The sequence below is a fragment of the Aquila chrysaetos genome, chromosome W (assembly GCF_900496995.4).
Source record: "Aquila chrysaetos chrysaetos chromosome W, bAquChr1.4, whole genome shotgun sequence".
NCBI classification, from domain to species: domain Eukaryota; kingdom Metazoa; phylum Chordata; class Aves; order Accipitriformes; family Accipitridae; genus Aquila; species Aquila chrysaetos.
This window is the reverse complement of record NC_054457.1, coordinates 7515294-7659472: the sequence shown is the minus strand read 5'-3', so window position 1 is coordinate 7659472 and position 144179 is coordinate 7515294. Positions and strand designations below refer to the sequence as shown.

At 42.9% G+C, this 144179-nt stretch overlaps 1 protein-coding gene across 1 annotated transcript; it reads right to left on the bottom strand.

Moving 5' to 3' along the window:
* Window positions 1–32753: 32753 nt before the first annotated feature.
* LOC121232753 (NAD(P) transhydrogenase, mitochondrial-like) lies at window positions 32754–92628 on the bottom strand. The gene is given in 19 exon segments (XM_041121155.1): window positions 32754–32854; window positions 34036–34195; window positions 40823–41002; window positions 41735–41895; window positions 43747–43981; window positions 44865–45010; window positions 46246–46356; window positions 48294–48455; window positions 49328–49481; window positions 50637–50828; window positions 54781–54860; window positions 61522–61575; window positions 62331–62518; window positions 64499–64587; window positions 65334–65421; window positions 66667–66846; window positions 66848–66882; window positions 68046–68275; window positions 92160–92628. Coding segments are annotated over 19 exon segments (2682 nt in total). The 5' UTR covers window positions 92311–92628; the 3' UTR covers window positions 32754–32768.
* Between the last annotated feature and the right edge of the window lie 51551 nt (window positions 92629–144179).

Below are 144179 nucleotides of genomic sequence, written 5' to 3'. Positions count from 1 at the left end.
TTCTGTGTACTGAGACAGCACAGTGCTCAAACAACTATGTTCCTTCTAACAGACAGCACTCCCCAAAAAGCCAAAAAATAAAAGATGGCAAAACACTATTTGGATTTTTTTTCCCCACTGGAATCATGTACTTTTACCAAATGTTCCTTTATGAAAGCACAGCAGTTGGTAACAAGTAAACTAACACTATGGGAGAAATACATTCACCTGTGACCCTCTCCAGCACCTTCATCTGCACTGACCCATTCTGGATTTCCAGCCTTGGTCCATTCATCTCAACTTAGGAAAGTTTAATTCTTTATTTACCAATTCTGCAGTAGAGTTCTAAAACACTACTGCAAAATAGCATGTTTGGATCATCACAGTAAATTACTCCCATGGGAGTGTTTACAAGTAAAAACTGAAAGAACATTTTAAAGTGCCTTTTTACCCCCCTTTCTTCTTTGATGCAAGTGTTATGCTGCTTGAAAACAATGCCAGACTTAGCATTGGATAGAGTCCAAAGTAGAGACGAGACCAAATCATGGGAGAGCTAACAAAAAAATTCAGTCCCTTGATAAATTAAATCCTTGGCCTCTCTGCTCAAACAGCCAGCAAGGATCTCAGCTAAAGCCAAACATAGTAGCAGTGTTTTTCTGTGATGTAAATTCATCTTCACGATGATCTGGATCAAGACAATCTAAGAGATTTTCAGTCAGCTACAAAATTAACATTTTGAAAGAAAAGAAGCCAAACTGAGATGAAAAGGGTCAATAGAGGAAAGAATTGCAAGCAAAAGCATGGGCTCTGGAGAACATGAGAGCTCATCAGCCTCTCCGGTGATTTGGAAAGCACCTGAATGGCATGAAGTGGGTTAGCAGTTGACTTGCAGTTTGTAAATACAAGTTGCCAATGTATGAGTACTAATTTTATGGTATGGAAAGGGTAAAACAGGTGGGTTGTGGGAGCAAAACTTTATGCTGTACCAGTGTGCGATACTTGCACTGAAATGACCTAGTTCCTCCTCTTTTATCTTAGAGATGAGAACTGGACTTCTGCACTGGGATCTGTTTACATTATCCCAGGAATGACTCCTCCTTTGGGAAATACCATTTTGATGTAACTTTTCCTCAGATCCAAATGTCCCCACTGACCAACTGAGCCTCAAGCTCACTCTCTTTTGAATATTGACAACACTCATGCTGGCATATGAAGACCTCAGAGGGGATTAACAATGAGAGAGCAGTCAAGATCCATTGGTGTTTGATAATCTCTCTTTACTGGAAAAAGGGGGTTTCTACCAGTAAGGTCATTGCTTTGACAGATTGTGTAAAGAAGCCAGGGGAGGGTGGGGAGTATGCAAACTAGACTGCTCCCAGTTGAAGTATGCGAACAAAAGGACAGAGACCATGATAAAAGTTGATTGTGTAAGTAAAAAGGCCAAACCACTACCACATGCCTGATGAAAAGGCAGGAAAGATGTCCAAACTGGGACTCCCAGGAGAGATGAGATCACACTAAGTGAGGGAGGAGGTTACGTACAGGATGTTATTTTGTAACTGTCTAGTGTTTTCCAGAGTAAAAGTGATTGTGGTTTGGCTAAGCCCTAGCTCCTTGGCTGCCTGCTACTTTATCCCTAAAAATTAGAAACAAGAGCTCCACCACCAGGTAGGCTCTCTGGAAATACATCCAAGCAGCATGGTGCTGGGAATGCCTATTGTCAGCAAAGTCTCTGGAAGACCCAATCTCTCTGTGCAGATGGAGCTGACTGCCCAAGAGTTGTAATACTGCCTCAGATTCCTGAGGCACAGAGCTAGACTGCCCAGGACCCAAAACCTAGAGGTTCAATCAAACTGATTTGGTCATCGAAGGTCCACTCTCACAGGGAGGAAAGGGCTTCGCCATAGCATTCTGCTTCCAAGCTAGGTCTTCATTCAAAGGGAGTCAACTCCCCTTTCTCACTGAACCTACAGGCTAACATTTATGTAATTGTATTTAAGATTCAGGAGCATTTTTACATAATATTTCAAGTGATCCATAGTTTGCCAGATTCTTCATTTGTGCTGAATTCCTTTTTGCAGGGGCACAGCTTTAAAAGAGATTTTAGCCATTTCTAACTTTTCTGGCAGTAAATTAATTCAGGCTGCTCTTAGAGGCCCTTCTCCTTCCTTTACTGACTTCTTGTCTCTCATGCACTATCCACTTTCCTGGAAATTCTCTTATCTTAATCTCAGAGTATTAATTTCATTCGCCAGTATTGCTTTTCTTATCTTTTACTCTCTTAACTTCACTATGTAATCGTTCTGTTCCTCCTCTGCATTTAATGTTTGATTCCATGACTGTATCCCCTCCTTGCTCTGCATTAGTTTTCCTGGTTCTCTGTTTCACAGGGCCTTCTAGTTTTTTAGTTTCTGCAGAGTCAGCTTCTTTGAAGGACTGAGCCTCCATTTCCATTAATATCAATGACAAGCTCTAGCATTCTGTTCAGAGTATGAGGACATACTCATGTATTGATGGTTATGAAAATCCTCTTAATACTAATTATTCCTTCATTCCATATCTTCTGTTTATCCCTTCAAACATTTTATTCCATCTTTTCAACTTTTCTTTCATGCTACTAAACTTTCCTGTGGCACAATGTAATACTCTTATTTGTCTTCTTTTTTGTCTCACTAATGGCTTAATTACAAGTCTAATTAAGTTCTAAAAACAAAGTACTCTCATACCCTCTCTTATTAACAGTTCTACTTGACAGTATTAGACATGCTTCTCACTTCAGTTAGAAAACCAAATCACAAAAGTGAGACAGTGATCAATTGAGTCAAATTGTATATCACCTGTTTTGTAAGCAAACCCATTACCTTGCCTTGTATGAAAGAAATAACCCTCTGAAACCTCTCTATTTCCTTATTTTCTAAGTTGTTAGTACACATTCTCTGATAACAATGTATTAAGACCACTGTAGGTCTTGTAATTAGGGCTTTGAAGTGCACAAACTTAGAGACAGCTATACTGCAGGATTTAGGATTTCTGCCTTTCTGTTTTCTAGCCCAGTCTCCTATAAAGCAAGTATACTACTAAAAGATATTTTCCTTTTGAATGCTATTTCTTGCTCTTTTTCTTTCAGGGTTCCATCCATCTCTGTTACTTTTCATCTGTAAAGCTGCTCATCTGTGCCTGAATGCTCTTTTTTCTTTCTCTGCTATTGATGCAATTTTTGTAAATTACAACATGGAAGGTGTTGCATTATTTTAGTTTATGAACTGAGCTGCACTAATAAGGTATCTATCTGCCTGGAAAAAGTAGTTTTATAACTCTTTTTTATAACTTACTATGTTAATTTATGAGTATTATGCAAATTAGGCCAAATTACTAAACGCTCTGTTATAACAGCTCAAAGATCAATTGCTTGGGATAATCAGAGCTCAGAGAAAGCTATTCTGTTTTCTTATACCCCATCCACAAAACAGCTTTTAACAGTCATCACACACTGTCTGCCAATGATTAAAAGGATCTTCAAAGTCCATTAGGATGATCCATTCCTTAGGTTGCCAGGAAGGTCTCTGAGGCCCTGCACATGACGTACATCAGTCTCACTGCAATCCCAGTATCTATTGACCTAGGGACCAGAGAAAGGCTAAAGAAGAGAACAGAACTGTGTGGTGTCCTGTGTCCAGCTCTCGTCATTTCACACTCACTGGAAATGAAATGTCACTTGGCTGAGGCGTCAAGTTCACTGAGGGGACTGGAGCATCAAGCAATGCAAGCTGTTTGTTATCCAGCTGACTTCCTAAGAGCACGAAGAAATGGACCAAATGTTTTGCTAGTAAGATAGATCTGAAGGCAGATCATCAAGCCATATAGAGTGCATATAAGGACAGTCTGCATTGAAGAATGGAGTATCTTACACATCATTAGGACTACACCATGCATGTAATCACCTAAATAGGTAGATGAAACAGCACAAAGGGATCACACAAATATTAACTAATCCATATGTATTTTTTTCTGGCTGTGTCTGGACCCTTTGCATGCAACAAGAATCCAAAGAATACAGTTGTCCAACAGAAAATACATGTAAAAATTGACATGACTTATCTACTGCTCTGACCCAGTCAGTTGAAGGCAATTTTATAGTACCATAATAAACCTTTAGATTTATAACTGAATATATTTGCCAGATGGTACTTTTGGGGACAGTTACAATAGACAGCAAAGAGCAAATATTTGATGAGCATTTATGGGCACAACAGCATGTAAAAAAGAACAGGCTGCAAATCTCAGAGTCATGCGGTATTACAGTAAGGTGATGGTTTTCCAGACATTCAAATCAAAGAAGAATGCAGCTCCCTTGGGCAGTTAACAGATACGTCCAAACTGAGGGAAGGGCTGAGGAGGAGCAGTGTGTTTTCAGTAACAGGAGTCAGCTTCCAAATCTATTATCAACTGTGAGCTGTATTTTCAGATTTTCAGTTCCCACCAAGGTCATAGAGGAGAGCACAGCTGCTATTCATAGCCTTTTTGGTCCCTTTTACACTCAGGGGTTGGGGAGAGAGAGAGAGAGAAGAGGAGCATAGAGGGAGAGAGAGAATCTTAGAGTATTAAGTGGATTCCTACCCATTGTCTTACTTTTCACTATCAAGATGTACAAACAAACTTTATTAATCATCATTTGAATGCCTCTTAATGCCTAATCAAGATAGAATCCCATTTTTTCTAGTGTGCAGGAGACAGTGCGTAAGCTCTGAGTGGGCAAAGGGCAGGGAGCATTTAGACATGCTACACTGGAAGGTTACTCACCATAGGCCACCGAACAGGAGAGTGGCACTGCTGGGGATAAACCCCAGCATCCCAGCTCAGTGCCCTTTTCCACACCATGACATATCCCTGAATTAATGTAGTTAAGCTTTTGACACAAGAGAGGACATTTGAAAATGAGAAAATATAGCTACAAGAGCTATATAATTTTCTTGCAACCCAGGCTCTAATAGACTTTTTTTTTTAAAACAGTTAATGGCAAGATTAATGGTTTTATGCCTATAAAACTGGCAAGAACATCTTGCCTATGAATGCAAGACTAGCATTTTCACTTTATCTTTTGTAAGAGAAAATCATATACCAAGAATTAAACTCAGAGATCTTAAAGAGAGATGATTTTCCAGTGGGGCATCAAATGAAACTATCTTTATGAAATTACTTGATTTTGAAGCAGAATAAACAAAGATTCCAAAGATTTTTGTATGATGGACTTGGTAATGTTCTGTACCAGCTGTTGCTAAGGGCTACAGAGACAGAGTTTTCTACCCTGCTGGATGCACAGAAAATCAGTGGCCTTCACTCAATTGCTTTACATTCACACAGCTCATAGACTACTTTTTTATTTTTGTCCCAGCTGCCTAGAGCTTCAGTGCAGCTCTAGCAGCTACCAATAAGAGATACAGCATTACAGCAACCCTTGTTTTCACCATCAGTTCACACTTGCTGAACACTTGTTTCATCCTACTCTGGAAGAATTCCCTAGTAAGAACCGAAGCCAATTGTTCTTCTGCTTATAAGTCACATCATGACATAAAGCAGGAGAGAATCATAATTTATAGCAAATTATTTCCATAGATGTGACCAGCAATGTGAGCAAAGACAGAAGCCTGCAGTTCTCAGTGACATTGTATCTTCACTAATCTACATTTACCTCTCATGGACGCTGACAGGTTTTCATCTAAAAGACTGGTATTCTTTCATACTACATGGCCTCTTTAAGTTACATGAGCTGCCATACATTTCTAATGCTTTGCTTGATAACAAGAGAATTTGCAAACAAAAACTCTTTTTGGTCTTTACAACATACTGTGCATTTTTCTCTTTCATCTCTGGATGTCTCTAAAGAAATTGAATGAGCAGGGCAAAGAAAATCAGCAGAGCATAATATGGCCATTAGCGTATCAACTGTAGTGTGTGCACTTATGAACCCATCACTCAGAGATTAGACCAGACATGCTTCTCTCATCAAAGGCTTCAAAGTCAAGCCTGAATACTCAACTGACTTTCCCAAGATGGGATTCTCCTACTCTCAAAACAAACATGTCATTTCTGTATGTGCTGGAGAACCCTTTCATATAATGCCACATCAAGTATAATTAGTTGCATTATTGACTCCAACTGCTCCAGCATCAAATTCTCTGGTAAGTTCCAGTGTGGCTGACGTTGCCTTGTAATTTGCTGACAGAAGACATTAAGGCATCATTTCCATATGTGTTAGGACTGCTCTGAGTTCATTTACAGTTCCAGTGAACTGTAATCTAGTGCAGCCTAACAACTTAGAGCATTAACTTGAGAGCTGTATTCCCAGGTCAGGCACTGGGTACTATATGACTTTTGACAAGTTACTTAACATTTTAGATAATCTTTCTTCTAAACTTAATATTGCTATATTTACTATACTTACCTCACAAGAATTTTCTGAAGCTCAATTAATATTTATAAGTCTTCTAGCTTAGATAACAGGCCCTGTTCAAAATGCAAAGTCTTATCACACCTATTAAAGCTGCTTCATAAATTGCCATTTATGGCTATATCTAACCAGTAGTGTTGGAAACATTTTTAGGCACTTTTGTTATCTTGTCAATAGAAGCTAGACTGCTTGCACAACAAATAAAACTACCAGTGTGATGAACCTTCCTGCTCACAGGTCATAATGATTGATTCCATATTTTAAAACATGGAAATTTTTCTTTCTCTCAGTTCACAGCTTATTTAGGACATGGCAATGCCTTTCACCAATTAGAACAGAAAATCAGTTTTTACTAGTAAAGTTCAAAATATGTTCTTCTCCAGTTTAGTGGAATGTCACCCTGTTTGGATCCTGCTTTTTACTTCTGTGTTTGAAGTCCTGCACAAAGTCAAAGGATGAAGTCATTGGAGGTGTGACATGTAGGAAAAATGTTATGGGCTTTAGCTGTTCATGGGACAGTATATGATATTAGCAGTGATACAGTAGCTAACATTATGATGACAGCTTTTACAAGGTAAATTATATCCTCTCTAGTGAAATTATTTCTTATTTGAAAGATAGAGACTAACTGAAGGCCCTTGACTTCAGCATTGCCCACATAGTCAGTGACTGAAAGCAGTAATGCAATACAAATGATTAATTTTCAACCTATGAATAATCCTAGCAAAGCAGCAAAAACAAATAAGTATTGATCTACACTCACAGACCTCAAGGTTGATCCATTTCTGTTACAACTGATGGGAAAATTTCCTTTCTTACCTTTACTCTCTGTTGTTAACTAAACTCAACATCCGTCACACACATTCACCTCATAATCACAAATGATGATTAAAAATGTCATTTTAGCCTCCAGGCAGGGGGTAGAAGTACCTAGTGATGTTAGCCATCAGGAGTCAGAAGATTCTGAGTTCCTGTTTTATTTGTGTAAGGGTGTGATAAGCTTGTGAGGACTGGAAACAACTGCATTGCAAATTCTTAGCAAGCTCTCCATAAGACTCACAATAGTAAGATTATTCAGACACACATGAACGGGCACAATCCAGTGTGTCCATCTACTGTGATGCGTGCAGTCCAAATCAGTTCATCATTTGCACTTTGAGAATTTATTGGAAAATCAGCTTATGAACACAGGATAGCCATGTATTCAACTACTTCTGGAGTACAGTTTGTGGCTTGACAATTCATAGTATTTCATCATAACATAACAAACCTTTTAATCATAATTTGTGATTAAGGAAGAAGGTAAGGAGAAGGTAAGGAAACGCTGAGATCTGCAGTTGTAGGCATTTAATGGCCCTAAGTAATCCAAACAAAACTGTATTGTTGTTACCTGCTCACTCATAGTGTTGTCAGCTCAAAGGATTTTATCAAGAATATCCCAGTTCACGAAGAACCTCAGTTTTCTGGTTTTAAGCAGGAGCATCCGGTGCTTACTTTAAGCACTCAACTTGTATGGCAACCCTGAAGCACCCAAAGAATCTATCCTTCCTGCAAAACTTAAGCAGACAGGATCTCTCTCTACAGGCCTCCAAAGACACTTCCTTCTCTCCCTTGATGAGAAAGGGATCCTAGAGTAGTGTCCTGATGTGGTTAAAATGAAGCCACAGGTTAGATGGCCTGGGTACCAAACGAAGTTTCTCATGCTGAGGTTTAAAGATGCACATTCCTCATGACTAAAAGTTCAAAGTCAAAAGGCAAAGCATGGTACATTTTATGATGTGCCAAGTCATGATTTTTAAGTTATCCTCATGTTTTTTGAAGTCTGTTTATTGAATATCCAGAAGTACTGCATAAGCTTTTGAATAAATATTCCAGCTCTCAGGTATGGCCCATCATGTCTCTTCCTCTTTAAATGAAGCCCAAGCAGCTTCATTCTCTTGACAGCATTAATGGCAAGTGTGCAAGAGGCTGTCTGAGAGGCCTTTGAGAATAGTGAGGACTGTATGTATGCATGCATGCATCCATGCACTCTTGAGGCCTTTGAGTTGAAAGGGAATTCATTGTGTTTGGATGAGCTGTAGTGGCTGATGTTTATGGCCTGTGCTGTGTGAAGAAACAAACTGTGGGTTAAACACAGAAATTTTCTTTTGTAACCTTACTGTTGAGGATAGGGATTGCAATGCTGCCATGTGGCTAGGCAAAGGTTCTGCTCATTGTGAGTATGCATAAACACAAATACATGCATGTGATGCTTTGAAAAAAACCTTGAGCAGGGATTTTATTTCCTTTTTAAAAAGTCAGTGAACTCAGAGGTGCATCTCAAACTCTTCTGAGTTCTCAGTGCCTTTTCAGTACCAACAACAGCTTTGTGTGTTCTGCCTGCCTTGGTCATAAAGTCCCATAGTATAAGGGTCTAGAATCTCCCCATTTTATGATGATAAAAAAATGAACTGTAGCAAGGCCATCTGATATTATCAAACAGGAAAACAGCATGGAGGCACACAGCTTTGAAGTAGCCTAGAATCCTTTTCTGCCAAAATGCCATGGTGATGGCTACAGTGAAAATAGAAGACTGGCTAGGAGGAAGGCACGCCATCTGTTGCAGCTTCAATACAAAATATTTTGTGTCCAATTATTTTCTTTTTATAGTTATGAAGGCTTCTCACCAATAGTCTTGAACATCACAGAGAATGGCAGTGTTTAGAAAAAAATTCAGTGTTCTAGGAGCCTTCAAAGGAATTTGGAACATATTGTTTACTGGATGTTAGCAGCTACTTGAAATTGAACTTTTTCTGTATGTATACATTACCATCCTCCAATCCCACAGGAATTATACACAAATATCCAGCTCTACTGATGGAAAACATGACAGGGTGCATTTGGCAAGGATTTTTCATTCAGAACTGACTTCCCTGCCAGGAGGTTTCGAGGCTCACGCAGCATTGTTTGTATGGCACCTACCCTTCTGCAAACCATCAGTGTGGCTAAAAAAGCTTCCTGATTACATCACTTATTTTCATTTTCTTACCATTTAGTAAGTTTTCTCTGGTGAGAAAAAAGTAGGATTGTTTGTCTCAGCCACATTAAATATTCTCACACAGCCTCCTGTCCCAATTCAAATAGATTTACTGGCAAAACTCATAATAGATTTAATGTGACCAAGAAGGGCCCAAAACAGCGATTTTTGGCTTTTTCTATTTCTGGATCTTCAACATTTCTGCAAGGAAGGTGGGGGGACTGTATAGTAAACATAAGCTGAGCAAAGCCTTGATTTCATTAGCTGTCCTTCACAGACTCCTCATAGAAAAACACTGTCCTAAATCATTAAATCACAGAGCTTAGCTTGTGCAAAGTTTTGTCTCTATGAAGCCAGTAAGCTAGTCCTGTGCAGGATTACTGCCCATGATTTGGCCCATAATGCCTTTGCAGGTAGTTATTCACAAAATCTATCACACAATAAAGGAAAAGACATCTTCTCTTCAAAATGAGACATTTGTCCATATGGCCGCACTCTCAGAGTACCTCAGTCTGTAGAGTATGTACGTACACTGTATGTGTACATGGTGTACTCATTTTTAACAGTGGAAAACTGAAGAGCAAAGAAATACCTTTTCAGGTATTTCAGGTATTTTTACTTCACAGTGGAGAAGCTTCACAGGGAGAGATGAAGAGCAAGAGGCTCACGTAGGTATCGTAAATATCCTACAGTCCCCTGAGGGACTGTGGACTATGGTGACCCATGCTGCAGCAGGATCACCCCCAGGGGACTGCTGCCCCCGGGTGACACACACCAGGAAAGGGACACCCCTGAGTGACTGTGACCCATGGGCAAACCACATCGGAGGAAAGGCACTAAGAAACAGAGTAGCAAGAAAACCTGAAGAAGCAAAGAACAGCAGAGAAAATTAATGAGAAGCAAATAGCAGCAGAGGAAAAGCAGAAAGAAGCAAAGTACAGCAGAACAAAATAAATAAGCAGAGAGCAGCAGAAAAAAAACACTTATGCACACAATCCCAAACCTCTTGTGTCACCCATTGCCTGACTGGAATAACTGGGACAGACTGAGTTTAACCCACGGCAAACACAGGGGAAGTCAAGCCTGGGAAAGGAGGAAGGAAAAGTGTCTGGCTCAAGTGCTTTTTTGATTGTTGATGTTCTTTTTTTCTCCATACCCAAAGCAGTGATCAGAAGTTGATGTTAACTGGACATAAAATAAGGAAAAATTCCCTGAGATGTTTTGCCCATGACAGATGCTCTTGCCAATAAGGTGTGCACTTCCACAGAGCAGCTCAGCCCAGCAAAGCTCTGACTCCTCCCAGTGAGAGCATGTATCTATCTCCAGTAAAAACTGACCAGGACCCACAGTGCCTGGCTCCCATCAGGTGTCCCAGCCAACAGTTTACTTTAACTACTGCAACATAAAAAGTCATAAAGAGCTTATTAATAGGCCAAGCCTAAAGCTACAGGAGTATTTCAAAATATTCATTATTAAATTTGGAGCAAAGGGGGAATAGGAGTTATATTTGGTAGTAAAGAACTGCAGCCCAATATTAAAAAACAAAAAAATAAATGAGTATGGATATTATTAAACACAGAGTTAGGTGATTGTCATGTTACAGGAGAGGTTTTAAAATTCAATTTTTCTTTCACTACAGTCAGTAGTAAAACATGCTTTTACTTCAATTGGAGGTGAATGGAGCCATTAAGTGGAGTTGAATTGTTACGCCACATGTCTCTCTCCTTGTAATTTTCTTCATGTTGCAGGTATTTGTTTCCGTTTTGAGTTTGTGTTTACATTTTCTTGGCCCTTTTAGCGCCCTATGGAGCCATTTATAAGTAGTGATAACACAGTAACCCACAAAAATACAGCCCTATAACATATTCCTTCAGAGCTGGGGAAAATATAAACACAGACAGACTCAAAACTTATTTAATAAAATTTAGGCCATATTGGGGGGGGAAAATAATTTTAAAAACTGGGAAACTACTTGGAAACATACTTAATGTTTACCTACTTGTCTTATAGACAGACATCATCCTCATACAGGGGGATTCCCTGAGGCAGGGAAACACCAGGGCAGCAGCAAGACCCACCAGGAGCCAGCAGCTCTCATGAGAGATGCTGACGAGGCCTGGGCATTGCCAGAGCAACCGTGGCCACCCCCACACCTATAAAAAGCAGCCTATTCCACAAAATAATGCCTGGGAAGCACAGATATATGTGTTACAGGAACTACTTGGGACAGCAGAAGACAAAGAAAAGGAAGTCAACTCTGTTGCAGAAATAGAAGATGCTGTAACTCCCTTTGTATGGGCAACTGTGAGACCTGGAAGAGCTAAATCTGCTGAACTGGTAAAAATAGAATTGAAGACAAGAGCTAAGCCAGTAAGACGAAAACAGTATCCTATAAAATTGGAAGCTATCATAAACAACTTCCTCAAGTATGGACTGTTGCGAGAGTGCCAGTCAGAATATAACACTCCAGTTCTACCTGTCAAAAAGCCACATTCACAGGAATACAGATTAGTACAAGATCTAAGAGATATCAACCAAATAGTAGTGGATGTCCATCCAGTGGTACCTAATCCCTATACCTTGCTAATGACTATTATTGATTCTAATGTTTATTTTACAGTACTGGACTTGAAGGATACTTTCTTCTGCATCCCTATAGAAGAACAAAGTCAGAAACTGTTTGCTTTTGAATGGGAAAGTCCCTCGACAGGATGAAAGATGCAGTTATGCTGGACAGTGCTTCCCCAAGGATTCAAGAATAGCCCCACGATTTTTGGTAACATACTTGTGAAAGAACTGGAGCAGTGGCAAGGTAAGGAAGCTAATGTTACCTTGTTACAGTACGTAGATGACATACTGCTGGGGGCAGACACGGCTGAGGAATGCAAAAAAATCAACCATAAGTTTATTAAACTTTTGGGGGCAAGCAGGATATAGAGTGTCACGGAAAAAGGTGCAAGTCTTTCAGACAACTGTGACTTATTTAGGATTTGAGATATCCCGGGGAGAGAGGAAGTTAGGAATCGAAAGAAAGGAAGCGACATGTTCAAATTGCACCTCCTTGCTCAAAAAGAGAACTTCGAGCATTTCTGGGAATGGCCGGATGGTGTCGCTTGTGGATTCCTAATTTCAGATTACTGGCTAAACCCCCGTATGAAGCCGTTAAGGGGCCAGGGGAGCTATTAGAATGGACTCCAGATTGTAGAAAAGGATTTGATGCAATAAAAATTGCTCTCATGAGTGCTCCGGCTTTAGGCCTTCCGAATCTGACGAAGCCTTTTGAACTCTATGTGCATGAAAGGGAACATCAGGCACTGGGAATACTGGTGCAGACTTTGGGAAGTTGGAAAAGGCCGGTAGCTTACTTTTCAAAACAACTAGATAAAGTAAGCTCCAGGTGGCCAGGATGCCTAAGGGCAGTGGCAGCTGCTGTATTGTTGATACAGGAGGCACAAAAGCTGACCTTGGGACAGAAAATTACTGTCTATGTGCTGCATGCTGTTACAGCAGTGTTAGAACAGAAAGGACATCATTGGCTGTCCCTGAGCAGAATGGTACAGTACCAAGCAATACTGCTCAAACAAGAAGACATAATAATGAAAATATCTAGTGCCTTAAATCCAGCATCTCTGCTACCCCTACACTAAAGAGAAGAACTGATGTGTGACTGCTTGCAAACTATTGAGCAGGTATATTCCAGCCATGCAGACCTGAAAGATGTCCCTTTATGAGATCCTGATTGGGAACTGTTCACCAATGGAAGCAGTTTTGTCATCAATGGGGAACGGAAAGCTGGATATGCTGTCATTACTCTGGAAGAAGAGATAGAGGCAACGTCGCTGCCAGTGAACACTTCTGCTCAGAAGGCTGAACTAATTGCATTAACCCGAGCTTTAGAGATTTCGGAAGGAAAGTGGGCCAACATCTATACTGACTCAAAGTATGCCTTTGGAATAATACATGCACATGGTGCAATTTGGAAAGAGAGAAGATTATTATCACTACAAGGAAATCCTATAAAATATAGCAAAGAAATTTTGAGATTACTCGAAGCAGTCAATAAACCAAAGGAAGTGGCAGTAATACATTGCAGAGCACACCAATCTGGACAGACTGATATAATCAAAGGAAATCGAAAGGCCGATGAGACTGCAAAAAGAGCCGCTTCATTTACAAACATTGCAACCTTAGTTCCTGAAAGAGCTTTTAATGTTCATGTCCCTGAATATACAGAGAAAGAAGATAAATTGGCTGAATTTCTAAAATGTATTAAGACTCCTGAAAGATGATGGAAAACTTCAGATGGACAATGTATAGTTACCCCTCAAATAATGAGGGAACTTATGAAAGGAACACATGATACCACTCATATGGGAGCTGAGGCCCTGGTAGAAATGGTGAGAACATATGCAATAGACATTAACATGCTAAAAATTGCTAAAGGTATTACACAATGTTGTGAAATTTGTTTGAAGAATAATCCCAAAATTCAAAAAAGACCTTTACCAGGAGAGGTAAGAAGAGGTTTTATACCTGGGAATTACTGGCAAATTGATTTCTCTGAATTACCAAAGTGTAAAGGATATAAATATTTATTGGTAATTGTTGATACCTTTTCAGGTTGGCCAGAAGCTTTCCCATGTCGCACCAACAAAGCCAGGGAGGTACTAAAAGTGCTTTTGAAAGAAATAATACCTAGGTTTGGAGTTCCCAAAGGACTTTCTTCAGATAGGGGGCCCCATTTTGTAGCAGAAATCATACAGGAAATTTCTAAATTCTTACAGATAAAATGGGATTTACACACTCCATGGAGACCACAGTCTAGTGGGAAAGTAGAAAGTATGAATCAAACAATTAAACAACAAACTAGAAAATTATGTCAGGAAACTCAGATGAAATGGATTGAAGTCTTGCCTCTGGCATTACTTAGAATCAGAATAACAGCAAGGACAAAAGAGAAGATTAGTCCATTTGAAATATTGTATGGAAGGCCTCATGTTACAAATTTGACAAGAAAAGATAGTCAGATGAACCTGAAAGGAGAACAGATCTTGGGGGATTATTTAATATCTTTGGGCAAAGTCATTAACTCTCTCCATAGATACATCCAGGTTAAAGTTCCTGTGCCTTTGGATTCACCAGTACACCCCTTCAAGCCGGGAGACTCAGTATATCTGTGGACGTGGAAAGACGAACCACTCGCGGAGAAGTGGAGAGGACCCTATCAAGCACTACTGACTACAAACACTGCAGTGAAGCTCCAGGGAGTTGAATCCTGGATTCACTATACAAGGCTAAAGAAGATACCGTCCCCCTTGTGGACTTCCATGTCAGAAGAACCTTTAAAATTGAAACTAAAGAAAACCCAATATTAAGTTACAGTATAGTATTCTTGCAGAAACAATAATGAAGTTGCTAGTTGTAAATATTTTGATAATTTGGGTGAAGAATAATAATCCTCAATTTCTGTTGCCACAATGGGATAAAAATTGCAATATTTGGGAACTCTTGGCCAGAGAAGTCACCAGCATGTCCACCTTCTGTTTAGGATCAGGAAATTCGGTTGGGAAATGTATAGTTCTTGCCTAATTGGGATGCTAACACCATTAGAAATATTGAAAAATTATACTATGTTGAGCATTTGGATTCAAAATGACATATAGTAATTTGTACAATATGGTAAGAACTACTAAAATTAAAGAAAGGGGAATGCTGAGAGTAAAGGTATGAGGAACTCTACCTGCAAGACATTGCACTACTTTTGTGAATTGTTCTTCAAAGTGTGACAATCCAATGCAATTGCAACCCCCTTTAGCATGTAACGAAACAGAAAATGTAAGTTATGCTTGGGCCCACACTCGACTACCTCTGTGTATTGGCTTTGTGTGGCAAGGTTTTGGTAGCGGGGGGGGGGGGTTACAGGGGTGGCTTCTGTAAGAAGCTGCTGGAAGCTTCCCCTGTGTTCAAGAGCACCGATACCAGCTGGCTCTAAAACAGACCCGCCGCCGGCCAAGGCCGAGCCAATCAGTGATAGTGGTAGCACCTCTGTGATAACATTTTTAAGAAGGAAAAAAAAGTTGGGACAGACAGAAAACGGCAGCCGGAGAGAGGAGTGAGAACATGTAAGAGAAACAACCCTGCGGACACCAAGGTCAGTGAAGAAGGAGGGGGAGGAGGTGCTCCAGGCGCCGGAGCAGAGATTCCCCTGCAGCCCATGGGGAAGACCATGGTGAGGCAGGCTGTCCCCCTGCAGCCCATGGAGGTCCACGGTGGAGCAGATATCCACCTGCAGCCCAGGGAGGACCCCACGCCGGAGCAGGTGGGTTCCCGAAGGAGGCTGTGACCCCATGGGAACCCCGCGCTGGAGCAGGCTCCTGGCAGGACCTGCGGATCTGTGGAGAGAGGAGCCCACGGAGCAGGTTTTCTGGCAGGACTTGTGACCCCGTGGGGGACCCACGCTGGAGCAGTGTGCTCCTGAAGGACTGCACGCCGTGGAAAGGACCCATGCTGGAGCAGTTCGTGAAGAACTGCAGCCCGTGGGAAGGACCCACGTTGGAGAAGTTCGTGGAGGACTGTCTCCCGTGGGAGGGACCCCACGCTGGAGCAGGGGAAGAGTGTGATGAGTCCTCCCCCTGAGGAGGATGAAGCGGCAGAAAATAACGTGTGATGAACTGACCGTAAACCCCATTCCCCGTCCCCCTGTGCTGCTGGGGGGGGGGTTGGTAGAGAATCCGGGAGTGAAGTTGTGCCCAGGAAGAAGGGAGGGGTGGAGGGAAGGTGTTTTGAGATTTGGTTTTATTTCTCATTACCCTACTCTGGTTGATTTGTAATGAAGTGAGTTAATTTTCCCCAAGCTGAGTCTGTTTTACCCATGATGGTAATTGGTGAGTGATCTCTCCTGTTCTTATCTTAACCCACAAGCTCTTTGTTATATTTTCTCTCCCCTGTCCAGCTGAGGAGGGGGAGTGATAGAACGGCTTTGGTGGGCACCTGGCATCCAGCCAGGGTCAACCCACCACACTCTGGGATGGTTTTTACTTTGCGGGTGACTAGCCTATATTTATGTCCCATCCAAAATCACTGGAGGCCCTTGCTCAATTGGGAGATTAGCCCCACTGCTCCTAAACAAGTAGGATTTGAAAATTGAGGAAAGGCAAAAAAGAACAACTCATCAATTGCCTGAAGATTGTGAGTCCCAAGTTACTCTTTACAGCGCAAGTGAAATAACAGCTGCAGCAATATTAACACCCAGAGTAGGAGTCGCCATGAATTATCATACCCTAAAAAGAATTGCTTGTGCTTTGGTCAAAGACATTAATTATACATCACAAGCTCTGACGGCTCTTGGAACAGAAATGACCCAGATTAGAGAGGCAACCCTAGAGAACCAGGCAGCTATAGCTTATCTGTTACTAAGACATAATCATGCCTGTGAGGAATTTAAGGGAATGTGCTGTTTTAATCTTTCTGATAATTCACAATTGGTGGAGAAAAAGATACAGCGATTGAAAGAATTAGCCTCTGATTTTTCAGAACGAGAAGGACTGGACTTTTCATGGTTGACTTCATGGCTCCCAAATATGAGTTGGTTAAAGACAATTGTTTGTGTTTATCCTGTTGTTTATAGTTCTGATTTTGATAACTTGTTGTATAATACAGTGCATGCCATTATGTAGACCAAGAATTTACAAAGGAATGCTGTGAGACTTAGGATGGATATTAAATACCATCATAAGTCTCAAAGAGGGAAAAACTGATGTCAGATATAGAAAATCCTGTTGTAGATGAGAAAATCCTGTTTTAAATTAAGTTAATCATTTTCAACTGCAAACAATTTTAATAATACCTAGAGAAGTAGCCAAGATCATTCTGACCCTTTCTATTCTTCCTGATTGATGATATGTCCTTCTTGGCAGGAAAATGAACCACTGACCCGACACAGAGCGACTTAGCGGTCAAAGTGAGGGGGGATATCTCCCCGAACGACCACCGAAGACCACCCGAGACCCCCACACATGTGGAGAAGACATTTGATGTGTCATGGTTATATAAACCTATGCATATGTGTTAGATAGATTGAATGTGTACTAGGTAAGAGTAGTTTAATGAATTATACGCAATTGTTACTGTATAAAAGGGACACACCTGATGAACCTGGTGTGTTTGATTTGTGGAAAGTCCACTGAGCACCTAGGCCTGAATAAAAAGCAATATCTCTCCTGAGTGTGTGAGATTGGTCTATCCGGGTAACGAATCCGCTTTTAGGACAACACCATCAGTGATGTATTATAAACAAGTCACAGTCCAATCAATACAGGTCACTTGTGAATCACTTCGTGAGTCACCGAGGCGAGCTGCTCTAGAGACAGCTCTGGAGACAGCCCGATCCGCAGTGCAGTGGAAGATCTTGGCATACAGGGGGATTCCCTGAGGCAGGGAAACACCAGGGCAGCAGCAAGACCCACCAGGAGCCAGCAGCTCTCATGAGAGATGCTGACGAGGCCTGGGCATTGCCAGAGCAACCGTGGCCACCCCCACACCTATAAAAAGCAGCCTATCACAGAGCGGGGCGTGTCAGCCAAGGTGTGGCGCGTCAGCTTGCGCAGAAGGGCGTGCAGGAAGGGTGTCGTCACCCTACCAGCTCTAAGAGGTGAGTTCAATTGGCCATCATCACCCTCCCAGAAGGAGCTTAGCGATGGTATCCACCCAGCAAAAAGCTATGTCCTTTGCACTCACCAGAATGGATGTGGCTACCCAGACAGAGCGAGCTCCCACAAAAACATGCAGCCATCCAAGTCTCAGGCTGCAGGGCATGCCAGAGCCTTTCACTAGTAATGGATGGCAGTAGTGAGAACAGCTGTGAGGTGTGACCAAGTAGATGATCTGCTCAGCTTGGTGGCAGAGCTATGAGAGGAAGTAGAAAGGCTAAGGAGCATCAGGGAGTCTGAGAAAGAGATAGACTGGTGGAACCATGCTCTGCCCTCCCCGAGACAGAAACAGGAACAGCCACCAGAAAAAACCACAAGATCAAGGGGATCCTGTATCCTCTCCCCACCAGGCAGAAGGCAGTAGCTTAAAGGAAAGGCGTGAATGGAGGCAAGTCCACACTCGGGGCGGCAGGCGAACCCCCTCCTTGCCTACCTCACCTTCCCAGGTGCCTCTGTACAATAGGCATGAGGCTCTGGATGTGGAAGGCCAGTCAGTGGATGATGGTCCATCTCATCTACACCAGAGGTGCTGCCAAGGTCAGAAAGGCCTACCCTCCAATATCACGACCACCTCCATGAGGAACAAAAGACGGGTTATAGTTGTAGGTGACTCCCTTCTGAGGGGAACAGAGGGTCCAATATGCTGGACAGACCCTCCTCTTAGGGAAGTCTGCTGCCTCCCTGGGGCCCGAGTTAAGGACATCACTAGGAAACTTCCTAGTCTGGTACGGCCCACTGACTATTACCCATTATTGCTCTTCCATGTGGGTGGCGATGAAGTCGCAACACGTAGTCCAAGGGCAATCAAAAGAGACTTCAGGGCCTTGGGACAGTTGGTAAGGGAATCTGGAGCACAGGTAATTTTTTCCTCTATCCTTCCAGTTGCAGGCAGTGACATTGGAAGAAACAGACGGACTCAGTCTATTAATACATGGCTCTGTGGCTGGTGTCACTGCCAGAATTTTGGGTTTTTCAATAACAGGATGGTCTACACAGCACCAGGCCTGCTGCCGTCGGATGGGATTCACCTTTCTCAAAGGGGGAAGAGGGTCTTTGCTCACGAGCTAGCAGGGCTCGTTGACAGAGTTTTAAACTAGACTTGAAGGGGGAGGGGGATAATATCAGGCTCGCCCGTGGCAAGCCAACGGATGACACGCCAAGGTTAGAGGGACAGGGTGCTAGCGAGGGCCCTCAGCCTGTTGCTCTGAGACATACTGGGTACACTGGAGCACGCTTGAAGTCTTACAGAGAGGAGCCAGGGGCTCCTGAGGTAATAGGAGCCAACAGGGAAACACCAGTGAAATAATACCTCAAAGGAATTAAGGGGTGTTCCTCTAAAAAGGTGACACAGCCAACAGCCCAGCTGAAGTGCCTCTACACCAATGCACGCAGCATGGGCAACAAACAGGAGGAGCTGGAAGCCACCGTGCTGCTAGAAAGCGATGACCTAGTTGCCATTACTGAAACTTGGTGGAACGAATCCCATGACTGGAACACAGCTATCGATGGCTACAGGCTGTTCAGAAGGGACAGGCGAGGAAGGAGGGGCGGAGGGGTTGCTCTCTACATCAAGAAATGGATAGCTTGTGAAGAGCTGTCTCTGAAGAATAGCCACGAGCAGGTTGAAAGCTTATGGGTAACAATTAGAGACCGAGGCAACAAAGGGAACCTTGTGGTTGGTGTTTCCTACAGGCCGCCTGATCAAGGGGAACCTACTGACAAAGCCTTCTTACTCCAGCTACAGGAGGCATCGCGCTCGCAGGCTCTCGTCCTGCTGGGGGACTTCAATCACCCCCAACATCTGCTGGAAAAGTAGCACAGCGAGCTGCAGGCGATCCAGGAGACTCCTGGAGTGCATTGAGGATAACTTCTTAAGCCAGGTAATAGACAGCCCTACCAGAGGGGATGCGATACTGGACCTGATGGTCACCAACGCAAGTGAGCTAATTGGTGACGTCAAGACTGGAGGCAGCCTGGGCTGCAGTGATCGTGCACTGGTGGAGTTCGCAGTCCTGAGGGATATGGGACAGGCAAAGACTAAAGTAAGGACCTTGAATTTTAGGAAAGCAAACTTCCAGCTGTTCAAGGAGTTAGTCAATAGAACCCCCTGGGAATCTGCCCTCAGGGACAAGGGAGCAGAACAGAGCTGGCAGATCTTTAAGGATGCTTTCCATAGAGCGCAAGAGCTCTTGATCCCCAGGCATAAGAAATCAGGAAAGGCAGGCAAGAGACCAGCATGGTTGAGTCAAGACCGGCTGGTCAAACTAAAGGGCAAGAAGGAAATGCACAGGCAGTGGAAGCAGGGACAGGTATCCTGGGAAGAGTATAGGGACACTGCCCAGTTGTATAGGGATGGGGTCAGGAAGGCCAAGGTGTGGCTGGAGCTGAAATTGGCAAGGCATGCAAAGAATAATAAGAAGGGCTTCTATAGGTATGTCAGCCAGAAAAGGAAGGTCAAAGGAAGTGTACCCCTGCTGATGAACACAACTGGCAAACTGGTAACAACAGACAAGGAGAAGGCTGAGGTACTCAAAAACTTTTTTTGTCTCAGTCCTCACTGGCAACCTCTCTTCCCACACCTCTCGAGTGGATGGACCACAAGGCAGGGACTGGGGGAGCAAAGTCCCTCCCACTGCAAGAGAAGATCAGGTTTGTGACCACCTGAGGAACCTGAACGTACGTAAGTCTATGAGACCCGACAAGATGCATCCCAGAGTCCTGAGGGAATTGGCTGATGTAGTTGCCAAGCCACTCTCCATGATATTTGAAAAGTCATGGCAGTCAGGTGAAGTCCCTGGTGACTAGAAAAGGGGAAACATTGCACCAATTTTTAAAAAGGGTAGAAAGAAGGACCCTGGGAACTACTGACCTGTCAGCCTCACCTCTGGAGAGATATGGATTTGATGGGTGGAATGTTTGGTGGATGAGGAATTGGTTGGATGGTCACATCCAGAGGGTAGTGGTCAACAGCTCAATTTCCAGATGGAGATCAGTGATGAGTTGTGTCCCTCAGGGGTCTGTATGGGGACCAGTATTATTTAACATCTTTGTTGGGGACATGGACAGTGGAATCGAGTGCACCCTGAGCAAGTTTGCAGATGACACCAAGCTGAGTGGTATGGTTGACATGCCTGAGGGATGGGATGCCATTCAGAGGGATCTGGACAAGCTTGAGAAGTAGGCCCTTGTGAACCTCATAAAGCTCAACAAGGCCAAGTGCAAGGTCCTGCACCTGGGTTGGGGCAACCCCTGGTATCAATACAGGCTGGGGGATGAAGGGACTGAGAGCAGCCCTGTGGAGAAGGATTTGGGGGTACTGGTGGATGAAAAGCTGGACATGAGCCGGCAATGTGCGCTCGCAGCCCAGAAAGCCAGCCATATCCTGGGCTGCATCAAAAGAAGCGTGGCCAGCAGGTCAAGGGAAGTGATTCCGCCCCTCTACTCTGCTCTGGTGAGACCCCACCTGGAGTACTGCGTCCAGCTCTGGAGTCCTCAGTACAAGAAAGACATGGACCTGTTGGAGCGGGTCCAGAGGAGAGCCACAAAAATGATCAGAGGGCTGGAACACCTCTCCTACGAGGTAAGGCTGAGAGAGTTGGGGTTGTTTAGCCTGGAGAAGAGAAGGCTCCAGGGAGGCCTTATTGCAGCCTTTCAATACTTAAAGGGGGCTTCTAAGAAAGATGGGGACAGACATTTAAGTAGGGCCTGTAGTGACAGGACAAGGGGTAATGGTTTTAAACTAAAAGAGGGTAGATTCAGACTAGATATAAGGAAGAAATTTTTTACAAGGAGGGTGGTGAAACACTGGAACAGGTTGCCCGGAGAGGTGGTAGATGCCCCATCCCTGGAAACATTCAAGGTCAGGTTGGACAGGGCTCTGAGCAACCTGATCTAGTTGAAGATGTCCCTGCTCATTGCAGGGAGGGTTGGAGTAGATGACCTTTAAAGGTCCCTTCCAACCCAAGCTATTCTATGATTCTATGAATTTAACACTGTACAAATACATCCTTAAAAGGTCAACTGAGTACTCCATCAGCAAGACAACATTAAGACAATGCAAAGATGAGACAATTGGAACTCCAGAAACAGAATTAAGGACATATGATTAATCCACATAATGCTAAATATACTACAATTTTAAGCTCTATGTCAAACAGCAGGATAAAAGCTAGCTTTTAAAAAAACCAAAGAGAATAGATTGTATTCAGCTAGTAAACATTTGGGATCCTGTTGCAAAGGATAATACCTAGAATCAGAAAAATGAAAGCAAATATACAAGACAAAACATTAACAGCTTACATTTCACACCACTCAGTAATATAAGCAGTGTGTAGTACTGCAGCTAGTCCTAAAGTGTACCAAATTCAATCACTTAGAGTACAGTAGGAGAACTCTTATTCTGAAGTACACTTGAGAAAGCCCATCACTTCTCTGGCAGCGCAAATAGATTTTCCAACAAAATTCTCTTTTGTTTCTAATAAAATTATTTGAGCGTCTTTGTGACCAAAGCTGCTTTGGCAATACACAAAACAAAATACTTGTGAGGTTTCTACTAAATACTATATATAATCTTATTTCAAGGGCTGGAAAGCCAAAATTTAAGCTGCCAAGAGAATGAATTTCACCTTTGATTTCACCATTCCTGGCAAGATGTAAAGAAAGAAAAAGAAAGGGACAAGTGATCTTAATTCAAGAAGAGTTATGGCATGAACCATCAGTAGTTAGAGACTTCTGACAGACTCTGCTTGAAACCACATACTGCATATTCACAAAGTTTGAGAAAGCTGCTCATACAAAAGCCTTTTGGACAAATATTGAAGTGACTCCCAGAAGTCTGCTTCTGAGAGCCTGTTAACCAAATATGATGGTAGCCTGCCAGTACCTCTTGAAACTGGATGTGCAAGTGTGTCAAAAAGAATCATAAAAAATATTCTCCTCTCTAAGGCTTTCATTGTTTCACAACATAAGACCTACATATATCTGGAGTGAAATTAGCCTGTCCAATTGAAAGCAGAATTCATGTAAGCATGGAAGAGAGAGCGCTAAAATCCTTGATGGTTCACAGCATGTCTAACAAAAGCTGTGTATCTTGCGCCTGACTCTCAACAGTAGCAGTTCTTCAAAGCTACGTGCATTACGGCAGAAACATTTTGTCACATAGGCTCTCCCAGATGTTCAAAGTATGGACCTCATTCATATGTAAAAATTCAAAACATGAATTGAGAAGCATGTTTTATGGTAAAAATGTTTTAAAGTGAAAAATTGATAAGTTTCTTTGAACTCAGGAAGGCTCACTAGGCCTTAGCATAAGTGTAATGAGTCAGGCAGTTAAGCGACCCTTGACTGTGCCAGGAACTCTTACACAGCTAAGACAGGGAGATATGCTGTGCGTCTCAAGGACTCCTGCTGCCCGGCGAAGGCAGGGGGATGGGAGTAGAAATAGCCAGTTCTCATAACAACCTGCAGCCAGTTCTTTCTCATAACAACCTTGAGACATTACAATCCTCCCCAGACAATCTTGGAGCATCCCGTATCTATGTTTCGAGTTATTCTCCAACAGCCTCGGAACTTTCCAGCGCAGCTGGGATTCTAGAAATTTGTTAATGAAGAAAGTCAATCATCTCCCGAACCTATAAACAGTTGTACTATGTGAGGCCCTTTGAGCTCTCCTGGACCGCAGCGGGCTGCGACCAGCATCTCCCTCTGAGTGGGACACCTCTCAGAGCTTGCAAACTTTCCGGTTTGTGAAAATCAGAGGTCTGTCACCAAAAGCCAACACGACCTGGGCTGATTCTCTTCGCTCCCTGAGGCTCGAGCCAAAGCATTCAACATGAATATTTTCACTGACCTCGAGGGAAATTTGTAACAGGTATACCTCTTTTTCTCTCTCTTTTACTCTCTTTTATATTCTTTTATTTATTTCTCTTAGTGTCTTTATGCATGCACGTGTACTAACTTCAATAGTCTACAGTAAGTTATAGCAAGTTCATTATAAGATATTGTCATAGAAAGTATATTGTAAGTTATTAAGTATGTTATAGCAAGCATATTATATTATAAGTTAATACTTTCAAATTTATACTTAAATTACTGTTGTGATTTTTATTCAACTGTGAATGAATTTTAGGCTGCTATTGCACTCATAATCCCTTTAGATATAAACCGTTGCCCAAGTCTGGGACTAGGAGTCGATCCAGCCGCACCTAGACTCCAACAGGAGTTTAGAAAGCAAGGGGGTCTTCTCTGAACCTTGTGACTCAACGGGAGGGTCTCCCTTACCCTTTCCCACATTTCCTTTTACCCTATTATGTTTTCGGTCCCTATATACATAAGTTTAGTTTGATTCTGATTTAATTTTCCTGTGTGCATTTCATCCATGTACTAAGTAATAGAGTGAACCTTGCCAACGAATTCTGTGAAGTCGCACTTTTATACAAATTTCTATTAAATCATTATTCTATAGTTAATACAATTGGAGGTAATTCTTTAAGCGATCCGAACCTCTCTCTCATTTTTAATTCCCTCCTTGTGACAGGGGGTGGGGAGTTACTTAAAGTAGTATGAAGTTAATTATAGTAGTATGAAAAAGACAACTATTGCATTAAAAATTACTGAAAAATTTCAGGATGGAAATTACTTTTTCTATAGTTCATTAAGTCAGCATCTATCTTTATTACAACTGGCTAGATAATATTCTTGTCATAAATACTGAAAGAGCTAGCACCTACCTAACCCAATGCAGAAGTGTTTCAGGATCACTTCATCCATGTAAAGATAGGATTCCTGTCATTATGCCAAAACTGGACAGAGTGATGCAAGTAACATCTGGCTGGTGCCTAATTTAGCTTACTCAACACTTTAGAAGTTGTATATACAGAGAATAATTTGCCCAAGGGTTTTGCCTCACCCCCTCTTCACCCCCATTCACTTTGTGTTTTGACACCTTTCCAGCTCTGTTTCCAGTACAAACAATAATCTGTTATTCAAGGTAACAGGAGGAGAAAAAAAAACAAAAACAAAAAACAACCCCCCCCCCCAAAAACCCAAACCACCCACCAACCTAGATGAACTGAGAAGTACATCATTCAGATATTCCACAGCTTGAATCCTGCCATATAACAGTGGCAGTATTGCATGACTTGTAAGTATCACAGTATAATGCTCTCATCACACATTATAGATGACTATGTAGATTACTAGCATCAAAGCACATAGCTAGCTAAGCTAGCTCAGGCCTGGTAACATGCCTGAGGCAACAAGATGTCCCCAGAAACAGTACTTCAGCATGGACTAAGCTCAGTGGCTCTGCTGGGGTCAGGTCAATTAAATTTAAACTGAATTTAATTAGTTAAATTAAGCATATTTAAGTGAGGGTTGGTACTGGCTCCCTATTTCTGACCACTATGGTTTATCACAGCAAGGACAAGATCCAAGTACATGGCATGAACCTTAGCTCAATGCAATAACCCTCCCAAGAACCCAACTGCAGGGAAGAAAGAAGATCCTGCCTCCACAAACTGACCTAGTAGGGTCACCCAGAGCTAAGCTGACCCATATGGAACCAATGGCATACCTACAATACACCCCCAGGAGCATGCAGCTACAGCTGCATCCTTACAGAAGCAGATCAGGTACAGAAAGGTTTGCTAATTCTCTCTAGCTACACCAATACGGCACTTGAGCTAACAGATCTGCTAGACTCCATTTGTCCCTCCATCTGCAGCATTAATAATTCAGAACCCACCCAGTTAATTTGACTATAAGAAAGAAACCGAGAACTGACACACACATACACACTTAGTGTCTTCCTAGTAAACATACTTCAGCTTCCTAGAAACTTGCATCAGCACACATTGTTCTTAAGCTGCCATTCAGCACTGTGACGGTAATTTCCATCTTATGCACACCTGAGCTATGCAGTATGTTAAGATTGATTGGGACAGCATCTTAACCGCTCATCCTTTAAAATTCTTCCAGATTTTCTTGTAGAGCAACAAAGAATGACGACTGTAAACTGAAATAATTAAACAATTAAAATTAATCATTTCTATTTATTAAGTTAGAGAAATGTGCAAGTGGTACCCATCCACATGTTCTATTATTCACAAGCAATTAGAACCATGGAGAGAAAAAACAACAGAACCCTAAACACATTTGATTAGAGCTCAGGTGTAGAGGTAACAATAAAAATTCAGATATGCAAAAATACAGACATAACACTGAATCCATTCTGTCACATTTTCAAATATATAAGAAAGCTGTGTTTCCATGTGCTCAAAAATAATTAGATTCTCCAGCATCAGAAGACAGAAATGCAAGTCCTGCAAGATATCCACCTATAAAAATTAGGGTTAAAAAAAAATCAAACCTACACAAAACACACTAACATATTAGCAACTAATTTGAAAGGCTGTTAAAAAGATAATCTGCATTTTCTGAGAGTTACCAGAAAACCACCATACTTTAATTATGAGTCAGATTTAGAAAGTCCATACAAAGCACAATTTCAAGACTCCTTGCACCCTGGAATTCAATTTTCTCATTAAGAGTACTATGCAGGAAAAAAAACACATTGACAGAAAAAGTCTTAGGAAAGTTATGCTGTGGCAAAAGCTAAGATACTTAACTTTATGTGGACATGGACAGTGTCAATTACCCATGTACATATGAGAATGCATAGTTTTAAACTGTATTATAATACTATAGAAGAAATATATATACTATATATAGAATTATTATAGAATATAATTTAATTATATATAAGAAGTCTGAATTTCACAACTAGGGGCCTACAAACAACACAGCATATGGTTAAAGAACTTTGTTGAAAGTTCTCACCTTACCAATTTATTCAGTTGTAACTTTGCAGAAATACAACACTAGTTGTAGAACATGCATTTCCTCTCCAAGGCCAATGAATTCTGGGGACTGCGGGATTTAGCCTATGAAAAGTTTTGTTGTTTTTCCCATCCATAACAAGGAAAAGCTATAATGAAGGGTCAGCAGTATCCAGCTTTCTATGTGATCCTACTAATGCATTAAAGATGTGATCTGCAAGACCATCTCAAGTAAGTGATGATGTTAGCTATGCAATTTAATAACTAAAACAGTCTGAAGTTTCCAAACTCTCCCCTATTTCTAAATTTAAACCCTAGTCATAAAAGGTTATGCATCATGTTATATAATCTGTGCTTTTCACTGAGAATGTTATGGCTATAGTCAAAGTAAATGAAAACAGCAGTGTCTCTAGAACAATCATGAGCCATGAAGCAAAAAAAGACCATATGACAGATGCAATTTTTCTTGGCACGGTATGGGCATTATAAACAACCATATGTCCACACTGGCACCCTTCCACAGCAGATGTGTGAGAGTGTCACTACATCTGGATGGTGAGCATACTAGGGTCTGAGGCACTCCAGGCCTACTGAAACCAGAGGGACAGCAGCTGCACTCAATGAACACCATGGAGCTCCGCAAAGTGATGAAAGGCCTAAATGACCACAAACTGTAAATACAGATTTATTTCATTAAAATACTAGGTAACCACTGCAGTGATCCCTTCCTGAAATTGACTAATTTCAAGTATAATCCAGTTATTTCAAGAATTCATTCATGTTTCTCCCCTGCAAAGCCAACATAAAAGGCAAAACCAATAATCTTTTATATCACCAAGGCTGATAAAAAATAAACCTTGCCGACACAGAAGCACTGAAAGGAAAGCCAAAAGCATGCAACACTGTCATCACATTAGCCAAGTATCATGGTTTAACCCCAGCCAGCAACTAAGCACCACGCAGCCACTCGCTCACTCCCCCCCACCAAGTGGGATGGGGGAGATAATTGGGAAAAAAATAGTAAAACTCATGGGTTGAGATAAAGACAGTTTAATAGGACAGAAAGGAAGAAACTAATAATAATGATAATAATCAAAAAATGACAATAATAATAATAAAAGAATTAGAATATACAAAGCAAGTGATGCACAATGCAATTGCTTACCACTCGCCAACCGATGCCCAGTTAGTTCCCGAGCAGTGATCTGCCCTGTGGTGGATTGACCCTGGCTGGATGCCAGGTGCCCACCAAAGCTGTTCTATCACTCCCCCTCCTCAGCTGGATAGGAGAGAGAAAATATAACAAAGGGCTCGTGGGTCAAGATAAGGACAGGAGAGATCACTCACCAATTATCGTCACGGGCAAAAAAGACTCAACTTGGGGAAAATTAACTCAATTTATTACAAATCAACCAGAGCAGGGTAATTAGAAATAAAACCAAATCTCAAAACACCTTCCCCCCACCCCTCCCTTCTTCCTGGGCACAACTTCACTCCCGGATTCTCTACCTAGCCCCCCGAGTGGCACAGGGGGACAGGGAACACGGGTTATGATCAGTTCATCACACATTGTCTCTGCCGCTTCATCTTCTTCAGGGGCAGGACTCCTCACACTCTTCCCCTGCTCCAGCGTGGGGTCCCTCCCACGGGAGACAGTCCTCCACGAACTTCTCCAACGTGGGTCCTTCCCACGGGCTGCAGTTCTTCACAAACTGCTCCAGCATGGGTCCCTTTCACGAGGTGCAGTCCTTCAGGAGCACACTGCTCCAGTGTGGGTCCCCCACGGGGTCACAAGTCCTGCCAGAAAACCTGCTCAGTGGGCTCCTCTCTCCACGGGTCCACAGGTCCTGCCAGGAGCCTGCTCCAGCGCAGGGTTCCCACGGGGTCACAGCCTCCTTCGGGAACCCACCTGCTCCGGCGTGGGGTCCTCCCCGGGCTGCAGGTGGATATCTGCTCCACCATGGACCTCCATGGACTGCAGGGGGACAGCCTGCCTCACCATGGTCTTCACCACGGGCTGCAGGGGAATCTCTGCTCTGGCGCCTGGAGCATCTCCTCCCCCTCCTTCTTCACTGACCTTGGTGTCTGCAGGGTTGTTTCTCTTACATGTTCTCACTCCTCTCTCCGGCTGCCGTTTCTGTGTCTGTCCTGCAACTTTTTTCCCTTCTTAAATATGTTATCACAGATGCGCTACCACTATCGCTGATTGGCTCAGCCTTGGCCGGTGGCGGGTCCGTCTTAGAGCCGGCTGGTATTGGCTCTGTCGGACATAGGGGAAGCTTCTAGCAGCTTCTCACAGAAGCCACCCCTGTAACCCCCCTGCTACCAAAACCTTGCCACACAAACCCAGTACAGCCCCCAGGCCAACTCCCCCCAGTTTACATACTGGGCATGACGTCACATGGTATGGAATACCCCTTTGGCCAGTTTGGGTCAGCTGTCCTGGCTGTGTCCCCTCCCAACTGCTTGTGCCCCTCCAGCCTTCCTGCTGGCTGGGCATGAGAAGCTGAAGAATCCTTGACTTAGGATAAACACTACTTAGCAACAACTGAAAACATCAGTGTGTTATCAACATTCTTCTCATACTGAATCCAAGACATAACACTATACCAGCTACTAGAAAGAAAATTAACTCTATCCCAGCCAAAACCAGGACACCAAGAAAGGTTCTTTTGTTGCACAACTAATGGGTCTTCAAAATTTTTAATGCAGTTTGGACACACGCACAGCTTTTGCTAAACATGGAGAAATAAGGTGTTAAGAGAACTGCTCCAGGAATCAGATACACCAGCACACATCCTCATTTCTCATGTATGCATGCACAAATACATCTAAAAAGCAATTTAATATGCAAAATTGCAACATTCTGGGTGAACGCTAACAAGTAATTGCTGCTAAACCCTACAACAACCCTGCTGTTATCCATCACAATACATGCTGTAAAACACTGTGAAGACTTATATATGCAACTTTTCCATGAACTTGGAAAAACAGTGGAAGAAGAAAAGCAAAACCAAAAAAAAAACCACCCACTAACTGCTGGAGTATTGATTCCAAAGGAAAGTCACCATCTGATTAAAATAAACACATGGAAATCAGAGAATGAGTCTGGCTAACCAGCATCTGTCCAAATATCTTGTTTCAAATGAAAACTGAACATTGACTGATTTTAAAATATTAATTACCATAATTAGAAAATAGTTTCCCAATCAATCAGCAAGGGAGGCATGATGTTAGCTTTCCAGTACTTTCAATACCTATAAGGTCTATGAAAAACTGAAGGAGGAAAGGAATTGGGCCAATACTAGCACCTAAGAATTATCTCTGTTTTTTGGAGTAGCACTCCAGCAGAATAAGTCCATGGGACTGGCCATGTGCACTCCAATAATCCTTCCATGCAATACTCAAAGAACTCTAATAACAGTATTGCTTGCAATAACAAAAATTTATGGGAACCTGATAAGAGTAGGTCTAAAATGCTTAAGGGATTGGAGTATTTGTCATGAGAAGAAAGGCTGAGAGCTGGGATTCTTCAGCCTGGAGAAGAGAAGGCTCAGGGGAATCTTATCACTGTGTATAAATACTGATGGAGGGCAGTAAAGAAGACAGAGCCAGATTCTTCTCAGTGGTATCCAGTGAACAGACAAGAGGCAATGGTCACAAATTTAAATACAAGAAAAACCCATTTTACTCTAAGGGTGTGTGGTGGTGCATTTACTCATTGAACATTGGAACAGATTGCCCAGAGAGGCTGTCAAATCTCCATCCCTGGAGACTGAATATTCAAAATCCAACTGGACAAGATCCTAAGCAACCTGCTCTAGTTGACTTTAGAAACCTTAAAAGCATGGTGTGAGAGAAGATACCACAGCCCTAATGCTTGGAAGAGGCAAACGGAAATCAGGCAGTATATCCTGTGGAAGCTAAAATTCTGCTGCTAACATAAGATCACATGGATTGACTTATGAGGATTTCAAGGAATATAACAGACAGGAGATGTACTTTTAACAGAGACACTGTGTGCAGCACATCAGTCCAAACACAGGAGCTCTTGAGCATCTGCAAGACACCTCTCATCAATACACACTGAATGTCTTTAGCTATCCCAGAGTGCAGAAGGGGTTAGTAGAAGAGTAAAAAGGTAATGTAGACTGTGGATTTTTAACCAAAAGAGGGCATCTAACATTACAGTGTGGTTAAATTTTTTCCAGCATTGTTTCAAACATGCCAGTCAGAATTGGATGTTACTGTCCATTTTTTTGTGGGGTGGTGGTTTTTTGTTTGGTTGGGTTTTTGGGGGTGTTTTTTTGTTTGTTTGCTTGTTTTGGGGGGGGGTGTTTGTGGAGTTTTTTGGTTTTGGGGTTTTTTTGGTTTGTGGTTTGTTTTTTTGGGTGGGTTTTTTTTGGGTTGCTATTAATGCAAGTCAGTTATCCCTGTGGGAGCAGCTCAGAACACCTGGCATTTGTTTTCAAGAGTGACTGTTAGAATTTGTTGTGCTGCATGTTTGCCAAGCCTTTGAAGAACTAGTTTCACAAGGTCAGGTTGGAGGATGGCCTTGTGTAGGCCTGGGAAGATGTGGCTGAAGACAGTCACGAGTATGTCTATGGAATGTTTTTATCTTTAACTGTTCTGAGGACTGGCAAACATCCCAGCTGGGCCAGATATGCGCTCCTGTGTTAGTAGTATTGGCTGTGTGCCGTTAGTTCTTTCTAGATCTTTGTTGAAACATATATAAGTTGGATTCTTTTGTGAAATAAAGGGAATCTTGCACAGAGAGCTTGAGAGCTTGATTGAGTCGCCGCAATCCCAGGAAAGAAATAAGTCTTGTGTTCTTGGTGCAGAGGCTGCTACCTGATCTACTCTTCCATTTCATACCAGACTGACCCCAGCAAACACTTTCTCCATACTGCAAGGATGCCCTCATTTCCTGCCTAGAATCCTCAACTCTTCCCATTGCACCCCTTTAACTATTCACAAACAGTTTCACAAGCAGAGGGGTCAGTTTCCTTAGGAAATTAGGACTTAAATAAAATAAAGCTACTTTTGCCTAGTAAAGAATCCTCCTTAATGGAGGTTTCCCTAGGAGGCAATTCAAAGCACTTACTTAAGTTAGGCCTGTTCTCTCTCCCCATAGAGGAAAAACTATTCTCCCTGCACTGAAGTCAGCTGTTGCAATTACTCCACACAGTAACAATTTTCGACAGAGTTCTCCAAAATCCACCTTTAGAAAAGGTTGCTAACTGTTCTCTTGAACAGAATACAAAAAGCTACATTGAAATTTTATTTTTCAAAAAACTTCACTGCTTTTTTTGTAGAAAAATACTACTATATCTAAAGGCAGAGCGTATGTATCTAAAGGAGCTAGCTAACTTACCTTACAAAAAAAAGTAAGATTTTGTTGCTACAATAAAGTAGTATTAAATTTTAAAACCATTCTTTTTAACTAAACTTCAGCATGACACCAAACAAACAAAGAAACAAGAAATAAAATTATTCTCCAACTGCTGGGGCTACTTCCAAAACCCAAATTTAAGAACAGTCTAAGGGATCTTAATTCCCTGAAATAGTAAAAGGTAGAAATACCTTTTACACTAAAGCATGAAATTTCTAGATATTCAGCTATAAGTTAATAAGACTAGAGCATTCCTCCAGCTAGTATTTCTGAGAGAGATCAGCATAAGAATGACTGCTGAAAGAAAAATTAAACCAAAACACAGACTTGTAGGAGATTTTAGTGGAATTAAAAAAAAATTAATAATACTTTTCATCAAGTAAAGTACTTACCTGACATTTTTCCCTTGTTCTCTCAACATCTTCACTAGATCAGCTATGGGGTACTGAGCTTTTGCTGCACACAAACCATAACCTGAAAGAATTTCCAAATTTTAAGCTATTTTTTTTGTTTCAGTGCAGACAGAATAGTTATGGGGAATAAGTGTACCTTCCACACAAACAGAAGCTCTCATAATTAAAAATAAACAAAAAACCAATATATACATCAGATACTTATATATTCCCAGGGGAGTTTCAGCCTGACCACTATAATTCAGTAGCTGAATATGGCTTTTAGCAGCAAATAATCTTTTCAGTCTTTCTATCTGAATTAATTCAGCAGAGCAATAAATAAAGCCCAGGAAGAAAATGCAGAGTATAAATTATTAATGGTGTCCTCAAGGTTTGACCACAGGAGCAAGAGACAAACTCCTTGAAGATGTTTGCAAGCTTTGTTTGAAACAAAGTTAACTTCCCAAATTAGAACCCCATCTCACTGATGTTTTCATTTAAGCTGAAGCAAAATGAAAGACTACTTCAATTTTTAGCATTCTTCTCATTCCGATGCTAAAATATAATTTAACAAAATGGTTGTGCCATTCATTTGAAGGAAAACAAGTCTTGAACTACTCCCCACCTGACTTCTCCTAACAGGAAATGTGCTATTGAACTATATAAGCCTATGGCCAACATAAGAGTTTCAGAGCACTCAGGATTTTGGTTTTCAGATTTTTTCTACTTTAATTCCAGTATTTATTGGATACTAATTAAGTTTGAATTTTTTTTTTCTGCAGGCTTTTTAACAAAACAATGCAGAATTGAGCAAGTAGACAAGAAGCATAAACAAAATCCTCTCTTTCAGTAACTTAAGGGACAGATATTTTGTTATTTGTACCATTGGTACTGTGGTAGTGCTTGGAAACTCGCACCACAACAGCTGTACACAAAATGAACTGTAAATATAATTTACGAAAGAGAGCCTCTGTCCTGAAGAATTTAAAATCTAAGTAAATAGGACAAAGTTTGAAGAGACACACACACAAGGAAAAACAAAGTGACATACACATTTCTACACAGAGGAATGATGACTAACCTGTGAACAAAAACAGATCCCACAATCCCAGTCAACATTTGACATGCTGCTGCTATGTTGCAACTGCAAGACAGGCTACAGGGTTTTTGTTTTGTCTTGGGGTTTTTTTTGTTGTGTTGGTTTGGGTTTTTTTAATAATACATCCTCTGAACATCTTGCTGTATGAGTCAAGAGCGTCTTACCAGGAGTAATAATAATGTTATTGGCTTCCTTTATCACTTCAATTGCATTGTCCACATTGATTTCCGTGTGGGTTCCAGTAATTTCCATGGGCTCCCCATCAGCTGTTGATGTGGTGCCATAGCCCCCTAGAATCACATTTGCAAGGGAACGGTTCATAGCCTGAAAGACAAGAGTTTTCTGATCAGCTAAAGATGAAATCCTAAAACAAAGGAGAGGAGATGACCACAAATAAAACTTCTGAGAATATTAAAACCTTCCTGACAATAGTCTTTGTCTGCTGGTTTTGCCTGTTTTCAACTCAAAACTTCTTAAAACAGGCTCCTTAAAACATAGACCTAGATTAAAACAGCAATAGCCAAACATCAGCTTCTAACACATTACACATGTAACAAGAGATCATCAGCATTTCCCCAAGGCAAAGAACAAACCAACACAAATTAAAAAAAAAAATCTCAGCAAATATTGGAATCTTTCTGTTCTTAAAAGGGAGGGCTATAAAAGAATGCATATTTGGTGAGAGGTTTTTATTTTCATATATATATAAATAAAATATACACACAATTTTTGCAAGATATTTTCTTAAGTTCTTGAGCAATTCAACACATAAGCACAGAACTGCTATATAACAGCATGGAAGCCACATATCTCTTAGAGATAGCACAGAAGCAAAGCTCCTACAGCAAGACAGAAAAGAACAGAACAAAGCTAAGTAGCCACACCAAACTAACGAAATACTAACTCAAAACAAATTGTAATGAACTGAAAGGGGCCATTAACTTACTGTCAGAGCACCAAAGGGGAACAAGAGATCTTAAACTAGGAGCTTTAAGAGAACACATCCTGAAAATTTGGCTCTGTAGATACATAGCCAGGAAAAGCAACTGGCTAAATGCTTTTACTGGCATGTCTCCTTGTGAGCATGGTCCCAAAGCAATATCTGGAAATAGGCAAAATTGCAGTAAACAAAACTTTAGAAGCAGGAAAGGAACAGGATAAATCGCTTCTTTAAACAAACATATGTGTCATACATCTGCTGTGCTAGCCCAGAAACCACAGCAAAATTTAAGAATGGATCTGGAGAGGCACACATACAAGCAAAAGGAAACACCCACACAAAAGTATGCTTCCAAGTGTCCATTTTCCACTGACATTTCAAATCATGCAACTCCACAGGTTTTTGCTATAGCCTGAGAAGATGTGTGATTCTGTGAAATTCCACATCTAGCAAATAAGCACAACAAAGATGTTAGAACTTTTGTTTATCCTGATACATTGTGAGGGACCAAGAGACTGTGAGAGACTGGCAACCATTTTGTCTCAAACAACCAAGCAGGTAGCCACAAGCAGCCAAGACAGGACGTGCCCTGCAGAGGTGGGGTAGTGAACTGTTTCTGGGAGGCTTTCTAGCAGTTGTGCCTCAAAGAGGCTTTCTGGCGATTGTCTTTCTGGGAAGTTTTCTAGCGGTTGTGCTTCGGACATTTTGTCACAGGTTCGGAGTTTTGCCACAGGCCCTTACCACAGCAGTTGTGTAAACAAGTTAAATGGGATAAGGGGGCATCAGTGACACCCCACCCCCCACACACACCCTCCTCAAGAACTTTCAAGAAAACCCCACGATGCTCGGCGAAGGGCTCTCGGAGGAGGGTATAAAAGGAGGGGAGACCAACCCCAGGTGCACGCCTGCTGCCTGAGGAATCCAGACAGCTAATACCGAGACTCTTTCTTCGCTGGATCCAAGGGTGGTGATACTTACCTCTCCTTTTTTCTCTTTCTTCTCTCTTATCTCTTATCTTCCTCCTACTTTGTTGTTAGGAATATTTTGCTATGGCTGTTAGGTGTCAAGTTTTTTATTCGAAATATCTGCTATGCCAAATTTAGCCACACTTGTGTTATAAGTTAAATAAAACATATTTCAAGCATTTAGGAGCTATTGTCATTACTCCTGCCCTGGGATTTGCTGAGCGAAACGGGGTGTTGAAATTTTCCCTGTCCCTCCTGAGTCATTGTCATGACTCCTGTGTGCAGCAACGGACTATCTAAAAGATCACCTCCCCTGAGCCCACCGAGTGGGACAGGACATACATCATCACTGTTTCAGATACGGTAAGGCAGGCACACAAATGCAGGCTCTGTGAAATCAGCATCTTTCTACTGACTGCAGTGGGCAGTAGTTCATATCCTCTAAGAAGATGCTGCCTCTGATGTGTATCACAATATTAAACCTTCAAAGAGAAAAACAGACTACTTAGTATACTGCATCAGTTAAGTGTCAGGTAAGACAGTCTAGACAGAAGAATATCCTCTTCAGATGTTACACACGCTAAGCTTACAAGCAGCAAAGCACTTTCTACTCATATCTAAACCGAAAGACAACAGTAAGACCACACCAAAGGAAAAAAAGTTCAAATATTAGAAATCTGAGAATCCACACAAAGCAAGCATGAGATTGAAGCACTCTTGCCTGGCTATGCACCACGGAGCTGAGGAAAGAGGAGGGAAGTCTGGCAAAAAGGGGGTGGTACAGAAGGCTTCAAAAGGAGGAAATAGTTAATGACCGGCTATGCTGCCTGGACACTCACAAGTCTATGGGACCAGATGGGATGCATCCAAGAGTACTGAGGGAGCTGGCGGAGGTCCTTGCCAAGCCACTCTCCATCATTTATCAGCGATCCTGGTCAACGGGGGAGGTCCCAGATGACTGGAGGCTTGCCAATGTGACGCCCATTTACAAGAAGGGTCGGAGGGAGGATCCAGGGAACTACAGGCCTGTCAGCCTGACCTCGGTACTGGGGAAGATTATGGAGTGGTTCATCTTGAGTGCACTCATATCGCATGTGCAGGACAACCAGGGGATCAGGCCCAGCCAGCATGGGTTCATGAAAGGCAGGTCCTGCTTGACCAACCTGATCTCCTTCTATGACCAGGTGACCCACCTAGTGGATGAAGGGAAGGCTGTGGATGTTGTCTACCTTGACTTCAGCAAGGCCTTTGACACTGTCTCTCATGGCATACTCCTTGAGAAACTGGCGTCTTGTGGACTGGATAAGTGCACTCTTCACTGGGTGAAAAACTGGCTGGATGGACGAGCCCAGAGGGTTGTGGTGAATGGAGTTAAATCCAGTTGGCAGCCGGTCAAAGGTGGTGTTCCCCAGGGCTCAGTATTGGGGCCAGTTCTGTTTAATATCTTTATCAATGATCTAGACGAGGGGATCGAGTGCACTCTCAGCAAGTTTGCGGATGACACCAAGTTGGGAGGGAGGGTTGATCTGCTTGAGGGCAGGAAGGCTCTACAGAGGGATCTGGACAGGCTGGATTGATGGGCCGAGGCCAATTGTATGAAGTTCAACAAGGCCAAGTGTCAGGTCCTACACTTTGGTCACAGCAACCCCGTGCAGCGCTACAGGCTTGGGGAAGAGTGGCTGGAAAGCTGCCTGGCAGAAAAAGACCTGGGGGTGCTGGTTGACAGCTGGCTGAATATGAGCCAGCAGTGTGCCCAGGTGGCCAAGAAGGCCAATAGCATCCTGGCCTGTATCAGAAATAGTGTGGCCAGCAGGAGCAGGGAAGTGATTGTTCCCCTGTACTTGGCACTGGTGAGGCCGCACCTTGTGTACTGTGTTCTGTTTTGGGCCCCTCACTACAGGAAAGACATTGAGGTGCTGGAGCGTGTCCAGAGAAGGGCAACCAAGCTGGTGAAGGGCCTGGAGCACAAGTCTTATGAGGAGCGGCTGAGGGAACTGGGGTTGTTTAGTCTGGAGAAAAGGAGGCTGAGGGGAGACCTTATCGCTCTCTACAACTACCTGAAAGGAGGTTGTAGTGAGGTGGGTGCTGGTCTCCTGTCAGGTGGCTGGAGATAAGACAAGAGGAAATGGCCTCAAGTTGCGCCAGGGGAGGTTTAGATTGGATATTAGGAAAAATTTCTTTACTGAAAGGGTTGTCAGGCATTGGAACAGGCTGCCCAGGGAAGTGGTTGAGTCACCATCCCTGGAGGTATTCAAAAAGCGTGTAGATAAAGCACTTCAGGGCATGGTTTAGTGGGTATGGTTGATGGGTCTTTTCCAACCTAAACGATTCTATGATTCTATGAAAATGAGCCAAGGCCTCATCAAGCAACAATTAATCAACGCAGCTAAGACCTACCCAGCATGGGGCACTGTGGTAAGTCCTCTATAGCCTCTTTCACCTTCTTTACCACCACAGACCACAAACATATGAACAAAGTGCAGGCTTCACCATTCACAGATAATCCAACCACCAGCAAAAAGCCCTCTCTGCTGTGCATACACAGGTGATACTGGCCAGGAGCTTCCAGCCAGGGAAAACCAAACCCTTCATCCCTGAGAACTCCAAGTCCTTGCATACCACACTGTGCCCACATAAACCACACAGCTAGTACAGGTGATGGGCCAGCATACAATTTGTAAGAGTAACACAATTTGTCCCTTCTCTTGCTCTCTTTCATCACCCCAATTAATGGTTCCTCTTCTACCTGAAGCATTTTCCCCATCCCTAAGCATACTAATACTACAGTTGCAATAATCAAGTATTCACTCGGGGGGGGGGGGGAAGAAAGGGAGGGAGGGGGAGAGAGAGAGAGAGAAGGACATGCTAATACAATCAAATGTTCTGAAAAAGTTATGTTGTGTTAGTGTTTTAAAAGAAGTCACAATTCACAGGATGAGCGAACAGTACAGGCCTTTGCTTTTTTGTTTTGAAGTTAATTTTTTTTGTCCTTAACTCACCTCAATAGGCACCAAAGAGGGATGGGTGGAAAAATCAAACTGATACGAGTGCAAAAATTAAGATATTATCTGAATATATGTTGGCCAATTTTATTAACTCATGTAAAAGCTTTAAGAGATTATCTGGATAGGCTTTGGATGATTAAGCTACAGTTTTATCACAAAAAGTAATTGGAAATGTTGTAAAAAGAAGTTTTCAACCATTAAGATGTTTCCACAAACACCTTTTAATCTGTACTAGATAAGCTTCAATAAATATACTGCTTTAGATGAAAGTCATATGGGGGGGGGGGAACTGTGTTGCTTCATTAGCACAGGTTGCAACAGCCTAAAGCAGGAGTTTATTGAAACTCTTGAACATTTTTTTGTCCTGAAACACAGCTTGAAGACATTGATACTGAATCCCTTGATTATAAGAACACTTTTAAAAGTAATGATTTCCATTAAAGGAAGTAAAGCAGAAAAGAAAAATTCTGGAGGAGAAACAAGTTATTCTGCTTATTGTTTAGAAATTATACAAAATAATTTTAATTTTACTAGCTGATCAACTTTAATTGTCTAAGCTTATGTGAAGCAGCACAAGATTTCTAGAATATTACCTCAAAAACTAAACTTCCTGAAGTTTGAGAAATACATAGAGGAAAGCCACTGTCACTGCATAACTATTTTGCTAATTATTTCCCCAGTCTTCCTATTTACCTAGATCCTTCCAAACAACAGATGCAAGTATCTCAAAATTTTGTGAGTTCTGAGAGGAGCTAGCAATAAAAAGGGGAAAGTAAAAGAAAAATGAAGCTATAATGACTATGCCTACTGGTAAATATGTATCCAACAGATCATATTTTCACTAAGACTTACAAGAATTTGATCTTTAAAGAACATACTTTTCATACCTGTGTTACCCCATAAGCATCATCTTTCTACTGATATTTACTAAATTTCTGACTGTATACAAAAAATTATATATATTTATATATAAAAAGATATCCTATAAACCACATAATCTGATTTCCTTTTGATAAGGAGATACAAAATGTTCAGGAAAGGACAAGATTCTTTAAAATTTATACCTGGGATTGTTCATTTGAACTCACCTCCATGAAGCTGCACAAAAATACTTTTTTAAGCTTTTCTGAAATTGTTCCTCAAGAGAGATGAAAATGAATGATACTGAACATTTCTAACATGATAACAACACTATTTATCAGTAGAGAGGAAGTAAAAGTCGACAGCCAGGACTGACCATAGAAAAACATCAGGACAGGAGAATAGCAACACTGATCATACAAGAACACAAGAGCAGAAGTTAAACAGAATTATACAACAGAGAATCAGGAGGCTGGCAGCTGTTGCACTGTGAACAGTTTTCTTTAAGTCATTACCTCTCCATCTTCAAAAACAAAAAGGAGACACACACGGGAAGACAAGAGACTTCTGTACAAATGTTCCAGGAAAAAAGGAGACTATTACTAATAATGCAATATGATTACACAGAGAGTTGAAGCTCAAGTTTGCTCCGACACAGACGTTAGTATCAGCAATACATTAATGCAAGCCTGCTGCCACCCCGTGGTACTTCAAAGTAGCTGCTCTGAAGAAAGTAGCACACTCCTATACTTCCAAAACCAAACTTTAAATTACTCTCTAGTCAAACCAAACGTGTTGGTTTGTTGTTGGGTTTTGTTTTGTTTTTTTTTAAAGGAACTCACTACTTATCTCCTGCTGATAAATTTTAAATTTAGTTTAACAACACTGCGGAGTGACATGACTAAAAAGACAGCTGAGCACAAGTAATCATATCTATTTGAGCCCAGATTCAAACCCTGAATGCCTAAGTCAATGCAAAGGCTTTCCTCAGTTTTGAAGTGGGTATCTCTCCAAACCAGAGAGAGATGACTGACATCTAGTCCAACAGTTTCAGTCAAGAATTTTCTAGTCTTTAAACACCTAGCAGTCTGGTCTTCTGATTGCTTATCTTCCTAGCAAACATGCTGAATAAGGTTTCTCATTACTTTGAAAACAAGCACAATTTCTGCTCACTTCTTACCACACACATGATGTAAGAGAGGATAGCACCAGAGGAGCCAATGAGTGCACCAACAATGGTCAGCAAGTTGTTGTTCAGTAGGAAGCCCTCAGCACACAAAGCCCATCCAGAATAACTGTTCAGGACAGTAATAACTACAGGCATGTCAGCACCTCCAATAGCTGCTGTTAAAGTGACACCCTGGAAAAGGAAAGAAAATATACACTTCAGCATAAGCCATGACTAAGGAGAATATGCAAAGAGGACAGTCTGCCTGTAGCATTAAAAAATAAATATGATGTTACTTAATAACCCAATCCAAGTATTTTCAACGTAGGAGACATCAAGCTGTGGCCTGAGGATTTGACTTACCGATTCCGCCTTCTGAGAGAGGACAGGAAGGCACTCCACTGTCCTCATCCTGTGCTTAGTCACATATTTTTACTCACAAAAATATCCTACCAGCTCCATGGAATTGTTCATACCAGTAAAGTATTCATACTGAGCAGACTTTGCAAGACAGTTTACAGAATGGTAATATGTAGGGTAAATTTTGCAACAACTGGTGTGAGTGAATGGGAGAAGTTACACATGGGGATAATCTTCTTATCATGACAACCTGTACATCCAGTGCCTTTATAAGTATTTTAAGGATGAACTTTCCAAAAAGTCTTTTAAAATATCAGTTTATTATATAAAAGCCTCCATTAAGTCATAGCTGCAAAAAGTAATTATATGCACACATGCCTGTTCTTTGGAACAGTTCTGTTTTATAGCTAGATTTAGGAAAGTCAGTTGCTACTTGCTACTGCAAGTTAACATACAGACACTATGATGATAGTGACTCAGGATGGTAAAATACAATCATCAAGAGGAAACTTGCAAAGCTGAAGAATGAACTGCTTGTTTAATTTGTTTCACCTTCCAACTTACCATTATGGCTGAGACAGCTGAGACAGAACCTAAACAAGTAATTCCAATAGTGTAACCAGGATCAATCATGTATGGAACCATTCCTCCAACACTGGCAGCCAGCAATCCTGCATTCAATGCATGTCGACCAGGCAAGAGCAGTGGTGCAGAATTCAGGACACCTGCAGTCAAACGCGTATTCAGAGATTGACACATACATACAGAAGAACCTGTCTCTTGCCCCAGAGAAGACTGAATACCTCAGCAAAAGAAAAATTAAAAAAAGAAGAGGAAAAAAAAAAAGGAGGAGCAGAAGATAAAACAAGTTAGTTGAAGCTGAGACCTTGTGCTGACGGAGTACTGCAACATATTCAGACTTATTCTAGATTCTCAAATACTCCTGTTTAAACTCTTGTTTTACTTCCTAATCTCTCTCAGGTGTTTCAGAATAATCACAAAGACCTCTTTTCCTCTTGAAAAGCACCTTTTTTTTTTTTTTTCTTCATTAAACTTACTTAAATTCTGGCCCCAAGTCTTTGCGTGCTGTGCATGAACCTCTGTAATAGGAAGCTCTTAGCTGGAACTTCTTAGTACAGGTATTATCTCAGTCACTCAAAAGCTGTATGCTTAGAAAAAATATGACTACACAGATAACCCCAAATATAAAATACTCCTGCTTTCAAATGCTTTAGTTCACCAGTACCCTCAGTCACACAGACTTCCCACATTGGCAGAGTCTTGAAGGGAAGAGAGGTTTGGGGATTTGTGTGATTCAGTTTAAAAAGACAAGTATTTATCGTCACTCTAGGCTTTAAAACCACACAGCAAAGAGTAAAAATAATTATCCATTACTTTTGGTGTAAGTAATTACTTACCGAGTGTCTCTTAAATTTAGCTGAATTCAAGAGAAAGAATGAACTGATCAAAGCGTGTGACCTGCTACCTCTAGTTCAATAGTATAGACAAGCTTACTATTATGGTGCTGATATGACAAGGGGGAGGGAACACAAAAAAAACCCCAGGATAGTGGGCTGAAACAGGCAGTGAAGTTCACCAGGGACATGCGCACAAATCACTAGGAGGGGTGGAGAGGGGAAGATGGAGAAGAGAAAGAAAATAATTGCTAAGTAGTTACTCATTTATTTCTTCTCAGAAATACATACTACTGACAAAGCCTTCAAAAGATTATTAGAGAAGACAGCTTTCCATCCATATCATGCTTCCTCCTTCAATGGCTGGTCTCATAAACACTGAAGAAAGCAAACAGATGTTTCCCAAAGAAACTATTGCAAGGCTAATAACAAGATTAGTAATAGGAAGCTCTTACTACCTTTACTAAGAAGTTCCAGCTATCTCAGTCTCTCAAAAGCTGTGTGCTTACAAAACCAAAAATAAATGCAATAAAGAAACCTTCAGGTGCATAAGAATCAGGAATTAGCGAGTGTTTAATTTAGAAGGCATATTTACTAAAACAGTAAGAGGCATGGAGTTTGCATAGTAGGTAAATAGATAGTGGATTGGATGGTTTAAAGTGAGTCAGTCTTAACTGATACTGCAAAACTACCTACCTAAATGAAGCCTGCAATGCTAAGAACAAAGTCCCATAAATATTAGCAGTGCTCACTGAGTCCAGCAACACTAGGGTTTCAATTAAAATGTCTGCTCAGGAAGACGAAGTTGTGATCATAAGGGTTAAATAAAATAGAGTCAGGTACAGTGTCTTAACAACAATAAAGCAACCCTCATTTCTAGATGAGATGAACTGAGGGAATCTTATATGATTTGGTAATTAATAGCAGTAATATGTCCAAGCACTGAAGACAAACCATTCATAACTAAAGCTGTACACAAGCAAGAAGAGAATTTTAAAAAGTACACTCATAATAATTAAACATATAAACTTTTACCTGATGCAAAATACAATGTTTCTTTCCAATTACACAGCAGTCTAAAGGCAGAGCTAAATCTTGGGGGGGGGGGAACAGGGGACAGACACCTTTAACAAATACTTAGTTCTGAATGGAAGGTCTCACCTTGCAGTTTTCCATAAGCAACAAGAGAGCCACTGAAAGTCACCCTGCCAATGTATGTGCCAAGGTACGCCACAATCTTGGTGAGGTTTGCAGCTGGATCAGTAGCGAAGTGAGGATATTCAATCATGTATTCTGCTACACAGGTGAGCACAGCAGCCAAACTATGGAAAGCAGCCACTAGCTGAGGCAGATCTGTAATCTGGATGCATTTAGCAATTGTCAAACCTATTGAGAGCTGAAGACAGGAGGGAAGTCTTACAAAACACAGCTAATCTGTGCAGCTAGAAACTGATAAATCATGGTTCAGTGTGCACACACATGCCTGTTCCAATGGAAAAATTTGTTCTATACTAGAAATTGCTATGGCATTTAACTGAAAGCTGCATATGTGTATTTTGTGCAATGAGGATATCATGGAAATTAGAGAGAAGATCAAAGCATATCATGTTCTTAGAAGCTGTCCTGGTTTCAGCTGGGATAGAGTTAACTGTCTTCCTAGTAGCTGGTACAGTGCTATGTTTTGAGTTCAGTATGAGAAGAATGTTGATAACACTGATGTTTTCAGTTGTTGCTAAGTAGTGTTTAGTCTCAAGTCAAGGATTTTTCAGCTTCTCATGCCCAGCCAGCGAGAAAGCTGGAGGGGCACAAGAAGTTGGCACAGGACACAGCCAGGGCACCTGACCCAAAGTGGCCAACAGGGTATTCCATACCATGTGATGTCCCATCTAGTTTAGGAACTGGGGGGAGTGGGGCTGGGGGGATCGCCACTCAGGGACTAGCTGGGTGTCGATCAGCAGGTGGTGAGCAATTGCACTGCGCATCATTTGTACATTCCAATCCTTTGATTATTGCTGTTGTCATTTTATTAGTGTTATCATTATCATTATTAGTTTCTTCTTTTCTGTTCTATTAAACCGTTCTTATCTCAACCCATGAGTTTTACTTCTTTTTCCCGATTTTCTCCCCCATCCCACTGGGTGGGGGGAGTGAGTGAGTGGCTGCGTGGTGCTTAGTTGCTGTCTGGGGTTAAACCATGACAACTCCTTAACAGAGTAAGCAGTGAAGAAGCATACCTTGCTGTGAACAGCAGGCTGAGAGCCACAAAGTTATCTTCTTACCTGTTCAATATTATAGCCACCATTGAGAGCAGCTACATAGCCGCCTACAAATACACCACCAGGAAGTAAGTACAAGTAGTTGTACTCAGGAGGATCTGTGGGATGTTTGAACATATCCAGCATTCTCTGTGTAACTAGAAACCCACCTGGCCAAAAGAAAACAACAATTTTTAAGAAACAAAATCTAAAACTAAGCATATACCAAGCTAAAAGAGAAATATTTGGTTAAACCATATTACCACACAAAGTTAGCAACTGACACCAATAAAGTCTCTGAAAAGCTAGTAAAGCTGGAAAACCACCAGAAAACAAAGGTGTAATCAGGGTGAGATCCTGTTTTCTTTTTTAACCTTTGGAGGGAATTTATGAAAGCCTGGAGGACTTGCTCTGGCTCCATACTCTACTCTGAACTATAGGGTACAGCTTAGTTTACGACTATGCTCTTTTCCCTGTCTACTCTAGCAAAAAATAGTATTTATAAGTCACATTGCTCACTTGTGCATCTTTTTTTATTCATGAAGCTAGGACTTTTGAAGATTGAGCAAGCAGAATTTTGTTCTATACCACCAGTATATTTTTCAAGTGGGAAAAGGAATACAAAGACAAATGCAGTACCATCTTGGGATATACAGGTGTCCTGGGTTCAGCTGGGATAGAGTTAATTTCCACAGGAAGCTGGGAGGGGGCACAGCCGGGACAGCTGACCTGAACTAGCCAAGGAGCTATTCCATACCATGTGCCATCATGCTCAGTATATAACTGGGGAGCGGGCTGGGGGTGCTCTCTCGGCTTTCGGTGGGGGAAGTGGCGGAGCGTCGGGTTCTGGGTGGTGAGCAGTTGCACTGTGCATCACTCGCTTTGTATATTCTTTTATTAGTACCGTTGTTGTTGTTGTAACTTCTCTTTTTGTGTTGTCCCAGTAAATTGTCCTTATCTCAACCCTCGAGGTTCCGGTTTTTTTTTTTTCTTTTCTCCTTTCTGATTCTCCTCCCTATCCCACCGGAGGGGGCGGGAGGAGTGAGCGAGCGGCTGCGTGGTCCTTTGTTACCGGCTGGGCTGAAACCACGACAACAGGAAAAAGCTATTTTATGTAGTCATCACCCAAAGGATACCGTAAAAGAAAAATACACATTTAAATGCTTCCATAAAAAAAGGTTATACCACTTGGTGTGTGAACCAGATACAGTGGCTACCATGAAATATTGTTGGTTTTTTTTCTTTATTGATGGATGCTCTCAGATCCTATTCCCAGAATATTTCTGGAATCTACACGCTGTAAGAGCTAGAAGAATTAAAAGAATTACACAAGTGCTTTAAGTTAGCCTGGGGGGGGGGGGGGGGGAAGAAACCAACAAAAAAACCCACCACCTAACATTCATACCTGCAATGTTGACTGAAGAGATAAAGGCTGAAAGCACTGCTAGACTTTGAGGAGTGTTTTCAGGGAGATAGTTTCCACCCATCAATACCAGTCCACCAACTGCAGTTAGTCCTATTTAAAAGGGAAAAAAGTATTACTGAACCTTAAAAGGCTCTATACCTAGAGCAAGTTTCCTTCCACTTGTCAAAAAAATACCAGTCAACTCAAATTTTTACCCCTACTCTCCACGTTACACTTAAACAAAGACTGCCATGATCTTTTTCAGCAATATAAACGTTTCAAAAGAAAAAAAATAGTATGTGAGTGTAGTTTTGAAGTACAGTACCTCAAGCACAGAGTCAGCCTCCGAGTACTTGTTCGATAAAAGAAACTTTGCTTTTAATAGTCAAAATAGATCAGACTCATGACCTGCCACATATATACACACACAGATATATAAAATCTTACATATTTATAAGGTTATGCATCTTACAGGTCACTGTTAGGAAATTTTTCTTTTTTCCCCCTCTTCAAAACACATAGTTTAAGGAGAGGAAAAAAAAGAAAGCAGAAAATATGAAAGACAAGTTATTTTCAGGGCAACATTTTGGGAGGAAAGATGTGTTGTATGAAAGGAGAAACTGCAGCACTCTGTATTGGCTTTGTATGGCAAGGTTTTGGTAGCGGGGCGGAGGTTACAGGGGTGGCTTCTGTGAGAAGCTGCTGGAAGCTTCCCCTATGTCCGACAGAGCCAATACCAGCCGGCTCTAAGACGGACCCGCCGCCGGCCAAGGCCGAGCCAATCAGCGATAGTGGTAGCACTTCTGTGATAACATATTTAAGAAGGAAAAAAAAGTTGCTGGGACAGACAGAAATGACAGCTGGAGAGAGGAGTGAGAACATGTAAGAGAAACAACCCTGCGGACACCAAGGTCATTGAAGAAGGAGGGGGAGGAGATGCTCCAGGCACCGGAGCAGAGATTCCCCTGCAGCCCATGGTGAAGACCATGGTGAGGCAGGCTGTCCCCCTGCAGCCCATGGAGGTCCACGGTGGAGCAGATATCCGCCTGCAGACCGTGGAGGACCCCACACCGGAGCAGGCGGGTGCCCAAAGGAGGCTGTGACCCCGTGGGAAGCCCACGCTGGAGCAGGCTCCTGGCAGGACCTGCGGACCCGTGGAGAGAGGAGCCCACTCTGGAGCAGGTTTTCTGGCAGGACTTGTGACCCCGTGGGGGACCCACGCTGGAGCAGTGTGCTCCTGAAGGACTGCACCTCGTGAAAGGGACCCATGCTGGAGCAGTTCATGAAGAACTGCAGCCTGTGGGAAGGACCCACGTTGGAGAAGTTTGTGGAGGACTGTCTCCTGTGGGTGGGACCCCACGCTGGAGCAGGGGAAGAGTGTGAGGAGTCCTGCCCCTGAAGAGGATGAAGCGGCAGAGACAATGTGTGATGAACTGACCACAACCCCCATTCCCTGTCCCCCTGTGCCACTCGGGGGGCTAGGTAGAGAATCCGGGAGTGAAGTTGTGCCCAGGAAGAAGGGAGGGGTGGGGGGAAGGTGTTTTGAGATTTGGTTTTATTTCTAATTACCCTGCTCTGGTTGATTTGTAATAAATTGAGTTAATTTTCCCCAAGTTGAGTCTTTTTTGCCCGTGACGATAATTGGTGAGTGATCTCTCCTGTCCTTATCTTGACCCACGAGCCCTTTGTTATATTTTCTCTCTCCTATCCAGCTGAGGAGGGGGAGTGATAGAACAGCTTTGGTGGGCACCTGGCATCCAGCCAGGGTCAACCCACCAGTAAAACAAACTTTAAAGCAAACAGTTTAAGAGTTGAAAATTACTTATAAAAATTAAAAATACACAGCACCATATTTGCTTTTCTTTTGAAAAAACATACTCTTGGAAAGAGTATGTTCCAGGTTACTTTCATAAATAGCAAGGACAACTCAGAGATGCCAACTAGTTTGCATCTCAAAAGGCATATCAGCAGACTTTTTCTAAAGTTCAAGTAAAAGGAGCGGTGTTTATTTCAAATAGAAAACAAGAAGTTGTATGACAGCTACATACCTGAGATAGCATTAGTCACTGACATGAGTGGAGAGCGAAGAGCAGGAGTCACACCCCATACTGTATGGTACCCCACTATTCCAGCTAGGCCAAACATCATCACCATTTGTGTGAAAGCAGTAGTAGGAGCTATGATGCCCAGTCCTAACATGCCCACTAAACCTAGAAGAAAAGCATAGCAAAACTTTTCTGACTTTTCAATTGTTTCTTACATTTAAACTCTGTACAACAGTAGTCCAGTATTGAGCTAAAAGCAAAAAGGACTTTTGTGCATGGACTTGTTTCAAGATCAGCTGAATCATCTTTGTCAACTACAAGGCTCTAAGTGCTAGTGGTTCTTTTACAATAGAAAATATATCCATAAATATAATACCAACATCTTTGTCATGCATGCAGACAAAGCAGCAAAGATAGATTTCTACCCCAACACTGGCTCCTGTCACACTCCTGTTCTATAGCAAAAATGTAGAAGAGTCACAATCATGTTGACATACTACTTGAAAGACTGAAAGAGTATGAAGAACAGAGGTTAACATTAAGAATACTCGATTCATTAATTACCTTGTGCAGAAGTTCTGACGCACACAGAATACCAAATGACAGGAAGAGCCAATATTTGTCAAGACAATGTCTTGTTCCCAATACCTTCAGTAGACTGTGGGCATTTAAGTCTCATACAATACATTAAAGACTGAAGAAAGCAATGGCATTAAATTGATTCTGCTGCAAAGTATGGACACAGTCCCTAGCAGGAGTCCTTCAGAATTTTAAGTATTTTACTGATATTTAAATAAAGCCAAACACACATACATGCACACAGCATGAGTCAGCACTGTTTGAAATATTAATACTTTTGGTTAAACTTCTAAAATTTTATTTTCCCCTCTCAAAAGCAATTATTACACTACACTCATTTTGCACTAGGATACACCAGCCAGTTATTAAATTGAATGAGTAAAATGAGGAGTCACTGAAAAGTATTAGCCAAATGAGGAACACTCTACACCGATTCTCCAACTCTGGAAGTTGCCTACCTGCTGTGTATACAGATGCACTAGTCGTAGTTTTTCTAAAAGGTGAAATAGTAGCTGCTTTTTCTGCTTCCAGCTCTGCTACAGTCTTCTGCTTCACAGGGGGTCCTTGAGGAATGTTATTTGGTAGAGGTGCTGGGAAAATCACCTTGCCATCCTGACAAGAGATATTTACAGTTATCCCTAACATGGCAGATGCTTTATAGTTTGAGGAGTCTACTCTTCTTAATCCTGCAACTCAGATAAGTCTTAAGACCCTAGAGCCATGCCACAAGAACATCTTCCTTTTTCCCCCTGCATCAGCAGAAGTTTGCAAGGCTGGATGAACAGTACAGCTGGACCAAGTTAACCATACTGGTTTACACATTTTTCGGACAAAATTTAATAATCAGTGTCCAAGAGCACCTGGTGGAAACACAGCACAGGGCTTGAAAGCAGGAACCAAAACAAAGAGGGAAAGTTCCTTAAATGGAAAACATTTATCCAAAATAAAAGAGGGTCTTGGAAAAAGCAAGTTCTGCTACAGATCTGAACTGTAATCAGAGCCTACCCAGACCTCAGCAAGGTTCCAGACATGATGTCTCACGTTTCTTGCTGTTCTCCAGGCCTCTAGAGGAACAACTGCTGGAGCTGTCAGACCTAAAAGTTGTACACGCCACTTTAGTGGTCTGAGCGAGCTGAAGTCAACACAAGCCTCCTCCAGAGTAGATATTAATAAGCATTACAAAATGTTGGCACCATTATGCAGCAAAACAACAGAAATGAATACCTCTTACCTAAACTGCAGATTATTATTTCCTAATAGTTGCACAAGGAGAGCCCATACTGGCCCATGCCCCAAGTTTGTACTTTATTATTTCCTAATAGAGCTTAAATTATCCTGCATATTCTAGTTCCACCAGGTGTTTTTTTTCCTGAAGTTACTCTTATAAGAACAGAAACATGTATTTATTATAAAAAAAAAAAAAGTAAGAATGTTTTTCTGGTCCTGTAGTAATGTTTCAAAAATGTTTTAAATAACTATGCTTTTATCACACGAATACAACATGCAAATTTAATCTTTTTCTTATTTTTCAATAGTAGACACATTAGGTATTTGTTTAACCTTGACAAGAAGATAAAAGCAAAGAGGTTTCCCTTCACAAAAAGGGACAGAGGAATATTCAGCTGAATACAGTTACCCACACTCTCCATCAAGCCACCTCTGAAGTCTGTTGGCATGCAGTATCTTTGAATGCATTTTAAAGAGACAGCACTGATAAACGTAGAAGTATGTACTCACAAATTAAGAAGAGAATATTTACTAACTTACCTTCATTACTACAGTTCCTCTAATAACATGATCCAGAGTCCCATAATCAAATTCATCTTTTGGATCAAAGTAGAAGTTCTCTTTGTCAGGACTAATAGCCTTTAGGAGTTTGATAATATTATTGGAATACAGAGTACTAGCCTGAGTAGCCATTCTGCTAGGCAGATCTGTGTAGCCAATGTGTGTAACACCCTGAAAAAAAAAAAAAAAAGAAAAAAAAATCAAGTAAAATAATTAAGGATTAGTTCAATCTCTGAAGAAGCAGCATCTCTTCCAATATATCTGTTGCAAATATTCTGATAAAGAAATCAAAATTTAATCACATAGAAGAGTTAGGTTTGATTAAGAAGTAAAATTGTGAAGCATAATGTATAGGATTGTTAAGTTTGAAATGTAGCCATAGAAACTTTAGGAACTGTGTTATGTGTGACTATAAGAACCTTAATATTGTTAAAAGTTTGAAATAGCTAACCATGGAAACCTCACCAGGAAGTTACTGGTTTTGTTTTAAGAAACTAAGGAAACTGTCATGGACACCAGTTATGCTGCTTGGAAACCCCCTTACCCTTCCCATCTCAATTTGAGTATTGAAGATTCCAGTCAGTAGAGCTAAGTGTAACTGACCAATGATTGTTTTTAAATAAGAATATTGATAAGGTTATATAATCAAAGGACCAATCATTATAAAGGTTAAATTTAAGAGTGAGCATAGTATGCATTTTTATGTAAAGAGCTTATGTAACAATGACCTGACAGAAAAAGTCTATAAAAACCGATGGATTTTGATACTAAGTTGGACACGCCTTTGGAGGAGCGATCCCCCGTGTCCCCAGCGCTGCAATAAACGAAGTGCCTGCTTCTTAACTTCACATTGGTGTTAAGGAGTTTTATTCTGGATTTTGGTAACATATCCTTCTGGAAATATATATCCAAACTGTTTAATTTATTTCTGTTTTTAACCCCAGCTAAAACTGTTACCTGCAACTCTAACATTATTAGTTAGGGGGAGGATTATTCACAACAGTTACAAAATTCAACGTGATCAAACCCAACACCTTAAATGCTATTAGCAACAAGGCTACAGAGAGAGGAGAAAGTATTGGTGCAAGAGCTTGTCCTCTCCAAATCCTACCATACTCTCAGAATTTAGCTTCTTAAAGCAACCAGGTAACAGATTATCCTGCCCAGTGCTTGGCATCTTCTCAGTCCTTCCGGAGGACATGCACTGGAGGCAACGTTCTACATGACAGAGGAGCGAAGGGAGCTTCCTCAGAGCTAGCTAGCTGTGCAAGTAATATGCTGTGAGAGACTGAATTGTTATCTCAAGCCATTTGTCTCAAAGATTGTTTGTTGCAAGAGACTGGACTGTCATCTCAAGCCATTCGTCTCAAGGATTGTTTGCTGTGAGAGACTGAACTGTGAACTATTTATCTCGAGCCATTTGTCTCTGGGATGGCTTGTTTAAGCAGGACACTTCCCTGTCCAATAAGGATGATTACCAGGCCACTGAGGCATCCAGGGGAGGAGACAGGCTGGAGCTGGCAAAGCATGCAGGAATGTGTAGACTACCATGGTCATGGAAACTGTAGTCTTTGAGATAAGGTACTGGTTTCTGGTGTTGATCATGTGAAGGAAGGTCGTGTGACACACAAAACCTGCAGCGCGTGAACAGCGCGTGAACAGTACGTATGTGCGTGCATCGGACTATGCCCTCTAAAAAAACGGTGGAGACAAGCCGTGGTGTGCACCCATCACCAAAGAGTTGAAGACCGAGGACCAACGGGACGCCGCTGGATCCATTGTGGTGACTATTCTTGCAACTCTATCCCAACTGCTTGCTTGATTTCTGCCTTTTTCTTCCATTCTATCCTATTGCTACTATTTTCTACTTTTGATACTTTTGATAATAAAAGCTCTTTTGGGTATACAGCATTTGACCTCATTTGTGTCTTAATCTCGCTCTTGGGATCATATCAAAACCTTCCCCGACATTGGATCGGGACATATGCCCAGGTTCACATTTATGTAAAGATGTAACATAATATATCCACACTGTTTAAAGAATAAATGTGAGTATACCTGGCTATCAGGCTCTTGAGCTTTTAGAAGGTGTGGGAAGCTGAGGCTGGCATATACTCTTCATGCTCAAGCAGGCTTGTGTTAAAACACTGCTCCTCGCAACTTACAGCTAAGATCCATACATGCTTCCAGGAACTCTGGCTTCTTAATGCAATGCTCCAGCACACTACTAGTAGTTCTGCACTACTGCTCTTTTCCACAGCTCAGTGCCAGTATGCTATATCCAGGAGTAATATTCCTCTAGCTAAAAGCACTCCATATAATTCTTCATGGAAATATCTGCTTATTTCTGTTCTACATACTCCAATTTCAGTTTTTAAGCAATGACATCAAAAGCCCTAGAAAACCACAAAGCCAAATACAATGCATGACTCATCATATACACACACAGCCCTGTTTATATTAAGGACAACCATGGCAGTGTTGCAAATATTTTGATAAAGAAATTAAAATTTGATTATATAAAAGAGTTTGGTTTGATTAAGAAGTAGAAAATTGTGAAGCATAGGTATGGGAGTGTTAAGTTTGAAATGTAGTCATAGGAACTTAGGAACTTTAGAAAATGTACTATGTGTAACCATAAGAATTCAAGTATTGTCTAAAATCAGTTAACCACAGAAACTTTGACAAAGATTTGTTGATTTGTAGTGTTTTGTTTTAGGAAACTAAGGAAACCGTTATGGACACCAGTTTGCTGCTTGGAAACCCCTTACCCTTCCCACCTCGATCTAATTATCGAGGATTCCAATCAGTAGAGTTAAGTGAGATTAACCAATGATTGTTTTAACATAAGAATATTAATAAGATGGTGTGACTGAAGGACCAATTATTAGAAAGGTTACATTTAAGAATAGACATAGTATGCATTTTTATGTAAACTAATATAGATGATGGTGAGAATCGTACTGCGCAGAATCACCTAAGAGAGGTCAAGAAGCGGACAAGTGAGGAAGACTATGGAAGACCACCAGAGGGCTCCTGAAGACCACCAGAGACCTTCACTGCGCCTGCGTGAAGAGACATTTACATATGCTAATGATTTATCGGAAAGTTAATAATTACGTATAACATTTTCCAGAAATTTAGTGAATATGTATAACAGGTGTGTATTTAACCTGCACAGTTAGACTAGACAGGTGCACACGCTAGGTGGAGCAATCCCCCGTGTGCCCAGCGCTGCAATAAAGGAGTGCCTGCTTCTTAACTTCTCATTGCTGTTAAGGAGTTTTATTCCGGATTTCGGTAACAGCAGCAACATGTCCTACAGGCTTCCCTAGAGCAGAATAACAACGGCATTATGCCCTTACATTACCAAATAACAAACTTGGAAATCTGCTACTTTAAATCTCATCACCCAGATTTCTACAACTGCTAGTAGATTTCCCACAAGTACCAAAAATAAACCCCCAAAACCAGAAAACAAGCTCTCAACTGAGCCAAGGAACATTGGAGCAAAACCAAAGTAGTTAGCTCAGTCCAGGGCAAATTTGCTTAGTTTAATGAACCAATTCATGCTACTCCTAGTTTGGGTTACAAGTGGTTTGGATACTCTAGGGCAGACACACTCATGTTGGCGAAGATAAAGACACACGAAGATGGCACCCTCCTGAAGCTGAAATTATATTGAGATAAGCCAGAGACTTTGCACTGAAGTAAATACTGACATAGTCTGAACCTGTTTAGCTGTACTTGTGACAGGGATTGTAACCTCCAGTTGTGGGAGGTGATGAGCAAGTCAAAGAAGTTATTGCTACTGCTCTCTCTTTAGGTATACCAAGAAATAGACATCAAACCACACCCTCAAATCAGAGACAAATCACTGGACTTGGAAGTCTAAGAAATAACACTTCCATACTTACCAACCAAATTAACACTATACAAAGGTATTTGTTTCTTTAAAAATCTTCAAATTATTATACATAGAGATGATTAGTGACCAAATGCAAATCTAAAGGATTACTTAAGCCTAAATAGCAAAATCAGCTACTCATTTTCAGCATACAGTTTACAAAATACAACGTGAATTCATGCAAACAGAGAATGATCTGCAGACTAAAATGCTCACCTTAAAAACATATATTTCTCCAGGATTTGTAGTCTCAATGTTTCCCCCTGCTTCTGCAGCTAAATCCACAACAACTGAACCTTCTGTCCTGGGTTCAGTGGGATAGAGTTAATTTTTACAAGAACCTGGGAGGTGGGGGGGCATAGCCGGGGCAGCTGACCTGAACTAGCCAAGGAGCTATTCCATACCATGTACCATCATGCGCAGTATATAACTGGGGAGCGGGCTGGGGGGAGCACTCTTGACTTTCGGTGGGGGAAGTGGCGGAGCGTCGGGTTCCGGGTGGTGAGCAGTTGCACTGTGCATCACTCTTTTTGTATATTCTTTTATTAGTACCGTTGTTGTTGTTGTAACTTCTCTTTTTGTGTGTTGTCCCAGTAAACTGCCCTTATCCCAACCCTCGAGGTTCCAGTTTTTTTCTTTTCTCTCCTCCGTCTCCCCCCTATCCCACCGGAGGGGGCGGGAGGAGTGAGCGAGCGGCTGCGTGGTCCTTTGTTACCGGCTGGGCTGAAACCACGACAGTCCTTTTTGGCGCCCAACGTGGGGCACGAAGGGTTGAGATAACGACAGATCTGGCCAGAGAGTGTTGAAACAAATTTGTCATACGCATTCCTTATATTAGATAAATAGATGTTAGTCACAATGTTGATTCATTTGTTTACATGGTGGCGTTTTGTAGGTCCTTATATGCTCTATGTATTGCCTGTAGTTACGTTTCTCACCTCTGGGAGAGTGATTGGGATTATCATTTTGCTGTACTGGGCAATGTCGACTTGTGAAATGATTACATCACTGGTCATGAGGTTAAGCTGGTATCTGTATGAGGCAGTGATATCATTTCCATACTTTGGGCACCTTCTATCGGATTTTATTGGTAATTACAGCCAATCCATGGGGGAGTTAGGGGGGGATACTTCCCCCCGTCCGTTCGCCTCCCTTTTCTCCTTCCGACTAATTACAACAGCTTTTGAGAACTTTGAATATCCTTGGGATGTGCAAGCCAGTGTGCTGTTAGTGCTATGCCTCCTGAATATGTTTCAGGTCTTGTTTAGGGCTACAAAAAGGCTCTTTAAGAGTACCACCCAGAGATCTGCCCCAAAGCTGGATATTCATGGGTGGCACGGCATGTGGGAGGATATGGGCAGGTATCTAGAGAACTTCTCACCTCCAGTGGCTTGGAAGTTCACTCCCGAACAGCTACAGAACCCTCATGAAGTGGTAGAATATTTGAAAGGAAAATGCTGTGGCTATTCCAGAGACGCACAACTCACTGCACTGTGCTGGGCCCTGGCCAGTATCTACCAAACACTGCTTGATATTAGGCAGCACCCTCAGGGGGAAAAGGGGGAAAAGATGGAAAACAGGACAACAGGCATCGTGGCTACCCCTACCCCGAAAACAGGCATCGTGGCTACCCCTACCCCGGCAACAGGCAGCGCGGCTACCCCTACCCCGGTGACAGGTACTGCAGCTAAACCAGAGAACCAACCTGTGCCAGTATCAGTCGCCCCTGTACAGAAAAAGAAACACACAAAGAAATCAGTTCGCTTAGTGAGAGATGAAGATGGACCAGGGTCATCACGAGAACAGGAGGAAGAGGCAGAACCTGAAATAATCACCCGATCTCTATCCCTGAGTGAGTTGCGTGACATGCAAAAAGATTTTAGCCGCCACCCAGGTGAGCACATTGTTACCTGGCTGCTCCGATGCTGGGATAATGGGGCTAGTAGTGTGGAATTAGAGGGTAAGGAAGCCAAGCAGTTGGGATCTCTATCTAGGGAAGGGGGCATCGACAAGGCGATTGGGAGAAAAACACAAGTCCTCAGCCTCTGGAGGCGACTTCTGTTAGGTGTAAAGGAAAGATACCCCTTCAAGGATGAAGTTACATGTCACCAAGGCAAGTGGACCACCATGGAGAGAGGTATCCAGTACCTGAGGGAATTAGCCGTGCTGGAGATGATTTATAATGATCCAGAAAATGCGCAGTCACCCACAGATCCAGATGAAGTCCAATGCACACAACCCATGTGGCGGAAGTTTCTGCAAAGTGCACCACCAACCTATGCCAACTCATTGGCAGTAATGTCCTGGAAAGAAGGCCATGGACAAACAGTGGACGAATTGGCTGTCCAACTCCGGCAATACGAAGGAAGTCTCTCTTCCTCCCTACGGGCCTGTGTCTCGGCTGTAGAGGAATTGTCCCGAGAGTTCCAGCAATTCAAAGTGGATATGTCCTCCTCCCCACCTGTACAGGCCCGCATCGCAGCTATTGGGAGTAAGCATTCCTCTGCCCAAGAGAGAGGAGAGAGAAAGTACACACGACGGGCTAACCTGTGGTTTTACCTGCGTGACCATGGAGAGGACATGAGGAAGTGGGATGGAAAACCTACCTCAGTCCTGGATGCACGGGTACGGGAGTTGCGAGAAAAAGCAATCAGAAAAGAGGATTCTTCTTGGAAAACTGCTGCTCCAGTTTCCCGTGAGCAGTCCCCCAGACGCAGTAGAAGGGCTGATCTCATTTCTGATCCTCTTGAAGGGACTTCTGATTCACGTGTGCGAAAAGTGAGTAACGAATATTCTAACCAGGATTAGAGGGGCCCTGCCTCCAGCCAGGTGGAGGAGAGGGACAACCGAGTCTACTGGACAGTGTGGATTCGATGGCCTGGCACATCAGACCCACAGGAATATAAGGCTCTAGTAGACACTGGTGCACAATGCACCCTAATGCCATCAAGTTATAAAGGGGCAGAACCCATCTGTATCTCTGGTGTGACAGAGGGATCCCAAGAGCTAACTGTATTGGAAGCTGAAGTAAGTCTAACTGGGAATGAGTGGCATAAACACCCCATTGCAACTGGCCCAGAGGCCCCGTGCATCCTTGGCATAGACTACCTCAGGAGGGGGTATTTTAAGGACCCAAAAGGGTACCGTTGGGCCTTTGGTATAGCTGCATTGGAGACGGAGGAGATTGAACAGCTGTCTACCCTGCCTGGTCTCTCTCAAGACCCTTCGGTTGTGGGGTTGCTGAAGGTTGAAGAACAACAGGTGCCAATTGCTACCACGACGGTGCACCGGCGGCAATATCGCACCAACCGAGACTCCCTGATCCCCATCCATAAGCTGATTTGCCAATTGGAGAGACAAGGAGTGATCAGCAAGACTCACTCACCCTTTAATACTCTCATATGGCCTGTGCGGAAATCTAATGGGGAATGGAGACTAACAGTAGACTATCGTGGGCTGAATGAAGTCACGCCACCGCTGAGCGCTGCTGTGCCAGATATGTTAGAGCTTCAATATGAACTGGAATCAAAGGCAGCTAAGTGGTATGCCACAATTGACATTGCCAATGCATTTTTCTCCATTCCTTTGGCAGCGGAGTGCAGGCCACAGTTTGCTTTCACTTGGAGGGGCGTCCAGTACACCTGGAATCGACTGCCCCAGGGGTGGAAACACAGCCCCACTATTTGCCATGGACTGATCCAGGCTGCACTGGAAAAAGGTGAAGCTCCAGAGAACCTGCAGTACATTGATGACATCATCGTATGGGGCGACACGGCAGAAGAAGTTTTTGAGAAAGGGAAGAAAATAATCCAAATCCTTTTGAAGGCTGGTTTTGCCATAAAAGAAAGTAAGGTCAAGGGACCTGCACAGGAGATCCAGTTTTTAGGAGTAAAATGGCAAGATGGGCATCATCAGATCCCCATGGATGTGATCAATAAAATAGCAGCTATGTCTCCACCGACTAATAAAAAGGAAACACAGGCTTTCTTAGGTGTTGTGGGCTTTTGGAGAATGCATATTCCAAATTATAGTCAAATTGTAAGTCCTCTCTACCAAGTTACCTGGAAGAAGAATGATTTTTAAATGGGGCCCTAAACAACGACAAGCCTTTGAACAAATTAAGCAGGAGATTGTTCATGCAGTAGGCCTTGGGCCAGTCTGGGCAGGACAAGATGTTAAAAATATGCTCTATACTGCAGCCGGGGAGAATGGCCCTACCTGGAGCCTCTGGCAGAAAGCACCTGGGGAGACCTGAGGTTGACCCCTGGGGTTTTGGAGTCGGGGATACAGAGGATCCGAGGCTCGCTATACTCCAACTGAAAAAGAGATATTGGCAGCATATGAAGGAGTTTGAGCTGCCTCAGAAGTGGTTGGTACTGAAACACAGCTCCTCTTAGCACCCCAACTGCCGGTGCTGGGCTGGATGTTCAAAGGGAGGGTCTCCTCTACACATCGTGCAACTGATGCCACGTGGACTAAGTGGGCCGCACTGATCACACAACGAGCTCGCATAGGAAACCCCAGTCGCCCAGGAATTGTGGAAGTGATCATGGACTGGCCAGAAGGCAAAGATTTTGGAATGTCGCCAGAGGAGGAGGTGACACGGGCTGAAGAGGCCCCGCTGTATAATAAACTGCCAGAAAATGAGAGGCAATATGCCCTGTTCACTGATGGGTCCTGTCGCATTGTGGGAAAGCATCGGAGGTGGAAGGCTGCTGTATGGAGTCCTACACGACTAGTCGCAGAAACTGCTGAAGGAGAAGGTGAATCGAGCCAGTTTGCAGAGGTGAAAGCCATCCAGCTAGCGTTAGACATTGCTGAAAGAGAGAAGTGGCCAGTGCTCTATCTCTATACTGACTCATGGATGGTGGCAAATGCCCTGTGGGGGTGGTTGCAGCAATGGAAGCAGAGCACGTGGCAGTGCAGAGGTAAACCCGTCTGGGCTGCCGCACTGTGGCAAGATATTGCTGTTCGGATAGAGAAGCTAGTGGTAAAAGTACGCCACGTAGATGCTCATGTACCCAAGAGTCGGGCCACTGAAGACCATCAAAACAACCAGCAGGCAGATCAGGCCACCAAGATTGAAGTGTCTCAGGTGGACCTGGACTGGCAACGTAGGGGTGAGCTATTTATGGCTCAGTGGGCCCATGATACCTCAGGCCATCAGGGAAGAGATGCAACATATAGATGGGCTCGCGATCGAGGGGTGGACTTAACCATGGACACTATCGCACAGGTTATCCATGAATGTGAAACATGTGCTGCAATTAAGCAAGCCAAGCAGCTAAAACCCCTGTGGTATGGAGGGCGATGGCTGAAATATAAACAGTGGGAGGCCTGGCAGATTGACTATATCACACTCCCACGAACCCGCCAAGGCAAGTGCCATGTGCTTACAATGGTGGAAGCAACCACTGGATGGCTGGAAACATATCCCGTGCCCCATGCCACCGCCTGGAAACACTATCCTGGGCCTTGAAGAGAAAGTTTTATGGCGACATGGCACCCCAGAAAGAATCGAGTCGGACAACGGGACTCACTTCCGAAACAACCTCATAGACACCTGGGCCAAAGAGCATGGCATTGAGTGGGTATATCACATCCCTTATCACACACCGGCCTCTGGAAAAATCGAACGATACAATGGACTGCTGAAAACTACATTGAGAGCAATGAGGGGTGGAACTTTCAAACATTGGGATACACATTTAACAAAAACCACCTGGTTAGTTAATACTAGAGGATCTGCCAATCGGGCTGGCCCCGCCCAACCAAGACTTCCACATACTGTAGAAGGGGATAAAGTCCCTGTAGTGCACATGAGGAGTATGTTAGGAAAGACAGTCTGGGTTAGTCCTGCCTCAAGCAGAGACAAACCCATCCAAGGTATTGTTTTTGCTCAAGGACCTGGGTACACCTGGTGGGTGATGCAGAAGGATGGGGAAGTTCGATGTGTACCTCAGGGAGATTTGGTTTTGGGAGAGAATAGCCAGTGAATTAGGCTGTATGATATTTAACTGCTAAATAACCTGCCAATGTATGTCATTGTATCTATAGTGTCTATATGCCATATCAAGGGTATTAGTGTAAGAATTACCCAAATGACTGAAGGATGGACTTTTGAAACTGAGCCAAGAACAACAGTGATAGAACTTGAACTGGTGCCCAGCAATTTCCTCAAGATCAACATCTTCGACCTGCAGACCAAGGGTGTGGGTTGCACCAAATGTACCAGCCACAAGTTCCAGAAACAGCATACAACAACCCAACACCTCACACCATCTCTCTTATCCTGAAGAAGTGTTACAACAGATGGAGCCCCAAAGTCATGGACTAAATAAAATTGATGGACGCATTAGAGGGATAGCCCATCGACTAAGGGAAATACTATTTGTGTGTGTGTGTGGGGGGGGGGTGTCCATATACTTATATATAAGACAAGGAAAGTGGTAGTGGTTGATTGGAAAATGTAAGATCTGGGCATGATGTAGATGGTATAGAATAAGGGGTGGATAATGTCCTGGGTTCAGCTGGGATAGAGTTAATTTTTACAGGAACCTGGGAGGTGGGGGGGCATAGCCGGGGCAGCTGACCTGAACTAGCCAAGGAGCTATTCCATACCATGTGACATCATGCCCAGTATATAACTGGGGAGCGGGCTGGGGGTGCTCTCTCAACTTTCGGTGGGGGAAGTGGCGGAGCGTCGGGTCCCGGGTGGTGAGCAGTTGCACTGTGCATCACTCTTTTCTGTATACTCTTTCATTAGTACCGTCGTTGTTGTTGTAACTTTTTTTTGCGTTGTCCCAGTAAACTGCCCTTATCTCAACCCTCGAGGTTCCGGTTTTTTTTTTTTTCTTTTCTCTCCTCCATCTCCTCCCTATCCCACCGGAGGGGGCGGGAGGAGTGAGCGAGCGGCTGCGTGGTCCTTTGTTACCGGCTGGGCTGAAACCACGACACCTTCCTTCATTGATTCAATCATATCTTTCTTAAACAAGATGGGAGCTCTTTTGCCTGACAAGACAAGGCATAGTAAGTTAAACACAAAACATAGCTTTTATTTGTAGAGCTCAGAAGGTAAGTTCTCCCCTTCTCTCTCTATCTTATTTTTGTAAGCAAAGTTTTCAACTAATTGATATCTAAGATGAAACGTCACAGAGGGTTTGTTTATACAGGCAGAGAGAAGAGATGCTAAAACATCTTGCTCCCAAGCATATAAAAGAAAAAAAAGAGGTATGCATGGGCAGTCTACCAAAGATGCTGGCAAGTCCAAGTTTGTCCTCAGTAAACACACAACATCCAATCTTACAATTCAAGTCATAACTGAAAAGAAGAAACACCACATCATAAGTTATTAGAAGACAGATGTTGTGCAATACAAAGTACTAAAACCTAAGTTCTACCTTACTATGTTTCAATTACAAAAGACAGTACTGTTTCAAATGGATTTGTTTCACAGTGCAGAAGCTGCATAGCAGAAGTAGCAGTGATTATGCAAGAGAATTATATATTCTTACTTTATTACTATCTAGTCCTTGTTTAATAAGAAAACATGATGATATTGAGCCAAAGACTGCTAGTTCATGAAAACAAAAGTTGTAAAAAAAGACACACACTTTAAAAACAGGCATTTATCAGGGAAGGGGAAAGGTACATGCTTACATGGAGATAATTCATTAACACCTCTGTTTTCACTGCAGGCACAGCTCCAAAACATGCAAACTTACACAAGATTAAAAAAAAATTAGTATCTTGCATGTAAAACATACCTGGAATACGTGCTGTAGTGATGATAATATCAACGTCTTGGCACTGTTTGGCAAAGAGTTTCATTTCAGCTTCAATAAATTCTTTGGACATTTCTTTAGCGTAACCACTTTGTCCCTCTCCAGATTCCTTTAAGTCTACTTCCAAAGGCTCAGCACCAAGAGACTCGAACTGTTCCAGAGCTGCAGCTCTAGGAAAAGAAAATTGGGGGGGGGGGGGGGGGGTGTACAGAGGACACGGGACAGGACACAGACATGGGCGGGGGGGACACAACCACTACTTTAAAAAGGAGATCCATGTTTAGAGGCAGCTCAATCCACCATGACTTTTCTGGTCTTTTTAGTAGTAGTCTTCTTCAGACAAGAGGACTAGGAGACCATAACTAAAGTCCTCAACTTTCTGTGTTTAGTGAAAAAAGTAATTGCATCACTAATTTTAGGTCCCTAATGAAGATACTTGGATGTCGCGGTCGAGACGGACAAACGACAAGTACGCATTCTTATAGTACAAGCAAAGAAGGTTTTTTTATTACTACAAGCCAGCAAATTTCTACCCATTATACTTGTTACCTTGTACATATGTCTGTCCCTTATTGGTCAAAAAGTTGTCAGAAGTTGTTTTTCTCACCCCTCATTGGATGACTTTTTCAGGTTCCTTATCACAACTGCAAATGGTCAACACATTCCTTAAACTTAAGTTTCCCAGGCATGCTTCTCATCTTCTTGTTCTCTCACAGGAACACTGTAATCTTGTCAAGGTCAATATCCTCCCCAGGCCCCTCAGTCCAGCCGAGGTCCTCCACACTTGGATAAGGAATGAAGGCAGCCTACAGTTTCCTGTATAGCCAACAGTTGCTCCGAGAAGAGACTCAAAGCTGGGAGCTTAACTGTTGACTAACACTGCTCACCCATTTCTCTTGTCATGGCTAGGTAAGTCTACAGCCCAAACATAGATGCCTAAGATAGGTGATAAATACACAGATTAAAGACAGGGCCACAGGCTGTGAAATGGGAAATAACAGCAAGTCTGTTTTTTCACAGGGATTTTTTTGTTTTACAGTTATCCTGTAAATCTGTCATTTATTTTGCATCATGTGATATCACAGTAAATAATGACAGACTAAATTCCAATGTGAGGTGAACATTCACAACATGCAGAGACTTTAACATAAACATTCTTGCACATCAAGATAAAAGTATACAAGGATGCTTAGAGAAGGGAATTAAAAAAAAATCTGAAAAGTTTTAGACAGGTTTTGATCATGCTTTTAAGAAACTCTTTCCAGTTTGTTTTAAGGCATATGCAGATTTTCTAACAAACCAGAGTAAAGGTTTTTTCATATTGCACATCATAAACCTGGAGATATATTCATTTTTATTCTTTTATATTAGATATAGCTAAGTAACACTAGATGCCACTTCTGCATAAAAACAAACACGTATAAGTAATTTTAATGCAGATATAATATTGAATTTATATGTGCTTAATACAACAAGGGCATTTAATAGAAAAAAAAAAATTAATCAAGTTTGCAGTTCCTGTAGCAATAAGAAGAAAAATGTTTGTGGTCTGTAATTTTCCCAGTCTATTGCTCTAAAAATGGCTATGGGACAAAAAAAAAAATCTTTCTGAACATAAAGAAGAGACCCCAAGACAGCAGCTTCAACTGCAGTTCCTGATCTTTCATCTTGAGTTTCATATATAAAATAACTTGATGTCTGTCTGTCCTTCAGCAGATTGAAGAAGTGTGTCTCCAAAATGTTCCTAGCTGGCCTCTCTGGGATCAGGAGAGTAGAGGTGAATGAGAGTATGCAGCTATGAACCTGGATCAAAGCAAGCTCTAAATGAGGGCATACAGATTCTTTCTTTACTATTCTTCCCTATGTCCCCAAGAATTGGGGAGACATTAAATTCTGGACAAAAGCCCTAACTTTCATTTTCATAAAGCAATGATTTTTTTATTCATATAGTTCTGAATGATTTAATGAGATGGACTCTTTGGAAGGTTTGGTTGCTTTGGGGAATAATAATGGAGGAATAATACAGGAATAAAAATGGTATCAAGGGAACTGTGATTCAGTACAGTACAAGTGCTTTCACCTGTAATACAGCTACAAACTACTTAATCTTAAAATAATTTCAGATTGCTATTACCATTCCACATACCTACCTAGTATCAAATCCACGAACAACTGCACCCATTGATTTAGCTGCTCCTGCAGAAGCCAGGCCAGCAACTCCTCCTCCAATGATCAAGACCTAGAATGATACCATCATCATGCTTGGAGCATAAACTAAAACTAGAGCTGGTTAGAAAAGCAGCAGCAGCATTATACTGCTTTTGCAACAGCAGATACACCTCATTAACCAGCGATTTAAACAAGTTATCTTTGTAACACAGAACCAAAAATGACTTCAGTAAAGCTGCCCTGTAAATGTAACGGTTTAAAAGCCGTAACTACTAACTTCACTTATTTGAGAGCAGACTCATCTGTAGCTAACAGCTTATGTAAGTAAATACAGGTTTTCTACTTAATTTCTCTTCCTTTTTTTTCTCCTCTAATTCTTTTACTTTCATTTCTCTTCATCCCGAGCCACCTGCAATTCCAATCAAGCAATCCCTTCCATCACAGCCTTCAACACACCAGAAATCTCAACATCTCTGACTTTTCTTAACTGCTTCCTTGCCTTTCCCCATCTGGGAAGAAAAAACAAAAAAAAAACCCCTCCCATCCATGTATAGCTAGTCTGAAGTTTAAAACTAAGCAAGCTTACATAAAACTCAAATTATTCTATTATTAAAAAAAAAAAAACCCACACCAAAAAACAAACTACACTACAGGTAGTGAACAAAAATTGGTATGGGAATAACTATATGGGTTTCCAAAGTCTCTAGAACTAGCCCCAAGGCAGGAAAAAAGCTTTTAACACGGGTTCAGCAGTGGTTAGCTGTGCTCAGGAACTCACATATTCTTCTGCCACAGTATTTGTTTAATAGCACATACCTTTGCTGGAGGAACTTTACCAGCAGCTGTGATCTGACCCGTGAAAAATCGACCAAAGTGATTTGCTGCCAGTACCACAGCCTTGTAACTGTCAAGTAAGGACAAACACATATCAGTATTTTCCCAGGCTCAGCACGATTCCATTCATGACAGCAATCAAAAGGATGTACATTTGACCATAGCATGCATAGGATAAAGCAAGTTTAATATTTTAGTATTGAGCACAAGTTTAATAGTCTCTGTCTTTGTTCATATTTCTTGCTTTTTTTTTAATCATGGAATGCATTTTCAGAGAGAATTATACTGGGTGTCCACAACTATTCACTCTCTCAAATAAAATTTTACATGATTAATAAATGTTAACTTTGTCATCTTTGAAGCTACCTTCAAAGGCTGTAACCTGAGGCTTGTTTAGGGAAGGAAACGCAAACAAGCAATTGCAAAACCCAGGGTAATTTTGCAGTAAGCTCACTTAGGCAAGCAAGCACACATTCAAAAGAGATACCCAGATACCCTAACTCTGCAGAGCTATATGGCTTAGGGCAAGTAGCTTAACCTTGCTGCTTCTTTTGCCCCATCTGCTTTTTAGCCATCCTAGAATGAGCAGCTGGACACCAAGTTAACATCAGTAGAGCTATCTGAAAACGCAGATTAACGTGCAGTTATGTCTTTTCTTAACAACAGTGCACATTTTCTTGCATTTTTACTAGCACTGTTGTGGTTCAATTCAACAGTCCCATTCCACTCTCTTTCCCATCCCTAACAGGGACATATGGAGGTCTGTATGCCATAAAATCAGTTTTAATTTGGAATACAGCTTGTAGATTTTATACCTTTAAATAGTCTTATGATATTTTAGTAAAATTACACAGAATGAAAACACAGAGAAGCAACCAAACATTGATATATACTGCTGGTGTCCACAAAATAATCTGGCAGCCTTCTCCCAACAACATCAGATCCCAATGATAGACAATCTGTGTTCAACCTGTCTTAAGGATATCTTTGAGCCTGCTCTGATCTAGTTCAGAACAAAGAGGCACTAGACAAAGCAGTCGAGGAATTAGAAGAATTGCCTTCAATTTTTGTTTGTTTGTTTATTTTTAAAAAGCTTTCCTCTGATCTGCTGCAAAGCTGACCATAAGAAACTTAAAAAGTTGTTTGGCACCTCCAACAGCTTAATCCTGCTTGAAACAGCTATATGAAAATAGAGATGCAGAATTGGTTTAGATATACCTAATATCAAAGTGCATAGCTTTTAATCCAGCTATACTTAATCAAGCTAGAGAAAAAAAAAAAAAAGAAAGAAAAAAAAAAAAAGTAAGGTTCATACCCAGCAACGTTGGCCATGGAACTAAGTGCATCATAACCCTGAGCAATGGTGACCCGTGGAACCTGATCCATAGCCAAGACAGTAGTCTTTTTTTCTGCAAGTTTTGTCAGGAGGTCTGGATTTTGTGCTGGGTAGATAAAACTAATCAGGGTAGCTGCTGTCTTAAAAAGATCTGCCTCGTACACCTAGAGCCGAGTTATATATAGGAGCCCTCACCTGAAGAAAGGGAGAGGTTTCCAAATTAATCAGTAGAAGTAAATCAGTGCACACTCCACTTCCTTTCTCCCAGCTTGCTGTCTGTCTATTCCCATCCACAAAGTACACGAGGAAGGAGCATGTTAGTTTACACAACTAAACTGAGTAACTGCACTCCTTAGCTGCAGTCCACATATTAGAATTAACTCTAGGCGGATGGGCGACAGAGCAGTAATAGTCAGCACACACTTTTAGAAAGTTCTGATGGCTTCTAACCAGCTTTACTGGCTTTTATGACAGACAGCTGCCCCAAAACCAGCCATTCTCAGGCAAAATGATTACTAAACAGATGTGCCAATTAAACTCTACAGGCTAAGAATCACTAATTAGTTTGCAATGCACCATCAGACAGGGAATTTCAAGCATGAAGTCCAGAAGAAACCCATCTTGATCTGTAGTCATTTCTTTGGAATTTCTCACTTTTCTTCAAAAAGAAACCTACTTAAAAGGGTTGTTCACAAACTAGGGCACAGAAATTCTGCGTTCAATCCTGACAGGATAACTCCATATAAAACATTTAAAAGGAAGCCTCAACATCAAGTTTAAGGTCTTTTTTTTTTTTTTTTTTCCTTCAGGACTCTGCACAACCTAATACCTCTCAAGCACTTTACTTTTAGTGGTCTTCCCAGACCAGCTACAACTCCTCTAGTTACAAGTACTTTTGAAACACACTGCTGCTGTGAAGTTGTTGGATGTCTTATTGAGAAAAGTTAGAAACCCACATCTTCAAAATTCCAAGCAACTTTCTCTGAAGAGTAACTTGGAGTTGTACGTTGCTACTCTTTGAGCGAAGGTTTCTTAGAGCAGGGATCCTGTCTGATTAGAGTCCGGAACTAGTCTACCTTGCTCTAGAAAACACAACTTCTCCAAGGTAGTTAAAAAATGATAAGAAGTTATCCTCTTTTTTTTGTTTTTCAATGCTGCTATTTACTAGTTTATTACTGTAGGTACACATCTGAGCTATTAAAAAAAAAAGACATACTAAAATTAAATCAGAACTTAGAATGGAAAATATGAATTTAAAGGAGCTTATTTACTGAACTTTTAGCAGACTATTCAAAAAGTTTGACCTATATGTTTCTGCAAAAAGAATGTGGTAGGAAATATATTAATAAAGCAATTACTTTGATAATCAGATCAGAAGCCAGGACTTCCTTGGTCCCCTGGATCTTTGCTCCGACTTCTCTGTAATGGTCATCAGAAAATTTGGAAGCTTCTCCAGCACGAGACTCCACTACAATATTGAAGCCTTGTTTAACCAAGGCTTGAACTCCAGCTGGTGATAGAGCCACTCTCTTCTCATTCTCAAATATCTCCTTGGGGACACCTACAGTCAGCTGTTTATAAGGAATTCCTGTAAGAGTGGCAGATAAGACAGCATTAGTTGCACTAAAGATTATTGAATTTATATTAACAGAACTCTTCAGTGTTGTACAGACACATGTAGACATGTCACACCAGCAATTCTCCCTCCTCAGTGTAGTTTACATTTCCTTAAATTACACCATCTTTCTAGAAATCCCTGTTCTCTCAGGCATCAGCAGGTCATCGCAATCAGACACACAAACAATAACAAGTGTTTGGTGCAGGTCATACCCATCTGAAATTATACAGTTCTGATTGTATAAATCAGAATACCAATTATACAATACACAGTGTTCTGGTGATAACACATTCTAACGGGGGTAAGAAGAATTTAAATCCCTCTCTGGTTACTTCAACTTTACTGTGAAGAAATAAACAAATGAGCTTGAACAGATGAACTGCATTTTAACTGAACATGTTTTAAATGTCTATCAAAACCAAATTACAGTTGTCTCAGATCACTATTAATGAGTGTACCACAAAAGTACATTGAAAGGCACAATTACATTAATAAAGTACTCTAAGAGTTGCAACAGAAATGAAAAATGTGAATTCAGGAGTAGTTGAAGAATAATGGAATATCAGTCTACTAGTTTGTTCAATTATACTTCTCTTCAATGTTATCTCCTTGTCTTAACTTGTTCCAAGCTCTACTAAACACCACCAGAAAACTGCAGAAGATGCAATTTATCAGTTTTAGCTTAAGGTTTCAAATTACAAATATCTAACTTTGTTCATGTACAATTTGCAGGCTTCCAGTCTAATATCTGACAGTTAAACTTCTCTGATCCAATCAAGTGTTTAAATAAATTATTTATAAATACACAGACTCAGGCAGAATAATAGTATATCAAACTACCACATTGATTCAATTACACTAGACAGCATGCAGTCCAGCAATCAGGCCCAGTTCTGCACCAGCTTTAGCTGACGTCTATCCGCAACAGCTTTCACTGATATCTATCCAGAATTTAAACCTGGATTGTGACATTGATACATGAGAGACCTACACCACATATATATTAATGAAATATAACTTGAACAGCCTAAGCAGTCACTCATATTAAAGGTCAAGCAAACAAACAAACAAACAAAACCACCAAAAAAACCCACAACACAGCACCAAAAACCACAACCAAACACACACAAAAAAAAAGGATGAAAGGCTTCTTTTAAATTACAAATCTGCTTTTAATTTGGCCACCAATACTATGCATTTTGCTACAAAAATTCTACCAGACTAGTAATGTGTTGCATGTTTTAGGAAGGCCTGCTTTTCAATTTTTTTTCCTGTTTGTTTTTTAAGATAGAAACAAGCAAAACAAAGCCAAAAACATACCATACTATAAGAACTTTGAGGAATTGAATAATTTTGATATTTTTAAATCTAAATCTCTCTATGAAATAAAACTGGGACTGCAAGGTGCTTAAAATTGAACATCTGAAAATGTATTTTCAGAACATAAGTTGATAGTATCATGAGAGTTGTTAATCTAAAACAATACAGAGTTGCTAAGAACTGGTACTTAAATATCTACCTGTACTTGTCAGTTGTCTCACCCATTTAAAAAAAACTAATGATTGAACACATCCAAAAAGAAGACAGAATGAAAGATGACCAAAGAAGTGCATTACTTCTAATTATTTTTACTTTTTTTTAAATTTTATTTTAGCTTTCTCTTTGAAATTAAACTAATAAAATGGTAAGAAATAATTTGAGACCGCAAGTGGTTTTGTATTTAATATGTTGGAGAACATTTAAAATTCATTAAATTACAACACAAAATCAAATTCAGAAAAACATGCTTTAAAGGAACACAAAGTCATAACAGGAGCAAGAATGTGCATCTAAAACAACAGACCCACAAAGGTAACAATGCTTTGCAGAGATTTGCTTCATCAGCATACACCACATCTAAGCATCACTGTGCAACTCAGGGCATCCCTATCACAGCAGCACTAGCCACTTGAAAGCTATGGTAACTGTTGCTGTCACTCATACAAATTACCCTCATCATTTGAGGAGAACTTTCCCCTCACCTCTTCTCCTAATTACTACACAATAAAGTCCTGCTTTTGGTTTTCATTAAACAAACTCAGTAGAAATGAGCTCTCTTGTCTTTTAAAAGCAGAAACAAAAGCTAGAAAAATGAAATATGTTAGAATAACAGAGATGAATCATAATTTTAGAAAGGAAGTAGCTCCAGGACAGAAGGCAAAAAGCTTCTCAAGAAGAACTGAGAAAATAAAAACTGGAGTACTACCTTCCCTTTCTCCTTTTAGAAGTTTTTGCAGTGCACAAATACAAAAGAAGGAAGGAATAAATTATATCATACAGGGAATAGAAGCCACCGAGGCGAGCTGCTCTGGAGACAGCCCGATCCGCAGTGCAGTGGAAGATCTTGGCATACAGGGGGATTCCCTGAGGCAGGGAAACACCAGGGCAGCAGCAAGACCCACCAGGAGCCAGCAGCTCTCATGAGAGATGCTGACGAGGCCTGGGCATTGCCAGAGCAACCGTGGCCACCCCCACACCTATAAAAAGCAGCCTATTCCACAAAATAATGCCTGGGAAGCACAGATATATGTGTTACAGGAACTACTTGGGACAGCAGAAGACAAAGAAAAGGAAGTCAACTCTGTTGCAGAAATAGAAGATGCTGTAACTCCCTTTGTATGGGCAACTGAGAAACCTGGAAGAGCTAAATCTGCTGAACTGGTAAAAATAGAATTGAAGACAAGAGCTAAGCCAGTAAGACGAAAACAGTATCCTATAAAATTGGAAGCTATCATAAACAACTTCCTCAAGTATGGACTGTTGCGAGAGTGCCAGTCAGAATATAACACTCCAGTTCTACCTGTCAAAAAGCCACATTCACAGGAATACAGATTAGTACAAGATCTAAGAGATATCAACCAAATAGTAGTGGATGTCCATCCAGTGGTACCTAATCCCTATACCTTGCTAATGACTATTATTGATTCTAATGTTTATTTTACAGTACTGGACTTGAAGGATACTTTCTTCTGCATCCCTATAGAAGAACAAAGTCAGAAACTGTTTGCTTTTGAATGGGAAAGTCCCTCGACAGGATGAAAGATGCAGTTATGCTGGACAGTGCTTCCCCAAGGATTCAAGAATAGCCCCACGATTTTTGGTAACATACTTGTGAAAGAACTGGAGCAGTGGCAAGGTAAGGAAGCTAATGTTACCTTGTTACAGTACGTAGATGACATACTGCTGGGGGCAGACACGGCTGAGGAATGCAAAAAAATCAACCATAAGTTTATTAAACTTTTGGGGGCAAGCAGGATATAGAGTGTCACGGAAAAAGGTGCAAGTCTTTCAGACAACTGTGACTTATTTAGGATTTGAGATATCCCGGGGAGAGAGGAAGTTAGGAATCGAAAGAAAGGAAGCGACATGTTCAAATTGCACCTCCTTGCTCAAAAAGAGAACTTCGAGCATTTCTGGGAATGGCCGGATGGTGTCGCTTGTGGATTCCTAATTTCAGATTACTGGCTAAACCCCCGTATGAAGCCGTTAAGGGGCCAGGGGAGCTATTAGAATGGACTCCAGATTGTAGAAAAGGATTTGATGCAATAAAAATTGCTCTCATGAGTGCTCCGGCTTTAGGCCTTCCGAATCTGACGAAGCCTTTTGAACTCTATGTGCATGAAAGGGAACATCAGGCACTGGGAATACTGGTGCAGACTTTGGGAAGTTGGAAAAGGCCGGTAGCTTACTTTTCAAAACAACTAGATAAAGTAAGCTCCAGGTGGCCAGGATGCCTAAGGGCAGTGGCAGCTGCTGTATTGTTGATACAGGAGGCACAAAAGCTGACCTTGGGACAGAAAATTACTGTCTATGTGCTGCATGCTGTTACAGCAGTGTTAGAACAGAAAGGACATCATTGGCTGTCCCTGAGCAGAATGGTACAGTACCAAGCAATACTGCTCAAACAAGAAGACATAATAATGAAAATATCTAGTGCCTTAAATCCAGCATCTCTGCTACCCCTACACTAAAGAGAAGAACTGATGTGTGACTGCTTGCAAACTATTGAGCAGGTATATTCCAGCCATGCAGACCTGAAAGATGTCCCTTTATGAGATCCTGATTGGGAACTGTTCACCAATGGAAGCAGTTTTGTCATCAATGGGGAACGGAAAGCTGGATATGCTGTCATTACTCTGGAAGAAGAGATAGAGGCAACGTCGCTGCCAGTGAACACTTCTGCTCAGAAGGCTGAACTAATTGCATTAACCCGAGCTTTAGAGATTTCGGAAGGAAAGTGGGCCAACATCTATACTGACTCAAAGTATGCCTTTGGAATAATACATGCACATGGTGCAATTTGGAAAGAGAGAAGATTATTATCACTACAAGGAAATCCTATAAAATATAGCAAAGAAATTTTGAGATTACTCGAAGCAGTCAATAAACCAAAGGAAGTGGCAGTAATACATTGCAGAGCACACCAATCTGGACAGACTGATATAATCAAAGGAAATCGAAAGGCCGATGAGACTGCAAAAAGAGCCGCTTCATTTACAAACATTGCAACCTTAGTTCCTGAAAGAGCTTTTAATGTTCATGTCCCTGAATATACAGAGAAAGAAGATAAATTGGCTGAATTTCTAAAATGTATTAAGACTCCTGAAAGATGATGGAAAACTTCAGATGGACAATGTATAGTTACCCCTCAAATAATGAGGGAACTTATGAAAGGAACACATGATACCACTCATATGGGAGCTGAGGCCCTGGTAGAAATGGTGAGAACATATGCAATAGACATTAACATGCTAAAAATTGCTAAAGGTATTACACAATGTTGTGAAATTTGTTTGAAGAATAATCCCAAAATTCAAAAAAGACCTTTACCAGGAGAGGTAAGAAGAGGTTTTATACCTGGGAATTACTGGCAAATTGATTTCTCTGAATTACCAAAGTGTAAAGGATATAAATATTTATTGGTAATTGTTGATACCTTTTCAGGTTGGCCAGAAGCTTTCCCATGTCGCACCAACAAAGCCAGGGAGGTACTAAAAGTGCTTTTGAAAGAAATAATACCTAGGTTTGGAGTTCCCAAAGGACTTTCTTCAGATAGGGGGCCCCATTTTGTAGCAGAAATCATACAGGAAATTTCTAAATTCTTACAGATAAAATGGGATTTACACACTCCATGGAGACCACAGTCTAGTGGGAAAGTAGAAAGTATGAATCAAACAATTAAACAACAAACTAGAAAATTATGTCAGGAAACTCAGATGAAATGGATTGAAGTCTTGCCTCTGGCATTACTTAGAATCAGAATAACAGCAAGGACAAAAGAGAAGATTAGTCCATTTGAAATATTGTATGGAAGGCCTCATGTTACAAATTTGACAAGAAAAGATAGTCAGATGAACCTGAAAGGAGAACAGATCTTGGGGGATTATTTAATATCTTTGGGCAAAGTCATTAACTCTCTCCATAGATACATCCAGGTTAAAGTTCCTGTGCCTTTGGATTCACCAGTACACCCCTTCAAGCCGGGAGACTCAGTATATCTGTGGACGTGGAAAGACGAACCACTCGCGGAGAAGTGGAGAGGACCCTATCAAGCACTACTGACTACAAACACTGCAGTGAAGCTCCAGGGAGTTGAATCCTGGATTCACTATACAAGGCTAAAGAAGATACCGTCCCCCTTGTGGACTTCCATGTCAGAAGAACCTTTAAAATTGAAACTAAAGAAAACCCAATATTAAGTTACAGTATAGTATTCTTGCAGAAACAATAATGAAGTTGCTAGTTGTAAATATTTTGATAATTTGGGTGAAGAATAATAATCCTCAATTTCTGTTGCCACAATGGGATAAAAATTGCAATATTTGGGAACTCTTGGCCAGAGAAGTCACCAGCATGTCCACCTTCTGTTTAGGATCAGGAAATTCGGTTGGGAAATGTATAGTTCTTGCCTAATTGGGATGCTAACACCATTAGAAATATTGAAAAATTATACTATGTTGAGCATTTGGATTCAAAATGACATATAGTAATTTGTACAATATGGTAAGAACTACTAAAATTAAAGAAAGGGGAATGCTGAGAGTAAAGGTATGAGGAACTCTACCTGCAAGACATTGCACTACTTTTGTGAATTGTTCTTCAAAGTGTGACAATCCAATGCAATTGCAACCCCCTTTAGCATGTAACGAAACAGAAAATGTAAGTTATGCTTGGGCCCACACTCGACTACCTCTGTGTATTGGCTTTGTGTGGCAAGGTTTTGGTAGCGGGGGGGGGGGTTACAGGGGTGGCTTCTGTAAGAAGCTGCTGGAAGCTTCCCCTGTGTTCAAGAGCACCGATACCAGCTGGCTCTAAAACAGACCCGCCGCCGGCCAAGGCCGAGCCAATCAGTGATAGTGGTAGCACCTCTGTGATAACATTTTTAAGAAGGAAAAAAAAGTTGGGACAGACAGAAAACGGCAGCCGGAGAGAGGAGTGAGAACATGTAAGAGAAACAACCCTGCGGACACCAAGGTCAGTGAAGAAGGAGGGGGAGGAGGTGCTCCAGGCGCCGGAGCAGAGATTCCCCTGCAGCCCGTGGTGAAGACCATGGTGAGGCAGGCTGTCCCCCTGCAGCCCATGGAGGTCCACGGTGGAGCAGATATCCACCTGCAGCCCAGGGAGGACCCCACGCCGGAGCAGGTGGGTTCCCGAAGGAGGCTGTGACCCCATGGGAACCCCGCGCTGGAGCAGGCTCCTGGCAGGACCTGCGGATCTGTGGAGAGAGGAGCCCACGGAGCAGGTTTTCTGGCAGGACTTGTGACCCCGTGGGGGACCCACGCTGGAGCAGTGTGCTCCTGAAGGACTGCACGCCGTGGAAAGGACCCATGCTGGAGCAGTTCGTGAAGAACTGCAGCCCGTGGGAAGGACCCACGTTGGAGAAGTTCGTGGAGGACTGTCTCCCGTGGGAGGGACCCCACGCTGGAGCAGGGGAAGAGTGTGATGAGTCCTCCCCCTGAGGAGGATGAAGCGGCAGAAAATAACGTGTGATGAACTGACCGTAAACCCCATTCCCCGTCCCCCTGTGCTGCTGGGGGGGGGGTTGGTAGAGAATCCGGGAGTGAAGTTGTGCCCAGGAAGAAGGGAGGGGTGGAGGGAAGGTGTTTTGAGATTTGGTTTTATTTCTCATTACCCTACTCTGGTTGATTTGTAATGAAGTGAGTTAATTTTCCCCAAGCTGAGTCTGTTTTACCCATGATGGTAATTGGTGAGTGATCTCTCCTGTTCTTATCTTAACCCACAAGCTCTTTGTTATATTTTCTCTCCCCTGTCCAGCTGAGGAGGGGGAGTGATAGAACGGCTTTGGTGGGCACCTGGCATCCAGCCAGGGTCAACCCACCACACTCTGGGATGGTTTTTACTTTGCGGGTGACTAGCCTATATTTATGTCCCATCCAAAATCACTGGAGGCCCTTGCTCAATTGGGAGATTAGCCCCACTGCTCCTAAACAAGTAGGATTTGAAAATTGAGGAAAGGCAAAAAAGAACAACTCATCAATTGCCTGAAGATTGTGAGTCCCAAGTTACTCTTTACAGCGCAAGTGAAATAACAGCTGCAGCAATATTAACACCCAGAGTAGGAGTCGCCATGAATTATCATACCCTAAAAAGAATTGCTTGTGCTTTGGTCAAAGACATTAATTATACATCACAAGCTCTGACGGCTCTTGGAACAGAAATGACCCAGATTAGAGAGGCAACCCTAGAGAACCAGGCAGCTATAGCTTATCTGTTACTAAGACATAATCATGCCTGTGAGGAATTTAAGGGAATGTGCTGTTTTAATCTTTCTGATAATTCACAATTGGTGGAGAAAAAGATACAGCGATTGAAAGAATTAGCCTCTGATTTTTCAGAACGAGAAGGACTGGACTTTTCATGGTTGACTTCATGGCTCCCAAATATGAGTTGGTTAAAGACAATTGTTTGTGTTTATCCTGTTGTTTATAGTTCTGATTTTGATAACTTGTTGTATAATACAGTGCATGCCATTATGTAGACCAAGAATTTACAAAGGAATGCTGTGAGACTTAGGATGGATATTAAATACCATCATAAGTCTCAAAGAGGAAAAACTGATGTCAGATATAGAAAATCCTGTTGTAGATGAGAAAATCCTGTTTTAAATTAAGTTAATCATTTTCAACTGCAAACAATTTTAATAATACCTAGAGAAGTAGCCAAGATCATTCTGACCCTTTCTATTCTTCCTGATTGATGATATGTCCTTCTTGGCAGGAAAATGAACCACTGACCCGACACAGAGCGACTTAGCGGTCAAAGTGAGGGGGGATATCTCCCCGAACGACCACCGAAGACCACCCGAGACCCCCACACATGTGGAGAAGACATTTGATGTGTCATGGTTATATAAACCTATGCATATGTGTTAGATAGATTGAATGTGTACTAGGTAAGAGTAGTTTAATGAATTATACGCAATTGTTACTGTATAAAAGGGACACACCTGATGAACCTGGTGTGTTTGATTTGTGGAAAGTCCACTGAGCACCTAGGCCTGAATAAAAAGCAATATCTCTCCTGAGTGTGTGAGATTGGTCTATCCGGGTAACGAATCCGCTTTTAGGACAACACCATCAGTGATGTATTATAAACAAGTCACAGTCCAATCAATACAGGTCACTTGTGAATCACTTCGTGAGTCACCGAGGCGAGCTGCTCTAGAGACAGCTCTGGAGACAGCCCGATCCGCAGTGCAGTGGAAGATCTTGGCATACAGGGGGATTCCCTGAGGCAGGGAAACACCAGGGCAGCAGCAAGACCCACCAGGAGCCAGCAGCTCTCATGAGAGATGCTGACGAGGCCTGGGCATTGCCAGAGCAACCGTGGCCACCCCCACACCTATAAAAAGCAGCCTATCACAGAGCGGGGCGTGTCAGCCAAGGTGTGGCGCGTCAGCTTGCGCAGAAGGGCGTGCAGGAAGGGTGTCGTCACCCTACCAGCTCTAAGAGGTGAGTTCAATTGGCCATCATCACCCTCCCAGAAGGAGCTTAGCGATGGTATCCACCCAGCAAAAAGCTATGTCCTTTGCACTCACCAGAATGGATGTGGCTACCCAGACAGAGCGAGCTCCCACAAAAACATGCAGCCATCCAAGTCTCAGGCTGCAGGGCATGCCAGAGCCTTTCACTAGTAATGGATGGCAGTAGTGAGAACAGCTGTGAGGTGTGACCAAGTAGATGATCTGCTCAGCTTGGTGGCAGAGCTATGAGAGGAAGTAGAAAGGCTAAGGAGCATCAGGGAGTCTGAGAAAGAGATAGACTGGTGGAACCATGCTCTGCCCTCCCCGAGACAGAAACAGGAACAGCCACCAGAAAAAACCACAAGATCAAGGGGATCCTGTATCCTCTCCCCACCAGGCAGAAGGCAGTAGCTTAAAGGAAAGGCGTGAATGGAGGCAAGTCCACACTCGGGGCGGCAGGCGAACCCCCTCCTTGCCTACCTCACCTTCCCAGGTGCCTCTGTACAATAGGCATGAGGCTCTGGATGTGGAAGGCCAGTCAGTGGATGATGGTCCATCTCATCTACACCAGAGGTGCTGCCAAGGTCAGAAAGGCCTACCCTCCAATATCACGACCACCTCCATGAGGAACAAAAGACGGGTTATAGTTGTAGGTGACTCCCTTCTGAGGGGAACAGAGGGTCCAATATGCTGGACAGACCCTCCTCTTAGGGAAGTCTGCTGCCTCCCTGGGGCCCGAGTTAAGGACATCACTAGGAAACTTCCTAGTCTGGTACGGCCCACTGACTATTACCCATTATTGCTCTTCCATGTGGGTGGCGATGAAGTCGCAACACGTAGTCCAAGGGCAATCAAAAGAGACTTCAGGGCCTTGGGACAGTTGGTAAGGGAATCTGGAGCACAGGTAATTTTTTCCTCTATCCTTCCAGTTGCAGGCAGTGACATTGGAAGAAACAGACGGACTCAGTCTATTAATACATGGCTCTGTGGCTGGTGTCACTGCCAGAATTTTGGGTTTTTCAATAACAGGATGGTCTACACAGCACCAGGCCTGCTGCCGTCGGATGGGATTCACCTTTCTCAAAGGGGGAAGAGGGTCTTTGCTCACGAGCTAGCAGGGCTCGTTGACAGAGTTTTAAACTAGACTTGAAGGGGGAGGGGGATAATATCAGGCTCGCCCGTGGCAAGCCAACGGATGACACGCCAAGGTTAGAGGGACAGGGTGCTAGCGAGGGCCCTCAGCCTGTTGCTCTGAGACATACTGGGTACACTGGAGCACGCTTGAAGTCTTACAGAGAGGAGCCAGGGGCTCCTGAGGTAATAGGAGCCAACAGGGAAACACCAGTGAAATAATACCTCAAAGGAATTAAGGGGTGTTCCTCTAAAAAGGTGACACAGCCAACAGCCCAGCTGAAGTGCCTCTACACCAATGCACGCAGCATGGGCAACAAACAGGAGGAGCTGGAAGCCACCGTGCTGCTAGAAAGCGATGACCTAGTTGCCATTACTGAAACTTGGTGGAACGAATCCCATGACTGGAACACAGCTATCGATGGCTACAGGCTGTTCAGAAGGGACAGGCGAGGAAGGAGGGGCGGAGGGGTTGCTCTCTACATCAAGAAATGGATAGCTTGTGAAGAGCTGTCTCTGAAGAATAGCCATGAGCAGGTTGAAAGCTTATGGGTAACAATTAGAGACCGAGGCAACAAAGGGAACCTTATGGTTGGTGTTTCCTACAGGCCGCCTGATCAAGGGGAACCTACTGACAAAGCCTTCTTACTCCAGCTACAGGAGGCATCGCGCTCGCAGGCTCTCGTCCTGCTGGGGGACTTCAATCACCCCCAACATCTGCTGGAAAAGTAGCACAGCGAGCTGCAGGCGATCCAGGAGACTCCTGGAGTGCATTGAGGATAACTTCTTAAGCCAGGTAATAGACAGCCCTACCAGAGGGGATGCGATACTGGACCTGATGGTCACCAACGCAAGTGAGCTAATTGGTGACGTCAAGACTGGAGGCAGCCTGGGCTGCAGTGATCGTGCACTGGTGGAGTTCGCAGTCCTCAGGGATATGGGACAGGCAAAGACTAAAGTCTGCGATCATCTTGTTCCTCATTGGATCCTTTTTCTGTCTCCAGGCGGGCCGTTCCTTTTCTTATCTTGAGGATGCAGCTTCTGCCAACAGATGTGGCTACCTTATTTTTCACAGGATGCACCTTCTTGGGGCCTCCCTTCATGTAACTAAGTACAAGTTCAGCACAAGTTCACCACTCGTGGCCTAAGACTTTAGCAAGTCTTTCTATTAATGCTATACAATGAATTTTGTTTGAGCTAGGAAGTGACTATACAATGGATTCTGTTTAAGCTACTATAACACTGTTACTAGCTGTGACAATACTACTTTCACCGGGCCACTGAGTACAAAAATGCTTCTACAGTTATACTGTATTACTTTGTTTTGAATTCGAGCATAAGCAATCTAGTACTATGGTTTGCTTAGGCTCTACTTTGGCCACACTAACCATCCACGTCTCTAGGCAGCTTGACGAGGAGGATCCTGTCAGTGGTGTGGCCTGTGTAGAACTGCATATAGTATTCAAAATTCAGGTTAACCACAAATACATCCAGCAGTATAGTTCTATCTTCTGTTTTGTTCTTGTTCCTTTCCTAGAAATTTCTAACATTTGATATACTGCTTAAACTATTACTGAACATAGAATATGTTTTCATGGAACTGTCAATCATAACACCAAGATCTCATTCCTAGGTGATGGTAGTCAGCTCAGAGCCCGTCCTTTTATATGTAAACTTAGGATTGCCTTTTCCCATTTATATCACATTAAATTTAATCTCCACTGAAATTTTATCTGCAGCCTTATTGTCTGCTCACTTGATTTTTTTTGTTTTGTTTGGGTTTTTTTAAGGGTCCTTTTGCAATTCTTTATGGTAAATTTTCATCTTTAGTGCCCCAAATACCTTCAGCAGACTTTCTTACCTTACTAATACACTAATGCTGTCATATTTCATTTTTATTGGACTCCAGGCTTTTCCAGTGTTGGGCCAAAGTATGATCCTGACTGCAACATATTTGATTAAAGGTCAGTCAAATGAGACAAAACTGATTAAATTGAGATAAAACAAATTATGAGGAGCGTGAATAATCTTTGGATAATTTTTTTTTCCCCCACACCTTATTTGAGAGGGTTTGCACTTCTGTGTTTATCCAGTGCTATACCTGGAGTCTTCAATTGAAAGCACACAAAGGATATTTTCTGTGCAGTGATCAGGCATAAGTACAATACAAAAGAAAACATCTCCTTTTGGGGCAGAACTTTTTCAGATGACTAGAAAAGCATTCTCAATCTTGACAGAATTTCTCTAGTTTCAGGATGTGACAACTTACCACACTCTGCTGGGCCCTGACCAGTATCTACCAAACGTTGCTCGATATTATGCAGCACCTTCAGGGGGAAGAGAGGGAAAACAGACCAACAGGCACTGTGGCCACTCTAACCCCCACAACAGGCACTGCAGCTGAACCAGAGAACCAACCTGTGTCAGTATCAGTCACCCCCATACAGAAGAAGAAATATACAAAAAAATCAGTTCACTTAGTGAAGGGTGAAGAGGAACCAGAGTCATCACAAGAACAGGAGGAAGAGGCAGAACCAGAGGTAATCACCCGATCCCCATCCCTGAGTGAGCTGCAGGATATGCAAAAAGATTTCAGCTGTTGTCCAGGTGAGCACATTATCATCTGGCTGCTCTGATGCTGGGACAATGGGGCTAGTAGCCTGGAATTGGAGGGTAGGGAAGCCAAGCAGCTGGGATCCCTTTCCAGGGAAGGGGACACTGACAAGGCAATTGGAAAAGGGACACAAGCCCTCAGCCTCTGGAGGTGACTCCTGCCAAGCATGAAGGAAAGGTACCCCTTCAAGGAAGTTGTTATATGTCAACCAGGCAAGTGGACCACCATGGAGACAGGTATCCAATATCTGAGGGAATTAGCCATGCTAGAGATGATTTATTGAGACCTGGACAATGCACAATTACCCAAAGATCCAGACAAAATCCAATGTACACGACCCATGTGGCAGAAGTTTGTACGGAGCGCACCATTGTCGTATGCCAACCCATTGGCAGTACTGACCTGGAAAGACGAAGAGGCACCGACGGTGGATGAAATGGCTCGCCAACTCTGGCAATACAAAGAAAATCTCTCCTCCTCCCTACAAGCCCGTGCTTCAGGTGTGGAAAAAAAAAACCTGAGATGTCTGAAAAACTGATCGAAAAGTCGTATTCCCCACCTCTATGGACCAATATCTCAGCTATTAGGAGTGAGCGTTCCTCTGCTCAAGAGAGAGAATATAGAAGGTACACATCACAGGGTACCCTGTGGTTTTACCTGTGTGACCACAGAGAGGACATGAGGAAGTGGGATGGAAAACCTACCTCGGTCCTAGATGCACGGGTACGTGAGTGGCGAGGAACAACCACCACAAAAGGGGATTCTCCCAGGAAAAATGCCCCTCCAGCTTCCAGACAGAGTAGAAGGTCTGATCTTACTTCTGATCCTCTTGAAGGGACTTCTGAGCCAATTTTACGAGAAGAGAATACTGGATACTCTGGCCTGAATTAGAGGGGCCCTGCCTCCAGCCAGGTGGAGGAAAGGGATAACTGGGTCTATTGGACTGTGTGGATTCGATGGCCCGGCATGTCGGACCCACAGGAGTACAAGGCTCTAGTAGACACTGGTGCACAGTGCACTCTAATGCCATCAAGTTATAAAGGGGCAGAACCCATCTGTATCTCTGGTGTGACAGGGGGATCCCAAGAGTTAACTGTATTGGAGGCTGAAGTAAGCCTAACTGGGAATGAGTGGCAGGAACACCCCATTGTGACTGGCCCAGAGGCTCCGTGCATCCTTGGCATAGACTACCTCAGGAGAGGGTATTTTAAGGACCCGAAGGGGTATCGATGGGCTTTTGGTATAGCTGCCTTGGAGACGGAGGGCACTGAACAGCTGTCTACCCTGCCTGGTCTCTCTCAAGACCCTTCGGTTGTGGGGTTGCTGAGGGTTGAAGAACAACAGGTGCCAATTGCTACCACAATGGTGCACCGGCAGCAATATCGCACGAACTGAGACTCCCTGATTCCCATCCACAAGTTGATTCGTCGACTGGAAAGCCAAGGAGTGACCAGTAAAACTCGCTCACCCTTTAACAGTCCCATATGGCCAGTCTGAAAGTCTAATGCAGAGTGCAGACTAACAGTAGACTATCGTGGCCTGAATGAAGTCATGCTCCTGTGCCAGACATGCTAGAACTTCAATACAAACTGGAGTCAAAGGCAGCCAAGTGGTATGCCACAATTGACATTGCTAATGTGTTTTTCTCAATTCCTCTGGCAGCAGAGTGCAGGCCACAGTTTGCTTTCACTTGGAAGGGCGTCCAGTATACCTGGAACCGACTGCCCCAGGGGTGGAAACACAGCCCCACCACTTGCCATGGACTGATCCAGGCTGCACTGGAGAAGGGTGAAGCTCCAGAGCACCTGCAATACATTGATGACATCATCGTATGGGGCGACACGGCAGAAGAAGTTTTTGAGAAAGGGAAGAAAATAATCCAAATCCTTCTGAAAGCTGGTTTTGCCATAAAAGAAAGTAAGGTCAAGGGACCTGCACAGGAAATCCAGTTTTTAGGAATAAAATGGTAAGATAGATGTCATCAGATCCCAATGGATGTGAGCAACAAAATAGCAGCTATGTCTCCACCAACTAGCAAAAAGGAAACACAGGCTTTCTTAGGTGTTGTGCGTTTTTGGAGAATGCATATTCCAAATTACAGTCTGATTGTAAGCCCTCTCTATCAAGTGACCCGGAAGAAGAATGATTTTAAATGAGGCCCTGAGCAACAACAAGCCTTTGAACAAATTAAATGGGAGATTGTTCATGCAGTAGCCCTTGGGCAGAAAGCACCCGGGGAGACCCGAGGCCGACCCCTGGGGTTTTGGAGTCGGGGATACAGAGGATCCGAGGCTTGCTAGACTCCAACTGAAAAAGAGATATTGGCAGCATATGAAGGAGTTTGAGCTGCCTCAGAAGTGGTTGGTACTGAAACACAGCTCCTCTTAGCACCCCGACTGCCGGTGCTGGGCTGGATGTTCAAAGGGAGGATCTCCTCTATACGTCATGCAACCGATGCCACGTGGAGTAAGTGGGTCGCACGGATCACACAACAAGCTTGCATAGGAAACCCCGATCACCCAGGAATTTTGGAAGTGATCATGGACTGGCCAGAAGGCAAAGATTTTGGAATGTCGCCAGAGGAGGAGGTGACACGGGCTGAAGAGGCCCCGCTGTATAATAAACTGCCAGAAAATGAGAGGCAATATGCTCTGTTCACTGATGGGTCCTGTCTCATTATGGGAAAACATCGGAGGTGGAAGGCTGCTGTATGGAGTCCTATACGACAAGTCGCAGAAACTGCTGAAGGAGAAGGTGAATTGAGTCAGTTTGCAGAGGTGAAAGCCATCCAGCTAGCGTTAGACATTGCTGAAAAAGTGGCCAGTGCTCTATCTCTATACTGACTCATGGATGGTGGCAAATGCCCTATGGGGGTGGCTACAGCAATGGAAGCAGAGCAACTGGCAGCGCAAAGGTAAACCCATTTGGGCTGCCACACTGTGGCAAGATATTACGTCCCGGCTAGAGAATCTGGTTGTAAAACTTTGTCATGTAGATGCCCATGTACTCAAGAGTTAGGCCACTGAAGACCATCAAAACAACCAGCAGGTGGACCAGGCTGCCAAGAGTGAAGTGGCTGAGGTGGATCTGGACTGGCAACATAAGGGTGAGCTATTTATGGCTTGGTGGGCCCATGACACCTCAGGCCATCAGGGAAGAGATGCAACATATAGATGGGCTCGTGATCAAGGGGTGGACTTGACCATGGACTCTATTGCACAGGTTATCCATGAATGTGAAACATGTGCTGCACTCAAGCAAGCCAACCAGCTAAAACCCCTGTGGTATGGAGGGCAATGGCTGAAATATAAATATGGGGAGGCCTGGCAGATCGACTATATCACACTCCCACAAACTCGCCAAGGGAAGTGCCATGTGCTTACAATGGTGGAAGCAACCACTGGGTGGCTGGAAACATATCCCGTGCCCCATGCCACCGCCTGGAAACACTATCCTGGGCCTTGAAGAGAAAGTTTTATGGCAACACGGCACCCCAGAAAGAATGGAGCCAGAGAATGGGACTCATTTCCGAAACAACCTCATAGACACCTGGGCCAAAGAGCATGGCATTGAGTGGGTGTATCACATCCCCTATCATGCACCAGCCTCCGGGAAGATCGAACAATACAATGGACTGTTAAAGACTACATTGAGAGCAATGGGGGGTGGGACCTTCAAACATTGGGATACACATTTAGCAAAAGCCACCTGGTTAGTCAACACCAGAGGATCTGCCAATCGGGGTGGCCCTGCCCAATCAGAACTTTTACGTACTGTAGAAAGGCATAAAGTCCCTGTAGTGCACATAAAAAACATGCTAGGGAAGACAGTCTGGGTTACGCCTGCCTCAGGCAAAGGCAAATCCATTCGTGGGATTGCTTTTGCTCAAGGACCTGGGTGCACTTGGTGGGTGATGTGGAATGATGCGGAAGTCCGATGTGTGCCTCAAGGGGATTTGACTTTAGGTGAGAATAGCCAGTGAATTAAGTTGTATGATGTTAGTTGCTATATAACCCTGCCGCTGTATCTCATCACTACTATAAATGTTATATGCTATATCAATGGTATTACAGTAAGAATCACTTAGATCAAGCAAGAATGAACTTTGATAAAACTGAGCAAAATGCAGTAGTGGTGGGACCAGAACTGCCTTCAGCATGCAACAATCCAACATTTCACACCATCCTCCTGCTGCGTCCAATGTCACCCACTCACCACACCGCACTGAAGCCCGATCCTGCTGTGCCGACTGAGAGGACTTCGCACCATCCCTCCTGCCCAGAAACACCGTTATAATAGATGGAGCCCAAAGTCATGGACTAAATGAACTCAACAGACATTTTATAGGGATGGCCATAGACTAAGGGAATGAGAGAGAGATATATACACACACACACACAGATATATATCTCAAAAGACAGAATGGTGATGGCGATTAACTGGGATGTATTGGAAAGTGTGGGACCTGAGCATGACGTAAATGGTATAGAATAAAGGGTGGATACTGTCCTGGTTTCGGCCGAGATGATAGAGTTAATTTTCTTCCTAGTAGCTGGTATAATGTTGTATTTTGGATTTAGTATGAGAATAATGTTGATAACACACTGATGTTTTCAGTTGTTGCTAAGTAGCGTTTATACTAAGTCAAGCAAGAAGGCTGGAGGGGCACAAGAAGTTGGGAGGGGACACAGCCAGGGCAGCTGACCCAAAGTGGCCAAAGGAATATTCCATACCACGTGACGTGCATGCCTAGTATATAAACTGGGGGGACTTGGCCGGGAGGTGCGGATCGCTGCTCGGGGACTGGCTGAGCATCAGACAGCAGGTGGTAAGCAATCGCTTTGTGCATCAAAAGTAGAACCATTAAATTTCACAGGCCTTAGAATCTTAGTATGCAATGTACGTTAATTAGAATTTAGAAAAACTAAGAATACTACTGTATTTTTAAGTAAGCCACTCTTATTACTATGCTTTCTCACCCCCTTAACATAATCTCCACTGCACAATGAGGACATGTGCAAAGCACAGTCTCAAACTTCAAGTAAACAAAATAAGTAGGTAATCTACATCTCCAAGCTTTAGAAATCAAACAAAAATAACTATAAAAGCAATCTTCTCCATTTAACTTCCATCTACAAACTGAGCGTTTAGAGAGGATCCTAAATTAAAACTGTCAAGAAAACTCAGAACATTGTATGTAGAAAAAGAGAAAAATACAGGGTTTTATCTCCTTAACCTGATTTCGGGAAGTAGCCTGTAGCAAAATATTGTCAACAAATATTAGAGATTGACTTAGAGAAAGGAGAAGTTTTGACTATATGCCACATGTTCTGGGATGGGAAAACAGGATACAAAACCTGTCTATCTTCTAAGGTACTCTAACGTCAGCTTTAAACAAACCACCTCACCTGTTCTGAAGGTGAGGACATATTCCGAAGAACAGCAATATGATGTTTGGGGAGAAAAAAAAAAAAGGAATGGTACAGAAGATTAAACAAACACCTCTTCTTACACAAGTAAGGAGATACAAAAAACCCAAAGAAATTTAAAGAGAATGTCTATGGTTTATAAATAATGTACAGCTTAGCTAGAGAATTAATTGACAATAAACTGTTATAAGTTTAAAAGTTCTGCAAGGTTTAGAAAAAAACAAAAAGGAAATTTTGAGAAAAAGGCAGAAAAATAAAAAGGACATTAAAAATCCTAAGATAGAGAGGGGTAAAAGTCACAGAGCTGTAGGACAAACCAATCTGGAAGCATATTGGAAGCCTCAGAATTGGTCACTCCATAAGCACCTTTCCCAGGGTTTGGGAAAGTTTTGCATCTGTTTCTGAAGCACCTGGTGCTAGTGACTATTTGAGATAGGTTACTGGAATACTTGTTTATTCCTGTATGAAAATTCCTATGTTTCTAAGTAAACAAAGAAAACAGCAGCAAAATAAATAGCAATAAGAAAAGTATCCATCCTCCAAGTTTACTTTTCAACCGACTCCAAATCTCTTCACTCCCCAGGCAGCTGTTACTCCTGTATATAACATATCCTGGACTAAACGTAAACTAATCTGAGAGAATGGAAGTAATAACTAGAGTCTTAAGAAGAATTACTGTGACACTAATCTTTTTGGAAAACTTACTCTTCTTAGTATTACAGTGATTTTACCAAGTGTCACTATAATCAAAGATAATTTCTAAAAGCAAGAATAAAACGTAGTTATTGTATATGCTGTTAAATTTTGATTCAAGAGCACGTAAAAAGTATACATAGGCAATAGTACTGCTACTAATTTGTCATTCAATTTCTGTTTTATCCTTGATTTGTCCTCTACTGAATGACAAATCTCATGTTACCAAAATGAACTATAAGGACAGCTTAATTATCAACCAAAAGACTTATCAAACCTATAATTCTCAGCATTAAATAACTACATTGCATGAATGCTACTCTCCCTTAAATAAGGGCTTCCACATGAGAGATCTGAAGGGACAGCACTGAATGCTTAAACACATGACGCTAATCAGAGTTCTCCATCCTTGTGGAAAAATTTCTGAAAACTGATTCATAAAAACAAGAAAAAAACACACACACACACACGAGCATATTGATTTCAGTAAAACTGAAGAGATCTTTCAGTTTCATGATCAAATTTGTGGTCAAAGTCAAATACAAAGATTGATTCCAAACTCAAACAACAGCAGCACTTACCTGGGACATCTGAGAAAGGACTTTGAACCTAGTTTCCTACATCCCAGGTTAACACTCCCAACCAAGAGACAATTTGCCATATCAAGACAGACAGATAGATGTCTGTCTCATTCAGATACTGAATATGGAGGGAAAAAAAAAAATAATTGAAGCACCACAAATTCATGGGATGGCAAAACCATTACCTGATCAGTTCTGACAGTCCCCAGATCCCTGGGCTGTCAGTCAGAGCAAAGAAATTCAGGTTTCACCATGCAACTGTGGTAAAAAGCCATACAATACAGATTACCAGGAGCCCTCAGAGTAAAGAAACTCTTCCTCTCATCACATTTCTTCAGAAGCCCCAAACATTGATTTGGAAGGACCCCAAAATGCACCAGCCACTGTTAGTATTGCCAGAAATTCCATGCAACAAAGGCTTCTCTGAGTTATATGGTCTAATCTTATGTCCTGTGTTTTTACAACCAGACACTTCTGTTCAAACAGTGCTAACTTTTCTAAGGCTCCAAAATATCTAATGCAGTACTGTCGTGGTTTCAGCCCAGCCGGTAACAAAGGACCACGCAGCCGCTCGCTCACTCCTCCCGCCCCCCTCCGGTGGGATAGGGGGGAGACGGAGGAGAGAAAAGAAAAAAAACTGGAACCTCGAGGGTTGAGATAAGGGCAGTTTACTGGGACAACACAAAAAAAAGTTACAACAACAACGACGGTACTAATGAAAGAGTATACAAAAAAAAGTGATGCACAGTGCAACTGCTCACCACCCGGAACCCGATGCTCCGCCACTTCCCCCACCGAAAGTCGAGAGAGAGACAGAGCGCCCTCCCCCCGACCCACTCCCCAGTTATATACTGGGCATGATGTCACATGGTATGGAATAGCTCCTTGGCTAGTTCAGGTCAGCTGCCCCGGCTATGCCCCCCCACCTCCCAGGTTCCTGTAAAAATTAACTCTATCCCAGCTGAACCCAGGACAAGTACCTCCTGTGCATGTGTAGAAGAACCGAACATCACATGTACAATCAGTCTAACTCTCCACATTAATCTGTCCCAGACTGAGAAGACCCTAGATCAGCACTGAAGCAGGGTCTCTGTGGACACATATTTAGCTGACGGTCGCAAGAGCATTCCAGACGCCTTTAGAAGACCTTGAACAGAATAAACAAGAAGACAAAAAAAGAAAGATGCCAATTAGAAGAACACAGGTGCGCGTTCCACGACAAAGGGAACTTGGCACAAAGAACCTCAATTCGGCAGTTTATCTTGACCAATTAGACTGAGACAAGTTTCGCATGTTTTAGTTGGCATAACCAATTATGTCCTATGTTTATGCGCGTGTACAGTGTTGATATAACCAATCATATTTTATGCTTGTGCGCGTGTACAGTGACTTTGCAGAATATGTGACTATAAGTATGTGTGTGTTTTAGCAATAAAGCGTCGTCTGTTGTCTGCTCTCAAGATTACAGGCGTCCGTCTACTTCAATCTCCTCAAATGGTGACCCCGACGTGATTGCGGGCCGAGAAAACGCTGGAATTGCTGGAAGTGCGTCCGGAGGAGACTCTAGCCGAACGATCGTCTAGCCAGCTGGACTGAGCGGACAACCTTCTCCCGGGAGATCAATCACCCTGCTCGTTTGGAAGTAAGGTGAGCAGCTAGAAGGATTAAAATGGGTGCCCAGATGTCTGTGGAAGAAGGGGCAATTGTACAAATGCTTTCGCATATCCTCTCCGTGAGAGGGGTTAAGTATGATTCAAATACTTTACGTCTGATGCTGAAGTGGCTTAAGGACCATGGTGCCCCCACTTAGAATGTAGAAGTCTTTGAAATTAAAAATTGAGAAGAAATGGGAAAAGTAATTTGGGACTTTATATCGCGTGGGGACGTGAAGGCTCAGAAAATCTCCGCTACGTGGAGACTGGTGCTGGAAATGTTGAAAGCCCTTAAGGCAGAAAAGGAGGTGGCTGCTGCTGTAAAAATTTCAATTGAAGATACCCCAGAAAAAAAGAAAAGTGTGTGTGGCCAGGTGGTAAATAATTCGGACAGTGATGAGCAATTAAACACCGAGGGAGATGTCATTAATGGAGGCAACGATCAACCTTTAAGTAACCTGCCTCTCGAGCAGAGACCTATCCCCTCTGCACCTCCCTATGAGGCAGATACATCCCCAGGAGAAGCTATAAAAAAGCGATGGAAGGACATAAATGATAAAATGTTAACTGAAGGTCTAAATCCTGTGGCTTTTCCAGTTACAGTCAGGCAGAATGCCCCAAACGTGTGGCAACCTTTCAATTGGGATTTAATAAAAGAAGTACGGAAAACAATAATGGCTAATGGACTGTCTGCTCCGTTTAGTCAGGCGTTATTGGAGAATATATTTTCTGGTCAAATTTTAACGGGCTTTGACTGTACACAATTGGCTACAATGATTTTAACCCCGACTCAGCGTCTATTATGGAAGGTGAAATGGGCAGAATTATGTGATTTAGCGGCACTAAGAAATTTGGACCGCCCAGAAGGAGATCCGCGGTATATGATCACTTCTGCACAAATGATGGGGACTGGTGACTTTGCAGATGTTAATAGGCAAGCAAGGCTACCGGTGGAAGCATTACAAGAATCAGCTTCCTTAGCTCTGAAGGCAATGGTAACCTTGCCTGAAGCTGGAAAGCCACAACAATCATTTACAAGTATAAGGCAGGGTAATACGGAACCTTATATGTCCTTTATTGATCGTCTGCGAGATGCTATTGAAAAGCAAATAGATAATGCTGATGCCAAAGAAGCATTGATAATAACGTGGGGCCGAGGTTATGCTTGTGTCATTACAGAAAATGGGCCAAAGTGGATTCCAACTAAATGGACGAAACCTTATGCTGAGATTGATATGGAACACACTGACTGTAGTAAGCAGCATGACAGTGACATCGGTGATTGATCCACATCATTTAACACCGTGGGACAGTAAGAATGTTTGGGTGACAGTGGCTAAAGCTATTAATCAAACCTCTTTTTGTGTGTCTTTTATTCTTATGTATTTTATTAGGTATAATGTTGCTTTTGCCGTGTTTAATTAACTGTGTTCATAGGTTTTTGCAAAGGGCAATACAGCATGTTGTTAATTGTCAAAAAAACAAAAAAGGGGGAATTGTGGACACATATTTAGCTAACAGTCGCAAGAGCATTCCAGACGCCTTTAGAAGACCTTGAACAGAATAAACAAGACGACAAAAAAAGAAAGATGCCAATTAGAAGAACACAGGTGCGCGTTCCACAATAAAGGGAACTTGGCACAAAGAACCTCAATTCGGCAGTTTATCTTGACCAATTAGACTGAGACAAGTTTCGCATGTTTTAGTTGGCATAACCAATTATGTCCTATGTTTATGCGCGTGTACAGAGTTAGTATAACCAATTATATCTTATGTTTATGCGCGTGTACAGTGTTGATATAACCAATCATATTTTATGCTTGTGCGCGTGTACAGTGACTTTGCAGAATATGTGACTATAAGTACGTGTGTGTTTTAGCAATAAAGGGTCGTCTGTTGTCTGCTCTCAAGATTACAGGCATCCGTCTACTTCAATCTCCTCAGGTCTCTAAATTCCTTCAGGGAGACATGACCCATGCAGGATAATGGACAAAAACATCATTAAACCAGTTTTACATATTCTCCAGTCTTCTAGCTGTCAGGCTATGCACAGTGTAGGACAGAGCAAAAAAATGTCAGTTCTGATTTTCATACACCTGGCTCACATCGTAAGCTGGAACCAAGGATGCCCCCCTTCCCCTCTCCTTCCCCCCCCCCCCCGAAAATACTTGAATCTGTCCGTTATCTGCACTAAAATGTAATCAGTACAAATATACCAACAAACCCTACATGAAAAGATGCAGATCAAAAGTCCTTCAAGGTGGTACAACATAAAAGTTTCCTGAACAAAGAGATTATTTTAGATGGGATAATTACAACTACGTATAGTCATGCTTGCAGATGCTCTCTTTGTGAGGGCTGTATTTTCCCCTGCATGCACACACAGAGTTGCACTACCAAAACTCGTGGGGAACTCAGGCTTTTAACCAAGAAAAACATTTGTTTAAATACTTCCCTCAAGCAAGGTTTCAGCAGGAGCTCTGACCACCTACCCTTAAAGACTATTTGGATCCAAAGTATTCATAATAAACACAAACACCTTCTGCATAAGCCCTTTAAAACCAGCGTAAAATTGTACTGCAACTGACTGACTCAAGTAAGCTGCCGACATCATTTAAGAGTGTTCTTTTTATTTTAAGTCTTTTCTGTACTAACGCATATCCGAAAGAAAAATGCAAGCTATCTTCAAGTTTTAAAATAAAATATTATTTACAATAGTTTAATCAATTTACCTGGCTTTGGAGCTGCCCGAGACCTGAACATCTGGCAGATTCTAAACATTCGCAAACACAGCATCTTTGCAGAACGCACCTTAGGTGGTAACACATTGCCAAAAACAGGAGTTGAGCACCCACTAACAGCAACACGCAGAAGGCTCGCCATTTCACCCAGACCTCACAGCAGACTCCTTGCCCTGTATGGAATCCCTGCTGCACATGTAAAAACAAAGCAAGAATTATTAATGATACTAGACAGAAGGTATGTAAACTCAGCAGCTTAAGTCCAGTCAACTGATGCTAGCCACAAGATGATCATTTCTCCCCACCTTTTCTTTCTAGCTAGAAAACAAAATCCACTGGTTTTCCAAACTGAGTAAGGCAAATATCAAACTGAAGCGGTAAGCCCATGAGAGAACTGACATTACAAGTTGACCTACTGTTTTGGGTTTGTGTGGTGGGATTTTGGTAGCGGGGGAGGGGGCCGCAGGGGTGGCTCCTGTGAGAAGCTGCTAGAAGCTTCCCCGGCTCCAAGTCAGACCTGCCTCTGGCCAAGGCCGACCCAATCGGCGACGGTGGTAGCACCTCTGGGAGAATGTATTTAAGAAGGGGAACCTGTCAGTGGGGGAGGAGATTGGAATGTGAGAGAAACACCTATGCAGATCTGAAGATGGCCATGACTCCACGGGAAAGCCCGCGCTGGAGCAGCCTGTGTCTGAAGATCTGCAGCCCGCGGAAAGGACCCATGCCAGAGAAGTTCGTGAAGGATTGCAGCCCGTGGGAGGGACCCCACGGTGGAGCAGGGGACGAGTGAGGAGTCCTCCCCCTGAGGAGGAAGGAGCGGCAGAGACAAGGTGTGGCGAACTGACCCCAACCCCCATTCCCGTCCCCCTGCGCTGCATGGGGGGAGGAGGTAGAGAAAACCGGCAGTGGAGGGAGGGGTGGGGGGAAGGTGTTTTTAAGATCTGGGTTTTACTTCTCATTATCCTTGTTTTGATTTGATTGGTAGTAAATTAAATTGATTCTGTTTTTTCCCCCGAGTCTTTTTTTTTTTTTTTTTTGCCCGTGACCATAAGTGGTGAGTGATCCCTCCCTGTCCTTGTCTCGACCCATGAGCGTTTCTTTATATTTTCTCCTCCTCATCCCAACGGGGCCGGGGCGGGGGGGGGGGGGAAGAGGGAAGGAGAGAGGGAAGGAGAGGAGAGGAGCAAGCGAGCGAGCAGCTTCGTGGTGCTTTGTTGCCGGCTTGGCTTAAACCACGACACCTACAGATTGATATTTCTGTGACTCAAGACCGTATTTACACCCTTGCTCTAAACAAGCAACTCCAACAAGTGAAAACCTCCTGTGCCCCAAGGAACCAGACAAACAATTCAAACCCCAGCCAGAGCTCCCAGAGGAGTTACCCTAAGCGGGACAGCAGCTTACAGGCGTCAGGAGACGTACCAAAGCAGGCAGTTGATGTGGGAAAGGCACCACCGGGGAAAGTGGCGCAGCGGGGAATGGGCAGAGGAGCCGGTGCGTGCTCCCCGCTGGCTGCCGGGCCACCCTCGCTAGCAGGTGGCTACTGGCTGCTGGTAGAGGGGCTCTTCGCCCGGAATCCCGCCGTCCGCGTTTATGGAGGCACTAACGCGACGTCCCGTCCCTCCCCATGGCTCGCGGCGGCGGCCCACCGCTCTAAGCCAAGGATTTTTCAGCTTCTCATGCCCAGCCAGCATGAAGGCTGAAGGGGCACAAGAAGTTGGGAGGGGACACAGCCAGGACAGCTGACCCAAAGTGGCTGTGGTGGGTTGACCCTGGCTGGGTGCCAGGTGCCCACCAAAGCCACTCTATCACTCCCCCTCCTCAGCTGGACAGGGGGGAGAAAATATGACAAAAGGCTCGTGGGTCAAGATAAGGACAGTTTAATAAAGTGAAAGCAAAGATTGCGCATGAAAGCAAAGAAAAACAAATGATGTTATTCTCTACTTCCCATCAGCAGGCGATGTCTGGCCACTTCCTGGGAAGCAGGGCTTCAGTACGCGTAGTGGTTGCTCCGGAAGACAAAAATGCCCCCCCTTCCGCCTCCCTTTACTTAGCTTTTATATCTGAGCTGACATCATACGGTATGGAATATCTGTTTGGTTAGTTTAGGTCAGCTGTCCTGGTTATGTCCCCTCCCAAGATCTTGCCCTGCCCCAGCCTGCCATTGAGGGGGGGGCAAAAATGTTGGAGAGACAGCCTTGATGCTGTGCCAGCACTGCTCAGCAGTAGCCAAAACACTGGTGTGTTATCAACACCTTTCTAGCTACTGATGCAGAGCACAGTGCTATGAGGGCTGCTATGGGGAGAATTAACTCCATCTCAGCCAGACCCAATACAACATGGATGTCCACATTGGACGTTAAGGATATGTTTTTTATGATTCCTCTTCAAGAGGAGGATAAACCTCAATTTGCGTTCACTTGGGAAGGAATACAATATACCTTTAACCGACTTCCCCAAGGATACAAACACTCCCCCACTATTGCCCATAATGCACTGGCAAAAATATTGAAGGAAATAGAAGTCCCAGATGGGATAAGTGTGTACCAATATATTGACGATATCTTAATTGCTGGGGACGACCAAGAGACGGTCATGGAAGTGTCTAGTCAGATTTGGGCCTCACTGGCTTCATTGGGATTGGAAATCCCTTCTGCTAAATGTCAGGGACCAAGTCAAGAGGTTAAATTTCTAGGTGTTTGGTGGTCAGGAGGAGCCGTAGCTGTACCAGCTGGTACCCTGGGAAAAATAGAGGCTGGTAAAACTCCAGAAAATAAGAAGGAACTACAACAGATACTTGGGACTTTAGGTTACTGGCAAAAACATGTCCCTGGATTTTCCATAATTGCTCGACCTCTGTATAATTTAATTAAGAAGAATGCCCATTGGCAGTGGACCCCTCAGCATGAGGAGGCCTTGAATTTACTGATTCAAGAACTACGTATATATCAGACTTTAGGTCCCATACATCGGACAGATCCTATACAGATCGAGTGGGGATTCAGTGAACATGATTCGCATTGTAACTTATATCAACGGGGACCAGAAGGCCCTGATAGACCTTTGGAATTCTCTTCTCATTCATTCAGTGATACAGAGCAACGATACACCGATTGGGAAAAGGGTATGTTATCGCTAATCCGAGCAGTAAAAAAGGCTGAACGGATTCGCACAAGCCAGGATATGGTTGTTTGGGGTCCTTTCCTTCTTCTGGAATCAGTCAGGAAGGGGACTGCTCCCCCCGAGGGAATTGCCCAAAAACCCACTGTCCAGAAATGGTACTCTTACTTGGAAGGTATCAGTCGGTTGGTTACTATTATTGAAGGGCCAGTAAAAGTATCTAAATTACAAAAGGATGTTAACGCAGACCCTTCTATGTTAATCGAACCTAATAAACCATCACCTATTCTAGAAGCACCCCCGTTTACAGTTGAATCAGACCTGACAGGAGTATGGTTTACAGACGCTTCTGCAGTACGAAAAAATCGGACTTGGCAATATACAGCAGTGGCTCTGGAGATAAAGACAGGAAGAACTGAGATTGAAAAAGGAGAAGGTAGTGCCCAAATAGGGGAACTACGAGCTGTATTGTTGGCTGTGAAATTTGGGGCTCAAATTATATATACTGATTCCTATGCAGTGTTTAAAGGGGCAACAGAATGGATAGGACATTGGGAAGCCAACGGTTGGCAGGTCAACTGGGTTCCAGTGTGGAGAACAGAGGACTGGAGGCAACTATTAGAAGTAGGACAAGGAAGAACATTACAAGTAGGATGGGTAAAGGCACACGATAAAAACCTTACTGAGGCTACTCACTGGAATAACAAGGTTGATTATCTCACCCGCATACATATATTAGAAACGGATGAAAAAACAGGTGCGCAGGAGTGGGCAAGATTGAGAGAATGGTTACACGAAAGGCGTGGCCACACTGGAAAGGCCGATCTGTACAAGGAGTGTCAAGCAAGAGGGTGGCCTGCCACAGTGGCTGACTGTGAAAGGACAATAACACACTGTCCACAGTGCCGCTTACGATTAAAAATGGATCATCTGAATCAGGCCCCACCTTTGCATATCAGAGCAGGAAAGACACTCTGGCAGACTTGGCAGATCGATTGTATCGGGCCACTTAGAACATCTAACTGACATAGGTATATTCTAGTAGGAGTAGAGGTAGTGTCCGGTTTGACCCAAGCCACTGCAACCACAGCAGCATCTGGAGAATGGACCATTCGAGTGCTAAAGGAGTGGTTTAGTACCTTACCTATGCCTTCTACTATCCAAAGTGATAATGGTTCACATTTCATAGCAGCCATCGTCCAGGAATGGGCAAGGGGGGAAGGTATTGACTGGATCTTCCATACTCCTTATTACCCTCAGGCAAATGGAATAGTGGAACAAATTAATGGATGTAGCAGTGCTACATATCAAGGTGCCGCGATTAGATCACTGGTCGGCCTGGACCAGGGAAGAGACAGATAACACACATGGTGTGAGTGCCAACTCCGTCCTTTATTGCGCAGTTAATTCCTTTTATACTAACAACGGTAGGTGGGATTACTGATATGTCATAGGGAGGCGACGACTAGCCTTCTACCTTTCCGTGACATCGCGAGATCTTCCGAACGGTGTTCCCTACAATGGACTAATCAAAAGATTTGCAAGGGTCCATGCATCAAACTGGGACTTGAGATTGTCTGAGGCAGTATATACTGTTAATAACAGATGGGGTGAAAATGGAAACGCAAAAGTTAAGGCATTCTGTCCTACTGGAGATTTAATCTCCAAGAAACCACATGAAGTTGGCAAATTCCCCACACGATTGCATTCTGGCCAACCTGTAATGGTCAAGTTACCTCAAATTGGAGTTGTACCCCTGATACTGACCAACCCGAGGGGGCTGTATGCATGGGAAGCAAAAGATAGCTCCAATCGCATACATCGGATAAGTAGCAGGTGGATTATACCAGATTTCTAACCAATTTATCGTTGAGCGTGTATATGTTCGAGCAGCTCTCTTCTCTTTAAATTATAGGACTGTTCCAGTTGAAGAAGGATAAGCGACAACTGGGAAGACACGGGGTGGAGACCTCACAGACATCGATCCGAGCTGATGTGAACTGTACCTTAGAGGAATTGACAAGCTACACAGACCTGGAGCGTGGATCAGGAGTTTTATCTTTTGTTTTTCATATGCTTGTTTTTGGTAGGAATAATTGTTTGTTAATCTAAGTGTTGATAGCACTATACTATGGCTGTAATTGTAAGGTTTTTTGTAATAATTGTTGTTAGTCCTATAATAACCATATGCATAAGTAAACAATCTAGGATATGGAATAGACAGCCTCGGGCTTTTGAGCAACACATTGATGGTTCCCCAGTCGTGAATCATACTGAACAAGACAATATGATCTACAAGATGATACAAGGTTTTGCTTGCATGCTTAACTTTTCTCATGTGACTACCTGTTTGCCTTTACCACATACCCCCACTCAGGGGATCCCCATAACAGCTCTCCCCGTGGATATAGGTAAGAATTTAGATTGGCTCTGGAATCAAAATAAGTCTATCATTTGGGGTGAATTTGAATGGAAGTGGCCATTTAACAATACGTTAAATCGAACTTCCGTTTGGAGCCTAAATTGTTCCTATGCCCCACTCTGTCGGGACAATAAGACTTTAGGATGTAGGGGCAAACAGCCTCAATCCTCCCAACAGCCATGTTCCAAACACCCTTGGGCAGATACACAGTATGGGAATGAGCCATATTGGGGAAAACGCTTAGTCCTGAGGTATGTGGAACCGGTAAACACCCAGTGGTGCTTTGAGTTTCCTTCAACACCTGGTAATTCATGTATGTGGTTCAATGTGATGGAAGGACCACCTGCTAATTGTTTATGGTCGCAAGCCCATGAGGAGAGGAAAGATGACAGGAAGGAGTGCTATCCCTGGCGGTCTAGACAAAGGTTCTCAACACAACCCAATGTGAAAAAAACACCCCTGTGGAATTGTACAAATATCATAAATTGTACCACTGGTGGGGATCTAGAAAATAGTTGGTTGTGGTTAATTCCTTCATTACGGCATTTAATCAGTGCTGCCTGCTTGTGTCAAAATTACACCAGGCCATATCCCCCAGCAATGGGATGTAATACTAGCATAAGCTATAAAGACTTAAAATATTCTGAGAAATCCTCCTGTCGCATTCCTCGAACCATGGGTAATTGTGATGATTCACCTATATATGCTCCACGTCAGTTAACGTGGATATGCTCAGATGGGACTATTACAGATATGTTAAGACCTATACATCCTGGTCTCCAGTGTACTTTGGGAGTACCATGATTATGTCCTTCTTATGACTCTGAGAAATTTATCTCTCAAGGACTGTGGCATCCCCGTACCAAACGGAGTACAGACAACACCGATTGGACTGTATCCCAGAAATTAGCAGTATGGGCCGAAGGATTCTTTGGGCTAGGAATAGGTCACCTTAAAACTAGAATTGTGCTGTCCAATTTAACTGCACAAGTGGAAGCTTTGGCAGACCTCACTAAAGTCAATTTTGAATTGCTAGATACACAAGTACAAACTGCCTCAAAAGTTGCACTTCAAAATCGACTTGCACTGGATATGATATTACTCAAAGAACAAGGGGTGTGCGGATACTTGAAAGCAAACCATGAACAAGAAGAATGTTGCGTCACAATTCCTAATGTGTCACTACCTCTTCGGGAAAACCTCCAGAAGATGAAGAAGATAGTCAAAGTTACTCATGAACTGCAGGACCAAATGAAGGACACCTGGTTGGGAAATATTTTTGGTAGGATAGGATGGGTATTTTCTGGATGGATTGTTGACTTGTTACAAACACTGATTGTTATTATACTTTCTATTATTGTAGTATGCATTGCCGTTAGTTGTGTAAAAAGAATGATTGTAAAAATCTATCTCTGAGGTAAGGGCTCACCCAGAAATTGAGGAATACCTAACTCTACTAAAACACACAGACGAAACTTATACCAATACACCAGTCAATGATGACATGCATGTGGTTGAATTGTGACTCAGGTCACGGGGTGGATTGTGTGGATTGTCCGGCTCATAGTTCACAAACAAGTTTCACTATGTCTAGTGCACACAGGCGACTCATGGGGGGTTACAAAAGTGACCCAGCCTTGGGTTGCCTTGAGGCCCTGTCTCTCTGCAGAGACGACTCACAGGGAGCTGTGTAGACAGCTTAGCCCTGGGTTGTCTGATAAACCCTAAAGTAAACAGGGCAGTGGCCACGCCATTCAAAGAACCAAAACCTGAACTGAGCCTTGAAATCCCTTAACAAATAGTATGCCCTGAGTCTCAATCCAACCACTATTCAGTTGCTGAGGAAGCAAGGTAAAAAAAAAACAACAACCAAACCCAAAACCTGGAGAGTTTCAGCTTCAGTTTCAAATGACAACCTTGTGTATTCAATCAATCACAGACCAACAAAGGAAAGATAAGGGGAAACTCCACTCAGATGTACATAATCCATTTAGGCCTATATCATAATCCACTCAGACGTAGTCATACACACCATTCCACAAGTCAGGGGATAAAAACTCTAAGATTCAGGTTGGAAATGGGGGGAGTCACTTCTCCAACTATACAGTTGGCTTGCGAAGGAAACACACACACACACACACACCCCCCTTGATTGGGATGCCGGTTGAGGTAACTTCCCTGGGATTGAGAGCCCTTACCTGGAGGGCTAAGTGAATATTGTTTATGCTTTAAGTTTGTAAATGCATTTGTGGTTGTCTGTGAATCGCTTGTGGTTGTAATAATGTACTACTCTTGCCTTAAAAAATTGCAATAGTGCATTCCTCCACTGTATCTGTAAAACCTGCAATAGTGGCGTGTTAAGTCTGTAAGCGAAGTTCAAATAAGTTGTTTGCTTGAACCTTGCAGTTAAGTCTGCAAGTGAAGTTCAAGTCGTTTGCTTGAACCTTGCAGTTAAGTCCTTTTCCGTCACAATTACACAAGCACTTGTTATTCAAATTATAGCAGATTCAGTAGCTGATGAAATGAAAATTATATTTATATTTATACATATATATGGCAAAGAGACTATTCTTAACAGAGCCCTGATTTTTGGAAACACATGATTGACAAATGGCAGCCATTGACTAGTGATATGAAAGACAAAAATAAAGCATTTTTTTTCCACGTGGATTTTGTTCACCTAATTTTCAGTATTGTTGGAAACTATTAAAAATTAAAATCTGAAGTAGAAAAATACATTTGAGAATCTTTTTTGATACTAAATTGATTAATAATCTTTTTTTTTTCTTGGACAGGTCTGCTGATGCTGAGCTTGAAAAAAATACAGGGATTTAACTATCTTTTTGAAAGCTGTAAAGATTTTTCACTTTTATATTCCGTAATTCATCTGCATTTTTAGATCATCAAAGGCTCTCTATCCTGTTCTCACCACCTTCTACTGTCTTACCCACTTCTTAAAATTAGCTTTTTAAGCCATTTTTTTGTTTTCTCATCATTTTTGTTTTATCATTTATCTTGTCCAACTTCTGTGTAACAGCACCAGAAACAAAAACTAAAATTTAAAAAATCACCAAAAAAAAAAAGAGAAGCCCTTTAATGGGTATTGCATCAGTTTTGCTAACACTCATCTGCTAATCTGCTCTTGAAAGAGGGATGATGCAGTTGCCTTTGGGCTTGTTGTTGCAGTACAATACCTTTTTGTTTATCAACTACCTCAGTATTGTTCCACTGTTCAGCCAGCTCAAAAAAGTATGCAGCGCTGCATGTCTTTAAGCTAGTGTTCAATTTTATTAGTATGAAAATTACATGCTGTTAAACTGTGCAATGTCACATCAGATAGTTTCCTTTTTAAAGTAACTTTTGGATGAATTGAAGTCTTAGTAAAGACCTTTTCTAGAAATGTTATAGATGTTTTAAGTAACATACCCCCCCCTTTTTTTTAGCTTTATGTAATTACCATGCTATGAAATATGATACTTTGTAATGCAGAATGAGTACAAATATAGAGAAGCATTTTTCTCCTTATTAGGGGGATGTCATGGTTTAAGCCCAGCTGGCAACAAAGCACCATGAGGCCGCTTGTTCACTCCTTCCCCCCGGTGGGATGGGGAGGAGAAAATATAAAGAAAAGCTTGTGAGTTGACACAAGGACAGGGAGGGATCACTCACCACTTATGGTCACAGGCAAAAAAACAGACTCAACTTGGGGAAAAAAACCAAAATCTATTCAATTTACTACCAATCAAATCAAAACAAGGATATTAGGAAGTAAAACCAAATCTTAAAACACCTTCCCCCCATGCCACCCTCCTTCCCGGGCACAATTCCACTCCCAATTTTCTCTACCTTCTCCCCATGAGCGGTGCAGGGGGATGGGGAATGGGAGTTGCAGTCAGTTCATCGCATGTTGTCTCTGCTGCTCCTTCCTCCTCAAGAGGAGAACTCTTCACTCTTTCCCCTGCTCCAGCGTGGGGTCCCTCCCACAAGTGACAGTTCTCCATGAACTTCTCTGGCATTTGTCCTTCCCACGGGCTGCAGTCCTTCATGAACTGCTCCAGTGTGGGTCCTTTCTGCAGGCTGCAGTCCTTCAGTCACAGACTGCTCCAGCGCGGGCTTTCCCATGGAGTCACGGCCATCTTCGGGGGCATCCACCTGCTCCGGCGTGGGCTCCTCTCTCCCCAGGCTGCAGGTGGGCATCTGCTCCCCGTCTCACCTCCATGGGCTGCAGGGGGACAGCCTGCCGTCTCACCGCGGGTTGCAGGGGCATCCCCTCCTCTGGTGCACCTCCTCCCCCTCCTTCTTCACTGACCTTGGTATCAGCATAGATATTTCTCTCACATTCTACTCCCCTCTCTGCTGCAGGTTTCCACTTCTTAAATATGTTATTCCGGGGCGCTACCAGTGTCACTGATTGGGTTGGCCTTGGCCAGAGGCGGGTCCGACTTGCAGAATAGGAGTGTTATATTCTGAAGAGCATTCAATTAATAGTCCGAACTTTATAAATTCCTCTATAATACTTTTCACTCCTCGCCTGTCTTCCAATTTCAGGGGATATTGCTTTATCTTGACAGGTCGTGCTCCTCCTTTGATTTTAACAACAACAAATTCTGCGGTTTTAGACTTTCCAGGTATTCCTGAGGCCCATACTCCTGGGTATACCTGGTCTTTTATTTCTTGTACAATTTCCTTTTCCCCAATTTGGGGTTCAATAAGAGCCAAACTTAAAATTTCAATGTGGTTTTCCTCTGGTATTTTAAATTCAATTTCACATCTTTAAATTTTATCTCAGCATTCAATTGTTCTAATAAATCCCTTCCCAAAAGTGGTCTAGGAGCTTCAGTTTCTAATGCACTGAATTTTGTAGCTTCAATGAGATCAGCTGCACCCATTATCTTTGCCATCTCAGATTTCAGTGCCTCCTCCTGTGCACAAGTTAGACATGCTCCAAAAATAGTGCACAGGATACCTTTACGTTTCCCATATTTTTAAATTATTTTTTTTCCTTCTTCCTCAGGCAACTGAATAGCGGTTGGATTGAGACTCAGGGCGTACTATTTGTTAAGGGATTTCAAGGCTCAGTTCAGGTTTTGGTTCTTTGAATGGCGTGGCCACTGCCCTGTTTACTTTAGGGTTTATCAGACAACCCAGGGCTAAGCTGTCTACACAGCTCCCCGTGAGTCGTCTCTGCAGAGAGACAGGGCCTCAAGGCAACCCAAGGCTGGGTCGCTTTTGTAACCCCCCCCCATGAGTCGCCTGTGTGCACTAGACATGGTGAAACTCGTTTGTGAACTATGAGCCGGACAATCCACACAATCCACCCCGTGACCTGAGTCACAATTCAACCACATGTATGTCATCATTGACCAATGTATTGGTAGATTTTACAATCATTCTTTTTACACAACTAATGGCAATGCATACTACAGTAATAGAAATGATAATCACTACTATCCTGTGTTTTCCTTTTCTCATCCCTTCATTCTATATTTACCAGATTCCCCTCTGGGACCAACATCTGCACATCTTCAGCCTCCCCACCGTCCTTAACACACTTCCTTTTACATTCTTTTTCTTTCCCTTTCCATTAATACTTTCTGCTAATACATTCCATCAGCATCATACATCAACAGTCTACATTTTTACAGTTTTCATGATCGCGTCTTAAAACGAAAAACAAATCAACATACACAACTTCACCCCATTTATCATCTTTCTACAAAACAACATCAATTGTAAAATAGTAGTATAACTCAGCGATCCATTCTCTGGCCATTTTTTCCATCCTCCAATTCATATAAAGGCCACTACTGATTGCAATATTTTATCAAAGTTTTACAATTCACATTCCCTCCAGGTGGTTCCCCAATATCTTTCCAATGGGCTAAAATACAGCCCAGAGGACTCTTCTTCACAATTCCTCCCTGTTTATTTCCCATTTTGAAATTTATACAACACATGGACAGGGATTAGGGATCCAACATTTACGCTCAGGACTCAAACACTTACACGCACAACTAACAATTATTACAAACACAACAATAGTAGCTACCATTCCCCAAACAAAACATGTCGACATAGATTAATAATCAAAGATTTCCAAATACGCGTATACCAGACATATACGTATATCACATACGCACATCTAAACCAAAACCAAACACCACCCGGCGGGGTTCTCACGAACCGTGACTTATGAGTAGCCCCAAATGAATATACCAGAACCAAATACAAATGCACAAACGACCAACCGTACTAACCAAATAATCAATACAAATCATACATGCAGATGTATGCCACCCAGCGGGGTTCCCACGAACCGTGACTTATGAGTAGCTCCAAATGACCAGTCCCAAAATCCAAAAAGGAATGCCTTCTTCTTACCAGTGGTCCTTGCTGTCCCCATACGGATCCGCCAAATTGGGAAGTCCCTCCAGAGAAGTCTCTGGGGCCGGCCAAGGGAGTCTCTGACTCAGGGGTTCCTGCAGCTGGACAGAGAGGGTCCCATCTGGGTCGCCAAAACTGAAACAAAAATCCATGGATACTTCTCCTTCAAGTCCGAATCTCCCCATAGGGGAAACAGAATTTTCAGAGAGTTCCCTGAAATAAAACTCAATAGCAACAAGGTTACTATTAAGCAGGCATCCTTTATTACAGCACTGGGCAGCACTGGGGATGAGTCCACCACGAGTGCTCCAACGACTTGGAAAACTTTACGAGGTTATATACATTAAGGTAATACATAATCGTAGAATTTCCTGGAATTTATTTACATAAACATGAGATTTCCAAGAACTCATTATGTAGGGAACACCGTTCGGAAGATCTCGCGATGTCACGGAAAGGTAGAAGGCTAGTCGTCGCCTCCCTATGACATATCAGTAATCCCACCTACCGTTGTTAGTATAAAAGGAATTAACTGCGCAATAAAGGACGGAGTTGGCACTCACACCATGTGTGTTATCTGTCTCTTCCCTGGTCCGGGCCGACCAGTGATCTAATCGCGGCACCTTGATATGTAGCACTGCTACATAGTGGTGACCCCGACGTGATCGGCCGCACAGGCGACGATGGGGCTTGCACAAGCGATTAAGGTATTAAAGGTGTTAGCTTATGAGGTGGGTGCCCGCGGTTCGATTTGGAGGGGCCCCACGGGCGAATGCATCCAATGGATGCTGCGCCGGGGGGACATTGAGTTTCCTAGATAAGTTTTGAGCCCCCCAAATTGGGGAGAGATTCGGGAGTCCTTGCTCCGATCCGAGCGCGGAGCTGCTGAACGATCGCAGAGTTGGGGGAAGGTGGAGCAGGTGGTCGCGGCGGGACGGGAGGCTGAGGCGTGCTGGCTGGCGGTGCGAGCTGCTGCGTCTGCGGGTGCAGCGTCGCCTCGGGAGCAGCGGGGACAGCGCCCTCGGGGACAGCGGGGACAGCGCCCTCGGGGACAGCGGGGACAGCGCCCTCGGGGACAGCGGGTCGGACTCAGACGGAGCGGGCGGCCGTGGAGCGGGGCTCGCAGAGTGGTCCGTCTTTGATCGCGGACATGGGCACGGAGGGTGCGGCGGAGACGGAGGTTTTTCCTGCAGAGGCGGCACCAGCGGGACCTGATGCGCCCCCCCCGCCACTATCCATGAGAGGAGTTGCGGCGGGTGGTTCGGCAGCTCATGGGGGAGGGACGGTTTGCAACGCCTCAGGCACAGGCACAGGGCATACGCGGGCGTGACTTTCCGGCACTTGCAACAACTGCCTTGGCCGCACTTGGGCGTCTCGCGGCCATGGATAGAGCGGACCCCCCTTGCGTGAAAGTTCGGCAGGGGATTGCCGAGAGGTTTACTGCCTTTTTAGATCGGCTTCAGCTTGCTGTGCAGGCGGCAAACCTCCCGGAGGCGGCTAAAGAGGCGATTGTGCTTGAATGTGCTAGGGCTCAAGCTAACCCACAGAGCGCAGCGCTTGTCTCTCATTTGCCAGCGGGTTCGTCCCTAGGCAACATGATACGCCATGTACTGGAGAGAGAGCAACACCGGGAAGCGCGTCCGATAGTGGCGGCCTTGCAACCAGTTTTGCAGGCGGGTACAGCCTGATACTGCTTTTGAGGAGGCAGTCTGTAAGCAGGCCGCTAACGAGCAGCATTCTGATTCCGATAATAAGTCTTTTGTATCAGGCAGGGTGGACTCTGAAAAAGAGCCGGATTTATATCCCTCATTACCTCCACCGCTGCCTCCCACGGCCTCTGCGCGGCCGGGACCGCTGCCGTGCCGCCGCCGTCCCCCACCCCCCCACCCCAATCCCCTGGTACTCCCTCTCCAGGGTCTGCAGAACTTACAACGGAACCTGGCTTTGCTGCACTGCCTGTATCTCCTTCTCCTGCTACTCCCTCTAACTCTGTGCCTCTGTCTAATCCATGACGATTCACTTAATAATTTGGGAAAAAATACACATAGTTTGATGCAACGCTGTCGAGAAAAAGCTCTACAGCAAGGAGATACCATGTTTACTTTTCCTGCTGTATGCACACCTGCCTCAAGAAATGCAAGAACCTCAAGAGTTAGAGTTCTTAGGATCAGTCATCATGAATCCCTGTGTGATGTTTAATTACATCCATAACACCACTCAAAAGGGTCAGAATGTAAATGCTATTTTGCCTGTATATAGAAATGCTACAGCTTGGTGTAACTATATCTATTCCAGAATATCACACTCTTTTTTCTATTCCAGCTGCTTTACCTACGCAGATGTTTTTAATTTGTGGGAATAGAGCGTGGGAGAGGAATTCCATCGAAACTTAACAGGAGGCCATGTAGCCTCGGACAACTTACGTTACTAACACCCGATATTAATATGATTCACAGTAAAAGGCTCACGATAACTGACACAGGTTTAACTGGATGGCTAACAAGTTTGGGAATTACGGGATGGTTGAAAGATTTGCTTATGCATGGCTTAGTTATTTTAATTGTAATATTAGCAGTTGTAATGATTGTACCACGTATCATAAAATAGTTGAACGTATGATTGCAAAAGCATTTCATGTAACTTGGCTTGCATAAAAATAATTTTAAAAAAAGAGAGAGAGAGGAAGAGATAGAAAGAAAAAAAAATTAATGAAAACAAACGGCTGGAGAGGGGGAAGAGAGATGCGGTTGCGGAACACACAGACATGGCAGCTGAAGAGTGAGAACATGTAAGACAAATAACCCTGCAGACACCAAGGTCAGTGAAGAAGGCGGGGGAGGAGATGCTCCAGGCACCGGAGCGGAGATTCCCCTGCGGCCAGTGGTGAAGACCATGGTGAGACGGGTCGTTCCCCTGCGGTCTGTGGAGGTCCACGCTGGAGCAGTGTGCTCCTGAAGGACTGCACGCTGTGGAGGGGACCCATGCTGAAGATCTTCGTGGAGAACTGTCTCCCGTGGGAGAGATCCCACGCTGGAACAGGGGAAGAGTGCGATGAGTGCTGCCACTGAGGAGGATGAAGTGACAGAGATAATGTGTGATGAACTAACCGCAAAACCTCATTTCCCGTTCCCCTGTCCAGCTGTGGAGGAGAGAGTGATAGGATAGCTATGGTAGGTAACTGGTGTCCAGCCAGGGTCAACCCATCACATAGACAAAATGCATTATAACATAGAATGAAATTACATTGCAATTGGGAATTTCAAAATTCAAAAAAAAGGGCTCTGTGTAACTCCTTTACAAGGGAATGAAAGTGTATATATGAAATTAGCAGAATAAGGTGTTTTTCAAAGAATTGTCTAATACTGTTGAATGCTTAAATCCAAAAATATGATTTGAAGGTTTAAATTTGTGTATCTGAATTTATATTGCTATTGGAGAATTATTAATCATTTGTGTGTTTGCAGCAATCAGAATCACCTGAGGAGCAGTACGAGGATTGCATCAGTTCGAAGCTAGAGTCCTCGCTGCCTTCCTCGTGAATCTGATGTTCCTAAACAAAAAAGGGGGCGATGTGGGAGCAGCTCGGAACACCTGGCATTTGTTTTCAAGAGTGACCGTTAGAATTTGTTGTGCTGCATGTTTGCCAAGCCTTGAAGAACTAGTTTTACAAGGTCAGGTTGGAGGATGGCCTTGTGTAGGCCTGGGAAGATGTGGCTGAAGACAGTCACGAGTATGTCTATGGAATGTTTTTATCTTTAACTGTTCTGAGGACTGGCAAACATCCCAGCTGGGTCAGATATGCCCTCCTGTGTTAGTAGTATTGGCTGTGAGTCGTTAGTACTTTCTGGATCTTTGTTGAAACATATATAAGTTGGATTCTTTTGTGAAATAAAGGGAATCTTGCATGGAAAAAAAAAAAAGAAAAAGGAAATTGTGGGAGATTTCATAGAAAATGGGGGAACATTTCTTTGAGCCTGATTATTTAGAGTTAGCATAAGTAGCCCACAGTCAACATGAGTGGACCGGAGTACGCTCCCTTTAAGCCACTACAGTATTTGCATGTTACCGTAGACACCTATAGTAAATATATTCTCACTACAGCGCACAGGAAGCAGAATAGCTTGGCGGTTGTACAACACTGGCGTGCTTGCATAGCCCAACTGGGGATTCCACGACAGATCAAGACGGATAATGATACAGCTTATGCTGCGGAAAAGGTGAAACGATTTTGTGCAATCTGGGGTATAGCCCTTGTACATGGCACACCTTATAACAGCACCGGCCAGGCCATTCTAGAACGAGCACATTGAACCTTAAATACCCTGCTAGATTGTCTTAGGGAGGGGGACCAGGCGGAGCCCTCCTGCTTACGGGATAATTCACCTGTTCTCCGTGCACAGCGTCTCCTGTTAACTGCGTTAACTTCATTAAATCAGACAATTCGGGGGGACCTGGACCAGATGACGGCGCAACGACATTTTACGGCTACGGAAGAGAAAGGCCCTGTTGGTCCGTGTGCGTGATCCCCAGACACGCCAATGGGACGGACCGTTTGAGCTGCGTTGCCTCAGGCGGGGGTACGCCTGTGTACAGACACCTGAAGGGCTACTGAAATGGGTCCTTAGTCGCATGGTTCGTCCTGCCCTAACCTTGTAGTGTTTGAGTGTTTTTCTTTACAGATTGCTGTTATCCTTTCCTGGCTTGTGATGTCTTGGGTATCTGCTACGAATTTCTGACGCTGGAGCAATTAATAAACAAGATAACAGAACTGCAGAAGCAAGAAGGCGCTGCAAGACCTTTATAGCAATTAAGAAAACTGTCATTTCGGCTTAGAACATTTAGCTGCGGGATGGGGACTTAGGAGTTGGTTTGTATCTTTGTTAAAAATCGGGGTTTCTTTTATTCTCATGTATTTTATTAGGTATAATGTTGCTTTTACTGTGTTTAATTAATTGTGTTCATATATCTTGTAGGTCACCTTAGCCAACATAACAGGTCAAGATTCTCTGTGCACTGCAACCACATCACAAAGCCCGTGAACCAATAGACAGGATGGCTATGACTCGTGCGGCACGTCTGGCCAGCGACCGCATGTGCCATAGGCTCCCTATGTTTCAACTGAGGCAAATTTTAGCACCCGCTGGCCACGTGTGCTGAAATCTGTTCCTCTGCAAATGTACAAATACCGGGATTTTCCGAAGAGCATCGGGCTGGTGTACGGCAAGGCCATCGTTGCCTCTGTGGGGACGCCCACGTAAAGCTGGCACCTACCGATTGCTGGCCTGAGTTCGCGGATGGTGGTGACTAGATCTGCTAATACTCTTCTAATAGAAAAAGGGAGGGGGAATTGTTGTGGGAACATATTTAGCTAACGGTCACAAGAGCATTCCAGACGCCTTTAGAAGGCCTTGAACAGAATAAACAAGAAGACAAAAATAAGAAAGATACCAATTAGAAAAACACAGGTGCATATTCCACGATAAAGAGAACTTGGCACAAACAACCTCAATTTGGCAGTTTATCTTGACCAATTAGACTGAGATAAGTCTCATATGTTTAGTTAGTATGACCAATTATATTTTATGTTTATGCGCGTGTGCAGTGTTGATGCAGCCAATCATTGAGTGCAACTGGACGCGTGGACAGTGCATGAATAGTGTGTGTAACCAATGGGAGCTAGTTGGACATGAGGAGGGGGAGATGTAGGGAACACCGTTCGGAAGATCTCGCGATGTCACGGAAAGGTAGAAGGCTAGTCGTCGCCTCCCTATGACATATCAGTAATCCCACCTACCGTTGTTAGTATAAAAGGAATTAACTGCGCAATAAAGGACGGAGTTGGCACTCACACCATGTGTGTTATCTGTCTCTTCCCCGGTCCAGGCCGACCAGTGATCTAATCGCGGCACCTTGATATGTAGCACTGCTACACATTAATATATGTAAATGTCTATTCCCCGCATGCGCAGTTGTCCTTTTTGGTGGTCTTTGGGGGTCCTCTGGTGGTCTTCGATAGTCTTCCTCACTTGTCCGCTAGTTGACCTCTTCCTCTGATTCTGCGCAGTGGCACATTTCATATGTTTGGATAGCTTATCCTAAAGAATGTTCATTTAGCAACTCTACTATCTACTCTTCCTTAATCAACATCCCTTTGATGCAAACCATACTGACAAACCAGGCTGATTTATCTGAAAAAAGGCTTAAAGTTATCATCTTCTCAGGGAACAGAAAGGAACATACGTTTGGGTTGAGTGGCTAAGGTATTTACATCACCTCCCTTGTCCTGGGAGTTTGATCCTTTCAGTCCCACAAGCAGGGTTCGATACCCGGTGTGCAATAAGCCAATCTTACACACAGAGACGAGATATTTATTTATTTCATGTCTGCGCAAAGATGGGTGCTAGGTGATAATTCCACAAAGCTAGCACACCACATCAAAGAACTACAGCGTATTGATCCTGTTACGTGATTAGTAAAAACCCACCTAAATTTACGTTCATTGGTTAGTAGTCACCATCTCATCTACTATTGGTTAGTTACATTTAAATTAGCCTCGCTTGCTACGTAAATTAGCAAGCATGCTCCTTGCAAGTGGTGGTGGGGGCAAGTTTTTCCAGTCTTGAGTTGAGTCGGTGGTCGTGATTTCCCCCTGCTGCCTTTCCCCTTCCCCTAGTTATCGCAGTTTTTCTGACTTCATGTTTCTTTGGCAATCATCCTGCCTTTGGTGCCTTCTGGAGTAGGGTGTTTCCTTTTTATCAGTCTTTAGTTCCTCTTCAAGGGCATAGTCATTAGTAAGGTATGATACAAAGTAATCAGGCCTGCATAGTGAAACTATGGAGTAATGGTCCTCCTTAAAGGACAATGCATCATGTTTAACCCTAAATTAAGCAGTATCACCACAGCCTAGGCATTAACTCAAACATATGGCTACAGAGGTGTAAGAGGAATAAAGGCTGAAGCTGTAGTTGAATGCTTTTTCAAGACTAGCAAAGTGTTTAATTTGGTATTAAAATACCACAATTGTATAATGTGGATGGGCAAAAAATATGGGTGAAATGATAGAGCACAGCTGTATAAATATGACAGGGCTGACATGACAGTGCTACTTTACAAATGTATGAATGTCTGTTTGAATAGTTTAATTTTATAGAGGATGGTGCAAACATCTTAGTTAAACTGCTCAAGTGACTAGAGTAGGGATAAGCAGTTTTTAACTGTAAAAATGTTCTTTTATTCATAAGCTTACACCAAGTAGTCCAGTATTGAATAGAGTAAAAAGTTTTCCAAATGCTTTCTACTCCACTGTTTTGTAGTAAATAAATATTTATTTAAAGTGTGTTTAGTCCTTTCTGGTGCATGGTCAGTCACTTGGTGGTGCACGCTATCTTTAGTAATAGAACACTAACCTTTTACCGTTGTTTTTTTTCCCAGCGCTTTACTTAATCTTGTGGGAAATACTCAAACTGTTTTCAATTTTTCTAAAAAAATTTCTCCCTTCACCCCAGTGCGGTCCCGGGCGAAGAGGAAGGAGACGGGCCGCTCCCCCAGCCGTGGTGGGCGGGTCGCAGTCCCAGCGTTCTTCGCGGCTACGCATGCTTCCTAGCCCCGCGCCGACGGGGCTCGAGGTGGTCGGCTTCGTTTCACCTCATGAGGTGCCTGGCAGTCCGCCGCTCGTCGGGTGGGCATAGGGAGCGGCGGTGGCCGGCTTCCCGCCTCTGCCCGAGCTGGGCAGAGCTGCGCTCTGCCTCGGCGGCCTCGCTCCCTGTGGTGCGGAAGGTGGCGTTTCCCCGCGTAGTGTGCCCTCCGCCGGCCTGCCGACAACTAGCTGGGCAGCCCCCGCCAGCAGGAGGCGTGGGCTTTTCCTCATCGCTCCGGGTTGCCTGCGGCGGGGTTGGGGTTTCGGTTTCGGGGTCCGTTGGTGAGGGGACCCCGGGGCCAAGCGTTTCCAATACGATGTTTTTTACTGAGAAGAAGCTAAAGCGGGAGAAGGCTGTCGTAAGACTCTTGGTTCCATTTTTGCGGTAAAGATGACAGTATATTTTTATTTTTTAATGACTGAGGACATGGTTAATGAGGGGTTTTGGTGCTGGATGTTGAGACAAAGAATACCCTTACTTCAAGACATAAAAAAATGCTGCTGATGTCTGTAATTTTACATGTGTCTGCTGCATGTGTGTCTTTCCTTCATCCCTCTCTTTAGTTATGCATACTGACTGTATTTAAATCTTAAATTGGATTAGCTGTTTATGATCCGAATGCTGTTGTAATTAATGAGGGTAATACGAAAACTGCTTATGTGGTTTTTTTGGTTTTTTTTTTGTCTAGCATGACAAATGAATTTTTTTTCAACTGGATAGTACTATGGTTTGTTTCAAGTTACTAAATACTCTTAGGATATTTCTTTCAGCTCTTTCTTTCCTCTTAGATACATCTCAGTTCCGAAAGTACTCGTTAAGGAGAAGGTCTGTATTTTAGTAGCTTGGGAGGGCTGTTTTCAAACACTTCGATTTATGGTCCCTGAAATAAATAACTTAATTAAACAGTGTGGATCCTGATTTTATGTTTGTTTTGTTTAATTGTTTGCTTATTTTTCTCAATTTCCTTTTGGTTTTAATTCAGTTTGTTCCTAACTATCTTGGTAAAATCCTAATGATGTATTGCGTGCTTTTGTCCTCTTTCCTCTTCAACCTCCTTCTATCCTCCAACCCCAATAACACCATTATAATTATCTGACCCAAAAATATTTGAATTATCAGTCCATCACAGATTGTTTTATGCTCGGATCTGCTTTTCCAGGAGATAATGCATTAAAGGTTTGAGCTTGTGTCTGAAAGGGTAATTTTATTAAATTTTTAACGTAAATTAACATCCAATATCAAATAATGGTTTTTTAGGAGATTATAGAATTATAAGGGACTACTGCAATCTTTTGAGTTCTTGCATAAAATGGACAATAGAATTTTATGCATTAAATTCCTATATGCATTCATGTACCCAATAACTTCTTGCAAAATTGGAGCAAAAATTAGGCATTAACTCAAACATATGGCTACATTTTCCCCCTTTGAGACTATAAAAGTGGAACCTCAATGTGGTTTCTCTTATATCAGTCTCACCTCAAATTATTTTCTCATAAACCTTCGCAACTATTATATAGCTCAATAACCTTTTTACCCATAAACTTAAATCGGGGAACCAGGAAGTCAACCATTTAAATGTTTCTTCAAATCCGTAAGATGTGTCATCCTTTTGTATCTCATGGAGCATTTTGTCTGTCTCAAGGTTTCTTCTAGGTCTGTAGAAATTCTACCACTCTGATCCACATATACATAGCAACTAGTATTTAGAACTGTGCATACCCCTCCCTGAGAGGTTAACATCATATCAAGAGCCATCCTATATTGCAAAGTGATTTTGGCCAATTCTGATACTTCTTCCTGCAAAGCTTTAATAGGATCATAGAGAAATGGAGGGGTATTCCTATTAAAGGAATACCTTTGTTAGAATGCTCAGGAAAATGAGTACAGATCCAACAATTAGACTTGTTTGCCATTTGTACTGTTTTTTGCATCAAAGTAAAACGCCAATTCTGCTCCCATGGATTTCCTGGTTCTTCACAGAACACTGTGGCATTTTTTAACTTTATTCATAGGCAACAGAGGAGTATTACCTCCTTAGCTCCTTCATTTCTTTTCTTAAAGAAATCTGTATATATACATAATTTACATTAACAAAGGTATGAAAACAATAATCAAAACGCAATACAATGTTACTAGGCCTTGTATACAGTCTAACTCAATATATGACTTGTTCAGAGTGTTGTCCCAAAAACTTGGGTCCGTTACCCGGTGTGCATTGCCCAATTTACACACAAAGTCGAGGTATTTTCTTTTATTGTGTAAATGGGCAGATACGGGTGCATGGCACAAACCAGCACCCTGTCAGTACAAACTGACAGTTATTTATACACAAAATTTAGTCAGCTAATACATATTCATTGTGATTCTATTAAATGATTGCTTAAAATTCTTTGCCTATCATGTAAATAGCTATGCCTGCCCGCCACGATTTTTGAGACCTTTGTTTCCTTAACCTTTTGGGTCGGTAGGTTTCTTGAGTGGGTGGTCCTTGAGTCGGTGGTCGTGATCTCCCCCGCCAGAACTACCTTTCCTCTAGTTTCACTTAAACTTGGCAACACTAAGCAGTCCTTCACGGACCTTTAACAAAGCAAACTATCATTCAATTTGGGGATTTGTTCTTAGACAGCAATATCCTGGTTTACAATGCTAAAGTATTGTTAGGGTAAAATGAACTAAGTTAATCTTTATCCATATCAAGAGTCCCAGCCACAGTTCACTGGGATCGAGAGATCTTCAGCTTCAGTGGTCCCATCTTTACAGAGGTCCATTCCTTCTGCAGAGCTTTCTTCACGTGGGTATAGTGTACCCACGAATCTGTACCCTTTACTTTCACAGCGGTATAAGTAATAAGTAGCACCAGGTAAGGTCCTTTCCGCCTTTCTTTCAAAGGCTCACCTTTCTAGGTACGGATGTAAACTTCATCTCTGGGTTGAAATTCATGTACCGGTGAGACTAAAGGCGAAGGAGCTCGCTGGTTAGGATACCCATGCAAGGAAGATAAAAGTCTGCGACAGGGATAATAAGTAATTGATAAACGTTTCCTCTCCCTTCATGTGCATTTGGTCCCCTTTTCCTGTCGTCTAGTTTACAGGATATGGTTTCCCATACAGAATTTCAAAAGGACTCACTCCTCCTCTTACTCTAGGAGTAATCCGAATTGTCATTAATGCTGTAGGTAGGACATCTACCCACTTCATTTGTGTTTCCTGACACAACTTCGAGATTTGTCTCTTTAGGGTCCGATTCATCCTTTTTACCTTCCCACTTGATTGGCATCTCCAAGGTGTATGTAGATCCTGTTGTATTTGTAGGAAGTTGGCGACCCCCTGAACTACTTCAGCTATAAAGTGAGGCCCGCGGTCTGATGACATCCTTTGTGGGATGCTGAATCTCAGAATCGCTTCTTTGAGCAAGATTCTAACTACTTCTCTAGATTTGTTGGTATGGCACGGGAAGGCTTCAGGCCACCCAGAAAAAGTGTCTGCCAAAACCAAAAGATACTTAAACTGATTACATTTTGGTAATTCAGAAAAATCTATTTGCCAGTATTCCCCCGGGGTTCGGCCTTGTCTTGCTTCTCCAAAAGGAGGCTTTCTTTGAATTTTTGGATTATTCTTGCAATACCGCTGACCTTGTCGTACAATTATATCGGCTAATTTTTGCATTTTTGTTCCTACAGCATATCTTTTAACGCTCTCGCAACCAAAGCATCTGCTCCCATATGGGATGCATTGTGGGTTTTCCTCAGTATTTCTCTTACTGCTGGGGTGGTGATCAATACCTGTCCGTCTTTAGTTGCCCACCAACCTTCCTCTGATTTGGTACATTCCAAATATTTGGCAAGCCGATCCTCCTCTTCAGAATATTCCGGAGGTTCCCATTGAACTTCTCTTGGTGGGATCAGTGCCCCAGTCAGTGATGCCCTTTCTGCAACTCTTTTAGCCGTTCCATCTGCCTTTCGATGTCCTTTGACTATCTCAGTTTGTCCTTTCTGGTGAGCTTTGCAACGTACAGTTGCAACTTCTTTTGGTCCTAGAACAGCTTGCAGCCGTTTTAAAATCTCTGGTCCGTATTTGATAGGGGTTCCTTGAGAGGATAACAGTCCACGCTCTTTCCAAACTGCTCCATGTGCGTGGACCGCTCCCAATGTATATTTGGAGTCTGTGTGTATGTTTACCTTTTTATCTTTGGATAGCTCTAAAGCTCGAGTTAGAGCTATGATTTCTGCTTTCTGAGCGGAGGTATTGGGGTGGCAATGCCCGTGCTTCAGCTTCCTCTTGTAGGGTTATCACGGCATACCCAGCTTTCCGTTCTCCATTCACCGTGAAGCTACTTCCACCTGTAAAAAGTTCAATTTCTGGGTTGATTAATGGTACATCTTTCAAATCAAGTTGGCTAGAGTATACCTGTTCCATAACCTGCAGGCAGTCATGTTCCAGCTCTCCCTTTTTGTCTATGGGCATTGGAAGTGGCAGGATTCAAGGTCAAAGACATTTTTAAAGTGACATCGTCCTGTTTGATCAGCACCAGCTGACCTTGGGCTAACCTGCTAGGAGAGATCCAGTGGTGCCCCTTTTGTTCAAGTACAGCTATCACTGCGTGTGGTACAAAAACTGTGATAGGCTGCCCCAAGTAGGATGTCATCTACATACTGCAGCAAAGTAATGGAAGGATTCTTACCTTGCCAATTTTCCAGTTCCTTGGCAAGTACGTTACCAAACAGTGTCGGGCTATTCTTGAATCCTGGTGGCAGCACGGTCCAGCAGAGTTGTATTTTCCTCCCTGTGGTAGGACTCTCCCACTCAAAGGCGAGTATCTTCTGGCTTTCTTCTTCCAAGGGGATGCAAAAGAAGGCATCTTTTGGATCTAACACTGTAAAATACACACTATCTTCTGGTATTGCCGACAACAAGGTATAAGGATTTGGGACAGCTGGGTGTACATCAACTGTGAGTTTATTAATTTCTCCCAAGTCTTGTGCCAACGGATACTCTTGAGTTCGAGGTTCCTTAGCTGCTAAGATGGGGGTGTTACACTCTGACTGACATTCCCGCAGCAGTCCATACTGCACAAAAGTATGAATCAATGGTTCTAAGCCCACTCTGGCATCTTAACTTCATAGGATACTGGGTTTTTTCCTTACCGGTTGAGCTCCCAATTTTAATTCAACTTTTACCGGAGTAGCGTTTTTGTCTCATCCAGGTTTCTTGGAGGCCCATACCAGGGATATTACAGCATCCAAAATTTCCTCTGGGATTCTGGTCTGTTCTTGTTTCTTTTCAGCCAATAGACACAACTGAGCTCTCCATACTGTCTCCTCAGGCACGTGTAGCTGAATAGACTCATCAGAAAATGTTAGTTGCACTTTCAATTTACAGAATAGGTCACGTCCCAGCAATGGGAGGGGGCATTCTGGCATATATAAAAATTCATGAGTCAATGTAGTATTTCCAATTGTACATTCCATAGGTTTTAAAAATGGCCTAAAAGCTCGTCTTCCCGCGACCCCAACAATCGGCATATACATTTTACTTAAAGGCCCCTTACAACTAGTTACTACCGAATGGGTTGCTCTGCTATCTATCGGGAAATCTATAACTTTGTTCCCCAGCTTTACGGGAACCAGGGGATCGGCTGGGGAAATCTTGATATTCTCCCCCGGTCCCCTTCATTCAGTATTAGATGTCCCTAGCATGATTAGGTTAGTATCTGATTCTGGCCCCCCTTTTCCTGAGGATTCAACAAATAATTTTTCTCTCTGCAGGCATTTATTTTTCCACTGTCCTCCTTTTCTGCAAAAAGCACACTGATTAGGACCCAAAGGGGTATGATTCAAGGAGTTAACTCTCTGTCCTTGTCCTTCTCCGTTCCATCCACTTCTTCCCTTACCTCTACTTTGGCCCCCATCTTTACCTCTACTGGGGCCCTCAGCAATTGTCACTGCCAACAACGAGGCTTGTAATTTTATTCCTTTTTGCTTTTCCCTAAATCTTTCCTTCTTTTCTCTCTCCTCTCTATTATTATAAACCTTGTATGCTATTTCTATCAACTGAGATATAGACATTCCTCCAGCTCCATCTACACGCTGCAGCTTCTTTCTAATGTTGGAAGCAGATTGTCCTATAAACAACATATTAAACATTTTCTTATTGGCCTCATCCTCTAGATCTAAGTCAGTCTACCTCTGGGCAACCTCGCATAACCTCTCATATAAGGCTGAGGGGTTTTCTTCAGACTCCTGTCTCACTTCATATAATTTTGACACATTTTTAGGTTTTGGGACTCCATGTTGAACCCCATATAGAATCAGTTGTTGATATTGTTTCAACATAGGTTTTCCTACAGCTCTATTCGGGTCCCAGTCAGGTTCTGTCTTTGGCATATAGTCATCTATACTCCCTGCTGCATTTCTTCTTTCACATTCCTCCTTTGCCTTTTCTAACACCATTCACATTTCTTCTGTTGTGAAGAAAGTATTCAATATAGCTTGTATATCCCCCCAGTTTGGATTATGACTCAACATAATAGTTTCTAACAATTGATGTATTCCTTCTGCATTATCCCAATAAGATCCCACTGACTGTTTCCAATTCAATAAATCTGAAGTAGTGAACGGGACATGTACAAACAATGGTTGTCCCTCCATTCCTATTGCCTGTCTCAAGGGAGCTTGTATAACAGGACACTGTCCCCTCATTCTCCCGGAGACCGGACTAAAATGTGCTTCATTATCACCGTCATCACTACTGTTGCTACCACTACTATTTTGCGACCTCCCTCCTTCAGCCCTTCTCTCCACGTTCGCCAAGTCCCCCTTCAGAACCAACATCTGCACATCCTCAACCTCCCCACCATCCTTAATGCACTTATTTTCACATTCGTCACCACTCTTTTTCTTTCTTTTTCCATTAACACTTTCTGCTAATATATACATCCCATCAGCATCCTCCATCAACAATTTACATTTTTTACAAGTTTCATGATCACATCTCAGAACAAAAACCAAATCAACATATGCAACTTCATCCCACTTATCCATTCTTCTACAGAATAACATCAACTGTAAAATAGTGTTATAGTTCAATGATCCATTCTCTGGCCATTTTTCTCCACCATCCAATTCATATATCAGCCACCATTGTGCACAATAAGCTTTTAATTTATCTTTAGGGGATCCCCTCCAAACTTTTTCCAATTTTTCAAGATGCATCCTAAGGGAGTACACCGGGGTACTTTGATAGAAGCAGCCACACCCATACTATACCAATTTCTGACCCCCTGTCGGACCAGGATTCCTCTATCTAAACTCTGTTGCGGGCCTTTTCCTGGCACATCTTATGCAGAGCAGTACTGAGCTACTCCAAAAGCAGCTAACTGATATCTGACCCCTGTTGGACTAGGAATCCCTTTTAAACTCTGTTGTGGGCCTTTCTGGGTGCGTCTTATGCAGAGCAAGTCTAAGCTTATGCAAAAAGCAGCTACTCACCTCCATAGTCCCTTGCCTCCTTTTAAATATCTCGTATTGGTGTTGCACCGTTGGGTTGCCTGTTGTCCGTCTGCAGAGAGGAACTGGAGGATTCCCCAATCAAAAGGTCGGTGCGCGCTGGAGTCCTTCCTGGTCCCATCTCCCATCTGGAGCAGCAGGACAATCCAGGCAAGGCTTAAAATGGCTGTCCCACCTGGGTCACCAGAAACTGTTGTCCCACAAGCGGAGTTCAATACCCAGTGTGCAATAAGCCAATCTTACACACAGAGACGAGATATTTATTTATTTCATGTCTGCGCAAAGATGGGTGCTAGGTGATAATTCCACAAAGCTAGCACACCACACTAATGAACTACAACGTATTGATCCTGTTACATGATTAGTAAAAACCCACCTAAATTTACGTTCATTGGTTAGTAGTCACCATCTCATCTACTATTGGTTAGTTACATTTAAATTAGCCTCACTTGCTACGTAAATTAGCAAGCATGCTCCTTGCGGGGGGTGGGGGCAAGTCTTTCCAGTCTTGAATTGAGTCGGTGGTCGTGATCTCCCCCTGCCATCTTTACCTTTCCCCCAGTTCATGCTTCTTTGGTGATCATCCGACTTTCGGCACTTTCTGGATCAGGATGTTTCCTTTTTATCAGTCTTTAGTTCCTCTTCAAGGGCATAGTTGTTAGTAAGGTATGTCGCGTCCCAAAGTTGAAGCGACTCAGGTTCGTGGATTTCCTTTGTCAGAATTAAGGTGAAATGACACCAGGGGAGTTCAAACAACAATCAACATTTATTTGACCAAGTTAACCTTGCCCAAGTACAAGTGAACTTATCAGTATGAACCTTGCATCATGTTATTAAGCCTCTGTTTGAAAAGAGAAGGGAGGTGTAGAAAAAGAAGCGGAAAAAGGAACATGAAACTGTGTCAGAAGGAGAGCCCTCCTGTTGAGTCACGAGGTTCAGAGTGGACCCCCTTGCTTTCTGGACTCCTTCTCAAAGAGGAGCCCAGGGGCAGCTGGATCTACTCCTAGTCCCAGACTTGGTCAACAGTTTATGTTTAAAAGGATGAGGTGTAGGGACTGTGGAAAAGAGAGGGAGAGAGGAAGAAAGAGAGAAGAAAAGGGTTTCACCAGTCCTGGGTCCAGCATTGGTCCAGCCAGCCTAGAGATCCAGTTCCGGAGGGCGCGTGCCGAGAACTCATCCTCCCTTCTTTTATACCTAAAAGGGTCTGCCTGTGTGGGTGTGGGTTTGGCATCATTGAGCAAGTGCAGTGTGAGCTCAGGAGTGTTCCAGAAATGAGTTGATGGTCTTTACATGCACAGTTCACATTCCCGGGATTCTCTGGAAATGGGTCGGTGGGCTTGGGGGGTCATTGGGGAGTTGCCTCTCTCTCCCTGCAGGCATGACTGCTTAAGATAGAAGCGCAATCCCACCCTCCATGGGGCCCTCTCCTCCAGCCACATTTTCTTGTTCACACAACTCCAGCGCTTTTACAGAGGCCATCTTCTCCACCAAAGTTCTTTAACAAATGTTTGAGACATTGACTATAATTTGTCAGACCGTCACAAGGTATGATACAAAGTAATCAGGCCTGCATAGTGAAACTATGGAGTAATGGTCCTCCTTAAAGGACAATGCATCATGTTTAACCCTAAATTAAGCAGTATCACCACAGCCTAGGCATTAACTCAAACATATGGCTACAGCATCACACCACACTGTGCATATACAGCTGTTTTCCACAAGAAAGGGGTTTGTGTAAATTGTAAATTTAAGCCAACAAAGTTAAGCCTCCAATGTGACATTATTGTACTGTTAGGTCTACTTAATATAACTGTTCAGAATAATGTATTTTATGTAGAATTTATACATGACGTGATAACAAATGGTCTTCTGATTTAATTTTTAAAACCTTCTATGCCAACAGGAACTAACTGAAGGAGACAGTCCATGTAATGCATTTTTCTAATATTAACACCTTAACTGCGAATGATTTAATTAATTCACACGTCCATTCACAATTTAATTCACCTATTTATGTTCAATTTTAGTCCAGAGTCTTGCTCTACTTGCTTTGTGAACTCCAGATTACAATCTGCTTTCAAGATTAGGAAGATAACTGAGAACTGGGGTGCCCAGAATACACCTCAGCTGATGTTTGTATTTTGTCTCCCTGAACAGTCTGGCCCTTGCTGACCTTTCTATGTGTTACTTCCACAGCCAAAGTCAAAGGCTTGTGTGGTGTTGCTTCAAAGTCTGTTCATGACTCATGAGGAGATGAAAACTATGCAAGTATGTACGAAACATTATAAAAAATCAGAATAGCACTGTCATGTATTTTAAAAAAATATGATTGTATTCTAAAATGGTGCCTTTAGAAGTTATGTTCCTATTTAGCTTATTATTACATTTTACTATTTTTAATTATTAATGGAGGGGGTAGGGAGTAAAATATTTGTTACTTCCCCAAGGTATGAATCAGAATGATTTTTGGTAAGAGACAAAGTTGGCCAGACAGTAAAGATGACGCAGAATTAATTAGGCTCATGGGAAAACTGTTCCTAGGCAACTATTACTGAAAAGTGAACACTGATAAACTAACAAATCTATACTCTGCAACTGAAATGAGAGCAAGTGTAGATTTTGATGAGTTTTCAAAAAAAGCAGACGACTTCCCTTGTGTAAGCAATTGTCAAAATTAGATTTAAGCAGTATTACCAAGCTTTTAAAGATCACAAATTAGCTACTAAAATAACTAAATAAAAAATATTCAGTGTTCTTGTGTTATCTCAGTGCTCATTTTAAAGCCTATTGTCCTGGTTTTGGCTGGGATAGAGTTAATTTTCTTCCTAGTAGCTGGTATAGTGTTATGTCTTGGATTCAGTATGAGAAGAATGTTGATAACACACTGATGTTTTCAGTTGTTGCTAAGTAATGTTTAGACTAAGTCAAGAATTTTTCAGCTTCTCATGCCCAGCCAGCAAGAAGGCTGGAGGGGCACAAGAAGTTGGCACAGGACACAGCCAGGGCACCTGACCCAATGTCGTGGTTTCAGCCCAGCCGGTAACAAAGGACCACGCAGCCGCTCGCTCACTCCTCCCGCCCCCCTCCGGTGGGATAGGGGGGAGACGGAGGAGAGAAAAGAAAAAAAACTGGAACCTCGAGGGTTGGGATAAGGGCAGCTTACTGGGACAACACAAAAAAGTTACAACAACAACGACGGTACTAATGAAAGAGTATACAGAAAAGAGTGATGCACAGTGCAACTGCTCACCACCCGGGACCCGACGCTCCGCCACTTCCCCCACCGAAAGTCGAGAGCAGGAGCCCCCTCCCCCCGGCCCACTCCCCATGTATATACTGCGCATGATGTCACATGGTATGGAATAGCTCCTTGGCTAGTTCAGGTCAGCTGCCCCGGCTATGCCCCCCCACCTCCCAGGTTCTTGTAAAAATTAACTCTATCCCAGCTGATCCCAGGACACTCAAACTGGCCAAAGTGGTATTCCATACCATGTGACGTCATGCCCAGTATGTAAACTGGGGGAATTGGCCTGGGAGGCGGATCACTGCTCGGAAACTAACTGGGTATTGGTCGGTGAGTAATTGCATTGTGCATCACTTGTTTTGTATATTTCAATTCTTGTATTATTATTATTATTATTGTCATTTTATTATTATTATCACCATCATTATTATTTTCTTCATTTCTGTCCTATTAAACTGTTCTTATCTCAAACCATGAGTTTTAGGTTTTTTTTCTGATTCTCTCCCTGTTATAAACGCTCGTGACAAATTTGAGGAGCCAATTTGTATTGAATAAAAAAATCGAATTTATTAGCAAGCGATAAGAGAGCAAAACAGCGCTGGGCGGCCGGGGAGGCAACGCTCTGCCATAGGCTCGTACCGTCAGGTCTAATTGTGTAGGTTAAGTACAGGTTTTACATACATATTCACTAGATTCCTGAGAAATGTTATACATATTCATTAGTTTTCCGGGAAACTATTAACATATGTAAATGTCCTTTACGCAGGCGCATTGAAGGTCTCTGGTGGTCTTCAGGAGTCCTCTGGTGGTCTTCCATAGTCTTCCTCACTTGTCCGCTATTTGACCCTCTTCAGGTGATTCTGCGCAGTATGGTCCTTTACATGTTTTGATACCTTAGTGCTTGTTAGTGTTCTTATTATCTAAGTTCTCATTAGTGGTATAGCACCATATGGTTAGTTTAAGCTAAATTATCTACAAGGATGGGAACAAAAGGCAGGAGTTTTTATCTTTTCTGGCCTTATTTATTCAAGCAAGGCCTCTACTTGTGTCTTCTTAACAAGATCGTAAATTCATCGAACACTTAATTAAGTCTTGTGATTGCTCTTGGTTCCTTCTTGCTCATCATTCCTAAGTATCAGTACCAGTCTCTGACAGGTTTAATTCTTGACAAACACCAGTCCTTGGTATGTAAAGTTACAGAGAGACAATCATTAAGCAATAAGCAGTTTGTTCTCTATATCAGTCCCCCCGCTTTTTTTCTTTAAACCTTTGCAACTATAGGATTCTGCTACTTCTGAGAGACCGTGTGAAGTATTTTTCGACTTCTACTTGATGTCTGATTTTATTTCGTTTCCAACTTTTGTAATTCCCTACTGTTATATGGCTTTTGCAAGAACTATATACATACTCTCCTACTTCCCTTAGGCCTATGGTTATACAAGATCAAGCAAAACGGTTAAAGATTACATATGCAGAGAGGGTCACATTTCACCATGCGGTCCTATCGTTGTTCTATATTGACACGAATCAGGTTAATATATTTCACATCTAGTAAGTTATTGCTGTTGTTCTTTCCCCCCCTCCTTATCTAGTAAGTTATAGCCATTGCCCTCTTCCCTTTACACATCACTTAAGCAAGCTTTGTTATTTACACTAGGCATATGTTAACTCTCAATGTGTCTCTTCCCCCTCCTTGATTTCATGAACAAAGTTAACCCGTTCATTACACTCCCCATCCCCCCTTTTCTATTTTATCCTGATTTTGTTCATTAAATCGATCTAATGCTTCTTTTGCTCGCCCAAGGATAGGAGTAATTTTTCCATCTCCGATCTGTTTATATTGCTTTCGTAGCAGCATTAAATGTGTAGCTTCTAGGCGCTCTTTAACAACAGCGATCAACTTATTAAAAATGTATGGCCCAAAAGTCAAAAATAAGATCAACAAAATAAGAGGTCCTGCAATGGTTGACAATAGGGTGGTTAACCAGGGTGAATAATTAAACATGGATTCATACCAGTTCTGTTGTACTTCCTAGTCTTTTTTCCGTTTTTCTAACCCCTCTCGTAGCTTGGCCATTGTATCTCTAACTATCCCAGTATGGTCAACATATACACAACACTTCTCCCGTAGGGCTGCACATAACCCCCCCTGCTGCATGAACATTAAGTCCAAGCCCCGTCTGTTTTGTAATACTACTTCTGATAAAGACCTAACAGACTGTTCTAGGGCTGTCATGGCCTCTTCTATCCTAGTCAAATCTTCGTCGACCGCTATCCTTAGGGATTGAAATTTTTGATTTTGTTGTATGAGGGAGGTTATTCCTGTACCAGCTCCAGCAGCTCTGATTACCATGAGAGTTGCCACCGTGAGGGCTGTCAAGGGTTCACGTTTCTGTATGTGATGGGCCTGAGTAGTTTGATAGTCATAAACGAAATTTTCGGGATGGTAAATAAGCCTAGGTATCACAGCTATTTGTATACAATATTCAGCTGTCCAATTAAAGACCTTTAGGGATATACAAGGTGTAACCCCAGTTTGGGAGCAAATCCACTTAGTATTATCTGCAGGAATTAACCACTCAGCTGTTATTTCTCCTGATTTGCGAGTTGTGTTACACAGGTGTCGTTTGTCCTTTGGGACATTTCCGATACACCTTCCTTTTCCTGATACTTGAGACATTGTTATCCCTTGTTTACATCCGGATTCTTTATTCTACATGCACTGAGCTGGATTTGTTCCATTGGACTTTTTAAATCTACTGTCCACCCCAATAGCTTCATAAAAGGGCGGTCGAATGTCGTAACACAACCAACAATGCTCAGTTATATTAGGGTGGGTGGCATTCAGTACCTGATAACTGGCTTGGAGTATATCCCACAATGGGTTGATTTTTGTTGATACGCTCGAGATATTGTTTTCAGCGATGTCTATGTTAGGGAGGATAGTAGCAGTCTGTACAATACTGTTACTATCATCTTCTTCTGCTACGACCGAATTTGGTCCTACACCAGAGGGTTCATTTGGCACCAGCTCTTTCCTTATCGTAATTATTTCTCCTGAATCTGTGCCTGGTTTCCAAAGTCTGACTCCTCATGTTCTCCCGGTTAACCAAGCAGGATCTTTCGGGTTGGTTACATTAATATAAATATATGGGCAATTTCCACTCCATGGCCCTGTTTGGCTTCCATCCCAACCATGTGAGGCAGGTGTACATCCATGAGGCCCCCACCCTACAGATAGGAATTTATCTGGTCCTCCCCCAGGAATCCAATCAGAAGCTATAGTTTTGCAACCCCAATAAGTACAATAGTAAGAGTCGGGATGGTTGCAATACCCTTTTCCAGGGTTAGAACTGGGACAAAAGTAAAAGCCTAAGTTATGTAGACATGGGTTCCTGGGTACGATTTGACATAAGGATTGATTAAAGTTTGGGGCCCCGGCAGTAATTACTTGCTGTAGTATCTTTTGATCCTCCCACTTATAGAGTGTCCATTTGTAGGGTTGGTGGGGGTTTCCTTTGCCTTGGGTTGTCCCTATTAGCATTAGTAACAGTCCTATCATCCAAGTGTTTAATCTCAAGTTTGAGAAAAGTGGTGTCCCTTTACTCTTGCGATAGGTATTCCGAGGATGCTGATAATCATTTTGAGTTTTGTTTTCATCCTTGGTGAGAGATGAGAGACTTTGGGGAAGCTCTGATGACATTTTGTTTGGGAGTAATAAGTCAAGAGGCTCCGTGAGCCTTCTCTGGAGGTAGTTCATCAACCTTAATCCCCACAGCAGTACGTCTCTGCCCTCTTCTCTGCCTACTCTGTTGGTTAGAGCAGCGAGGTGTATTATCTTCTCGGCAGCAGTCATATTCTTCAGGGGAACCTCCTTTATATTTACTTTGCTTTGACTTATATGCGTTCCAGTTTGTATCCTTCAGTTCCTCAGCTCCTCCCCCACTTTGACCACTGTTCGTCTGCGGGGTTTGTTTTTTTTTTTTTTTTTTTTTTTTTAATAATTTTTCCAAGTTGATACTCCCACACGTAATGCTTACTCAATTAATTCCTGTTCATAATTATAACATTCGTGGTAAATGTCACTAGGGGAATACCCATAGGAGCAATGTGTCCACCACTTTTCTCTACAAAGTTTACACCTGTAACATACAAAGATAACATATACAGTGAGGATTTTTTACAAAAGACAGTCTCACTCCTCCACTTTTCTTCGGAACTTGATTTTCAAGCTGTCAGGGTCTCTGGTCGCCTCCCAGTGAGAACTCTGAATTGGTCCTTTGATCCTGCTTGCATGAGTCCATCCTCGTTCTGCAGTCCGGACAGCAGTTTCTGTGGTAAGTAAAACAAGAAAGGGCCCCTCCCACCTAGGAGTGAGAGAGGATTCTTTCCAGGCTCTGATTAATACTATATCACCTGGCTTCACTGAATGTATGGATATATCTAAGGGTGGCCTCTGTACCACCATTCTCTTTTTTCGCAATCGCTCCTTCCTTTTCATTATCTGAACAATATAAGGGTTAATACTATCTTCATCTAAAGTAGGATAATCGGCTGGGCATTCCATATCATAGGGCATGCTATATAATATTTCAAATGGAGAAATTCCAGTATCTGCTCGGGGCTGAGTCCGAATATTTAATAAAGCAATTGGCAAACATTTTACCCAGGACATTTTGGTTTCTATCATTAACTTAGTTAGTTGCTTCTTTATTTCTCCATTCATTCGTTCTACTTTCCCGGAGTTTTGGGGATGCCACGGGGTATGGAACTCCCACTTAGTTCCAAAGGGGGCTAGAGCTTCTTTTACTATTTTGGAAACGAAATGTGGGCCTCTATCTGAATCAATAGTTTCAATATTTCCATATCGTGGTATGATATGTTCTAAAAGTATTTTTACCACTGTATTGGCAGTTGCCCTAGCAGTAGGGAACGCCTCGACATAATGAGTGAGGTGGTCTATCAATATAAGTAAGTGTTTATATCGCCTTACTTTAGGGAGATCAGTAAAATCAATCTGTATTTTGGCGAATGGTCGGTGTGTCAATTCCCGTCCCCCTTGTACTTTTTCTCTAAGATGCTGTTTATTGATCCTCTGGCACGTTAGGCACCCTTGTACGATTCCCTTGGCTACATTATAAACCCTAATACACATGTACTTTATTGCGAAATGATCAACCAGTGCTTGGACACCCCAATGAGTCTTTGAGTGCATACCTCTCATTATTTTCCATGTTAGTGCTTTTGGTAACACCTGTCTCCCATCGGGTAGTTCCCAATTACCCTCCTTTTCCACTACTCCCATTTCCTTCAATTTATCCATTTCTGGTTTACTAAACTGTGGGCTTAGGATTTTTGCCGGCGTTTCACCTGCCAGTGGGGCGGTGGTCACAGTAAGTAGTGCTGCCGCTTTGGCCTCTTGATCAGCAAGATTATTCCCTCGAATTTCAGGGGTTGTTCCTCTTTGGTGTCCCTTAACATGTACCACAGCTATTCGCTTGGGTCCTCTTATTGCTTGTAGAATTTTTACAATTAGTTCCTCATGAATCAAACCCTTTCCTTGAGAATTAATAAGTCCTCGTTCCTCCCAAATTTTTCCAAAGGTATGTACTACTCCATACGCGTATTTTGAATCCGTGTACACGGTTCCTTCTTTATCCTTTAAAAGTTCCAGTGTCTTAAGTATTGCGTATAACTCACATGCCTGCGCCGACCAACTAGGACTGAGGGGTCCGGATTCCTTTACTTCTAGGCTCCCCCCGTCCACGATTGCATATCTTGACTTCCTTTTCCCTGCTATTACTCGAGATGACCCATCAGCGAATAACTTTTCTCCCTCTCCCAATTCTACTTCTTCCAGATCTAGCCTAATTTTTGTTTGTTCTTCAATGGTCTGAAGGCAATTATGTGTTAAGTCTTCTTCAGGACCCCCATACAAAAATTGCGCCGGATTTTGCAAGTTCGTTGTTCCGATCTTCAATTTAGGGGAATGGATTAGGATCCCCTCATATTTTAAAAGCCTAGCATCGGTGATCCATTTTTTAGCTTTTTGTTGGAGAACCCCTTGAATATTATGAGGGGAGAACACCTTTAATTCACTTCTAAACGTTACCTTATTTGCTTCTTCCACTATCAGAGCTACAGCAACAACTGCCTGTAAACAGGTGGGCCACCCTCTACTGAGGGGGTCTAATAATTTGGAAATATACCCTACAGGTTTCTTTTTCCCTGCCCACTCCTGGGTCAAAACCCCGTATGCTGTTCCCTCCTCAGTGGCCACAAATAAATGAAAGGGTCTCTTCATATCAGGCAGACTCAAGACAGGGGCGTTAACTAGATCGGCCTTGAGACCCTCTAATCTTTCTTCATCCTCTTGAGTCCACTTAAGCAATCTATCCATAGTTAACTTTTGATACAAAAATCGTACTTTCGCACTAAAGTTCTCAATCCACTGCCTGCAATACCCAAATAGCCCCAACAATTGTCTAATCTGTCATTTACTCTTTGGGGCTTTCAGTGATAAAATCCCATTTACTCGTTCAGGGTCTAACCTCTTAGTCCCCTTGCTTATCCAGTGTCTTAAATATTTTACCTCCTCTTCTACAAACTGTAGTTTTTGACCGTGATATCTTCAGGCCTTGAAGGCTCAAGAAATTTAACAACCGTATGCTTTCTTTTCTGACTGTCTCTTGATCCTCTCCTGCTAACAATAAGTCATCCACATACTGTATTAGCACGACCCCATCTTGCAACCGGTATTCCCGTAGAATCCGTTCTAGGGCTTGTCCAAATAAGTTTGGGGATTCCATGAACCCTTGGGGAAGTACAGTCCACCTTAACTGCTGTTTTCTATGAGTGTCTGGGTCTTCCCACTCAAAGGCAAAATAATCTCTACATTCCTCCTTAAGAGGGCATGACCAGAATGCATCCTTAAGATCTATTACACTATACCATTGGTTTTCAGGCCCCAATTGACTCAACAGGGTGTGTGGGTTTGCCACTACCGGGAACCGGCTGACAGTCCGTTTATTGATTTCTCTTAGGTTATGCACCAGCCGATAGCTACTATCGGATTTTTTTACTGGTAAAATCGGGGTATTAAAAGGGGACATGCAGGGTTCAAGTACCCCCTTTCCCAATAGTCTTTCAATCTCAGGTTTTAGTCCCCTTCTCCCTTCATTAGATAAGGGATATTGTTTAACTCTCACTGGAATCTCTGGGTTCTTAATAACCACTTCAAACGGTTCAATATCCAGTTTTCCAACTGTTTCGGGAGTATACCACACTTCGGGGTTAATTTGCTCCTCGTCCACCTCTGTAAGGGGACAAAGCTTGATTTTCAACTCTTCCTTTTCCACATCCACCCGAATCCCCATTTCTACAATTAAATCTCTACCTAATAAGTTATATTCCGCTTCAGGTACCAACAGCAGCGTTCCGATTCCATATCTGCAACTTGATTCCACCGCCACATCTTTTATAACGGGGACCCTAAAAGGTTCTCCTTTTGCTCCAATTACATTAACTTTATCCTCAGATATTTTACATCCCAGAGGTAATGATTGTACCGTAGACCTTTCGGCCCCGGTATCAACAAGAAAGATCACCTCCTGACGCTGAGGACCCACTTTTAAAGTTATCAAGGGCTCTTTCTTACCGGGGGTCCTCAGTACATAGAGCCCCTGACCCCGCTAATCCTCCCGGAACGCTTTTTCATCCTGAATTCTTTTTCTACATTCTCTCTTCATGTGTCTTTTTTTCCCGCAATAAAAACATTCCACGGCTTTATCTCCTCTCCTCCCGATTCTTTCTTTATCCCCCCCACCAGGCCGACCGGGTCTCCTTATCACATCTTTCTGTCCCTCTCTTACCGCTGCAACCAGCAGCTTAGTCTGTCGCTTTTCCGTTTCCTCTTCTCGCCTCACATACACCTTCTGAGCTTCTCTAAGTAATTTATCCAACCCCCGCTCCTGCCAGTCCTCAATTTTCTCCAACTTCTTTCTAATATCTCCCCACGACTTGGCCACGAACTGGGTTTTCAGCAATGCTTGTCCTACAGGAGTGGCAGGGTTCACTCCAGAATATAGCTGGAAACTTTTCCTTAACATTTCAAGCCATTCCGTTGGGGTCTCATCTTTCTTTTGCTGTTCACGAAAGGCTTTATTAATATTCTGTCCTCGGGGAACAGATTCCCGTATCCCCTGAATTATAATTGTTCTCAAGTCTGACATATTATTCCTATGAGCCGGATCCTGATTATTTCAGTTTGGCCGATTGAAGGGCCATTTTTGATCCGCCGCCGGACCAGCCTGATGTTGCTGGTCTCACACTCTCATCCCAGCCCCTCTAATCATGTCTCTTTCCTCTACGGTAAATAGTATGCCCAGGATAGACTGTAATTCATCCCACGTGTACAAATTCGGTCCCAAGAATTGATCCAAACTTTCGGCTACCCCCAGGGGATCATCTAACAGATTCCCCATTTCCTTCTTAAATTCCCTTACATCTCCTGTATTAAGGGGGACTGGCATATACCCCGTTCCCGGTCCCCCCCCGTCCATCCCCACCAGGCACCAACATTTCCCGAAGAGGAAACAATCTTTCCTTTCCTCGCATTATTCTATTACGTGCAGACCTTCTGGGAGGGGGTGTCGGGGTCGGGGAATCAGGTTCCGAATCTGACCCCCCCTGGGCCTGGGCTATTTCCTGGCCTTGGGGTGGGTCCTGAGGTGGAGGGGCTTGAGGGGCATAGGGAGGGGGCCAAAGGGGGTCCTCATCATTTTTTCGAGGTCTATCTGATCTGTTTTCCCTTAAGGTAAAGAGGAATGACGGCTCCCAAGATTGGGGAATCCATAAGGCAGCATATTCACTCTCCTCTTGGCTGGCTGGTGGTCTTTTATTGTTTACCCATATATTTAATTGCTGACACACCCAATCCTCAGAGGACCCGAACATGGGCCAAAGTACATGAGGATTGTTGAGAGGTTTCCCACCCCAAATCTCAATACAATAAGTGATCATTTTTTCCTTAGACTTATCCTTTCTCTTTGGTGAACTGTCCCAAGATCTTATCATCAGGCCTAAGGGACTATCAGGGGGTATGTCTGGTAACTTATTTCCTTTCCCCATCCCCATGGGTCCAGAGGGCTTGCTTTTCCTCTGCCCCATCTTCCGAGGTGCCTTTGTCCACACACACACTCACTTCCCCTCGGTCGTGACTCGCTCCCTCGCGGGCTACGAGAACTGCACTACTGGAGGGTCCGCACTCGTGTGATCTCAGAGAGACCTCTCACACAATCGCACCTCGGGATAACCACCCCAACCAAACGGCTCACGCTTTATATACTCACCCGCTCCTGGGTCTTCGCTTGGTCTTCGTGCACAAAATTTAAGGGGTCCTGCAGGTTCTTTTGCTCGGTTATCGTAATTTAAAGGGGTTCGTGGGTCCAGGGTGTGGTGACGACACCTCCTCAAGACGGGGCTATCCGGGGATAGGGCGCCTCCCCGCTTGCGAGGGTCCGCACCAAAGAACCTGGATCCGAGTCACGGCACCAAATTTGTTATAAACGCTCGTGACAAATTTGAGGAGCCAATTTGTATTGAATAAAAAAATCGAATTTATTAGCAAGCGATAAGAGAGCAAAACAGCGCTGGGCGGCCGGGGAGGCAACGCTCTGCCATAGGCTCGTACCGTCAGGTCTAATTGTGTAGGTTAAGTACAGGTTTTACATACATATTCACTAGATTCCTGAGAAATGTTATACATATTCATTAGTTTTCCGGGAAACTATTAACATATGTAAATGTCCTTTACGCAGGTGCATTGAAGGTCTCTGGTGGTCTTCAGGAGTCCTCTGGTGGTCTTCCATAGTCTTCCTCACTTGTCCGCTATTTGACCCTCTTCAGGTGATTCTGCGCAGTATGGTCCTTTACATGTTTTGATACCTTAGTGCTTGTTAGTGTTCTTATTATCTAAGTTCTCATTAGTGGTATAGCACCATATGGTTAGTTTAAGCTAAATTATCTACAAGGATGGGAACAAAAGGCAGGAGTTTTTTATCTTTTCTGGCCTTATTTATTCAAGCAAGGCCTCTACTTGTGTCTTCTTAACAAGATCGTAAATTCATCGAACACTTAATTAAGTCTTGTGATTGCTCTTGGTTCCTTCTTGCTCATCATTCCTAAGTATCAGTACCAGTCTCTGACAGGTTTAATTCTTGACAAACACCAGTCCTTGGTATGTAAAGTTACAGAGAGACAATCATTAAGCAATAAGCAGTTTGTTCTCTATATCAGTCCCCCCGCTTTTTTTCTTTAAACCTTTGCAACTATAGGATTCTGCTACTTCTGAGAGACCGTGTGAAGTATTTTTCGACTTCTACTTGATGTCTGATTTTATTTCGTTTCCAACTTTTGTAATTCCCTACTGTTATATGGCTTTTGCAAGAACTATATACATACTCTCCTACTTCCCTTAGGCCTATGGTTATACAAGATCAAGCAAAACGGTTAAAGATTACATATGCAGAGAGGGTCACATTTCACCATGCGGTCCTATCGTTGTTCTATATTGACACGAATCAGGTTAATATATTTCACATCTAGTAAGTTATTGCTGTTGTTCTTTCCCCCCCTCCTTATCTAGTAAGTTATAGCCATTGCCCTCTTCCCTTTACACATCACTTAAGCAAGCTTTGTTATTTACACTAGGCATATGTTAACTCTCAATGTGTCTCTTCCCCCTCCTTGATTTCATGAACAAAGTTAACCCGTTCATTACACTCCCCATCCCACTGGGGGGGGGGGAGTGAGTGAGCAGCTGCATGGTGCTTAGTTGCTGGCTGGGGTTAAACCACAACACCTATATTGTGACCTCTGGTCACATTTGTAGACTTTATCTTACCAGGAAGAGAATGAAAAGCTTACATTAATGTGGAAAAGAAAGTTGAGATTCTCAATCACTGGTCTCGGGATCCTGAGGCTTTAAGAAAATCATCATTATATACTGGCATCTCATTTAAATATGCCAATCTTTTAAGAAAGTAAATCTAATTCTTTAAGTTATGTACCTATGAGGAATTAAATGCCTCAGGTTATCATTACTGAACCAGACAACTTTTCACATTCTTTTCACTTAGCAGACATTCTTTATTATCTTAATTTAATGACTGCTTGGCAACTACTTACTGTGCAGAGTGGAATGTGATCCCAGATCCATCTTTTCATTACAGATACACTACTGAAGTTTGGATGAGAGCAGTCGTGTTTGGTTGGGAACCCAATTTCTCCTCCCCAGTGTAGACACCTAAAAAAAAATCTTTCAGGCAATTAAATCCAAAATTACAATCCCCAAATACTACCTACAATAGTCAACCCCTTTAGACAATGCCTGAAATTCTGCTTAGTGTGTTCTGGCCAGAGTAGCTGAGGTCCTGTCAATTACTTCAGTCTTCTGAGACCAAACAGCAGAAAACTTGAGATAGCTAAGCTAGCAAGACATATCCGAAGCACCCAATAACTGGATTAAAACTTTCACCAAATGCAGTTATGACTGCTTATAAATATCCACTAGAGGATTTACCTGCTTTATCCTAAGTATGTTACCTAATAGTCTAAAACTTAATTCAGAAGCAATACGGCACAGACCTGCAGTGCCTGGTGCTGAGAAACCACAAACTGCAACTTTGTCACTGTTCAGAACACAAGTGATATATGGTAGTTGATATATATTCCAGATGTCAATTATATTTTGTAGTTTGTAAGCAATAAGTAGGTATAAGCAGAATATATGGTTTCCTTTAACGAGATAAGACATCCTGCAACTCAAGTAATTAAAGGATGTGTAGATAGATTTGTGAGAACACAGGAAAACAGACATATGGACTCAAGGACGAGAGAAACTGAGAACGCAAGTAAGAAGATAAGGGGTGATTTGTTGGCATGAGAACAGCACTTTGGGGGTCAAAGATTACTTGGCATGAAAGATACAAGAAGAACAAAGGAAAAGCAGAAGTTTAATATCAAAATATTGAAAAGGGTAAAGAACGGTTAAGCGAGGAAGAGGATGATAAGACCCCCGAAGAACACCCAATGACCACCCAAGGCAACAACTGCAACTGCATGAAGGGCATTTGCATATGTTAATTATTTCTCAGAAATGTAATGAATATTTATATCACACATGTATTTAAACTTCACTAACGAACTTTACGGTGTGCACAATAGGTGGAGCGATCCCCCGTGTACCCAGCACTGAAATAAACATGCCTGCTTTATAACTCACTCTCCGAGTTGTAAAGTTTGTTCCGCGTGTCACAAGCACTTTTACATGTTTGGGGTTTTTTTTATGCTGACAATATATTTCTAATTAGAAAGACAGAGAGGGCTGGTTCTACCTTTTAAAACAGCATATATTATTAATAATTGGAATTACATTGATCCATATCATACTGATGAGGCACATTGTTGCACTAGTCAGTGGTTACTGAACCCAAAAAACAAAGCATGTATTAGCACATAAGCTGTAACTCTAAATGGAATTTTTCTCACAAATTTATTTAAAAGCACAGTAGTCTCCTGAACATCTAGTAGTAGGGTATTCTATTAGTCACTCTGAGACTCATGTTTTCAGCACTTCCAGTCATAATACACCAGTTGTGAGACTGGAAGCTGTATGACACCGTAAAATGCCTCAGGCAAAGCATATTTTGCATAAACAGTTGCACAGATGTAAATAAAAAAAGCGCCTAATTTATACCTAGAAATTACAGATTGTGTGAAATAGGACAACATACACAGGCAATAGTGTAGGCAACCTGACAAGCTGTTCTCTGTAAATTGTCTCTTTAATAGCACGTTCTCTTTATCGATTCATATATTAGTATTTATACAGTTGCAAGAGTTCCTCTTTTTCTATTATCCTCCCGTATTGTAGAGAGCTGCCGGGCCACCCCTCCCCCGCGCGCGGGCGCCTGAAGCACGAGCCGCCGGCGGCACGCAGGCGCCACGTGACGGGTACCTTCCGCTGTCCCCTTCCAGAGTGGGTAGAGTGACGCTGCGTTCTCCTCACTCCTTCCGTATTGGCGGGCGGGCGGGCGGACAGGCAGGCGGGCCCGCCCTGGGACTGCTTCGCCCCAAGGTTGGTTAATACCGCGGCGGGGCCGGCGGTTGCGGTGTTCTGTGGTGCGGTGGTCTGGGGCGGTGCGTGGCGTGGCCCCTCCTCGGCGCGGGCGGTCGTTGTCGAGGAGAAGGCTGTGGTGTCCCGCTTTCGCAGCGCCCAGGGACTGGCGGGAACGCAGGGCAGGTGGGCGTGTGGAGAAGGCAGGTGACAAGGAAAGGGGCCTCCGGGAGTGCTCTCAGGCGCGGGACGGAGAGGCGGTGGCTCCGGGCTTCCCCCTGGGCGGGCACAATGGCCGTCGGCCATTGTGACTGTGGGGAGCGGTGGGCCCGGGTGGCGAGCCGCCTGCCCAAGGTCAGTTATTGGCCGCGGGCTACAAATAGCGGCAGCAGTGAAACGGGGCCGCTGCCTTGTAGGCCGGGCCGGCGGGGAGCGGTGGGCGGCCGCCGCCGCGAGCCGTGGGGAGGGACGGGACGTCGCGTTAGTGCCTCCATAAACGCGGACGGCGGGATTCCGGGCGAAGAGCCCCTCTACCAGCAGCCAGTAGCCACCTGCTAGCGAGGGTGGCCCGGCAGCCAGCGGGGAGCACGCACCGGCTCCTCTGCCCATTCCCCGCTGCGCCACTTTCCCCGGTGGTGCCTTTCCCACATCAACTGCCTGCTTTGGTACGTCTCCTGACGCCTGTAAGCTGCTGTCCCGCTTAGGGTAACTCCTCTGGGAGCTCTGGCTGGGGTTTGAATTGTTTGTCTGGTTCCTTGGGGCACAGGAGGTTTTCACTTGTTGGAGTTGCTTGTTTAGAGCAAGGGTGTAAATACGGTCTTGAGTCACAGAAATATCAATCTGTAGGTGTCGTGGTTTAAGCCAAGCCGGCAACAAAGCACCACGAAGCTGCTCGCTCGCTTGCTCCTCTCCTCTCCTTCCCTCTCTCCTTCCCTCTTCCCCCCCCCCCCCCGCCCCGGCCCCGTTGGGATGAGGAGGAGAAAATATAAAGAAACGCTCATGGGTCGAGACAAGGACAGGGAGGGATCACTCACCACTTATGGTCACGGGCAAAAAAAAAAAAAAAAAAGACTCGGGGGAAAAAACAGAATCAATTTAATTTACTACCAATCAAATCAAAACAAGGATAATGAGAAGTAAAACCCAGATCTTAAAAACACCTTCCCCCCACCCCTCCCTCCACTGCCGGTTTTCTCTACCTCCTCCCCCCATGCAGCGCAGGGGGACGGGAATGGGGGTTGGGGTCAGTTCGCCACACCTTGTCTCTGCCGCTCCTTCCTCCTCAGGGGGAGGACTCCTCACTCGTCCCCTGCTCCACCGTGGGGTCCCTCCCACGGGCTGCAATCCTTCACGAACTTCTCTGGCATGGGTCCTTTCCGCGGGCTGCAGATCTTCAGACACAGGCTGCTCCAGCGCGGGCTTTCCCGTGGAGTCATGGCCATCTTCAGATCTGCATAGGTGTTTCTCTCACATTCCAATCTCCTCCCCCACTGACAGGTTCCCCTTCTTAAATACATTCTCCCAGAGGTGCTACCACCGTCGCCGATTGGGTCGGCCTTGGCCAGAGGCAGGTCTGACTTGGAGCCGGGGAAGCTTCTAGCAGCTTCTCACAGGAGCCACCCCTGCGGCCCCCTCCCCCGCTACCAAAATCCCACCACACAAACCCAAAACAGTAGGTCAACTTGTAATGTCAGTTCTCTCATGGGCTTACCGCTTCAGTTTGATATTTGCCTTACTCAGTTTGGAAAACCAGTGGATTTTGTTTTCTAGCTAGAAAGAAAAGGTGGGGAGAAATGATCATCTTGTGGCTAGCATCAGTTGACTGGACTTAAGCTGCTGAGTTTACATACCTTCTGTCTAGTATCATTAATAATTCTTGCTTTGTTTTTACATGTGCAGCAGGGATTCCATACAGGGCAAGGAGTCTGCTGTGAGGTCTGGGTGAAATGGCGAGCCTTCTGCGTGTTGCTGTTAGTGGGTGCTCAACTCCTGTTTTTGGCAATGTGTTACCACCTAAGGTGCGTTCTGCAAAGATGCTGTGTTTGCGAATGTTTAGAATCTGCCAGATGTTCAGGTCTCGGGCAGCTCCAAAGCCAGGTAAATTGATTAAACTATTGTAAATAATATTTTATTTTAAAACTTGAAGATAGCTTGCATTTTTCTTTCGGATATGCGTTAGTACAGAAAAGACTTAAAATAAAAAGAACACTCTTAAATGATGTCGGCAGCTTACTTGAGTCAGTCAGTTGCAGTACAATTTTACGCTGGTTTTAAAGGGCTTATGCAGAAGGTGTTTGTGTTTATTATGAATACTTTGGATCCAAATAGTCTTTAAGGGTAGGTGGTCAGAGCTCCTGCTGAAACCTTGCTTGAGGGAAGTATTTAAACAAATGTTTTTCTTGGTTAAAAGCCTGAGTTCCCCACGAGTTTTGGTAGTGCAACTCTGTGTGTGCATGCAGGGGAAAATACAGCCCTCACAAAGAGAGCATCTGCAAGCATGACTATACGTAGTTGTAATTATCCCATCTAAAATAATCTCTTTGTTCAGGAAACTTTTATGTTGTACCACCTTGAAGGACTTTTGATCTGCATCTTTTCATGTAGGGTTTGTTGGTATATTTGTACTGATTACATTTTAGTGCAGATAACGGACAGATTCAAGTATTTTCGGGGGGGGGGGGGGGAAGGAGAGGGGAAGGGGGGCATCCTTGGTTCCAGCTTACGATGTGAGCCAGGTGTATGAAAATCAGAACTGACATTTTTTTGCTCTGTCCTACACTGTGCATAGCCTGACAGCTAGAAGACTGGAGAATATGTAAAACTGGTTTAATGATGTTTTTGTCCATTATCCTGCATGGGTCATGTCTCCCTGAAGGAATTTAGAGACCTGAGGAGATTGAAGTAGACGGACGCCTGTAATCTTGAGAGCAGACAACAGACGACCCTTTATTGCTAAAACACACACGTACTTATAGTCACATATTCTGCAAAGTCACTGTACACGCGCACAAGCATAAAATATGATTGGTTATATCAACACTGTACACGCGCATAAACATAAGATATAATTGGTTATACTAACTCTGTACACGCGCATAAACATAGGACATAATTGGTTATGCCAACTAAAACATGCGAAACTTGTCTCAGTCTAATTGGTCAAGATAAACTGCCGAATTGAGGTTCTTTGTGCCAAGTTCCCTTTATTGTGGAACGCGCACCTGTGTTCTTCTAATTGGCATCTTTCTTTTTTTGTCGTCTTGTTTATTCTGTTCAAGGTCTTCTAAAGGCGTCTGGAATGCTCTTGCGACTGTTAGCTAAATATGTGTCCACAATTCCCCCTTTTTTGTTTTTTTGACAATTAACAACATGCTGTATTGCCCTTTGCAAAAACCTATGAACACAGTTAATTAAACACGGCAAAAGCAACATTATACCTAATAAAATACATAAGAATAAAAGACACACAAAAAGAGGTTTGATTAATAGCTTTAGCCACTGTCACCCAAACATTCTTACTGTCCCACGGTGTTAAATGATGTGGATCAATCACCGGTGTCACTGTCATGCTGCTTACTACAGTCAGTGTGTTCCATATCAATCTCAGCATAAGGTTTCGTCCATTTAGTTGGAATCCACTTTGGCCCATTTTCTGTAATGACACAAGCATAACCTCGGCCCCACGTTATTATCAATGCTTCTTTGGCATCAGCATTATCTATTTGCTTTTCAATAGCATCTCGCAGACGATCAATAAAGGACATATAAGGTTCCGTATTACCCTGCCTTATACTTGTAAATGATTGTTGTGGCTTTCCAGCTTCAGGCAAGGTTACCATTGCCTTCAGAGCTAAGGAAGCTGATTCTTGTAATGCTTCCACCGGTAGCCTTGCTTGCCTATTAACATCTGCAAAGTCACCAGTCCCCATCATTTGTGCAGAAGTGATCATATACCGCGGATCTCCTTCTGGGCGGTCCAAATTTCTTAGTGCCGCTAAATCACATAATTCTGCCCATTTCACCTTCCATAATAGACGCTGAGTCGGGGTTAAAATCATTGTAGCCAATTGTGTACAGTCAAAGCCCGTTAAAATTTGACCAGAAAATATATTCTCCAATAACGCCTGACTAAACGGAGCAGACAGTCCATTAGCCATTACTGTTTTCCGTACTTCTTTTATTAAATCCCAATTGAAAGGTTGCCACACGTTTGGGGCATTCTGCCTGACTGTAACTGGAAAAGCCACAGGATTTAGACCTTCAGTTAACATTTTATCATTTATGTCCTTCCATCGCTTTTTATAGCTTCTCCTGGGGATGTATCTGCCTCATAGGGAGGTGCAGAGGGGATAGGTCTCTGCTCGAGAGGCAGGTTACTTAAAGGTTGATCGTTGCCTCCATTAATGACATCTCCCTCGGTGTTTAATTGCTCATCACTGTCCGAATTATTTACCACCTGGCCACACACACTTTTCTTTTTTTCTGGGGTATCTTCAATTGAAATTTTTACAGCAGCAGCCACCTCCTTTTCTGCCTTAAGGGCTTTCAACATTTCCAGCACCAGTCTCCACGTAGCGGAGATTTTCTGAGCCTTCACGTCCCCACGCGATATAAAGTCCCAAATTACTTTTCCCATTTCTTCTCAATTTTTAATTTCAAAGACTTCTACATTCTAAGTGGGGGCACCATGGTCCTTAAGCCACTTCAGCATCAGACGTAAAGTATTTGAATCATACTTAACCCCTCTCACGGAGAGGATATGCGAAAGCATTTGTACAATTGCCCCTTCTTCCACAGACATCTGGGCACCCATTTTAATCCTTCTAGCTGCTCACCTTACTTCCAAACGAGCAGGGTGATTGATCTCCCGGGAGAAGGTTGTCCGCTCAGTCCAGCTGGCTAGACGATCGTTCGGCTAGAGTCTCCTCCGGACGCACTTCCAGCAATTCCAGCGTTTTCTCGGCCCGCAATCACGTCGGGGTCACCATTTGAGGAGATTGAAGTAGACGGACGCCTGTAATCTTGAGAGCAGACAACAGACGACGCTTTATTGCTAAAACACACACATACTTATAGTCACATATTCTGCAAAGTCACTGTACACGCGCACAAGCATAAAATATGATTGGTTATATCAACACTGTACACGCGCATAAACATAGGACATAATTGGTTATGCCAACTAAAACATGCGAAACTTGTCTCAGTCTAATTGGTCAAGATAAACTGCCGAATTGAGGTTCTTTGTGCCAAGTTCCCTTTGTCGTGGAACGCGCACCTGTGTTCTTCTAATTGGCATCTTTCTTTTTTGTCTTCTTGTTTATTCTGTTCAAGGTCTTCTAAAGGCGTCTGGAATGCTCTTGCGACCGTCAGCTAAATATGTGTCCACAGAGACCCTGCTTCAGTGCTGATCTAGGGTCTTCTCAGTCTGGGACAGATTAATGTGGAGAGTTAGACTGATTGTACATGTGATGTTCGGTTCTTCTACACATGCACAGGAGGTACTTGTCCTGGGTTCAGCTGGGATAGAGTTAATTTTTACAGGAACCTGGGAGGTGGGGGGGCATAGCCGGGGCAGCTGACCTGAACTAGCCAAGGAGCTATTCCATACCATGTGACATCATGCCCAGTATATAACTGGGGAGTGGGTCGGGGGGAGGGCGCTCTGTCTCTCTCTCGACTTTCGGTGGGGGAAGTGGCGGAGCATCGGGTTCCGGGTGGTGAGCAGTTGCACTGTGCATCACTTTTTTTTGTATACTCTTTCATTAGTACCGTCGTTGTTGTTGTAACTTTTTTTTGTGTTGTCCCAGTAAACTGCCCTTATCTCAACCCTCGAGGTTCCAGTTTTTTTTCTTTTCTCTCCTCCGTCTCCCCCCTATCCCACCGGAGGGGGGGCGGGAGGAGTGAGCGAGCGGCTGCGTGGTCCTTTGTTACCGGCTGGGCTGAAACCACGACAGTACTGCATTAGATATTTTGGAGCCTTAGAAAAGTTAGCACTGTTTGAACAGAAGTGTCTGGTTGTAAAAACACAGGACATAAGATTAGACCATATAACTCAGAGAAGCCTTTGTTGCATGGAATTTCTGGCAATACTAACAGTGGCTGGTGCATTTTGGGGTCCTTCCAAATCAATGTTTGGGGCTTCTGAAGAAATGTGATGAGAGGAAGAGTTTCTTTACTCTGAGGGCTCCTGGTAATCTGTATTGTATGGCTTTTTACCACAGTTGCATGGTGAAACCTGAATTTCTTTGCTCTGACTGACAGCCCAGGGATCTGGGGACTGTCAGAACTGATCAGGTAATGGTTTTGCCATCCCATGAATTTGTGGTGCTTCAATTATTTTTTTTTTTCCCTCCATATTCAGTATCTGAATGAGACAGACATCTATCTGTCTGTCTTGATATGGCAAATTGTCTCTTGGTTGGGAGTGTTAACCTGGGATGTAGGAAACTAGGTTCAAAGTCCTTTCTCAGATGTCCCAGGTAAGTGCTGCTGTTGTTTGAGTTTGGAATCAATCTTTGTATTTGACTTTGACCACAAATTTGATCATGAAACTGAAAGATCTCTTCAGTTTTACTGAAATCAATATGCTCGTGTGTGTGTGTGTGTTTTTTTCTTGTTTTTATGAATCAGTTTTCAGAAATTTTTCCACAAGGATGGAGAACTCTGATTAGCGTCATGTGTTTAAGCATTCAGTGCTGTCCCTTCAGATCTCTCATGTGGAAGCCCTTATTTAAGGGAGAGTAGCATTCATGCAATGTAGTTATTTAATGCTGAGAATTATAGGTTTGATAAGTCTTTTGGTTGATAATTAAGCTGTCCTTATAGTTCATTTTGGTAACATGAGATTTGTCATTCAGTAGAGGACAAATCAAGGATAAAACAGAAATTGAATGACAAATTAGTAGCAGTACTATTGCCTATGTATACTTTTTACGTGCTCTTGAATCAAAATTTAACAGCATATACAATAACTACGTTTTATTCTTGCTTTTAGAAATTATCTTTGATTATAGTGACACTTGGTAAAATCACTGTAATACTAAGAAGAGTAAGTTTTCCAAAAAGATTAGTGTCACAGTAATTCTTCTTAAGACTCTAGTTATTACTTCCATTCTCTCAGATTAGTTTACGTTTAGTCCAGGATATGTTATATACAGGAGTAACAGCTGCCTGGGGAGTGAAGAGATTTGGAGTCGGTTGAAAAGTAAACTTGGAGGATGGATACTTTTCTTATTGCTATTTATTTTGCTGCTGTTTTCTTTGTTTACTTAGAAACATAGGAATTTTCATACAGGAATAAACAAGTATTCCAGTAACCTATCTCAAATAGTCACTAGCACCAGGTGCTTCAGAAACAGATGCAAAACTTTCCCAAACCCTGGGAAAGGTGCTTATGGAGTGACCAATTCTGAGGCTTCCAATATGCTTCCAGATTGGTTTGTCCTACAGCTCTGTGACTTTTACCCCTCTCTATCTTAGGATTTTTAATGTCCTTTTTATTTTTCTGCCTTTTTCTCAAAATTTCCTTTTTGTTTTTTTCTAAACCTTGCAGAACTTTTAAACTTATAACAGTTTATTGTCAATTAATTCTCTAGCTAAGCTGTACATTATTTATAAACCATAGACATTCTCTTTAAATTTCTTTGGGTTTTTTGTATCTCCTTACTTGTGTAAGAAGAGGTGTTTGTTTAATCTTCTGTACCATTCCTTTTTTTTTTTTCTCCCCAAACATCATATTGCTGTTCTTCGGAATATGTCCTCACCTTCAGAACAGGTGAGGTGGTTTGTTTAAAGCTGACGTTAGAGTACCTTAGAAGATAGACAGGTTTTGTATCCTGTTTTCCCATCCCAGAACATGTGGCATATAGTCAAAACTTCTCCTTTCTCTAAGTCAATCTCTAATATTTGTTGACAATATTTTGCTACAGGCTACTTCCCGAAATCAGGTTAAGGAGATAAAACCCTGTATTTTTCTCTTTTTCTACATACAATGTTCTGAGTTTTCTTGACAGTTTTAATTTAGGATCCTCTCTAAACGCTCAGTTTGTAGATGGAAGTTAAATGGAGAAGATTGCTTTTATAGTTATTTTTGTTTGATTTCTAAAGCTTGGAGATGTAGATTACCTACTTATTTTGTTTACTTGAAGTTTGAGACTGTGCTTTGCACATGTCCTCATTGTGCAGTGGAGATTATGTTAAGGGGGTGAGAAAGCATAGTAATAAGAGTGGCTTACTTAAAAATACAGTAGTATTCTTAGTTTTTCTAAATTCTAATTAACGTACATTGCATACTAAGATTCTAAGGCCTGTGAAATTTAATGGTTCTACTTTTGATGCACAAAGCGATTGCTTACCACCTGCTGTCTGATGCTCAGCCAGTCCCCGAGCAGCGATCCGCACCTCCCGGCCAAGTCCCCCCAGTTTATATACTAGGCATGCACGTCACGTGGTATGGAATATTCCTTTGGCCACTTTGGGTCAGCTGCCCTGGCTGTGTCCCCTCCCAACTTCTTGTGCCCCTCCAGCCTTCTTGCTTGACTTAGTATAAACGCTACTTAGCAACAACTGAAAACATCA